Source organism: Echiichthys vipera, assembly GCF_963691815.1.
Source record: "Echiichthys vipera genome assembly, chromosome: 21".
Classification (NCBI taxonomy): Eukaryota; Metazoa; Chordata; class Actinopteri; order Perciformes; family Trachinidae; genus Echiichthys; species Echiichthys vipera.
In genome coordinates, this window is record NC_139846.1 from 7,721,542 (window position 1) to 7,865,720 (window position 144,179).

The 144,179-nt window shown below is 41.2% G+C and overlaps 7 protein-coding genes across 7 annotated transcripts in view; 5 read left to right on the top strand and 2 right to left on the bottom strand.

Annotated features, from left to right (window-relative positions):
- Positions 1–1,374: 1,374 nt before the first annotated feature.
- prtfdc1a (phosphoribosyl transferase domain containing 1a) lies at positions 1,375–17,062 on the bottom strand (the record flags this gene model as incomplete). The annotated part of the gene is made up of 9 exons (XM_083936381.1): positions 1,375–1,422; positions 3,577–3,653; positions 3,933–3,979; positions 4,337–4,419; positions 4,883–4,900; positions 6,678–6,743; positions 15,916–16,099; positions 16,193–16,299; positions 17,030–17,062. 9 exons carry the CDS (start codon positions 17,060–17,062, stop codon positions 1,375–1,377), a joined length of 663 nt encoding a protein of 220 aa, XP_083792507.1.
- Positions 9,614–15,797, top strand: LOC310963518 (uncharacterized protein). The gene is made up of 4 exons (XM_083936380.1): positions 9,614–9,900; positions 10,966–11,523; positions 12,612–13,169; positions 13,519–15,797. Exons 1-4 carry the CDS (start codon positions 9,672–9,674, stop codon positions 14,136–14,138), a joined length of 1,965 nt encoding a protein of 654 aa, XP_083792506.1. The 5' UTR covers positions 9,614–9,671; the 3' UTR covers positions 14,139–15,797.
- An 857-nt stretch (positions 17,063–17,919) lies between the features above and the next one.
- On the bottom strand, positions 17,920–19,528 carry enkur (enkurin, TRPC channel interacting protein; the record flags this gene model as incomplete). Its single annotated transcript, XM_083936523.1, has 5 exons — positions 17,920–18,093; positions 18,424–18,570; positions 18,803–19,026; positions 19,107–19,252; positions 19,449–19,528. The coding sequence occupies 5 exons, from the start codon at positions 19,526–19,528 to the stop codon at positions 17,920–17,922; spliced, it is 771 nt and encodes a 256-aa protein (XP_083792649.1).
- Positions 19,529–20,187: 659 nt separating this feature from the next.
- On the top strand, positions 20,188–24,935 carry thnsl1 (threonine synthase like 1). Its single transcript, XM_083936197.1, has 3 exons — positions 20,188–20,296; positions 20,447–21,829; positions 23,993–24,935. The coding sequence occupies exons 2-3, from the start codon at positions 20,477–20,479 to the stop codon at positions 24,794–24,796; spliced, it is 2,157 nt and encodes a 718-aa protein (XP_083792323.1). The 5' UTR covers positions 20,188–20,296; positions 20,447–20,476; the 3' UTR covers positions 24,797–24,935.
- Positions 24,936–32,967: 8,032 nt separating this feature from the next.
- Positions 32,968–37,781, top strand: LOC310963303 (patched domain-containing protein 3-like; the record flags this gene model as incomplete). The annotated part of the gene is made up of 4 exons (XM_083936045.1): positions 32,968–33,678; positions 34,109–34,230; positions 35,772–35,917; positions 36,214–37,781. The coding sequence occupies 4 exons, from the start codon at positions 32,968–32,970 to the stop codon at positions 37,779–37,781; spliced, it is 2,547 nt and encodes an 848-aa protein (XP_083792171.1).
- A 4,003-nt stretch (positions 37,782–41,784) lies between these two features.
- Positions 41,785–113,291, top strand: gpr158a (G protein-coupled receptor 158a; the record flags this gene model as incomplete). Its single annotated transcript, XM_083935691.1, has 12 exons — positions 41,785–42,668; positions 55,355–55,460; positions 73,902–74,004; positions 81,475–81,701; positions 86,023–86,091; positions 101,240–101,349; positions 102,903–103,141; positions 105,077–105,215; positions 109,824–109,929; positions 110,646–110,792; positions 110,894–110,977; positions 111,420–113,291. The coding sequence occupies 12 exons, from the start codon at positions 41,785–41,787 to the stop codon at positions 113,289–113,291; spliced, it is 4,086 nt and encodes a 1,361-aa protein (XP_083791817.1).
- A 24,658-nt stretch (positions 113,292–137,949) lies between these two features.
- The window catches only part of anxa13 (annexin A13), a 7,936-nt gene continuing 1,706 nt past the window's right edge, over positions 137,950–144,179 (top strand). The window contains exons 1-10 of the mRNA XM_083936538.1: positions 137,950–138,109; positions 139,758–139,833; positions 139,932–140,026; positions 140,124–140,294; positions 140,462–140,495; positions 142,454–142,533; positions 142,803–142,871; positions 142,958–143,059; positions 143,363–143,438; positions 143,586–143,698. Coding sequence (XP_083792664.1) covers positions 138,095–138,109; positions 139,758–139,833; positions 139,932–140,026; positions 140,124–140,294; positions 140,462–140,495; positions 142,454–142,533; positions 142,803–142,871; positions 142,958–143,059; positions 143,363–143,438; positions 143,586–143,698 — 831 coding nt within the window. The 5' untranslated portion in view covers positions 137,950–138,094. The remainder of the gene's footprint in view (positions 138,110–139,757; positions 139,834–139,931; positions 140,027–140,123; positions 140,295–140,461; positions 140,496–142,453; positions 142,534–142,802; positions 142,872–142,957; positions 143,060–143,362; positions 143,439–143,585; positions 143,699–144,179) is intronic.

The following is a 144,179-nucleotide window of genomic DNA, read 5'->3' on the forward strand; positions in this document are numbered from 1 at the left end:
GAAACCTGAGAGAGTTTCGAAAGCACAACATGCACTGAACCTCCCAGAAGTCTCTTTTGTTTGCAGTCACTCGTATTATCCAAACAGCAACTCATTTATCAGGTCATTTAACTTGCCGAGGCCTTGAAGCTGGAGCTGTACCAGCACCTTTGGCTTAGAAACGTGCTTTGAAAAAGTGAAGAAAACACACAGTATAATTTGATATTTGAATGACACAAAAGTTACTGGAACAATAAAGAATGATCTCTATTTTCTTTGGTGGTCTACACATGGAGCAGTGAAGGATCTTGGGGTTAAGAGACAAACATTAATTAGGCTATTGCCCCATCTTTCAGTTAGGATCGTAATGACAGATCATCTGAAATCGTTACACTGTTAGAATAATAAGGCATGTGTGCGCAAGCGTTCCTGTTACATGATTTGATGACTGTTTGGACTTTCAGGTGATTAAGAATCAAGAGTGCTTAGCCACATGATAACACTCCCCAAAGTGCACGCTGCGTGAGGCGAAGCGCGCTCTGGTCTGTCTGTCGACACGCACAATTGACTCACTCAGTCACCCCAACGATGGCAGCAGAACATACAAAATACCTCCATGTGTGTGTGTGCTCAGAGTTTAATTGCACCACTACAAGCCTGTAAAAACAGCAGTTTCAATTTGATTCAGGAAAATGAAGTGCGTTTTCTTTTTTGGAATTGTAATTTAGGAATATTTAATGAAAGAACTAATGGCTTTTACATGCATTTTTGCGACTTGCGTTGGGTCAGTAAGTGTCATTTTCAACATAAAATATATAATTTACCTGTCTGAGAGATTGTATTTCAATGTAAAAACAATAAACCGTTTAATTTTCTTGTCGGTTTTGACAAATTCTCGCGTTTTTGGTTCTTGTTTCCAGTTCGGGCTGATTAAAGTTGAAAACAAATTGACACAGTGTGTTGAGAAGATGCTGTTCGGTCTGCTGGCTGTACCCACTGGGTGTTTTCCATGGTTCAGAGTGGGCGTCGCTTGGGCACAGGGATGCCAACGTCCATAAGCTCACCCCATCTGTCACCAACAGTCACCTCCTGGTGGCTAGCGTTACTTTCTTTTATTTGTCCATCTCTTTGTTCCTGCGTGCATCACAACAAAATACAAAAAAATGGAGGACGATGCAACAATAACATCACATTTTTAATTTAAAGATGTTTTACGAAGATCTTTCGGAGAGTCACGATTGCCTTTCAATTTACAGGACTTATACATTTTAAGTTACATATAAATATGAATACTATTTTACTAAAATGACAGGAAACAACAAATAAACTTTACTTCTTGCTGAAGAATGAAGGCAAACAGCTCTGCAGCGCTAATGTCTAACTGTGCATTACTTCTCAAACCTTGTACTTCATCTTCCCGGTCTTACTGATGACACAGAGATGCTGAAAGAGGAAGAGAAAACAGCATGTGTAACTTTTTTAGAACCATTTTTAAATGACTTCCATGAACAAAGAGAAAATGTGAACCACAATAATAAATCATCGTAAGTTGCACATCAACAAGGAGAAAAGAAGACATTTAAAAAATCAAATAAATTGAATAGATAAATAAATCATCTGTTCTTCCATGTTGTTATAATATCCATGTCATGCTTTCATTATTTGTACATCGTGTCAAGCTCAAAGGCATAATTCACATGGAGCGGAATAATTATTAAAAGGAGTCCAAAAGCACGTGTTACTGGAATGTTAGATTACCCTTCAGTGTGTTGCAGTCTTCGTCCCAAACGTTGCATTTGATGATGGCAAAATATTTGTGTAAGATCACCCTGCCCTATGGGGGATTCCAGTATGCTCCGAGAGCCTCAATATGCCGTATACAGTATGAAAAGATGAAGCTTGCACTCATTTAAAAGCAGGGAAGGTAATCTGCAGAGATATGACACATTCATTAATCTAACTTTGGGCGTCTCAGGGGTTCAACTCATATTTCTCCTGAAGGATAAGGACAGATAAGAGGGGAAGCTTTAACTCTGCCTGATAATGAGATCCTAACCTCCACATTCCACAGGTCCCCCCCTTTCGTAATGAATACCAACCCCCTTAAACATGCATGAGAGACACGCGTGCACACACACATACACACACACACACACACACACACACACACACACACACACACACACACACACACACACACACACACACACACACACACACACACACACACACACACACACACACACACACACACACACACACACACACACACACACACATACACACAGAGACACTTGTACAGTACATACAAGCAGCACACACACCCATGTGAATACACACAGGCAAACAAAGGTATGGGAGTCGGTCTTGTGGCTTAGTGTTTCACATGAGTCAGAGGTAAATTGAAGGCCACGTCTTTACAGATATAAAAATGACAAAGTTCACATGACTTTGCACTTACTAATTTCAGACTGAGAAATCTGCCTTGAAATTAGATGTCAGGGGTTGCAACAAAAGAAAACAAAGGATAGGTTGACTCAGTGCTTGTAGAGTTTAAGGCACCAGTGAGATGGTCACAAAGAGAAAGTACCACATTTTTTTCACATGCAAAAGGTGTTTGGTGGAAAAATGTTAAAAAAAAAAAGAAAAGAAAGGAAAGTTTATGGCACTGGCAGTTGTTGTACTCGCAACTTGTTTTCGGATTCAGACTAAATTAGATGGTCACTAGATTAGTCATGAGGCCTGAAATTCAAGCAAAATACTAATGTTGGCACGGCAACATATTCGCATTGACAATACTAAAATGCTTAGCAGGTAATGTTCAGCATCTTGGTTTAGTGTGATAGCATTCTAACATTGGCTGATTAGTGCTAATCACACAAAGTACAGCTGAGGCTGATGGGAGCGTCATTTGTTTTGCAGGTATTTGGTCATAAACCAAAGTATGGGACAAATTAAAGGTCCCATATTAAGCTCATTGCGAGGTTCAGGTTTCTGTGTCTGAACGCTCCGTTTTAACGCCTTATAGAACCCCTCCTCAAAAAGTCCAGTCTGCTCTGACTGGTCAACGTTTCCAGTTCTTCTGCACCTGTGCTATCTGCATCTCAGCACGTCATTGCTGCTGGGGACGGACTGTAACGGCACCTTAGTGGCACTCTCTACCTACACTTGTGACATCACAACCGTACAGAAATCCTGACGGCTCGTTTAAAGACACAATTTCTGAATACGGGCTTTGTGCCTTTTCTTTGTGGATTTAGCGTTTGGTACTTTCACAGTATTTATACACAACCTCCACCTACTTTATATATATTTCTTTAAAATACAAGTAAATGTCACTTTTTACAATATGAGACCTTTAAACCTGATAATGGTGCTACACAGAAACCATCCGTCACAGATAGAAGGGATGTGAGCTGCATTGCTTAAATGTAAAATCACTCAGACAGGGAGGATACCTGTCGGGTGAGTTTGGGTTTCAGGTAGATGAGTGCATCTCTTTGATTTACTGTGTTTGTCCCCCCACTGCCCTGTCTCTTTCATGTCTTTCTCTTAGCACTTCAAAAGGTCATGTGCTGTGTGCAGCGGCAGACTTACATTCAGGTCACGGAAGTATTCATTGTAGTCCAAGGCATAACCAACAACGAAGTGGTCGGGGATTTCAAATCCCACATCTTTCAGAGCAAACACAGACATGAATGTTAGAAAGTTAGAGAGTAACAGGATGTGGGCAGATTTTTTAAAGTCAGTGAGTAATCGTGTAAAATAATGTGATCTCAGTATTGCCTAAAATAATTAGGATTTTTGTCATAATTGAGTAGCCCTTCTGTAACAAAACATGCCCCCCAACAGACTGGCAAACATATCAGCTACAGTACAGTCAAGGATGATTAAGCCCATATAACTGTAACTATAAGAGCAGAATGGATGACATTCAAACCAGAGGTACTTACAGTCTGTCAGACTTTCTGCCATGTTAGGGACCCTCTTCACCAACAGACTGAAACACAGCAAATACAGTCTTCATTTCCAGAGTGCAGTACGACAGTAACTAACTGACTAATATATACATCATCTTGCTTAGTTATTTTCATGTGTAAAACAATCCAGTAACAAATACCCAATGGAGGACTCACTTTCATGCAATATGTTAACATTTAGTAAAAGAGGGAGATAAAGTTTCAACATAAACCATGTGCCAGGAAATGTGTTGATCTTGTTTCTGTGCAAAGGAGCATCCAACCCGGGCATGAGACAGTGACTGTGGATGAGTGATATATCTTCTTGCGTTCGTCACGCACTTGGCATTTCCCCTGGTGTGGAACATGACTGGAAAACAACTGGAAAATTGTCTCACCCTGCGACCTTGACCATCTTGGGTTCAAAGGTCGCCACATGCTTCAGAAGGGCCTTCATGGTCTTTCCTGTGTCAACTATGGCCTGAGGGAAGGGAAGAGTAAAGGGAGAGATGTGGGACATTTGAGTGGAGGAGGCTTTAAAGAGGAGAGAAATATGCAGATTGTAGAATATAAAACACATTATAACATAAGTTAAAAGTAGGTAATTTTCCACATGCAACATTTTGCAGACGTGTTCCATTCACAACAGTTGCATGGAGTGAACAACCAATGTGACATTGAGCTTAAATGTTTCTGCCTCGAGTCCGGAAACTTTTACAACTGAAACATGATCTCAAAGAGATTTTCTTTTTGTTCTTTTGTAAACCAAAGACAAAAGAGACCACGGCTTCTCAATCAACAAGACACCAAACGATGTACAAGAACACATGTCAAAGCCATCAAACAAGGTGAGCATGGGAAGGACATGCTTGATAGAATGAATCCAGTATAAAAGAAAAAGAAACTACACTGTAGGACAGCGCAGAGGAGAGGAAGACACTCACCTCAACAATGAGCACACTCTTGGTGACATGTAAATAAAGAAAAACATGAGTAAATCATCACCTTTGAATTTGAACACAGTTGACACAAAGTGAAAATAAAGGCTAGATTGTTCCTGTGAAATTTCTTACAGATGGTATCTATGGCAACAATGTTGGCAGCATCTTCAGCACTTTTAACCAAAACACAGAACTTATTATCTTCTCTGCGATGAACATCTGTGTCTACAGTTGAGAAAGAGTCACTTTCTAAGTGTCTGGGTGTTGCACACTTTTCCCTGCTGCAGATTCAAGTGACTCCTTGTTCCCTCGGCCGGGTGTATGGGGCTCTTTGTGAGACCGCTGCAGAGTATCTATGGTTTTGGGGAGAGTGATCGGAGAGAATGCAGGCGCCCGGCCAGTGTTCTCTCGCTCTACACCTGAACACTGTTACGCAACACTCAGAGAAAGTCAGCTTGAGACGTGTAAAGAAGAAAACTCAAACATAATGAGTCTGTCTTGCTTCATTCTGCAGAGTGTAAACACACTATACAGCCTGTACAACACTACACAGTGGCAGTTCATTGAGTGTGTATAGCACCGCCGTTGGGGAGTTTGTAACTGGATCATGTGTGTGATCAATCATCGATACTAAAGAGCTAAAGAGGACAAAGTCAAAAATTGGTGATGGTGTTTATTTTTTAATTCATTCATTCAGGGGTCAGGTTAAGAATTTAAGATGGTATCTACTTCATTAGTCTTCTGTACGGAAGAGGATTAGGGCCACACAAGAAAAATACATTAGAGTTCTGAGTTTAAAGTCTGAATTCTGAGTTTAAAAGTCTGAATTCTGAGTTTAAAGTTAGAATTCTGAGAATAAAGTCAGAACTCTAATATATTTTTCCTTTGTGGCCCTAATCCTCTTCCGTACAGAAGACTAAGAGTCTATAGCCATGCTAATGATAATGTTAAAGGTCCCATATTGTAAAAAGAGAGAAACCATGTTCTTTTAAATTCTAAAGGAGGTCGAGGTGTTATATAAACACTGTGAAAGTTTCAAAACTCTCATTCCACAGAGAAATGCACACAGCCCGTATTCAGAAAGTGTGTCTTTAAATGAGCTGATGACTCATGATGATTAGCCTTTTCATAATATATGAGACTGTGTAGGCGGTTTAATATTTCTCAAGGTGATTGTAACAAAAGCAGTAAATTTAGTTACACAGAGAAAGTGGAGTGATTCATGTTTTCTGTGCGTGGTGGTGGTCAGCCTTTCTGTTTTCACTCCCGTTGACCTTTTTACCCACAGCAGACGCTGACATCCCTTTTAAGGGGTTTCAGCATCAGTCGGGTTTTTTTGTTTGGGAACATTTGCACACATTCAGCTGAGTAAGTGAAGTTTCTGTCTTTTGCCTATCTCAGGGAGAATAATGTGGTGAGGAGGGATCGTTCCAGACCTGGGTCCTCCATGCCGGAGCTCAACAGGGATGAACAGTCAGTAAATCTGCCTTGTGGGAACTTTCATTTACCTGAAATGTCTGATTGATGGCCAGGCTGGGGCAGAACCGCTTTAACAAAGTGATACTCATGAGGTCTGCACAAAGAAAGCTTCAAAAGTTGAAGCACAGGGGTTTGTTCTAGTCCAAGGGCATTTTTTGTATTCATTATTTTAGCTAAAAGTTCAATGAATTATCAGAAAAAACAACTCCCTCTTGAGGTCATGGTAGATTATCTTAAAAGAAATGGAAACACTGTCAGAGGACACTGCCCCAGTGACCAAATACATCCAAAGGTAAGTGTGAAACTTTGTTCAACTCACCTTTCCACGCAGGAAAGACAGATCTTGGCTTCCTATGATGTGCAGCTCCTCTGTTGATTGGTCGTTCTGCGGAGGGGAAGATGGAAATGGAAAAATGTATACTAAATCAGAATCAGAAATATATCTGATTCACAAATACAGCAACAGATACAAGACACAAAAAGTGTGAAAATATGCATGCAACAACACATAACAACAATGTTAGCAAAAATAGTGATAGTGGGGTATATTGTACAGTGTAAATATGCAGTATTAATGTAATTGTAAACATGAGTATTGCATAGTTGAATTATTATTAGAGCACAGAATATTGCACACACATAAGTCATACAAGCATACAATAAGTATGCTGTCTATTCTGTGCTTTTTAAAATCACATCGTCTGTGATTCCTTGCACTTTTACTTCTTCAACAGTTTGTATAAATGAAATGGAGATTTATTCTTTTCAGCCGGCAGAAATAACAATAACTGCTCTGTCAGATTGAGAAACAGCATATATGTTTTCTCAAGGACATGTAACTCTAGTTTTTCTCTCCTGTACAGTACTCAAGAAAGAACGGCATGCAGCATTAACGCAAGACAAACGCACAAAGGGACATTTATTGTACTGTGAGTGTAAAATATTATCCTTAACATAAACAAAAGGCCGGCTCTCTTTCTCTGTCCCTGTGGAAAGCACAGCCGAGCAAAGCTTTGAAGGAGGACGGCTTTGAAGTTAGATTTGGTCGGCTACAGATGCATGACTATGATAAGAGGAGCAGTGACATGGACTCAATCCTGGCCCTGGGGGCAGGTCACATGACTCCATCATGACCTGTGAGATTGACTAACAGCATCATCACTCAGACACCATCCTCTAGCGTAGCAATAACAACCGCTGCATGCCGCCATGTTGATTGTTGACATTGAAATGTATTTATTAACCAATTCCAAGTGTAGTTTTTAAGCTTACACGTTTGTATGCGTTGATCTAGTATTCAGATCCTTGACTTAAGTAAAAGTAAGTATGTTTTATCAGTAAAAGGGACTGAAAGTATGAAAAGTACAGCAGTGTTTTTCTATATGACGCATCTGCATTAATATTCCTGCTGTTTTAAAGTGTATGTTGCATTTTACTGCTGTAGATGTTTAAGGTTGTGCTCATTTTACTCCTATACTGTTGGGTAGTTTAATCTACTGCGATGCCTCATTTTTTAGTAGATCGCCATATGTTTGTAGCATTGCTGTCCTGTGAGAACAACATATCTCTAAAAAAGGTCAACTTTTCATGTTTCCAGCTCTGTCACGATGCATTTTCCAGCTGATCCAAGAAACTCTTAAAACAGTTTGTTTATCTTAAGAAGCAGGAGAATGTTCTCGACACAGAAAGGGACACTTCCTCCTTCAGTTTATCACAAACATTCAAAATCAACACATCAAGGGGATGATACATTGTTATTTGAAAAGCAACTAAAGCTGTCAGACAAATGTAGTGCAGAATAAAAGTACTACAATATATATATATATATATATATATATATATATATATATATATATATATATATATATATATATACTTGAGTAAATTCCACCTCTGGATCTGGTGACAAACTGATGCAAACAACTGTTATTTTAGGGTGAAAGTTGCATTGTTATTTGAATAACGTTCACTCCCTGCAGGTATACTTTCTCCTATTGGGTGGTATTTTCTTTCTTTTCTTTACCTTTTAAGAAAACTTGTGACATTATATTATGACATCATAATATAATGGATATACAATTAAATTCAGGCTGTCCTAACAGCTACTTGGACCTCTGTAAAATCCTCCCCTGTGCTGTGAAGGGAAAGAAGGAATGGGACCGCATGCAGAGGAATGTAAATCACATAATTTTTTGGATGTGCTTCGTGCCAGAGTACACTACAGGATAATATGTGACTGCGGTGACATCATTGTAAACATTACTATATTATTCAAAGAGTTTATACATTCCAGGTGTCAGACGGTGTCATTAACTGTTTGTCTTGGCAGCGGTGACTGCACCAATTAGCAGCAGGGTCGTGATTTGAGCAGCTCCACACTCAATCGTCCTTGAGGTGTCCCGTCTGAAGGTGCTCTTTGCTGGCTAAACACGAACAACAGTGACATCTAGTGGCTGAGGATGGATAAATTCAAATGCACACACTGGCTCCATTGATTTATTTGTGCATAGAAACCTATTTAAGGACTGTTATATTGGCTGGTAGAAGGGGGGTGCCTTATCTTAAGTATTTTAGCTTAATTATGTATGTGCTATGTACTTTATTTTATTTTGATTTATTTGTGTATGTACCTTTAATGTTATTGTCAATAGAGCCTTAGAATAGTATAGAAATACTGATATTATTTCAGTTACAGTAATTGATATATTATATTATTATATTAATCCCAAACTGGGAAATTGCAGTTTTTTTGGCCTTGCTGCTTTGAAAATGTTAATTATGTTTTTGAGAAATGCAAATTCAATATTTCTACTCAAAGTTGTAATGTACTGAATTAGAATTAGAATTTATTTATTGCCATTGTTATTAAGGACAACAAAACACGGATTAGCAGCTTTCAAGAACCGGCATTGGCATTATAAATAGCAAATATATATATATATTAAAAATATAAAATATAAGAATCAAGATACATATATACACAATGAGGTGTTCTTATACAATGGTGCAAAGCAAGTGGACTGGTGAGGGGGCAATTGTACATGCGCACATTGATTTGTTCTTAATAAAGTTTTGGAGGGGGAAAAAATCCCACAGTGATACGTTTTCGTTTCAAAACGCCGTTTCTCCTTCCGCAGAAACGTCGTGTATTGCATCGAACTAGAAATAATCTCCGGTCGTATTTGTACACCAAACATATCACGTGACCGTTCACTTACACTGGGGACTGCGCGCGCCAGTGTAAACAGGAAGAAGACGGGTTCGTTTCACCAGAAAACACTACAGAGGGTGAAACCAAAAAAAACAAACAGCAATGGCGAAAGGAAAGACGAGAGATTTCTGGACCGACGACGAGGTGGAGCTGTTACTGAACGTCACATACGAGTACAAGGTGGACAAGGCGGCGGTGAACATCGACTGGGAGACGCTGCTGAGCAAATACGTCGACATTTTTGAGCGTTTCTGGGAGCACTATCCAGCCCCGGACGAAGCTTTGACTGTTGGAAAAGAGTATCCACACAAGAGGGATGAAATCACAAAAGGTTTGCGTGGGCCGTTCTCTAGCGTTTCGGTTGCGTTTTGATCCGATGGTTTAAATGGCGTCGTGTTTTTAACCGTTTCTGTGTTCCTCAAAGTTGCACGCACCTTTTGTGCTCGTGAGGGGTGCTGGAGGATTGTGGGTACAAGTTAATTTTCATTTTTAGTTTATTTAGGTGAAAGGTCTTTGGTATCATCCCAGTTTTCTTCACAGGCGACCTTAGAAACACACACTAATAGGTAAGAAACGTAAAAACGGGATACGTGTGAAGGACAACATGTCTGTCTTGTTGTTTTTGAGATGTATTGACGTTTGAGAAACACCATTTTGGGGCATCACCGCCACCAACTGGTCTGGAGTGTGGATCAGTATATTAAGCATTTAGTATATTCAAAAAGAAGTTGGTTTCATTGGGTTTTCTTTTAGAATTGATCTCCTAGTGACGGATATGGGGGTTTTCAATGGCCGATGCCTTTAGTTAAAGCAGGTTGGCCAATAAATAATGTCTATATTGTGTTGTTGTTCTGCATCAGATAATACAACAATTTATTAATAATAATAATAATTATTATTATAATAACAAATGAGACACACAATGCTGGACCTAGATTAATATTCACACTGTCACTGTGTACATCCTCTCTGTTTAGTTGTAGCCTATAACTTGCAGTGTAGTTTTCTAACACATGGGGCTGGGCAGTATGACAATATATATGGTCAAAACAATATTAAATTGTCTATCGTGTACAATTTTTTTTATATCGCAATGTTAAAAAAACAGCATCTGAACCATAGACTGTAAAAAATACTGGACTGGATTACTGTGGCACAGTAATCCCAAATGACAAATGTTTTACTTGTCACGAGTGGAGACCTTGAACGCCCATACAGTAGCTTTTTGAGCCCTGTAAGTGAGTTTTAGCCAGATAAACCATGATGCTGAAATACATCAGAAAGAAGAAATTGGCACGAGGAGGAGCGCCGACATGGATGCCTGCAGATGTGTTCATTTATCCATCTTTCACTAGCACTAACACCACAGCTGTCCTTTTTTGTCATGTGTTCACAGGTCAATTGACTGCCAAAGTCAAAGCCATACGGAACAGATACAGGCAAGCAGTCGACTCTGGTAGGAGAAATGGCCATGGACGAGTAATCTTGCTCTATTTTGAGCTTTGTGAGTCCATTTGGGGAGGATCTCCTGTTACTCATGAGTTACCCGAGGGTACCGAGGCCGACAATGGGCCGGTGGAGACCATGGAATCGATTGCCAGCTCGCCTGACACATGGTCGTCGTCCATGCCAGGTGGGGACGGAGTAACAGAGGATGCCGGGTATGCACCAGTGAATCACTCTACCCTGAGTGGCTACAGGAGAAAGAAATACTATAAAGGAAGAACGACAAATACCAGAGATTTCCTTGTTTGGACCGATGACGAGGTAGAACTGTTACTGAAAGTAATATATGAGTATAAGGTGGTCAAGGCTGTGGAAAACATAGATTGGGAGACGTTGCAACGCAAATACATGGACATCCATGAGCTTTACCGGGAGCATTATCCATCGCCAGAGGAAGCCACGGCAATGAGAAAGGAGTATCCACATGGGAAGGATGAAATCACAAGAAGTACGTAGGCCTAGCTATTATATTTTGGTTTGTTTTTTATTTCAACAAACCAATTTCTTTGACGCTGGCTAATAGCCCAATTGTTTAGAATGGGAAAGTATTAAGCCTTCGTAAATTAAAGAGAGCTGCATGCTCCTGTGCTGTCCTCGGTATATGTACTGTATATAACTTGACAGCAAGATAAACTTCTACCTGACATCAAGACTCTGAAGACAGTCGTTCCTTAGTCCACAGGTTTATTGACCTTGCAAGGAGAGGTGACACTAAAACATACAAAAACCACAATCAGTACTATGCTTAGTTTTAACATGTACAGGTATACACAGTGTTAACATAACACAAACTTTACTATGAATCAAATCTCTATATTTTTACTGTTTTTATGGTTTTACATATTTAATGTATATTTGGCTTCAAATGTTATGCATGGCCTCGTATTTTAACATGTTAGACATTGTCTGCTCAATTATTTATTATACTTAGGAACTTCCAAAGGCTTTAGAACAATGTATTCATCCGCAATGGCGACCCGATAGATTTCTAGCCTTAAACTTCACTGAATGTAACATTGTCCAAAAGATAATGCTCTGCGGTTGTAGGTTACACATAAAATGCTAGATACATACCCACGATGTAACCAAAAGGAATAAAATGTATGCAGATGGCACTGGATTAGCTTAGGTACAATAACAACAGCTCTCTGAGTCATGCTCACTTACTTCCTAATTACTGATCACATGCGTGACATACTGTAACTTCCTGTTACTGACATACTGTGACTCTTAAAGTGACCACAATAAAATACACAACATAAAGAAATTACTTAACCAAGCAAATGAAATACTTTCAACATTTAGTTGTAACAAAACTGCTCCTTTTCTAGTTGTGGGTGAGGGGTCCCTAAGAATTGTGAGTACAAGTCCATTTTCATTTGAGCTTAATATCTCAATGAAAACCCGTTGCATTCATCTAACCCCTAGCCCTTCCCAGAAGCTCTAAGAAGAGCACTTCTCTGTAAGAAACATGTAGCGTGAACACCAGAGCCATAACTTTTGTTTGTTGTTTTTTTGTTTGTCATGTGTTCACAGGTCAATTGACTGCCAAAGTCAAAGCCATACGGAACAGATACAGGCAAGCAGTCGACTCTGGTAGAAGAAATAGCCGCGGGCGAGTAATCTTGCTCTTTTTCGAGCTTTGTGAGTCCATTTGGGGAGAATCTCCTGTTACTCATGAGTTACCCGAGGGTATCGAGGCCGACAATGGGCCGGTGGAGACTATGGAATCGATTGCCAGCTCGCCTGACACATGGTCGTCGTCCATGCCAGGTGGGGACGGAGTTACAGAGGATGCCGGGTCTGCACCAGTGAATCACTCTACCCCGAGTGGCTACAGGAGAAAGAAATACTATAAAGGAAGAATGGCAAATACCAGAGATTTCCTTGTTTGGACCGACGACGAGGTAGAACTGTTACTGAAAGTAATATATGAGTATAAGGAGGTCAAGGCTGTGGAAAACATAGATTGGGAGACATTGCAAAGCAAATACACGAACATCCATGAGCTTTACCGGGAGTATTATCCATCGCCAGAGGAAGCCACGGCAATGAGAAAGGAGTATCCACATGGGAAGGATGAAATCACAAGAAGTACGTAGGCCTAGCTATTATATTTTGGTTTGTTTTTTATTTCAATAAAACAATTTCTTTGACGCTGGCTAATAGCCCAATTGTTTAGAATGGGAAAGTGTTTAGCCTTTGTAAATTAAAGAAAGTTGCATGCTCCTTTTCTAGTTGTGGGGGACGGGTCCCTAAGAATTGTGAGTACAAGTCCATTTTCATTTGGGCTTAATATCTCAATGAAAAACCGTTGCATTCATCTAACCCCTAGCCCTTCCCAGAAGCTCTAAGAAGAGCACTTCTCTGTAAGAAACATGTAGCGTGAACACCAGAGCCATAACTTTTGTTTGTTGTTTTTTTGTTTGTCATGTGTTCACAGGTCAATTGACTGCCAAAGTCAAAGCCATACGGAACAGATACAGGCAAGCAGTCGACTCTGGTAGGAGAAATGGCCATGGACGAGTAATCTTGCTCTATTTTGAGCTTTGTGAGTCCATTTGGGGAGGATCTCCTGTTACTCATGTCATATCCCAGGGTATTAAGGCCGCCAGCATGGCGGTGGAGACCATGGAATCCATTGCCAGTTCGCCTGACACAGAGTCATCATTTGTGTCAGGTGAGGAAGGAGTCGCAGAAGATTCCATGTCTACACTGGTGAATCGAGGCCCGAGACTTGACGCTGCCCCGAGTGGCTACAGGAGAGAGAGACTCAAGAGAAAACATTCCATGGATTCCGTTTCTGTTGCGCAGGAGGATCTGGACATTAAGAGGCAGCTCCTTCAACGACTAGAGGAGACCCACGGCGAATTCATGCAGACAATGGGCCGGTGGTCATCTATGATGGACCGTCTGAACTCCAATATGGAGATGCTGGTGCAGCATATTGTGGGTTCGGGTACCACTCCCAATTCTCCACGTTACATATGGGATGTTAAAAATGGGCAAGTGTCTTTGGTGCATGAATGTCGTTGCCAGAATTCGCCCAATCCACCGAGTTGACTGATTAGTCTGGTGTCACAGGGGGCTATTAGCTAATCAGCACCAGGGGCAGGACTAACACCATTGTCAAGCTGTCAATATTGCCCCAACACACCAGCACCGCCTCACGGAAGGGAAACTTTGCTGATTCTCAACCAGCTCTGTATCATTAAAACGCAGTGCAGTATATGCAGGTGGAAAAGTCTGCGTCCAGCAGGTGACGTGTCACAGACTTGCAATACACACTGTAGTGACACAAAGTTGGCTGAGTGGAGGCAATGTCAGACTGAAGATAGACACATAATTAATTTTCATATCGAAAATACGTCACATTTGCGACCTGGCATAGGCGGCAATTTGACATCCCGACAACGTGAAACCGGGGCATTATATTCCTCTTACGTGACGTGAATCACAAAATTGGGCGTACACAGTGACGTACAGCATATGTGTCTTTGGCTGTCACTGTGCTCTTAGAATATACGACTATCTCTGCCAGAATCTCTCGGATTTCACAGGCTTTCAATTGCTCATCCCGACGGTCGATATTTTACTGTCACGGTTGACGTGACTACCAGGTGATGACTTGCTCTCTCATGTTCCTGTGATCCGCTAAACTCACAGCTATGGGTCGCACGAGACACAACTCATTTTTCATGGAAATCGAGCCGCAAATATGTGTAGGTTCCGAGCCCTCACATTAGGATCTAAATCAGGCTGGCAGATTACCTCGGTCTGTCGAGATCATAGACTGTATAAAAATGGACATAGCATACCCATCGGGGTCTGTTCTCTCAACTTGATCCAATCGTCCTCGCCTATGGGAGTCGCCATCTTGTCAGACTTTGACTCTGCCTCATTTCCTCTGACCAAAAAAGGGCATGTATGTGACGTTGGGGGGAGGGAGGTACATCCATCTGACTGACGTTTACCTCTGAGGAGAAGTGAGGGCCAGCAGCTAGCTGTCACTCAAGAGGCCACGCCCCTAATTATTCATAAACTTTAACCTCCAATAAAATAAAAACTAGCCTGGTACAAAAAATTTGCCCCCCCTCAGTGTTGTCATGGAGATATGACCTAAACATACAGACTAGAATGTTTTTTTGTTCCAGATCTTAAACAGGTTTAATTATGCTGTGAAAACAGCCTGTTTAACATGGGGGTCAATGAGAAACTGCTCTGTTATGAAACATGCTCCTAATGGACACTCGGAGAACTGCGGTTTTTGGCACTTCTGTATTGGATCAACCAGGAAGTCGCTGTGGTGGGTGCTTGGTCTGAATTTGCAGACCAGGCCACAAATAAGGGAAACAAGTTAACGTGTTACTGTACAGTGTAAAAACACCTATAGTGTAACAAGACGACAGTCAGGTCTGATATCAGGCAGTAAATGTGGCGTTGTAAGTAAGGGATATTGTAGTTGCCATAATGGGTTTTATCTGAAAAAATGCTCATCACAAGTTCCATTTCTTGTTTTTCCGACCCTACAGTTCAAATCCCAAAGATATTCCCTTCCCTAGAGAAAAGCACTTGAGAAGCTGAAAAAAAGTGAATCTTTGCCATTTTTTTCACTCAATAAATGGCTTACATAAACTCTAAAATGATTGATTTTGTCCATAAATGTTCTGTTGATTGACTAACCAGATAATCAACTTATCATTTCAGTACCACGTAACTGTAACATAGACTAGCTAAATAAAACATTTGAAAGTATTCTTTTCACTCAGAAAAGAAGCATGCGTCATAGCCTCCTGTACTGTATGTAGCCGTGTCTTAGTACTCTGTGTAGTTAACCTACTAGGTAGCTCTTCAGACGGATGAACTCCACCCGGGTCTCCAGGTACTTGTTGGAGTTGCGGCCAAGAACCTTGATGAACTCCACTAGGTCTGCACAGAACTTGTAGCCTCCCTTCAAGACGCACAGCACCATTATATTGTTGTCCGCAAAGTCATCCATAACGTAGCGGGCCAGGCGCTCCACCCTGCAGGAGAAATCACATCAAGACCAAAATTAATGAACAAGAAGTGATTTTTTTTTTGTTTTTGAAATGGCTCTGCAGTACGTGTATTTTTACCTGTTCATAATTACGCCATGTGGGATGTAAACACTCTCTATGTCCTCATGGTAGTGTTCAGGGTAAGTAAACAGGTCCAGACTGTATCCAGGCCAATCGTCTTTTATCTGGGACACACAGCAAGCTGTTAGGCGTTGAAGTCATGAACTTTAGGTGTTTATTACTCATTGTCGTTGAAAAGGAATAGTCAAATGTGAAAAAGACCTGTTCAAACACTAAAAAAAACACACTCCTTAGAGAAATGTAATCATGACTGCTACTAGTATTTCTTCAAAGCACATGGCAAAAGAACTTTGCATAGTTGTCCAGTTGAACTAATTTTCACTCCAGTTATACAAGTACGATTGTGTGAAATACTCGCTGGGAGGCTCCACTAAAGACAAAAGTAAATGGTAGATATAATGAGACAAAATATTCATTCAATATAAAAGACACATGATATATAATGAAATAAAAAAGTAAGGTAATCACACCAACAGTATACACATATCCTATGTTTTATTGATTTTGGAAGCAGCCACAGCAGCAGCTAATGGAACAGAGCCCCCAAAATTCTACAAAATAGGATTTTTTATAGTTAAAAAAAAAAAAAAAATAAAGATTTATTTGAAGTTTATGGAATAAACCCAAGGATTGCAGCTTTTAATCAAATAACAATGACTTTTAGGAATGCAGTTTGGGAACTGCAAACATGTTATCTTACAGCCGCTCTTGATAGCTGAGAAAATAGTATCACAGAGATTTATTTAATATAGTTTTCTGTTAATAGAAATGTGACCTAAATTCATGAATTCAGCACCAGATAAGTCGACTGAATGATATTCGCGTTGGACGTACCACAATTCCTCTTTTCATCCCTGCGTTGTCCATTTGTGGTGGTGTTCACTGGGGTAAATATTCCGATTAGGACACAGGTTGCAGAGACCTTCATTGGACATACACAGTTATATTTTACTTTACATACACTGAAGCAAATCATGAACAACTTCCTATGAAGTGTGACAGGAAAGAGCTACTGTAGGACAAGATGCACATAAACCACACCAAGTTGTGAACTACAGATAACTGCTGAGCACCGTTTCTAATCCGTTAGAACCAAAGACTTACTTACAGTTTTGTTGCCTTCTTTTCAGCGACCATTCAAGAATCAAAGAGCGGAGAGAAGAAGAGAAAGTCAAAAGATACGTGGAGACGTCCTGACCAGCCACATGTGCTGTGGGATCACGCTTGAGTCATTTGCGTGAAAAGACAGCGTTGTTTTAGTTGGGGAGAATTACTGGGGTAATCAGCTGCATGTGATGCTGTGCTGGCTTGAGAGCCGCATCACGGGCCACTGCAGGGGGGTTAAAAAAAACTGACAACTGATGTTCGGCTCAGTTTCTATGCAGTACATTTTTATTCTGTCAGAAATGTATCTTAAAGGACACACTTAGAGCCGACACCGATGACTATTTCTTCTTTTGTTCTCCAAGAAATTCCTTCTGGAGGACAGGAAGGTGAGAAAAAAATAAAGAAACAATTGGTTTTCATTATCTGACGCTCAACATTTAACATGTCTAAAATATAAAGAGGCATTCAATTACAAATTCTCCTTTATGTAATACAAGAAGTGTGAAATGTGCAGTTCGCTTTGATTCATTCATATAACATCATGAGAATATACAAATACAGGATTTAAAGGTCAGGGTCTCAAGACAGTACATCTGATTAAATACATTTTTCACGTCCTAGTGATTGGGGATGTAGATGGTCTTGAACCTCTCAATGAGGTTGATGTCGTTCTCCAGCTGCTTCAACGCCACTTCGAGGCGCTTCTTGTGGGACTTCTTGGACAGGTTGTCGGTGACGAGCGAGAGGCCCTGGTACTCATGGTGAAGTTTATCCCAGTTCTTCTTCAGGCCCTGTATTTGTCGGACCCAAACAGGGAAACCCGTCACTGTCACAATAAAAATCAGCTTGATAATATGACTGTCAAGAGGCATCGAATCAGAAGTACTGTCTGTGTGTGTTGGGGTGGCTACAAGGCTGATTCTCCAATGTTTTTATTAAAAATTATAAATATAAAGTACTGGTGACAAGCGTTGATGGAGCTCCTATAGTGCTTAAGCAGTATGGTACTAGACGTAGACCATTTTATCAAGTTTAAAAAACATGAAATTACAAAATGAATTCCCCCACTCCTGCAGTTTTTTAGGTAGACAGTTGCTATTGTGCAGCCCTGTGTTGGATACCTCCAGGACGGCTCGGCGCTCCTCGTCTGACAGGTGTTTCATGGCTCCCTGCTCCCTCTGCTCTTTCACAAAGTTGTCGTACTCCACCTGAGCTCTCCACTCTTCTTCATTGCGCTGCTGCAGGTACACGGGTACTTCTCCGTAATGCTGCAAATAGGAAGTGGAAACTTTAGACAACATGTTCACAGTGCACCTAATGAAATATTAGTAATAATAATAAAAATAATATATCATCAATAAATACAGGGAATTTACTCTATGATTTTCTATGTGCTACCTTTCATGTAGTAATTCTGTTTTTAGGAATGTATCTGACATAAGCAGACATGTGAGACGTGTTTCTCAGTTTTTTCTTGTGTGTTTTGTGGGGAAACGTTACCTTTTTCTTGATGTATTTGGGGACAAGTCCTGAATTTTCTAGGAGCTGCCTGTGCCCCTTACTAGTGTCCACACAGGTGGGCTGGGGCTTCCCTGGCACTGCTGTAGCAGTCTTTATGAAATCTCTCTTGGTGTGGAGGCCCATGGGTGGGTTGTCTGTCCTCGCAGGAACCGCTGGTTTCTTCACAGTGCAGGATTTATGAAGCTCCTTCGAACACTGTGTTTCTGATAGAACATGTGAAGTTATGAGAACCACTGCTCAGAGATACACCCACACTGTTCAAATGTAACGGAGGAGAACTCACTTTCGGCCAGCGTGTGCTCTTTTGAATGCTTCTTGAGGTATTTCTCTGGGGACGGCACCTCCACTTTGGCTGGTCCCATCGTCCTAAACGCATCCTGGGTTGACTTTTTCTCAAGAACAACCGTCGGCCTGTACTTGGACATATACCTTCAGAGGCAGCATATGGGAGACAATTGATCATTTTCGTTTAAACATGTTTCCTTAAACTATTCTGCTCAATTTCTCAAAACTCTAACGTTAAACTAAAGTAGGCCAATCATACCCTCGTCGTACAACACATAACATTAACGTTAGGAACGAAATTGTGTTAGCTAGAAACGTTAGTACCGTTAAAGTAACGTACCTTTGGGTTTTTTGAGTACAAACCTCTTCCTTTGGAATGAGATTGTAGACGCTTTCTGGCGGATACACAACTTCAGACATTTTGACGGTTAAAGGAAGGGTTAAAAAGTCACGGTACTTTTCGCCGTAGTTCTTACTTAAGTTAGTTAATTTGACCGAGCTAACATTGGGTCCGTAATGATTTGTTTGACAACACGCTGCCAGCTAGTTGCTAGGCAACTGAGGGAGCAAGTGTTGCATTCCCGGACATGTTTTAAAATGGTAAATTGGAGATGCCCGGGCCGAACGCATGTAAAGTTCACGGACTGTGTCTTAATTGGTAACTGGCATTATATATTATTTATTAAACTTAAAACCATTACACACACCTTGTTTAATCGGATCTGGGATAACATTTTTATTTTCCATTCACTTTGTGGATCTTTTCTTGGGAATCTGAGTCGTAATTTATACTTTAGAATTTAGATAACTAAAATACAATGTTCTGAGGAGCATTTGAATGCATCACTAAGGTCACTGGTAGTAACACTCGTCCTAGCGTATACTGTGATGCAAAAAGTCCTTATTGTTGTTGACGTATTTTGTATCATTAAATATGTAAGCCCGTATTTACATTGCGTTTAAAATAAAGCGTATATCGTTTTACAACGTAATACTGGTGGGCCTTCGACATTTATTCCTTTTGTCCCTCCAGGCTGGCCGTAGTTGTTTGTGACTATGGAGAATACAGTAGAGTGATCCTCCGGTCAAGTTTGTGGTACAGAATCGCGTTTTCTCCGTTAAAACAAACCATTTACTGCAGTTGCCATTAGCGAGTTTGAAGTACGGAAAAAAAACACCAAACTCCACGTGAGTGTCTCATTAAACTATCACTCATGAGGACATTTCCTTTGTTTAAATACTGTCCTGGCACCAAAACATGTGCAAAGTTATAGCAGCCACTGTCAAAACAAGAGGTGGTAAGTCTAAATAAAAGATGTGTGTCCTTATTTTTCACAGGAGAGCAGGCTGCTGTTATCTGACTCTTAAATGGGTTTACTGAATGCACTAAAAGCTGTCAGATGCTACTTTCCAACATCCAAATCATGGCTTTCCACCAAAGCCTCCCTGCTGGGGGACAAGAACATCCTGCTCATGGGTGCTCCTGGAGCAGGGAAGACCACAGTGGGGAGGATAGTGGCCCACAGGCTGGGACTGCCTGTCATCGATGTCGATGACGACGTCTTGGAGACGACGTGGAAGATGCCTGTGTCTGCCAAGTTGGCGGCAGTCGGCGGAGAGCGTTTCCTGGAGGAAGAAGGCCAGGCTTTGTGTAACTTCTCTTCCTCTGGATGTGTTGTCTCTTTGACAGGCTCTAACCCTCTTCATGCTGCAGCGATGCAGCATGTCAAAGACTCCGGACTGGTCATCTACCTGGACGTGGACAGTGAAGACATCATACGGAGACTGGCCAGGATGAAGGTGAACAGGATAGTGGGTCAGGAGGCAGGGGTTTCCATGAGGGACATCCTGTGTTACAGGAAACGGTTTTATGAGAAGTGGCTTGACGTGCGGGTGCTGTGTGGAACAGGGGACACGGTGGAGGAAGTGGCAGAGAAGGTGCTGAAGGCTGTGGAGAGATATCAGAACCACGTGGCAGAAACCTACGTGTCAACCAGGAGTGACGGCGTGGCATCGTCCAATCAGAAAACGTACTTCAGTGATGTGGTAGTTGAGGGTCTGGCCACAGATGGAGGCCTCTATGTTCCCAGAAATGGCTTCCCAAACATCGATGCTCGTGAATGGCTGAGACTAGCGGACATGTCATACCCAGAGCGAGCGTTGGTTTTACTTGAAAAGTGCATACACCCATCGGATGTCTCTGCGTTGGACCTTAGAACAATGATATTCAAGGCGTATGGATCCAACTTTTCTAGTGAGGCAGTAGCACCTGTAAAACATCTCATCCATAATCAGTATGTCCTGGAGCTTTTTCATGGCCCCACCGCCTCATTTAAAGACCTTGCCTTGCAGCTGATGCCCCAGCTCTTCGCCTACTGCCTCCCACAGATGTGCAACTACCTCATTCTTGTGGCCACCTCTGGGGACACAGGGAGCGCGGTGCTCAGTGGCTTTAGCAGCCTCAGTGGCACTGACGTACACAGGACCGGCGTGCTGGTGTTTTTCCCAGAGGAAGGCGTGAGCGAGATTCAGAAGCTTCAGATGACGAGCTACAGGGAGGGCAACGCCAGGGCGGTCAGTGTCCTGTCAGACTTTGACTTCTGTCAGAGAACCATAAAGAAGATGTTTGGAGAGCGCGGGCTGACCGGGCACCTGGCTGTAGAGTACGGCACAGTCCTCAGCACCGCAAACTCCATCAACTGGGCGCGGCTGTTGCCACAGGTGGGTGGCTCACTGAAGATAATCACTTTTTCACAGCAGACATTTTTATTTAACGTCCAGATAAAGCAAATATTTTTGAAAAGAAAAGGTACATGGATATGGAGGTCAATACACTGAATTGTTGAGCTGGAATGAAAATAGACCTGTTTCTGTGTTGATTGTGCACCGATTATGACTCTGCTAAGGCACTAAGGCTGCTTCCCAAAACAAATATATTTTATTGAATTTTGCAGATGATCAGAGAAGGATAAGTACAACAGTTGTGCAGTGTGTCACTGCCTCCGCCTTAAAGTGAAGAAACCGGAACAAAAACAAAAAAAAAACATAAATCCCACTGTCCCTCCCAACATGTCAGACATGGTCACAGGAACCAACTAAATAATTGAACAACATATAACATAAGTAGATAAAAAAGGAACAATGAAACCATATAGAGTGAAAACTATAGTTAAAGAATATTTAACTACATTATACATACAATGTCGGTCAACCAGTTCTCGAAATTAACACCGAAAAAATAAAGAATACTGTAAGTAATAAAAGAAATAGCTAAGTAAACATCATGTTCAGTATCGCTCAAGTGCTGACATTTTAAATAAGTAACAAAAATAAAATAATCCAAAATAAGCAATAGAAAGCGATAAACATACTGTATATGCCAATACTGATTTGTCTGTGAAAGGCCAATATTGGCCGAGGATATCACTCTGGCTCTACCAATAATATTAATAATTATATTAATAATAATAATGTGAATGATAGCTGCATTCTGTTCTATAATATCAGTACCCTGAAACAATTCTGCCATCATTCATTTGGTTATTTACATGCTGATTGAACACTTGATGAAGTTAAGTCTATAAAATCTCCATATGCACATAATGCATAGTGCACATAATTGTCTTTATTGATTTTTCACAATACAAATGTCAGCATTACTATGGACTGTATCACACACACACACACACACACACACACACACACACACACACACACACACACACACACACACACACACACACACACACACACACACACACACACACACACACACACACACTGTCTGGTCTCTACACATCTCCCCTGCTCACGTTTTGAGCCAAAATCAATAAAACGTATATAAAAATCAAACTTTCATAGTTCAGGGAAATTGGTCTGCAGCCGGAGACACTGATGGACAACAACAAACAACAGGACGTGTATGACACAGTAGTTCAGTAGGAGGTTCTTCAGCGTCCAGGTCAAAGAAACAGAAAACAATGTAGGTAAAGTATGCAAAAGAGTAATAGCATTCATAAAATACAAAACAAAGTAAAGATATGAACACAAAGTTATGCCATTACAACACATCAAAACATACCCACATCCCACTCTTACTTTGGTTCCTTAAGTATCCTGTCCTGAAGCTTTCCTGTCTCCACAATTTATTAAATCATTCATGTTGTTTTCATAAACACCTGTTTGTTTTTCATAAATGTTATCCTCTCTAGTGGCCTACATTACGCCATATTCTGGACCCAAGCACCAAGCGTAGGCGCTGTCATCTTCTACCAGTTAAAAGCTATTATTCTTTTTGCCTGCAACACAGCAAAATCAATCATTTTATGTTATTTGGTTATAAAGTTGAGATCTGTTGGATACAAGTGGAGCAATATCATCTACAAATCTAGTGGAATATTCCCCTTCACAGACAAAGCTATCATTATTTTACTGATCACTCTCTCCAGAATTTCTCCCAAATACAGTGTTCACTGGGCCTGCGTTTAAAACAAGTGTCAGGTACATTACTGTTATATTTATTCAGTTTGACAGGGGTTACATGAATCCACATCAACCCATTGTATTGAAGTAGCTTTAAATTAGTCTTGGCATTTTGTGTCCGAGCCTCCTCACAGGAGTAATTATTAGAAATGTCCTCTTTTAAATCTGACCTCCATGCATCAAGTTTGGTGTCTGAAGTCTCCAGAATGTTGGTTTATTCCGACCAACAGACCCTAACCCACAAGTGCTCCATTTACAATGAGGGCTGCAACAAGGGAATAAACTTGCATGTTGAGCTCATGTTGTGTTTTTTTCTGGATTTATTCTTGCAGTTTGCACAGCTACACAAAAGTTTTGTCACAATTTGATGACACATTTTATTAACTTTTCCTCCTCTTGCAGGTGGTGTACCATTCCTCCGCCTATCTGGATCTGTGCAGAGACGGCGTTATCAAGTTCGGGGAGCCCATTGATGTTTGCATCCCTTCTGGGAACTTTGGCAACGCCATGTCAGCTGTGTACGCCAAGCGAATGGGAATCCCGATAAGGAAAGTCATCTGTGCGTCCAACCACAACCGCATCATCGCGGACTTTATCAACACAGGCGAGTACGATCTCCGGGGACGGCCTCTGATGCTTTCCCACTCCCCTGCTATAGATATCCTAAAGTCCTCCAACCTTGAGAGGTTTATCTTCCACGTCTCAGACGGAGACGGCCATCTCGTCAAGGAGCTGTTCACGCGCTTAGACCGACAGCAGCACTTTCGTGTTCCTGAGCCTCTCCTTGGCAGGATACAGCAGGAAGTTCTGGCTGGCTGGTGCTCTGAAGACGACTGCTTGGCTGCCATCCGGAGCGTCCACACACAGACGGGCTACCTCATGGACACACACACCGCCGTGGCTAAAGTCGTGGCTGATAGAATGCAGGACCGTTCGTGCCCCGTGGTGCTTTGTTCCACTGCTCACTACGGGAAATTTGCTCCCGCTGTGTTCAAAGCCTTACAAATCCAAAATAGTCCAGAGGATCCCGTTGAGCAGCTGAAGGAGCTCGCGTCGACTGCATCCGGACCAGAAATCCACAGAGACATGATGAAATGCCTCGAACAAAGAGGCAGGAGGGGACACACTGTGTGTCAGGCGGAGTACGGTGTGTTGGTGGAAGAGGTGGAGAGCATGATACACGACTCCTTCTTAAAAGTTATGTAGGAAAATTTAAACCTTTGCTAACAATATCCACCTTCATTTAAAGGGATAGTTTGGATGTTTTGAAGTGGGGTTACATGAGGGACTTATCTAAATTTGTTTATGATATCTATAGTCAGTAGTAGTCAGGAGTTAAAGTGTAATTCCGGCGCAAAATCCTCCTCAATCAAATAAGCCATCGAGAACATTTTTTTTGTATTACTATTAACGGCGATATTCTGGAGTGTCGCTAACAGCCGGGCGTGGCTAACAGTGATTAGCTCGGGGCAGAACAGTGAAGGCATTAAAGCGTCTTTTTTAACCACTAATACTGCTGAAAATAACAGCAAACCCCTGCAGCAGCATGAGAAGAGTCCCTACACATAAAACAAAGCACCAACAACGTAGTTAGTGAACCCAGAGTTTATTAAAAGAGTGTTTTAAAGACTTACCAACTGGACCCTGTACCAGCTCCTCTCATAGTTAAGTACATTCAAGTGGATTACCAAAGTCTATCCAAAAGAGAGGAGCCCATTGGTGCTTTGTTTTATGTGTAGAGACTCTTCTCATGCTGCTGCAGAGGTTTGCTGTTATTTTCAGCAGGATTAGTGGTTAAAAAAAGACCTTTGAATGCCTTCACCGTACTGCCCTGAGCTAATCAGTGTTAGCCACGTCCGGCTGTTGGCGACTCTCCTGGATTTCGACCGTTTATACTTGTTACATGAAAAAAAATTGTCTTTATGTGGTTAGCACTGTCGCCTCACAGCAAAAGGGTTCCTGGTTAGAATCCAGGCTGGGGCCTTTCTGTGTGAAGTATGCATGTTCTCCCGTGTCTGCGTGGGTTTTCTCCGGGTTCTTCCTCCCACAGTCCAAAGACATGCAGGTGTTAGGTTCATTAATGACTCTAAATTAACCGTAGGTGTGAGTGTGAATGGTTGTCTGTCTAAGTTTCTCTCTATGTGCCCTGTGATAGACTGGCGTCCTGTCCAGGACGGACCCCTCCTCACGCCCAATGTCAGCTGGGATCGGCTCCAGCCCCCCGCAACCCCGACAGGGACAAACGGTTGAAGATAGAGGGATAAAAAAAAAAAATCAGTTTAGGTGTAGCGTGAAAATGCTGCCTTTCCCTGTTTTTACTCGGTCCTATTCCCATAATGAACAGTGTTTTGGTATCTGCTCAATCCTTGAGTTCAGTACAATGTTTCAGTTTATATTATATAAATGATTAATTAATGATTATACAGTACTGGGTACTTTTAATGTGAAGGAGAGGAGGTAACATAGTTCTGCCGTAAATTACATTTTTGTTATATCTGGGTTGCTTCTTGTTAGGTGTGCCTATAAAATATATAGATATATAGTAATGTCAGCAGTAACTGATCTATGTGGATAACCTGTGTTTTTGCAAATCAAGTGTTAAATTGTGCTTTGTCAGCTGAGCTCACCCTACACCTACCTGGGACTGTGGTAGGTTCCATTTAAGTGAGGCTGAGATGCTGAAGTGTCTTCACGAGAGTTGAGGGCTGAGGCTCGGAGGCTGCAGTTTGGTTTTCCTTTGATGTTCATTTTCCTCAGTTTAACTTCTCCTGTTCCCTATCTGGCTTTACAGTTTTTGGTGCTTCACACGTCATCATTTGAGTAAGGTGGAGATGTGACATACAGGCTAAGCTTTATTTAGAATATTTTCACAACTTTACCTTGACGTCAGACAGCCCTGCGGTTATCTATGCTCTCTTCAAAGCCACCAGGCTCCTTTTTGATCAAAACAACTCATTTAATCGCCAAAGTCACACAGCAACAAAAAAAATAACCAGTCGAGGCAACCGTAGATCACAAACTCCTGCGTCCTGAGAGGTAAAAATTACACTACAATGTCAGTGTAGTCTGGTGGTTTTGTACAGAGCATAGATAACCGCAGGGCTGTCTGATTGAGATTCCTCCAGATAGAAAACATTCTAAATATAGCTTACACTTAAACTGATCATTTACTGTGGGTAATACACTGACTATGGATACACACTCTCAACTATCTCTTTAATGTCACTTTATATCCAAATTAATTATTTACACAAAGTAAATTGTTTGTGTCCTGTTTCGTGTATTCTTCATTTTTGGACAATGAGACAAAAAAGTAAAAATCTGAAAAAATGAATAGCAAAGTAACAGTTATTAGAAGGCGTGGTTATGAAACTGATTTCAAAGACCTCATTTAAAAGCCCAAATCCTGCCTGAGCCTGCAGGATTGAGAAAAAAAAGAACCACGTGTTCACTCTAATTAAACTATAATAGAGCTCTGAACTCAATTTAAAGCCTATTGATTAGCAGTATTTCTTTACATCATTATCCAGAGCCCTGGCCCACTAGATGGGGATGTCTACCTCTTGGCCACTGCTGTGTGGGAACACTGGTGCAAGCATCACAGCAGCAGTATATATGGGTACCGCTGCAGGGGGAATTAATTACGGGCTAAGTCAGAAGGTCAAATAATCTAGTAAATAGGGATGTAAAATCAATATCTGCAGTCAGGTAGATAATCATCTTTCTCAAACTTAATTGTATGCATCTGCATTGTGACAATACATTTACTGTGTATTTCTTTAATACCTCAAGGTCTGTTGTGTCTTTGATGAACACATTACACGTCTTATTTCCCTCATTCGCACTAATTCAACTTTTCTCTGCTGATGTGAGGATGGCTGCTGAAGGGCTATCAAAGCAGCAGGGTGCCTCTCACAGTGGCATTCAAATACAGCTAATGAATTGATCTCCACAGTACGCTGTTACTGTGTGAAGCTAGGGCAGCTCCTTCACTCAGTGCCCACAGACTCATAAACCAGCTTACTGAAGGTAGAAAAAAACCTTCAAAATCATGTACGACAATACTACAGCTTTGTGTATTAGGTGATGGATATGTGGAAATCTATGATATAAACCTTCTGTAAGTGTCAGCAGCTCTTGGTCTCCGTGTAAACCACATTGCTCTTTTTTTTGCCAGACATCTGTCAGAAGAAAGGTCCTATAATACAGAGCAGAGGCGGACTGGGCCCGGGGCTAAATTTCCGCCCTCCCACGTCACACCATCCATGACAACAAGAGCCCAGAAATGACTCCCGTCTCTGTGGCTATCAGTCGAGTCATTTAAATCCAGGTGCTGCCTCAGCAGCAGCGGGAAGAGGAGAGGGAGGAAGATAAGTTTCATAGATCTCCAGGATTGCTTATGACTGCAGTTGTTATAATAGATGGAAAGTCAGGCCAGATTTGACAAAGCACTTTGCCAGCATGCCCTCTGATCTGGATCACTGTCTCTCTGAGTCTTTGCCAGAACTGAGAGGAAATGTGTTTTCTTTATATCTTCACTTTATTTGGAACTGGAAAAAGAGGAGCCAAATTGCTTTTATGCTTTTTGCAGAAAAACAGGAATAACTCATCGCAGAAGGGGGCCCCTAGTCTCTTTTCAATGGCTCCTGTAGGCGGCGCCTCTTAACCTGACTCGTCAGGTGGTGATTTTCGTGTGACATGTGAATGCGATTCTCACATGATCTTGTGTTAGATACTTCAAGATACAGTCACAAAACTTTACAGGTGTGTAGTTGAGATCCAAATAAAGGCCACATTCAAATCAAGCCCCACCACAGCAACTTTCTGGTTGATCCAATACAGAAGTGCCAAAAATTGCAGTTCTCTGAGTGGCCACTAGGAGTTTAGTTTGCTAGTTTGCGTAATAGAGCAGTTTCTCGTTGACCCCCATGTTAGACAGGCCGTTTTTACAGAATAGTTAAACCTGTTTAAGATCTGGTACGAAAAAACATTCTAGTCTGTATGTTTAGGTCATGTCTCCATGACAACACTGAGGGGGGCGAATTTTTGTACCAGGCTAGTTTTTATTTTATTAGAGATTCAAGTTTATGAATAATTGGGGGCGTGGCCTCTTGATTGACAGCTACCCGCTGGCCCTCACTTCTCCTCAGAGGTATACGTCAGTCAGATGGACATATGTCCCTCCCCCCAACGTCACATACATGCCCTTTTTTGGTAAGGGGAAATCAGGCGGATGATGATGGCAACTCCCGTAGGTGAGTACGATTGGATCAAGTTGAGAGAACGGACCCCAATGGGTATCCTACGTCCATTTTTTATACAGATTCAAATATGAATGTGGTCCGAACAAGGGTGCTGGTAGTAGGGGGTTAGAGAGCAGGGAAGTGTCCGTTGCCCCCCTTTAAGCTCTGGCCTTGCTGTTGCAGCTGGTGTCATCCCATCATAAGATGGCCTCTGGTATTTCTTGTTACACACAAAAAAGAAATTAACTTTCTACATTTACATCAATGAAAGTATCAAAAGAAGTTAAGGAAAGTATATAAGTGAGAAATGAGCCCCACATACAGCAGCACAGGGAGAATGTAGTCTCTGTGGTTTGAAGTGATCCATTGGTGTTAGAGAAGGAGAGAGGAGCGGAGGGACATCAGGATAAAGTACGACTTGTTTTTTGAATCAGTGCAATATTTTATACCAAAGTGTTAGCATGCTTACAGGGTGACAGATCACTTTTGTGTGCTATGCATGAATATATTACACAGCACATGCTCGCATACTGGAGGCTCCTTTCTACCAACTCTTTCTGCCTTCCTCCCCTCTGTGTCAGTGGTTTGCTTCGCTGTAAGCATTGGCCTTATTAATCAAGCTGCTTGGCAGGTCAGTGTGAGGAATGGGTGGTAAAGTGTCTGAAGGGGAGGAGGGTAGTGTGCAGGTGCATGTGTGTGTGAGTGCTGAAGGGAAAGAGAGAGCCAGCTGTTGCTCAGCACCCAGTGGCCCACGGCTGGGTGAGCAAGGATAATTGCAGGTACCAGCCTGTTCCCATCTCCTTAATGTGAACCTGTGGCATAATGGAAACTGCTCTTTCACAGTGGAAGGAAATAGAAAAGGAGAGAGGAGGAAATTAACGCATCAGAGGAGTTTGGAAAGAAGATCCGGTGAAGCAGGGTTTTGAGCCTCTGCTCCCAAGATCCCTCACCGTGTACTTTCTTTTCTTTGTGTTTCACAATGTAGTGTGGAGAGTTTGGCATTGACCGTATTTGGCACAGTTGGTCTACAAGTGGTCTTTTCATGGTTACATAGTTAAAAGGAAAATGTTGAATTAGATTTGGCTGTTTTAATTTATTTAAAATACTATCAAAATTGAGGTGAATCAGCTTTGACAACTACATTCGTCTTTGTCATCTTGTTTCTCATCTGAACTCTGGACATTGTCCAAAGCTGCCACTGGCGTGCACGGGGGGACCTTCGCCCTGGGTAAAGCGCAGGAGACAGTACATGACACAGATTATACCACAGTTACATAGCCAGTGCAACAATTTTTAGTTCCTGAATCTCATGGTTTCTCCAGTTGGACATTTTCTTTGGTGTCTTCATGTTAATCACTCTTCTTCTTCACGCTCAAATGATTGATAGAAACGTCATCAACACACACAACAGCCCTCCCGTGTCAAACTCTGCACAGCAAGGGTCAAACATCCAACAGGGGAAACAAGAAGAAAAGCCTTTTTTAAGGGGGGATTTCATTGCACAGTAATTAGTTTTGTAAGTGACTTTTCCAAACGTCCACATTAACAAAGTGAATTGAATCAAAGTGTCCTTAAAGAGAGCCATTAGCATTGGTTTAGGTTGAATTGATCTGTCCCCTGATGGTTTGGATAAATTCTATTTTGGAGGCTTTTTTCCCTCCTGCCAAGAATAAAACCCACGGGGGGAATGGAGAATCTTTGTCCGTCTTGGCAACAAAAAAACGTCACATTTATAAATGTTGGCATGAAACACTGGCACAAGACATTTGTTCTGACGTGGAGGTAAAACACTCGCCCACCACTGCAAAGACATGAGTTAATTTCTTTTGGCAGCAGCGCCTTTGCTTTTATCTAATGCGCTTTGACAAACACAATTGTGAGAATTCAAGTGAGAAGCCAGTGAGGGATCATGCCCTGGTCCAGCTCACATGCGATCTTATACCTAACCTGGTTAAACACTTACTGCTGTGCATGTAAACGCACTATAAAAACACTGCATAGACTTTTATACTGAAGTGAAATGTTGTTCTCTGCAATCAATGTTTTTTTTCCCCTGGAAGCCAGAGCTAAACAATCAGCCAACGCATCCCAACATCATGCTCACCCGAGGCGTCCCTGTTAATTACCTAAGAAGACATTGATTTGCACCCCGCCATACCTCCGCGAGGAAGTGAGAGGATGAGGAGAGAGAAGAGAGCTAATGAAGGTGTCAACAGGAGCTCGCCACAAGAAGATGATTGTTATTGGATTGAACTCATTTGCATTTTGATGCAAACTCCGGGTTGAACAATACGCATCAGTGCCTATCTGCTGTTAACAGTCTCTGATAAGCACGCAGACAAAAAAGCAGTGATTCAATTCAGGGTGAGCAAAATAAGTGAAGGTCCTGAAACAGATTTAATTTAAGTGATGCCTCCATCAGGCTCCTGGCGACGGTCGACCAGGATCTTCTCCTCTCTGTGATCAAGGAAAGAGAATCCATTTCTCACTTGGCAGAATGAGAAATCAATGACCCCGAGATGGATCTGTGTGAAATGAGATATGAGCCTCACCTCGGAGGACTCGGAAGATTGACAGCTGACTGACAGAGGTTAACTGGCAGGAAAGGCCGACTGGCTCCGAGGTGTCAAACCCACCCTCCTGGTCCAGGTTGAGGCCAGGGTTGGTACATGTAGGTCGGCTGTTTCACATTTCCTGAGGGTATTCCCTTAATTGACAGTGCATTAGCCTGGGACCCCTTATTGGCATACCTGTAAAGCTTTCCATTCTTGTACGGCAGCTATATAATTCACAATGATAACTGCAGATGTACCGTTTAATAGCTTCATATCTGGGGGCGGCTGTGGCTCAGAGTTAGAGTGGGTCGTCCTCCATTCGAGAGATCGGTGGTTTGATCCCCGGCTCCTCCGGTCCGAATATGGAAAGCGCTATATAAGTACTGGTTTATTTACCATCTGTACATTATAGAGAGGGGATACATTTTGTGAGAGGCTGAAATTGTAGTCTGACAGAATTTGTACCCCCCATAACGTTTGCTAGGAAAGAATGAAATTCTCCGTATTCATCAAGGTCGTTAGTTATGATCTGAAATATATACAAAATAAAACACTGGGTGGTAGGGCGGAGACTGTGCTTTATGGAAGGGATTTATATGTTTTGGCAGACTGCATGTCTAGTCTGGTAGAACAAGTGCTTCAATCGCTTATAGTTAAAGCACTATATAAATGCAATGCTTTATTATTATCATGCTGATTATTATGATTTTATCATTTAAGGAAGGGGATTCAGAACAATTAATAAAACAATATTCAAAGATCGACTATAATTTGCATGGAAACGCTGATTACGGCACAAAATATTGTTTGAAATGTTTACATTTCGAGTCAATAGATGTAATGGGGCGAGCAATGTGCTTAACTGATAACAGTGATCTTCATTTTACAATATTTGCCATTGATTTGAATGAACAAATAGCTTACAAAAGGTTGAATTACAGCGTTTGGATCGAGCTTCCAAACACTAGCCTAGGATGACCAGGTAATGAACTCTGTTGTAAATCTATTTTTATATGGTTCCTAATTCCAGGAAGCTCTGCCTCTTATCATAGAGATTTACAGTTATAAGTGTCGGGCTAAACATTTGCTGCCCTTTACAATTCACACGAGTTTAACTTTTATCCCCAACCAACAAAAATGCAATAAGATTTTCATTACCTTGTTTCAATGTCAGTATTCAGGCAAGTTGTCTTCTGTTTTTATAAAAGCAACACCAATCAAAAGAGGAAATTCACACTGATTTAGTTACATAGTTACTCAGTTATGGCACACACGTTAACACTTGGTTCGTAAAGTAATAAAGTAATGTCAGATCTTTGCCAGTAACCTTGTGTGAGTCACATTTGTTCTGGGAAGAAGAGTTGGACTTTTACGTCCAAGAAGAAGCACAAGATTACCGGTAACATCATATACTTTTCCTTGTGCCTTTTCTTTCCTTGTGTAAAAGTAATACAGGTATCAAGCTTTTATTGGCCAAAGACACACAAAGACACTCCCTCCGGTCTTCCTTACACAGGTGCCAGGAGTGCTATAATAGGATGCAATTCCTCCACACTTTGTGCTGATTGCAAGTCTGAAGATGGGCTGCAGACAGACCGACTGCCTGGCAAAGCCTCTGTCCGGCCTTTTTGAAAAACTTGGATCACTTGTAGGCTCCTGTCCTTTTTACTTTTTTGTAATTCCTCTGATACTCTCAGCGGCGCTCGGGGGAGGCTTCACTTTTCTCAAAGACAGGGAGGACAATGACTTTGAACGGCAGTTTACACCCAGGAAAGGACCCTCGAAGGTGACGAGAGCTTTTGTCCGAGAAAACTTCCCCTACAATGACTCTCTGTTTTCAGAAGATGGCTTGTATGACAAGGGCAACTTTGCATCTCTCATTGCTGTATCGGCGGACAACTCAAATATACTAACAAATCCAGCCTTTGAGGACGTCATCAGACTCAACAATAAGGTCCTTAATATCACCGTGCACAATGGGAGTCTGGGATACAATCAGTTGTGTGCAAAAGCCAACGGACAATGTGTCTCAAACATCCTCCTGGAAATTATTCACAGTAATGCAACCAGCATCATCTTCCCTGTACATAAGCACGGATCCAGTTCAGTGTTCCTGGGCTCTGCGCTCGGCGGGGTTATCAAAGACGCCAACAGCTCAGTCATTAGTGCTCAGGCAGTAAAGTTTGTGTACTACTTAGATAACAAGGAAAGTACAGCTGATGCCTCCAAATTTTGGCTGAGAGGATTTAAAAAGCTCTTATCAGACGAGATGGACAGCAAACACATAAACGTACGTATCACACTGCTACTGGTATTGTATTTTCTCTTCAATACTTATATGTTGTGTGGTAAGTATTTGGAAGTCCCTCTGGGAATCATATGTCACCAACAGAAGTGGATGAAGCATTTTATGGGCACGGATTGCAGCACATCGCTACAATATAACTCACATTTAACACGATAAAATGGACAAAATAAAAGTGGATGTTAATGTTAATCTAAAATAAGTACAAAATTTTGCAAAAAAATAAGCACATACTGTATAAGATGCATTTTAAACATATTGCTTACAGCCTGCATGCTCCTTCTCTCGTTTGATTGCAGACTCACTTGCTTTGTTCTGAACTCCAAGCTGTGCTGTCACACTGTTTTTTATTGCAGTCTTGACACACACGTGTGAACACTGTTTTCTGACTTCATGTTCCTGTACTCTGTTGAAGGTGTCTTACTACACCTCCAAATCCAGGCAGGAGGAGATTGACAGTCACACCACAGATGGCTTCCCTTTATTCCTCATCACTTATGCCTGTGCTGTCACCTTCTCAGTGATATCCTGCCTGAGGTAAGAAGTGATCAGTGGCTGTCACACAGTGAGCGATTTCCTGAGTGCGAGCCAATTCTGGGACACAGAGAGCTGTTGTTTATCAAAGTGACTGATAACAGGTTACATGTAGTTATCATAACAATTTCAGCACTGATGAGTCCAAAGCAGGGTTATTGAAGTTGGAAAATCTTTGACTTTGAATTCGGTTTACATTTTTGTCTTTCTTTTTGTTAAATTCAGCGTAGATTTAAAGGGTTTTAGTCTCTAGTTATAGCTTCTGTAAGGGGACGTAGTGGTTTCTTCACTTTTAGAATTACTTTCATCTGTTTTTACAGATTGTTTCTCAATAATCTCAATGACATGCATTTGACCAATAACAACATGAAGCTTGACATACTGTAATTTTTCTTTATCACACTATTTAACGTGAATCAAGGTCTTACTGGCATTTTATTGTATGCAACTTTGTTTATTTTGTCCCAGGGGTTTTATTGCTGTGGCAGGTTTTAAAGTGAGGCTCTGTGACTTTAAAAAGAGGAAATAGCACATTTATTCTCTGACAAATGGTAGGTTGAATTCATAAACAAACAGACCCGCCCTTTGTCAATTCACCACGCTCAGGTGTTTTGAGGCCAAAGCTTAGGTGGCTAGTCTTGATTCAGTTTGTTGACTTTATGACTCTTCACTTTTTGTTCTGCTGCAGGTTTAAGCATTAACCATTAGAAGAACTGTAGTTCCATAGATGAGTGGAATATTGTGAAACTAGTGGCAGTAACACAGAGTGTATAAAAAATGGACGTAGCATACCTGTGGAGGTCCGTTCTCTCAACTTGATCCAATCGTCCTCCCTTATGGGAGTCGCCATCTTGTCAGACTTTGACTCCTCCTCATTTCCTCTTACCAAAAAAGGGCATGTATGTGACGTTAGGGGGAGGGAGATACGTCCATCTGGCTGACGTTTACCTTTGAGGAGAAGTGAGGACCAGAGGCTAGCTGTCACTCAAGAGGCCACGCCCCTAATTGTTCATAAACTTTAACCTCCAATAAAATAAAAACTAGCCCGGTACAAAAAAATTCACCACCCTCAGTGTTGTGGAGTGGAGATATGACTGCCCAGTAGACCAGAATGTTTTTTTTTGTACCAGGCCTTAAACAGGTTTAATGATGCTGTGAAAACGGCCTATTTAACATGGGGGTCAAACTGCTTTATTGTGCAAACTGCCTAGTGGACACTCATAGAACTGCAACTTTTGGCCCTTCCGTATTGGATCAACCAGGAAGTCACTGTGGTGGGGCCTTGGGCAGGACAGGGTTTTGTGTCAACTGTGAGAACAAACACATAAAACATTGCCACATAGTTCTTATAGTGGTCAAAAACTCCACAGAGTACCTTTTTAGTTTGACTTTTTCTACAAAATGTGCACATTTAAGTATGTGTTGCAAATCCCCAACAATAAGCAGGATTGTTATGGTGTGCAAAAATGGACCTTGCAATATATTCTTAGCTGCATGATTTTGATTGCTACACCAAAACCACCCTATCTTTACCTCCTTGGCAGACTGGACAATGTGAGGAACAAAGTGTGGGTGTCCGTCTTTGGCGTCCTCTCCTCAGGCCTTGCTGTCCTCTCCTCTTTTGGCTTGCTGCTTTACATCGGAGTGCCATTTGTTATCACAGTCGCAAACTCTCCTTTTCTGATACTCGGTGAGGAAAAAGCACCCTTGTCTTTTTTTTGTTCCAGACTGTAATTTTAAGGTTTAGTTTGAAGTACAACATCCATCAAATATACGGCATTTACATAAAAGAGACAATGTAAAAAATACCTCTATGGTGTTGGCCGTATTATAACCACTTCATATATTCTTGGATCAGACTGTAGCAGTTCATCATGTTTTTATGAGCATTTAATGTTTTACTTTAAAAATCTCTTGAAATGTTTAAAGTCTAACAAATGGAAGGACTCAAATAAAGTGTACTAATGGATTTATTTTTTGAACCAGGAATCGGCCTCAACAACATGTTCATAATGGTGTCCGACTGGCAGCACAGCAACGTGAAAGACCCTGTACCCAAGAGGATGGCTCACTCCTACAAAGAAGCAATCATGTCCATCACCATCACCGCCCTGACCGACCTCCTCAAGTTCTCCATAGGCATCACGTCCGACTTCCCGTCAGTGCAGTCGTTTTGCCTGTACACCGTCGCCTCCATCGTATTCTGTTACATCTACACAATCACCTTCTTCGGAGCCTTCCTGGCTTTAAACGGGAGGCGGGAAGCCAGCAACAGGCACTGGCTGACCTGTATGAAAATACCATCAGACAACTCCGATCATCATTCTGAGATATATAACATCTGCTGTGTGGGAGGCGGCTATGACCAGAACACCGGAGCAGAGAAAAAACACCCAGCGAGTAATTTCTTTAAGGATTACTACGGGCCGTTTTTGATCAAACCCTGTGTCAAGAGGGCTGTAATCTTCCTTTATGTGGGATATTTAGCTGTAAGTATTTATGGATGTTTTCAAGTGCAAGACGGGATTGAGCTCCATGATCTGGCAGCTGATTACTCTCACGTTACGACGTTCAATATGAAGGAAAGGCAGTATTTTTCTGAATACGGTCCATCTGTGATGGTTATTGTTAGTGAGGAATATCCTTACTGGAATATAAACAGGAGGTATGATCTTCTGGCATGCATAAAGTCTTTCAAAAGGCTCCGATTCGTAGATGAGAATATCTATACATCCTGGCTGGATGCTTATATATCATATGGACGAGAAGCACATTTAAACCTGGATCGTAAAGATGTGTTTCTCAAAAATCTAGCTCCGTTTTTTGATTTATACCCTTTTTTCAAGCAAGATGTGAACTTCACTGACGAGGCTGTCCATGCATCCAGGTTCTTCATTCAGACTGTCAATATCACCAGCGCCAGCATGGAAATTCAAATGCTTGCAGATCTCAAAGCCACTGCAGCCGTATGCCGTGGAGGATCTATATTAGTCTATAACCACAAATTCATCTTCTACGACCAGTACGGCGTAGTCGTCAGTAGCATGATCAAAAACGTGGCCGTGATCACAGCTGTGATGCTGGTGGTCTCTCTCCTGCTGATTCCAGACCCCCTCTGCTCATTATGGGTGACTTGTTCCATTAGTTCAGTGACTGCCGGCGTCACCGGCTTCATGGCGCTTTGGGACGTCAGTCTGGACTCCATAGCTATGATCATTTTTACCGTCTGCATCGGCTTCACCGTGGATTTCTCAGCTCATATGACCTACGCCTTCGTCTCCAGCACGAGGACGAGTCCTGACGACAAGGCCGTGGACGCCCTCTGCAGTTTAGGCTACCCCATACTTCAAGGAGCCCTGTCCACCATTTTAGGCGTGGCTGTGTTGGCCGCGTCTGAATTTCACATATTCAGAACGTTTTTTAAGATCTTCTTCCTGGTCATGTTTATCGGGATGCTTCATGGCCTCATTTTCATCCCAGTATTTCTGACTTCCACATGCGCATCAGATAAAGACAAAAGTAAAGACAACATTCTGCAGAGCAGTAAATTATGACCGCTGTTATAGTGCTGGTCGTGTGTCAGGCAGATAAGGCTGGGTTTAAGATTTACTTGAAAATCCCCTAATAAAAGAAAAAATGCTTTTTATTTGGTTTTAAAAAATCCCTATAAATAACAAAGAAAAGCTCTAATTCAATAAAGCCTTTTGTCAAAAGTATTTATAGAAAAACAAGTGGATGTGTATTGTATTTAAATCATTCATTTTTTAAAATTAATTTTGTTTGATGAGCTTAACAGTGATTTTCTACCTTTTTTTCATTCAGTACTATATAATTTAATCATACTTAATTCAACTTCAGCTTTTTAATAAACATAAATTCCACTTGAGGTCTAATATTTCACCATTCCATACATGACAATAAAGTCTTCTGTTTCTTGTTGAATTGTTTGTGTACTTTATGTGTCCTTTCTTGGAAGTTTACAATCAAAACCGGCTGTTCTATTACAATCATTAGAGCAATAAATGAATTTATATGCCATGCTGCAAGCCCAATAACATCTTATTAGCAGCACTGTGTTTATCAAAATGCAATGTCTCTTAGTAGGAAATTTATACCACAATTTAAAATTAGTGGAGCGCATTTAATGTGCTGCTTAACTCTCAGCTGCTCTCTAACAGACTATATAATTAAAGTATATTCTATGACAATTGTTGGCATTTCTTTTATTGGCAGCAGTTTGATTCCTGAAGAGATTCATTGTCCAGTCGTTCGGTTTTTGCTCTCTTCACACTTCCATGTCACAATGACGACTGATTTTGTAATATAGAGGTAAAGAAATACAGAACTTGTGAAGGATTGCAGTTTGGTCACAACTTGTAGGTCATCCTTATCATCGTTATGTCAGTGTGAATTAATCTCTGAGCAATGTAATGTCTCTCTGTTGCCTCTGAGGCTACATACAGAGAGGCCATTACACCATCCATGAATCTAAACGTGTCATTTATGTGATCCATATTACAGTGATGTAGCTCAATAACATGCAGCTGCATTTGCACTGAAGCAGCAGCACTTTTCAAACGAGGCAGAGGAGAAATCCCTTTAGGCTATCGTACTCTTCAAGTGTCACATTATTCTGAACTGTACTTAATTGAGCGGCATCACGATTTCTCGTGGTGTTGAAAATGGCAGCACATTGACGTTAAGAACACATGCAGATGGTAGACACCTCCGAAGAAGGTGCCATGTACACCTCCGTCACTGTCATCATCACCACGACTGAAGTTTTAGGATTTTGTTTTAGGATAATTCCCCTCTCTGCAGCGTTTTGGCAGCGCCGACATCAACATTTGAATGAAATACAGTTGTGCGGGATCAACTTTTCCCAATTATTTTCTGTACAGTGGTGCATTGATGTCAGCTGCAGGAATTCTCGTTTCAGGCTGCTGTGGGTAGGCCAAGAAATCCACGGAGGTCGTCAGGTTCCCACTTCCATCATCCCTGGTGGCCGGTGCATCGCGCAGGTCGTCTCTCAGCTCTGTCACCCTCCGTCACGCCTGTCTTCCTCACCCTCCTTCCAGGACGAGGTGCCTCCAGCCCACACAGCGTGACTTGACATGCCCCTACACCCACGAGGGGGGGAGAGACGAAGAGAGAGAGAGAGACAGAGATACTTTGGAGCTTGAACTAATAAGAAAGAGGGAGACTTAGCTCAGACGTCCCTTTTGCTGCTTAATAAAAACCAGTGTAGTTGGCTAATGTGAAGGAGCAACAGCTTGCCCCAACTTTAAATTAGTTTATTAGTAAAATTAGTACCATGGTGTCTTTTTGGTATGTTACAGTTGGCTTGGTGCAATTGTAGGCAGATAACCCCAAAGGACTGTTTTCGCTGTACAGTTTTTGATAAAACTGAAAATGAACTTTAAATCTTGCACATACACAAGCAAGAGTACGTGGACATGTCAAACCCATAGGCATTAAAACAAACAAAGTGATATATTAACTACAAAAGTATCAGATAGATTGGAGGAATCTATAATGTGGGGAGTGAATGAGTGAACGTGTGCTGTAAAAGCAAAAGAAGGGAACCAAAAAGCACAACACAGAGAAGTACAGTGAGAAGATGTGCTAACAAAGACTGGCTGCTGCTCTGGATTATAAATGCATGGAGCGCACCGGGTGCCCAGGTGTGTACCACGCCGCTGATGAGACTCCAAACAGGTCTGCAGCCCTGGAGACAGAAAACAGTGAAACAGCAGAGGCACCAGGCAGCTGTGGCAGCCTCCGCTCTTTCACGGGGAGGGCTTTTCACATGAACGTTGAGCTCTGCAGGCCGGTCAAGTTCTTGTGAAAACTAGTCCTAGGAAGAAAAAGTTTGGAAGCACCCTATTGTCTAAAATATCCATGCTGTAACCTTATGATGTCCTTATAGGAACTGAAAACTTACATTGTCTGTTTAGGCCTTCCCTAATGAGATACAGTACTGCCATACAAGGAGCACTCTTCAAAGTTTGTTTGCTTTCTTGGTAAAAAGGAATAGTTGCCACATCTATGACAGATTATGGTTTACTGGTTTGCCATGGGATATATATTTTTTTATCCAAATCTATCCTAGCCTTCACACTTTCAGGCTCCAAACTGCACATAACTCGTGTTATTATTGTGTTTTGTAGCATTTCACTTTTTTTCTGCTAAACATCTTGGTCATTTCACATCAGATATTTTCGGTATTTCCTGAATTTCGGGCTCTTCTTGCGGCGTGGGTGTTGGAAAAATGTAATGTAATGTACTTCCATACACCGATCAGAATTTAAATCAGCCTCTGATAACGGTCTGTGGTTTGTTTGGTCACTGTCGCTCTAAAGTGACCACACTCACTGAAACAGTCCTGATGAAGCACGTTTACTTAGTTTTTAGAGCTGTTGAATATTTAATGTCACAGAGAAAAATAGAGAATGAAAGTTATCAGGGGATTTAATTCAATTCAAGGGGCCTGACCCAACCACTGAAAGTAGATGGGCGTACCCAGATCCTTGATGTCCATCACATAGCTCCTAACTTATCAGCATATAAGCAGCAAAATATGACAAAATATTAAGTTTATGATCAGTGCAATTATCCTTTTTGGAAAAAAAAAAAGAATGCTGAATTGGTGTGCCTGCTATTGACAGACTAAAGTATCTCCATCTTTTTGCTCAAAAGTATTTTTTCTTGCACAATATTTCCCCAGAGAAACCAAAGAAAAACGCGATTCCTTGAGTGCCGAAGGGACAACGAATATCTCCGGATCTAAATAAAGCGCTCGGTTTGGACGCAGTCTTCGCTGTTTCGGCAACGCACAGCTCCCGCCCCGCTCCACCGAACGCGGCGCTGATTGACAGAAGAAGCGGCCATACGCGCGGATCGACGGCGCTCCTGGAGCCCTATGAGATGATGGAGAAGACGGGGCTTTAAGCTCCGCGCAGCTCCTGATGCGTCTCTTCTTCGGGGCTTTAGTATCGGCCTGCTTAATGCTTGTTGTGGTCGGAAGAGGGCGGAGTGCGTTTGTCATCCAAGTGAGAAGCTCCCTCTGACTCGGTGCCTCCTGAAAGAAATATATAAATATAATAACAAGCTGGCCCCTTTACCCCTCCCTTCCTCCTCGCTTTTGATTCAGTCTATGTATCCTGCGCGCAGGGGGAGAACGTCCGCCGCACAGCAAAGCCAAGACAGTCTTATCTACAGAGAGAGAGGTGGGGGGAAACAGCTGCGAGCGGATACTCAACATCAACAAGCTGCATGAGGCATCTGTAAAAAAAGAAAGAGAAGGAGAAGAAGGAGAAGGGATTTGGCGAGGGGGTTCCTTACCTTTCCACCCTCCTCTGCTTTTTGATATCAAGATCAGAGGCGTGGAGCTTTGCAAGAATATCCTACAAGTGGCGAAGCGATGGTTTAGCGAAGGAATTGGGCTCATTCTTTTTTTTATTATTATTATTATTACAGCACGCCCACCGACACTGTAATTCCGAGCAGCAATCCCCCCCCACACACAAACATCTGTGGACGCTTTTCTGGAGGGACATGGCTGTGTTCCGGCTCTCGTTGCTGCTGCAAGTGGGATTTGTGATCGGATCAAACCATCAATACGCGGAATGGTCAGCGCTTGGGGAAGATATCAGAGCACGGGAGGCGATCTACGGCGCTCCGACGCACCGTCGGCAGCAGCTGGCGCATCTCCGTGCGCCTCATCATCCTCCCGGAGAGACCGCGGAGTTGCCGCAGAAAATCCAGGAGCCTCTCCCCAGGGTGGTCACGGCTTTCCTCCACACGGGAGACTCGACCACGTTGAAGCACGCCAACTGCTCGCGGAGGTACGAGCTCACCTCTCAGCGGGGAAGGTCACGAGCCAGCCCGCATCACTCCATGAGCAGCGTGCTGGATACGGTGCTGCACGCCACAAACTTCCTCAACATGATCCTGCAAGCCAACAGGTCCAGGGAGCAGAGTCTCCGGCGAGACATTGAGTGGTACCATGCCTTAGTGAGGAGTATACTGGAGGGAGACGCCAAGATTCACCGGGCGCTCGTCACTTTTAGCGCCGATTCGTCCGTGGCAGCGGGGCCCTCGGTGCTTCTCCAAGCCACCAGGGCCGGTGGAGAGATAGTCCTCCAAGACCTCTCCAGCGTGGCCCATCACCATCTGCACAACCGCACGATAGACACAGAGTGGTACCACGGCGTGAAAGACAGGAAGAAGCCCACTTTCCATAAGAAGGTGCTGAGCCAAGATGTTAGATCAGTTGACAATACTTTAAAGAAAGGGGAGAGTTTCATCCCGGACAAGACGCATGTCAAATGGTCTGCGCCCTACCTGGAGTGTGAAAACGGGAATTTTGTCCCCCGTTGGCTTTTGACCTTATCTGCTGCTTTCTATGGCCTGAAGCCCAACCTCGCTCCCGAATTCAGGTAGGCACACACATGGGTGGTGTAAACAAAAAAACCTGGTAAACTTCATGCAAAACATCACTTTGCTGCTATTAAAAGCCTGTGTTACATTCTTACATTATAAAGCCACAGATTTATGTGAGAAAGATTGAGTGTAAAGGTGAGTAACCCCCCCCCCCCCCCCCCCACACACACACACACAAACACACACATTAACCTGGGCTCATACCTGCCTCTCTCTCCTCCACAAACATACTGCAGCAGCAGCTTCATTGGCCTCCCCCCTGTTATACCAAGGGGTTTTTTCTTCTCTCCTCCAGTCTGACAAGGCGGCAGGATGCTAAAAATAACCCTGGATGTTACTGGATGTAGCAGTGGTGGAAACCTCTGGCTACAGGAACCTAATTCATTTTTCAAAAACTCGCTCGGTTGCATGATTTACTACTCAGAAAAATGTTGTGTGACCTTTTGTTTTGGGGGCAGGATGTTAAACCTGCAAGAGACGAGAGACAGCCAATTTAGAAAAATACGCCTGATGTTTGGGTTTCTTTTGTGCAGTCCTTGTCCTGAACCCAGCCTGCTTGTGTAATGTGCCATGTTTATGCCACCGGTCCTGATATGCACCACTGGAACAGTCAAGTGTTAAGGCTCCATATGATCCCCGACCAACATCTTCCCAATGAATATTTAATCCAGATCAGTAGATGTGTGTGTACTGCCTTCGATGAATCTTTAATTGATACACTTGAGTCGCTCACAGGCAGGCACGGATTGCAAATGAGTCAAAACCTGCAGTGATTATACTGTAATAGGCTATCAGCTACCTGGTGTTATCCCAGACTAAAGCCTCTCAGAGCGGCTCAGTCTCCTCCTAAAGCAATCTGATATGAAATTAGCCTGTACACTCAACTGATGAACAGTCACAACTTATGTGTGAAGCCAAAACCTTTCATATTTGGCAAGAGAAGCTTTCTTTCCGTGGCCAAAGGAGCCCTTTCGTGGCCTCCTCCATTAGATCCAAGGTGTGACATGCGTGGGCGTTTGGTATTGTTTAGTCCCCCCAAGAGAGTGGCCTGCTCAGGGGCACTAAAAGAAGCATCCCGCTGTGCTCCGAGGAGGAGCAGAGCAACATCCATTCATGAATTTGTTCTCCATAAACAGGGGTGAAATTCACACTGTAACTAATGCAGACGGAGGTGCTTATAGATAGCATGCTTTGCTTGTAGAACTATTATTCTGCACACTTAAGACCAAGGCAAGACCAATGCAAACAAAATACATTTAACATTCTTCCGGTCTTTATGCTAAGCTGCGCTGACAAAGACGGGGTATCTATATTCTCGTCTAACTCTCAGCGAGAATGTGAATCATCCAAATGAGAAGCTCCCAGATTCTGTGTCTCCTAAAAATCTACAAATATAATAACAACCGGCCCCCTTCACCCCTCCCCTTCTCCTCTTTTGATGCAGTCTGTTTATCCTGCACATGGGAGGAGAAAGTCCACCGCACAGGGAAGCCAGGACAGTTTTGGTCATCCTCAACACCAACACGCTGTTTGTGGCGTCTGTAAAAAAAAAAGAAGTACATGAGAAATGAAGTTCACAAATACATACAAATAATAAAAGGCAATCAGGAAAACGAAATAAAGGAAATAAATATCAGAGGCAGCACAAGAAAGTTCACATAAAGTGCAATATCCACAATCATCGGACACACCAGTGAACTCTATATGCATGTATCAAAAGAGCTGCTTCTTATAACCCTCTTATGTGCTAAATATGAAGCTACCACCAGCACAGCAGCCTGTGAGCTTGTTTTAGCATAAAGACTAGAAGCAGGGGGAAACTGTTTGATCAGCACAGGACTCTAGAGAGTCATTGATCAAGAAATAGTCTATTGCCTAATTTAAAACCAAAAAGTGTTGTTTTTGCACATTCATATTGAGCTAGGCTAGCTGTTTCCAGTCTTTATGCTAAGTGTAGAGTACAGACATGAGAGCGAGCCCCCCAGATCTGATATGGTGGCCAAATGGTGGAATTACAACTTCTGTGTCTGTGCGTCTTCTCTTTGGGCCCAAGAGGTAGTGCTGATCCTATTTTTAGACGTGGAAGTTGAACTTGTTTGGCGTCATGCATGCTTCAGCTTTCATAGGAATGAATGTCTATGTCTTGAACGCTGTACATCCGTATACATCTGAATACATCCCTGCATGAGAGCGGCATTGATTTCTTCGCAGGACAGTGAAAAAGCTGCCTTTACAAAATGTTGGTATGTCCTTAAAATACCGCCTTCTTTTGCATTGATGGCATTTATTTCTGTCGTATTGATCCTCTGTGCAAACATATCACGAGGGATGGGAATAGATATCAAGTCAAATCAAATTAAATCAAATCAATCTTTATTTTTATGGCACTTTTCATACTTTGACTGTAGCAGAAAGTGCCTTAGAGAAAATAAAAGCAAAACAAAAAATTTAAAACAAAACAAAACATGTTCAACAAAGAAACACCATGAAAACCCAAATCTCCGACCCCCACAAATATACACACACAGATACACAAAGACATACACACTCACACACACACATAGCCATACATACGCCCACTCACATACACTAACTGTCACTGAGGAGGCATGGCTGGGCACCAAGATCTGAGGTGAGGAAGAATCTGCCTTTGGGGGCCGCGCGCACTGAGAGGAATCATGGTCCATAACTGCAGGGGACCAGCCACGCGGACCCCTCCAGCCCAGGCAGCCAGGAGGCTCCACACCACAGTGTAGAGCTCTCCGACGGAGTCATGGTGGAGAGAAAGTCCAAAAAAAGTCCAAAGATTGACTCTGACACTCGGGCCAGGGCCATCCACGGGACAGCACCTACATCGGTGGACCAGAGACAACTCCTGGTGTGGTCGGCCCCCTGGAGGAAACACCGGAAAACCGAGGGGCTAAAATGGTAAAACAAGATAAAAAGGTATATTAGCTAAAACCTGAGGGGGTAAAAACAGTCAAAACAGTGAAATAAGATAAAAGGAATAGAAGCTTAAAAATAGCCAATGCAGCGATTTAAAAACTGGTGTATTGTCTTGACATGAAGACATACAGTATGATTTTATTGATACCAATGCCAGTATCTATGCTGTGTATCGTTCAGATCCTTTTTCGATTGTCTTATTGATTCCTGATCAAATTTGTCAGGGAAAAAAGGGTCGACCACAGATTTTCACCGTCAGTGCAAGTGTTTTATTACCTATAAGCACTTATTTATATAGTTGTACATCTTTAATTTTTGGACTGTTTCTTTCTCTCCACCATGACTCCATCTTTTTGCAAGATTCCAGGAGCGTAGACATCATTGTTTTGCACTGCTCAACTGTTCAGCATCCATAAAAGGAATTGATAAGTCCGAAGGCGTACGATTCCTGTTCCAATTCAAATTTGTTACCGGTTCTCAACTGGAACTGGTTTTCGTTTCCCATCACTACACATCTATCCCTCACAAAATGCTTTAAGAACTTCCTTAGCTTTTATGGCTTTGCAATTCAAATGATGCCTACTCAACTATGCTTAGTCAGTCAGTCAGTCAGTTTTCCTCATAATATTGTCTTAAAGAGTCACCTTCTCGTGTCCTTTTTGCCACTCATCATCCTTCCCGGTTTGTCTCTGAACAGCCATCTATCAGACGTATCAAAGTAGCATCCTCCCTGTGCCTAAGTCAGCACCCTGGCAGATAAGAAACAGGAGAGGAGGGGATAATATAGCCGCCTCAGACATCAGCTCTCCTCCGCTTCCCCTCCAGATGAATACACAATCAATACAACAATGAATTAATAATGAAAGATGTAGAACAACAACCCTGCATGGGCCATCTTGATTCCAGCCTTTCAATGCTTCAGTCACTTCCTGTTTGGCGCAGCGATGTTGCACGAAGCAAGGTGACTTGTTCTTATGCATTCGTCATATGGAAACAGAAATTTGCAGTTGTTCTCTCTCCCGTTTGTTTGTTGAACACGCGGGTGCTAAACAACTAATGCGACATGGAGGGTGTAGACATGTGTTAGCGATAGATCGACCTGTTGTTTCTGTGAAGGTGCAAGATATCGCACCCCTCACACTTCATCTCTGCTCTTCCCGTCTGTCTCTTCAGCTGCACTCGAGGTGCAGGGGAAGCAGCTTAGACCACACAGAGAGGACAGGCTGTTTTTAAGCGTGCAGTATGTGTGTGTGTGTATGTGTGTGTCATTGTTCGAGGTTGAGACATTCTTCAGGATGATACGAACCGTCCTAATTGGCAGATCGCTCTAACTTCAGACACAAACTTCAAACTAACTACACAGACGAACAGATGCAAAAAAGTAGTTTGAACAAACACTCACAGTGGGAATAGATGGAAGAGGGAGAGACGGAGGTGTGTGTGTGTGTGCGTGTGTGTGTGTGTGTGTGTGTGTGTGTGTGTGTGTGTGTGTGTGTGTGTGTGTGTGTGTGTGTGTGTGAGTGTGTGTTAGGTGAACACACTGCACTTCAAACTCACCTTTCACAACACAGACCTTAATTGCTTTGAGGCTGAAGCTTAGGCAGCAGCAGCAGCAGAATAGTCAGGCAAACTAGTTGAAACTATCTAAAATGTAAAGCCAAACTGTAAAGAAATATATTTTTTCTAGCACATTTCTCCAAAGGCCAAATAGGTTCTAATTAGATGGCAGCATCGTCTTCATTTACTCTTGGCTGAGCGCCCTATTTTGCTGTACAAGCAGTTAGAGTGTGGACAGCCTTACTGCTGTGGGACGCCCATCCATCTAACAGAGTGGGAGGCCTCAAGCTCCAGGAGGAGCCGGCAGCATCTGCTTAGATGGACACCATCCAGAAACTAAATAGGAAGGAAACCCCACATTTCCCGGGGCTAAACATAATAATATATAATGTTAGGGTGAGATGAAAGAGAGCACAGAAGCAGAAAAGGAAGAAAAAAAATGCATCCAAGAGGAAAATTAGTGGCGCAAAGGAAGATTTCTCTGATGAAGATGTAAGAAATCATAAGTGCAACTGGAATGAGTCTGACCTTGTAGATTTCCCTGTAACCTGGAGCAAACGGGGGGTTAAAGATCCCTGAGGTGCTCCATCGTTCACCGCTGACGTCACTGGGACTCCGCTGCTCAGTAAGGCGGCCTGGCAATACAGTGCCATCAGCCAGTAATCGTCAACATAATGGAAAATGCAACTACCGGGCTTTCTGGCTCACTTTAAAGAGATATGTACTCCTCAGTAATACTGCTAATGATGGGAGTAATCGCAGTGGTTTTGATACTTTTTATGGTGATGTAATTCTGTTGCCTCTCAAAGGATTCAAAATCTTGTTACAGTAGGTCTATCCTTTACTAATCTGGAGAACAGATTATAGCGGAGGCCTCAGAATGGACAACACAGTGCAGTGTTGGGTCGGAAAAATGCGAAAAGATTTGGAAAAGGAATTTAGCTACTTTCAGGCTTTTGCATTTTAGGAAGGGGACAAAAAAGTCAGGAAATTCGCTTTCAAACATCATCCTTTACAGTGGATGTCTCATGATAACTATACGACTGTTAAAAAGGAGGACAAGCACATGAGGAAATAGATAAGTTAAATGGCATTTTGCAGCTTAAAGACATTTGATATTGAATATACAAAAAGTGCTGCCAACACATCCTCATACCTAAGTCAATTTAGACTTCCACCCAGACATATATTTCACGTAGTGAAACCATAGACTGTATGCCCCAGTGGAGGCTGCTGGTCTTTCAAGGAGGGGAATCTCATTTTTCCAGCCTACATCACTAATGTGTGTGGAATGTGTGACCGCCTGTGGGTGTGAGTGATCGTGACGGTGGGAGAAGTTGCAGATACGGGCGCCGCCATGTTGTAAATTCTCAGCCAGAGTCTGCGCAGTAGAGATCGGACGGTAGAGTCATGTCGTCGAAGTGATGTCCATACATCTGGCCATCCAATCACGAGTCGATCACAGCTGTCAATCATGATGTTTCACGCCATTTTTATAGCATCAAATAACTTATTAAAACCAAACAGATCAGAACAATGAACATTTTGAAAAACATGAGTGTGGAAATGACAGAAACAATCTTGTATAAAATGTATCTGAGGTTTACTTTGATATTTAATTTGGCCCATCTGTTAACATGGACTCATGACCCATACTGCAGCCAACCACCAGGGGGCGATCCAGATGTTTTCAACTCACTTTTGAGGAGCTATCATGCTGACCATCGCTATACACAGTTTATGTGTGAAACGGATGCACGTAGGCAGTTTTAAACACAGGGCCAATGTTGTGAAACAAAATGATTTAAGTTTAGGCAACAAAACTACTTGTTTAGGTGAAGGAACAGATCACAGATTGGCTTAAAATGAGTCATGGATGCAACTACATCACGCACTTACATACGTAACAAAGTTGATTTACTTAAAATAAATTGGTATTTATTTGACCCATCGAGCCCGTGTCCCTCTGCGGACTTTGGGGCTCTTATACTATGTCACCTTACTTCCTTGTTTGTTCCAGCATTAATTACTACGGCCACTAGAGGTCACCTCCTATCAACAAACAATTATGGGTCGTTAAAAGCTTCTTTTACAATTTACTTCTACAGCCGTTTTTTTTATTTTCTATCTTTCTATTTCCAACTAATATTGTATAATTTTCAGTTTACGTCAAAATATAGAACTTGATTACAATTTTGTGGCCTGCATAAGAGGAAATGACCAATTTTTAAGGGGAAATACCAAGGATAAACACCCTTTATTAAAAGCCATGCATTAGTTTTCAGTCAGAGTTGAACCGTTGAATTCTGATGTAGCTTGTCACCAACTACAGTCAGATCAATCAATCAACTAACACTATTCACGCAACTGTCAGGTTTCCTTGGTCAGCAGCTCAAAATATTGAAAGAAAAGTCTTTATTTGCTTTCTGTGCAAAAGCGCCATGGGCACATGTCTTTTTTTTTTGATTACCAGTGACAGAACTCAATAAAAAGACTGAGGTCGCACTGAAACACTGGTAGAGAAGCAGCATCCTGCCCAGCGGCTACACTCACATGAGCTTCTGCCCGTCCTGTCATCTAAATGCATTTCCATCACATAAAAGACATTTTTCTTTGGAAGGCTGCGCGGTTCTTGCGTTGTGATTGTTCCATGACATAATGCACAAACTGTGCCCTTCTAAAAGGACAGTAGTGTGTTCTTGTCGAGACACTGGGGCAGGGGAAATGTGCATGCAGGTTCACCTAAGCGTGCAAGGCTTCTGGCTACATGGATAAGTTAAAGGATCATGGCTAAGCTCCAGTCTTCCATGTTCGGCTCTCCTTTATATTATACTTGGTTTATCGGCAAACAGTAACTGGAGACGTCACAGCTTACTTCTCCCGCTTCAGAGGAAACATCTCTTCGTTCTTGTGCACATACAGTCAATATGAAAAAAACACTCTAACAAAGTACACGTTAAAAAATGCCCCTATGTTGTCATTAATTCACACAATGACATTAACTAATATTCTGTTGTAGTTGCGTCACATAAACAAATGGAAAAACTCAAAAAAAAACAGTAATTTATACAGAGGTAACAATACAAATGAGACATTTTAGCTGTTTCCCAATTCCATACCAAATCAGTGGAGTGTGTTCATACTGCAAAAGTGACATCAAAAAGTTTGAGTTTTTTTTTAGGGACAAAGGGTATTGTATGTTGACATAATGATGGCAAAAACAGTATACTAAAGAAGTAACCTTGCACATATAAAGTGTTTTTTTCATGTGCGGCAATAAATGAATAGCTTTAGTCAAGAGAAATGCAATAAAATAGAAAAAATGACAATAGAACATATGAAAAAGAAATAGTTAATACGCCATGATATATCTGTTTTTAATGTGGAAGAGCTGTACTTTTTGTGCAGGTATGTGCACTGCAGTTAACCATGCTAACCTGGACCCTGTTATGTATTCTTAAAAAGCTAATGCACATGATATTGGAAATACTAAAAGATTATTTGCTACATTGCTCGCCGGCCTCATGTTATCACACTGCAGTCTCCGCTGAGAGATGGCTAATAATAGCTGTTAATAGAAAAGATTATTATGCAGCGCTTGATCTGGTATTAGTCTTAATCCATTCACTTGTTTTACCACATCTCTCTGTGCCAGTGCAGTGGGTCTACTATAAAATTAACTATGACAAGAATCATATGAACATGTCCTGTGTGTCTCTTCTTCTTCTGTGCTAAGATTACTTGAAATACAGACACAGCCTCCTGTTCCGCACAGAGTGGCTAAATGGACAAATCAATTTGAGAGAGCATTTTTCTGGGCCTGAATAGAGACATACAGCTCAGAGTGTATAGGCCTGACATTCAGTGTTCCTTCATGAATGCATCAAAGACTGACTTGTCACAAAGAGGACACACTGAGGTCTTCATTGCAAGAATGTTTTTGGTGAATATCCTTTTGTAGCTCCATAAGCAATTACCCAGATATATCTACAGTGGACTTCATAATGCTGGGGCTAACATTAGCAAAGTCTGACAGGTCAGTCAGAAAGACCAGAGCCCCTGCTGGTGGGATGCTCCTCTCTTTACTGACTTGGCCTTTAGACCCCACGGAGAATGGGGGATGAAAGGAGAGAGCACTCTGTTTCCCGGGGCACCAATACCTCCTGTTCTCTGTGATAATCTTTATGCCCGAGGGCCTCGATGGCCACCTTGATGCTTCTGCTTCACGTAAAGCTACTCTCAGTTTACGACCCAGTCTTTGTGCTGCCTGAACGCATTTTCAGTTGCCTGTTTTCACAAGCTATTTTTTGCCCCAAGGAAGGACCGGAACAGCAGTTATTAATAACAGAAATACTGTACGGACAATGAGAGCGTTGTACTTGCCCGGGAGATGGTTATAGTAAACCAACTCAGTGAGAGCTAGATGGACGGACAGAATATTGACGTACAGTGATGTCAGTGCTTCTATCTTATGTCATGGTTTAAATATTAATAACTATTGAAATATTTTTTATCACTACGTTGTCAGTATATAGAAATAATTCAAGATATCTTTTGACATAAAAAGTCAGAGCTGTAGTGCCAGTATTTGCTGTACATAATAAATCGGCTGTGAGCTGTAGAAAGAAGAAGAAAGGTCCCTTTATGGCCCAGATTGTGTGTCCTTTTGATTTAATTGCTCATTTATTTGGGAATATGCAATCACTAAAGCACAATATCGTTGATATTAGGGCCTTAATCTCAGTCCCACCATGTCTACGTATATAAAGATGAACCTATCGATTGATTAAAATGTAAAAATCTATGACATATATACTGTAAATAAGAAATACATGCACAGCCTCACCAGGAGGTATCATATTTGTACATTTGTTTGGCTGCGTTCACACTGCAGTTGCAATGATTCAATGTAACTTGTGCTGTTCACACTGTCAAATGCAAATAGGTCACTTGGAACTGCAGTGTGAACGTAGCCTTTTAAATGTGCTACTGAATGGGATATGTATCAGATTTTTGAATGCGACCGCAATCTGAACAGCCAGGTTGCACTGAATGTGGCTTTGACTTCATTCTGACCCGTGCTGCATTGTTTTGTAAATGAATGACAAATAAAGTTAAGTGAAACAAAAGTGTGCCACAGGCGGGAGCCAGGAACAGAATCAAAACAAACACAGCAGTGAAGCAGGCGGCCAGTGGAGGGAGAGTGAAGATTTAGAATTCATTAGTATTTGGGGGGATACTTTGGTGCACGCTGCCATGTTCGCTTCCGTAAACACGTTATGTGACGTGATGTCATCAATAAGCAACTTCGCATGCAGGTCACTTCAGGAGCGTGAGCTTTTCACACAGCAATCTGTGGACAGGCCACATTTAAAGACATAATGACGTAAAGACGTGAACAGCCAAACCAAAAATTGGATTTGAGCAATAAATCAGAATTGTGCATTAGGACCTGCAGTGTGAATGCAGCCAAAAGGTCCTTTGGGTAAAGGTGTGTGTGAGTCAAAATGAACATTTTCATGACTACGTTTGTGTTTAAGTAAATGACCAACATGGGAGTCTTTTGTCCATAATAAGACACTCAGACGTGTGCTGATATACGATTATAACGAAGATTTGAAGAATGCTGGGAACTTCAGAAATCTTTGTTCTCCTCAGAGTTTATTACTGCACTTATACCATGCCAATCCACTGCAATAAAATGATGTTAACACTGTCTGGCAATCCAGCCTGATAGATTTCCATTTTTAATAATACAAAATAAGACTGGGAGACATCCATTTTATTGACCTTCTTTCACTGCAGACATTTTGACTTGTCATAGAAGAAGAAACAGCACAGGTGTAACCAGTAACACTCATCATACCTCCAGTTAATTTGTGAGTCATGCAAATTAGGGCCATGCGATTACTCCTATTGATCACACCTGTGTGTGTGTGTGTGTGTGTGTGTTTGTGTTTCTGTGTGAAAATGTGCGCTGTTGAAAAAGGCCTAATATAGATCAGCAGTGAGACTTAACAGTTTGTCACAGGGGCAGTTATCAGTGCTTTCTGCCATCTCTTCTTCAATTACAGGAAACTGGAACTCTTTCTTCCCAAACCGTGATAAATCAACACTGACAACATACTCTGCCACTTTCTGTTTTCTGTGATGTTTGGCTTCGTTACCACAGGAGATGGTTTGACTATTTGGTGTTACTATGGAAACCAAAACTGAGCAGTAGATGGGACAAGGTGTTAACAAGCCTTAGTGTCTCAGCTAATATCAGCAGCATTGTGTTTTTATTTTTTATTTTTTGTTCTGGCATTTACGAGTCAACTTTTTCTTGCCCCATACAAATGATTTAATTTATCAGCTGTTATCACACTTCCTATAAAGGGGAAATCAAGCCTGAAACAGGCATTTCAATCTTTCTATAGCTCAGTCTACAGATCAAAAGAGGTTAGTAGTGACTGTACTCGGCTTTCCTCTTTCGCTATCTGTTAATCCTCTAACAAAATAATGTGAATGTCAATGCTCAGACAACAGCGTGGCAGTTAAAGGTTATTGCAAAGTCAGTCACGCTGGTTTATCCAGGTTTTGCCAGATAAAACAGATTACAGCAGATGATTCAGGTGTTCACTTTGGTGGACAGATGTGTATTTTATTCACCCTGATTAAACTGTCTAAGGGTTTATTTGGTGATTACTGTTAAACATAAGAACATCCAGTTTTCCTTTATGCAAATGCTGTGTGTGTATATGAACATTATCTGGGTGTCCTGACACTTCAGTCAGTATATATACAGTATGTTTAACAACACAGCCGTGGGCCCTGATCCATTTTTAAGTCTGAAGGGAACGCCTGCATGTTGGCTGGGGTCGCCAAGAGACCGCTGTGTAGTTTTGTATTAAATAAACAGAATAAAACAGCATACTTGCTTGTTTGTATACTGTATTCGGCTGTTGGTTTGTCCCGTGTGCTGCAGCTGTCAGACAGAAAAGACATATGCCACACCAGTGAAAAGACGGTCGGAATCAGAGAGACTGACCTTCAGAATCAGAGACGCTGACCTTCTCTTCATAGAGCTTTAGGCAGCTAAGTAAGTGTAAATCCTCAGCAGCTCTGTTTGAAGTTCCGGCCCGGCTCAGCTGGCCGAAATGGAGCAAAGACTCAAGGCTTTCCCAGCAGCCCTCGCAGATCTATCGGCAGTTTATCATCTCCCTGTCAGGCTGAGTTTAAGATGTGGACGAATTTCTTTCTGTTTCCCAAAAAGCACATTTCTTTTACAGTTTTTACAGTCACTTAGTAACACATATTCGTCTCTGAATTTGCATTATAGCCTGTTATGTTATGTGTGTGTTTTGATACTGTGCATTTGTGAATATTAACAGTTCAGACGGCAGGTTATCCAAGTTGGACACTGGCCCCCAAAATCCCTGTCCTCTTGGAGCCAAAACAGGAAGTGTAATGTTGCCATGGAGTGAGTCAGGGAGCTGTGAGCTTCACCGTAAGCCCTGTATTTTCAGTGTCTTTTAGTTCACATTTAGCAGTTCTGCACTGTATCCATGAATGTACATGCATATGTAACTGGATGACTTTGATACTGAAGAAAACTTTGATGATTCTCAGGAGAGTTCTGAGTTTGAAGCATCATCTTTGATTTCTAAGCGGATTTATGGGCATTTATAGGCATTGGATATTCAATGCAATGATGTCCTCAGAAAGCGTCAGTCACACTGAATCTGAAAATGTGAAATGTGTTCACTCCTCCCCCAGGTTCTTCACTTTAACACTCACACTTTGAAAACCTGTGGTTTAGAAGATAACTGACACGTTGGCATAAATATGGTTTAGAAAATAATAATCCCTGCACTTTTTAAATACATGGAAATAAACATGGCTTAAACATGGTCTATATGGCTTATTGACCCTTGATACTGCATGTGAATATCCTTTTCCCCTAGTATCTGGCCTCATTTCTGTGTTTAAACTACTTCCAATAGCAGTTTGTGTTAAAGGGATGTTGTTATTGATTCTATCCAGTTTTTTATTTGATTACTGAAGATGAATTATGATTACGAAGATAAAAACTCCTATTTTCCTAAACTTTCAGAGGAGACAAACAACCCTCACTTTGCACTCACTGACAATCTTAATTCTTCAACGGCCGGGTTAATGGTGTCCTTCTGTCTTGCAGGGGCGTGGTGCGAGTGGACATTAATCTGCAGGATGTTGATATCGACCAGTGCTCCACCGACGGCTGGTTTGCTGGAACCCATCGATGCAACCTGACCAGTATGGAGGTGAGTGTGACGAGCATGGGGATTAGACAGAAGATTGATTTGCTGTGGAAAACTGAACTGTGTACACGCATTCAGTCTCTAAACGGAAAAGCACTAAATCTGTACATCTCATGATAAATGAATCCGATTCTTCTCTAATGATGCCGTTACAGCCTACTCCCACTTAACTGAACACTAGAGGGTATCTTTTAAAATCGGTACATAAACATGTCTTCTTTAAACATCTCCTTTAAACAAGAAATACGTACATGGGGAATTAGTTTGATTTGATTCCAAAGCAGATCAATGTTCTGCAAAAAGGGACAGTTCCAGTTAGCACTTTGCTTGCTTTTTGTGTTTCCATTAAACATTTATGCATTATGCTATACGATAGTTAAAAATATAACTGCAAAGAGAGATATTTATCCTTTAAACTGATCCTCCAGTGTGTCATGCTTGCAGTGAAACAATATGTTTAGGTCAATCCTGAAGCGTTGTTAAATGCACCTGCGCCTCTATCAAGATTATGTTTTTATGAAGTATGATGTGTCGGTCTTTTGAAACTGAACATGGTTGCAGTAAAACAATATAAACTGATCATCCAGTGTGTCATAGTTGTAGTGAAACAATATGTTTAGGGCACTCCTGAAGCGTTGTTAAATGCACCTGCGTCTCTATCAAGATTATGTTTTTATGAAGTATGATGTGTCTGTCTTTTGAAACTGAATGCACGGCTTTGCCTGAAACTAGGTGGACAGATGGGCCCGTCGCTCAATCTGTACCTTTACCGGTCATCCAGATGAACAGACGACTAACAGAGATATAGAAGAAAGACTCCAAAACTTAAGGGTCTTGTTTACAGGGTCAAGAAATACATTTAACTTAAAAATGTAAGACATAATGGAAATGGAGAGCTGGAAAACGAGTTCAGCCTTGGCAGAGGAGAAAATAGTCCCAGTCATTTTCATACTGATGAAAAATAGCCTGTCTCGAGGTCTCGGAACATGTGGGCAGAGCTTTTAGACAAGATGATAAAAACTCTCAGCACTCTGCTATTTTTAAGAGGATGTCAAATATCCTCGTCCTCCATTTTGTATTGGAGAACTGTCATTATTTTTCTTTTCTTTTAGAAAGAAAAAGCAACTTATCCAGCTTTCATGACAAAAATAGCTTTGCTTTTAAATGGCTGTAAGACTGAAACCTGCCCAATTTTTGTCCTCTTACATATCCCTTTTTTATCTTAATGTGTTTGTGTCCACCTTCAACCCCTGAGCGAAATATCTGTCTCTTAGCTGCTAAAGGTTACACTATGTTCACCACCTCTTTGTCTATTTGCTGTTTGGTGCTTGGCAGGGATAGTCCACTGTGTGTATCAAAACAGTAAAGGTGCAGACTGTAAAGCACAACATTAGTGAAAAGATGCTAAAATCTTTTGAAGACAAGTGAACCTGCACAGTGGTTGACCCCTTTCATACACGAGTAGTCATGTGTCCTATTGTTAATATAGAACATATTGATTATAGGTGCTTTAACAGATGTGGATTCCCTGGAAAAAGCCTGTATATATCTAATCAGTATAAACCAGCAGGTAACCTAGCAACCGTGTTGTATGCTAATTGACAACATGCTTGGCTAAAACTTATTTTGAATACAGCTCCTGAATACTCTCTGCCTGCTTTGGTGGTAACCTTTGGTGCTGACGTCTCACTCCTGGTCGATGCCTCTTCTTACCTGCAGGTTCAGTCTCATCGTTAAGACTGATAGATTTTGAAGAGGTGCTGGAGATCAGACTCCTTCATAATGCATGTGATGTAATGGATTGTAGTGAGCCTCTTTGAATAATTAATCACTCTCTTTGTCTGAGTACTTCCACCTTTTCCATGGACAGTCAATGCCGGAGACATCTGACATAGTGTATGTGTGTGTGTGTGTGTGTGTGTGTGTGTGTGTGTGTGTGTGTGTGTGTGTGTGTACGGTGGCAACAAGGAGAGAAATACATTGTTACTGGTATAGATTTTAGCTGGGCTGGCAAAAATAATGATCTCTGTGTGCTTACAGTGCAGGAGCGTGTGAGGGCTACGCTTGCTTACAGCTGAATGATGAAAGCTGTTGTGGTCATGGCATGTTGGGGGATGTGACTTGTGTTGCATGACAGCTTTGTCTTACAGAAGTGCTCATTATTGTCCCACGTGCTCCATAAACCAACATTGTTTGATACTAACACAGATTCTACTGTTAAACGCGGTCAACAGAGAGTCCATTTAATGAGGAAGTTAAAATACTTCAATGTTCGTTACAATGTTTGTTTGAACCGTGTTTTATCAGTCATTTCTTGGGAGTCTTTTAACCTTCTCATTTATTTGTTGGTTTGATGGCCTCTGTGTGAAGGACAGGAATAGTCTTAACAGAATTGTGAAGGTGTGCTCCAAAATGATCGGAGTTCAGCAGAAGGACTTATTTTCCCTTTGGGGAAGCGCGTGGTCCAAAAGGCTAAAAACATACAGTAGTTGACCAAAACGACCACAACATCTCTCCGTAATTCAGATTAATGCCTTCATGTTGAAGCTTTGTAGCATCACACAGCAAAACCAACCGCTACTCAAGGTCTTTCCTTCCGTCCGCTATCAGGCTTTTAAACTTCAACAGTATTGCTTAGGTATCATTGCATCAACCATTCTTATTTATTTAGACTTTTTTTGTTTGTTAATTGATTTATATAAATATACTTTACCTCATTTTTAACTGTAAACCCAGTCTCCTGTGTCCAGTCTGTTGTCTCTATGTACACGTTGTCTAGGCTGTGGACTGCTGAACTGAATTTCCCTTTGGGATTAATAAAGTAGTGTGAACTTGAATAGAAAGGTAGAGGTATCCACCTTGTTATCTCTAGTAAATGTGTATTCCAGAGTTTGTATCGTAAATTCATAAATCAAATGAATTATACTAGCAGTCTTGTGCTATAGGAAGCTTCAACAAGCCGTCTTCACATCTGATACAGCTAAGTATCTACCGTCACGGTCCTAAAATGCACGACCAGGTAAATTATGAGGTAACGTGGGAGGCTGATGTCTTTCAAGCTATGAATAGAAATTTGTGCGTGTGTGTTTGTCTGGAAATGTGATAAAAACAGCTTTGGGAGGGATGCCCCGTATTTGCAGAGACTCATGTTGTGTTATTGCCGTTTTTTTCATGGAGGTACTCCCTCTGCATATGCAGCGATTTGTTGCGTAATGAGTTTCTTTGGGGCCATTTGAATGAGAAAAGACTGACAGTCACTTCAGGCTGCTATAGATCCACATTTCTCTCTGTTCATTGGAAACAAAGCAGTTGGTTTAGTTGGTGTTTATTTACTTAAGTGTTTCATTGACGCAGTCACAGTTCCATTCCACCCTCGGATGCTCTTTATAACAGCATTTGTAGCAACACTGCACTTCCACTCACATGTGGACTCTCACCTTCTGTTTTTGCACGCACGCTCATGTCAGGACCCTCTATGAATTCCTTTCATCACACATCCACTGTTGTTTTTCTACTTCTTAGCAGCGTTTTAAGTGCCACAATTCCAGCATTTGAATTTGACAAAATGCAGTGGTTCCTTCCTCCCAAGCTGCTGTTCGCCCAGCCAAGCATGCAGGCAGCCCAAACTCAGATGGAGGCAGATGCTATGGATGACTGATTCACCAGGCTAGCAGAGGAAGGCAAAATAAAATGAGGCTTGGACTGTTGACAAGAGAAATACAATAACCCAACAGTGTCAGAAGCCTTTGGTTATTTTAAAGGCAACAGTGTTTTAAAATGGACTCGATTCTTTCTTTAATGATGAATTCCACTAAACCCGCCCAAACACAGAGGATGTTGTAGCACGATGTGTATGTGTTAATGCGACAAATTCGAACAAAACTGTACGTCATTATATAATTACGTTCCTTCCGGGGTGGTTTTCGTCACCACTGTTTTGAGTTGCTGTTTGCTCACGGGGGAATTGTTGGGCCTCTGTAAATTAGAGTGGGATAAACCAAGTATCACGACACAGCTTCTGTTATGATTTGACACTATAAACACAATTGAATTGAAACAGAACTAAAACATTGATATGAATGTGTTTTAGACGAGTAAAAAATGATGCATTGATTTAAAACCATATTATATGCATTTTCAGTGTGGACATCGTTGATTATGCGGATTAATCGCAGTGGCCCTAAAGTTGATTTGTATTGAAATAATCTTACAGTAGATGCAGATTTTTTTTTATTTGATTTTAAGAAAATAAAGCTATTTGGAGTGTAGATAACTGAACTTAATTGTAGAAATGAAACACTATCCCATTTCAATATTGTTGTAAATCAGTTGTTTTTGCACATAGGCTCTGCATATATAACAATCAAATTACAGGGACTTGCATTCAACGGAGAAAATCAACCAGAATACTCCAACGCTTCTGTCAAGGACAACATAATATACAGCAATCAATTTTATAATAAACTGCAGACCAGTGGCTGCATGCATTAAGCTAAGAGCCAACATTGTATATTCTTTTATTAAGTATACAGAACAACTCATGACTCATGCCAATCATGGAGAAGCTCGATGAATCATCGCATAGCCGAGTATGGAGCCCAAAGATTATCAACCACAATCTTGACTTAATTTCCTGTTGAAAAGGTGTATACAAGCAGTTTGACGCTGATGTCTTATTGTCTTTTTTTCCCTTTCTTCCCACCTCTCATGACTCACTAATGGCACTTCCATTAGTGCGTTTCACCGTTCTTCAGAAGGACTAGAACTTTGCCGCCCTGGGGGCACCTTTCATACAAGAACGAGGCTGTGGATGATGATGAATGTTTCAATCAATTAGCTTATTGCTCAGAACAAGTGGTGGGGCCCTGGGGGACCGTAGGCTGTGAAAGGCAGTGACACAAAACCTGAATGATTATTTCAGCCGGCACGACGAGGACTCCTGACTCTGCTCTGTTTCTTGTTGAGGGCTGCCGAGTGAGAAGAGCGGGGGCCACCGGTTAGAAATGGACAATTACAAACTGAGAATGAGATGAAAGTATCAAGAGTTGCACCGAACATACATAGAAGAATTGTGCACGTTAGAGACAATCAATTTTAATAGTGATATTGATTTTTAGACTACCCCTGCTGTTCTGAAGCCTGAAGTCGGTACAGCATCATGGTCGTACCTACTTTCAGTCATGTTTGGGGTCAGGCTCGAGGGATGGTAATGTCAGTCCACTCAACAACTATTTGATGGATTGCCATGAAATATTCTGCAGACATTCCCGCCCCCGGAGGATGAATCATACCGATTTTCATCTCGGGCCACAATGAAGTTTTGAGTGAAATATGTTGACAACCACTGGGTACAGACACGTCCTCTTCCAGATTCATTATTCTAACTTTGGTGACAACCTGACTTTTATCTAGAGACGTAATTAGTTCAACACTTCAGTTTGTCCAGTCCTTTAATGAATGACCAAATACATGCTAATTTAATAATATTCTCATGAGCCCAAGCTGTACTTTGAGTTTAATGCTGAATAGCAAATGTTAGTATGCAAACAAGGTCGACTACAAAGATGAACATGGTACACATTACATACAGTGTTGTTTTAATTGTACTCTCATGAACCTGATGCTAACTTTCTGTCCTTTTGTTTATTTTTCCGTCTTTATTTTTGTCTTTGTTTTCGCCTTTTCAAGTCCACATATTCACAACTTTTGGAGGTGACACTGAGGTACATATTCACTTAACGGAACAATTTGCTGAAGTTTTCTAATAAAATGCCATATTGGAGTTTTATTATTGAAATTTGACTCATTTTAGCTCTAAACCTAATGTCCCATATGGTTGCCGAGAACTGGCTGTCCCCCAAACACACACAAAAAATAGATGCTAAACCACTGCATAAGTTGCTGTGCACTCAACAGCATGTGCGGTTTACTTCGATGGTGCTCTTTCTGTTGTTGAAAAGCCGAAGTGGATATTCCAGCTCTGTCTGGAGCATCAATGTTACATCTTGACCTTGGTTCACAAGGTTGTCCTGGCCCAGCCGGCTATCATCTCAATCACACGCTGATTTCTCCGCCGTGTACCTTGTGCTGCTGAATTAATAACGCCATCAGTGTTAAACAACTGCTGCTACCCTCCGGCTCGATCTGCTCTCACCTTGTGTCTTTCTCTCTCATTTTTTGCAAACAGATAAGTGCACACAGAACACACCTGTTGTCGCACTAGTAAGGACATTATGTTGATCTACATTAATTCCCTGGAGGCTTACCCTAGCCCAAAACATGACTACTATATCCCTAATAAACACTAACCGTAACCTAAGCGTGATTTTAACCTTCACCAAAAAGCTTCTTTGATTCACGTTGAAGTCTAAAGTTCTTGTCGTTGGATTTAAAAATAAATTGGCATTGAGCACAATGGTGACCTTCAACCCAAGCCGTTCCTGTCATGTAGTGCTTCTGATTTACATCTCATTGTCTCTTGTCCTGCAATCTTTACTTGCAGCTGCTGACAAAGTACAAAGATTAGACAAAGGCCATGGCAGCTATTATAACAAGTCCTTTATCTGCAAAGCAAGGGGACGGCTACAGATGAACATACATTCCCAGGATCATGGCACAAGAGTGTAATGTACCCTTTTGAATCACTTGAGTGCACAAGAGCCAACGGTCCGTTCCCTCGGCCTGAGAAGGACGATATGGCAGGTTGAATTGATGGGATTCATTTTAAATCACTTTGAAAGCTGATTGCCCACTGAAATACATTAATCAGTGTGACACAAAAAAAGATTGATTTGGGCATCAGAAATGTTGCTTAATTTGCATGCAAAGGTTTAAGGCCTCATTCAGTCCCATAATGAGTTTTCTTTTGTGTCAACAATCATTTTCTACTAGAAAATCCAAATAGGGGGATATACTGTAATTTAATTGTGGGACTTAGCCAGATGTTTATGACCAAATTACGAGCCCCTCACCTAAACCATTTCCATTAGGTTAGAACATTCTCTCCTGTTTTGTGCACATATGTGAAAGGGAAACACCAGACTATGTCGGGAGTTCATAAGAGAAAACAGCTTACGATACAATGATTTCCCTTTTAAAGTAGTTAAGATACCTCCTATAAGGGGCCTTTTATTTACCAAAAGAAGAATCAACTTTTATCTCTGATCAGTACCACGAAAAGTCAATGTCAAATTCCCCATTCTTACGTCTTATATCACATCCAAATATCTCATTCATCACAGGGACTTCATTTGTCATGCTGCAGACTCCCCAAGCCCCCTTTTATGAACGTGATACACACAAGTTGAGTAACGGTGAGTCACGTTTATCTGCTCATTCTCTGATGGCTACCCCGTCCAAGTGTTCCCTCTGTGCCCATTCAACAAATGCGCTTACCCCTTCATCTGCAGGCTCAGCCTCGTATCGTGAGATAAAAACAGCCATTAAGCATCTTGGGAATTCCCCTGCTGTTAGAAACACGGCATTGTAGTGGGGCAGGGATTCCCACAAGGGACCCGTATCGAGAGTAGTTTGACACCGGGCCACAGCCCTTTCAACCTCCGTCTTTCGTTTCAGCAAATTGGGCAGAGAAAAAGGGCACAAAGGATCCTAATTGACTATATTCCTTACTATGTTGCCTATTAGAGTATGTTCGGGAGCCTATAAATAGGGTAATTGCTAATTATCTACAGTGATCTCTCCAAAGCTGTGATTATGCTTCAGAGTTGATAAGGGGTCTTGATAGGAAGGAAATGGGATACTGCTGCGCACCAGCAGATTTAAATTCACCCTTCAATTTTAGAAAATCCTTTTGTGATGGGTGGATTATGCAGCATTGTAGGAAAGTAGTAGAGAGGTCAGACATTAAGTACAAGGAGTAAAAAGAATGCAATAAATGTGTTTGAATAAATAAATAATTTCTACGGTGGAAAGAAAGATTTAAGGATGAACAGAGTTTGTAGAACGATGAAGTGCTGCAGCTTGGAAACATTCTTCAAAAGTTTTCTTTGCTGGAGATAGAAAAACAAACTTAAAAAAAAAAAAAAAATGTTTTTGATAACGACATGAAAATGAAACATCCAATGTCCTGCCAGCACATTCTGTGTCAGAATACTTGAATATACTTTGAATATTTTCTGTAACATTGCCTAGATTTCATCATTCAATATCCAAAAAATAAAGATAGAGGATTCAGTTTGTAAATGTGGCATCTTGTCATCCAAGGACACTTTTGTGTTACCAGGAAATTAAACTACTGGTATACAAAATTAAAATCCCACGTTGGACAGTAGTAAAATTCTATGTCCCACGGTTCTGTCTCCTGAGGGGTGTTGGACATAAAAACATCACGGTTGAGGGGCTGTTGGCCGTAACTCAGTGGGACGAGAGATCACAGGACATTTCTGGTTTTAACTCTGGCCCCCGGCCTTTGGCGTTGCAGCCCTTCCTTAACCACTGTCCCACTAATTGGCTCTGTGGATACTGCTGGAACTCTGAATTTACATGGAAACACTTTGAAGACTTGAGTACACTCGCCCCCAGCCGCAGTCTTACATTCGCTGTGCCCAGCCTCAGCAGCACACCGTAAACTGAGGCAGAAAGCAAACACTCAGTCCGTGGAGGATTGAAAAAGTAACATGGAGACGTAACATTTGTCTAGGGACCCATGAGATTGGATATGAAATGAGCACAGTCCTATGCTCACAAAGGATAGAAATAGATTGAGAAAGAGTGAGGGACAAAAGATATACGTAGAGTGATGGTAGTTTGATTTACATACACAAAAGTAACCTAGCCTGCACTTCAGTTTAGGTCTGATAAGATGTTTACATACCCTAATCCTGCACTGAGCCTCAGTGACTCTCCACAGGTTGGACCAGCCAGCTCTTTTCCATCACTTATCCACATCCATGCAGGGCTAAGTAAGAAAGCCCAGATGTCCTTCTCCTCCGCTGCATCCTCTGCTCATCCTGGGAGATCCTGAGGCATTCCCATAATCCCTCCAGTCTGTTCTGGGTCTGCCGCGGGGTCTCCTCCCTAGTTGGATCTTCCAAGGAATACCTCCCCAGGGAGGCATGCAGGAGAATCACATGCCCAAGACATCTCAACATGAAAGAGCCGGGATTCTAGTTCAAGCTTGTCCCTAGATAATGATGTCCCTAAAGGAGGATTCAGACACCCTGCAAGAAAAACTCTGTTTGGCTGCAATCTAAATCTTTAGATCACTACCCAGATATCATGAACATGAGCCGATGACCATATAGTAACCTGTCAAAGAGCAGTTTTTGTAATGTAAATACAATCACGCTTGGGAAATCAATGGGAAATGAATGGGACATGTCTCCTGAGTGAAAGTTCGGTGTTTGCACACAGTATTAAAATAGATGCGTTTGTAACATAATGCTTGTAACGTACCTACAAAAATGCAAGAGACACACCGGACATGAACAGCGGTATCCTGGTTTGTTCTATCTATCTATCCATCAACCCTACCTCCTCCCTACATGGACTTTGTTGCGCTTAATCCTGGAGCACTTGCTCTGAGCATCTAATATTGCCACAGTGTGTTTCATTCAGACACCCAGAGCCCGACTTTGAAGCCAGTTTGACATAATGGCCCCAACGATGGAATTGCAACTTTCATGTGGGCGACACGGTGGTGTGGTGGTTAGCACTGTCGCCTCACAGCGAGAGGGTTCCTTCTGTGTGGAGTTTGCATGTTCTCCCCGTGTCTGCGTGGGTTCTCTCCGGGTTCTCCAGCTTCCTCCCACAGTCCAAAGACAAGCACGTGTTAGGTTCATTGATGACTCTAAATTGCCCGTAGGTGTGAATGTGAGTGTGAATGGTTGTCTGTCTCTGTTTGTCTCTATGTGTCCTGTGATAGACTGGCGTCCTGTCCAGGGTGTACCCTGCCTCACGCCCGATGTCAGCTGGGATTGGCTCCAGCCCCCCGCGACCCCGACAGGGACAAGCGGATGAAGATGGATGGATGAATGAATGTCACGTGATGCAATTCGGCCCAAAAATACTTTTTCCCATTGACTTACATGGGGAAAGACACGTCTGTAAATCCATGGATGATTTTTTTTTTGAGTGTTACAAACCTCGAGAAATGACCCATGTTAATATCATTCAAGTCTCGAGGAGCTGCACTTCTAAATGATTTAATCCCCATTCAAGTTTGCAAAGCACTAAACAGGAAGTAGCCGGCTCAGGTGGGAGAAGTCTCTGGCTTCATGCACCACTGAGCAGCTTTCACAGGAATGAACGGGGCTCTGCCTCGAACGCTGTATCAACTTCTCTTAATATATCCATGTATTTCAGAAATGAGAACGAGCTGGACAGAGGGTGAATTTTATCACCTGTTTTGCAGATTCTCATGCCAAGAAAATTTAGTTTTGCTTTATTCAAATTCTTATTCTCTTGTATGAGTTCAACTTAAATAAATGAGGCTTACTTGAATCATTTTCAGATTGCACATTATTAAGGATAGTTCAAGTGTCAGTTGAGTGGACAACAGTGGCGGACTTCCCTCTTCTGCCTTAGCCCTTTGTCCCTGGAGGCTGCTTCGAGGTTGTCAGAAAACTGTTTGCACGCCTGATCCTTCAGTATTCACGCTCTCGTGTTTTGTGTACTCATATACCGTGTGTGTACTTGTGGTATGTCTATTTGTAAGACTGCATGTTGCACGAGTCAACATCACTGTGCATTTCACCGTGCAAACATGGAATAAATATGTACCCGGCCCGGTTCCCTTTGACACTTACATAAGCTGTGAATGTGATTATGACAGCAACATCCCGGTGGTGTCTGTTGTGTGTTTACTAGTCCCAGCCTGATGGCAGTGTTAAGCTCCCTGTAGGCCACAGTGTTTATCTCACTGGTGTGTAGGCTTTGGTCTTTGGACTGCACCCGAAGCAAGGCCCGGCTGTCCAGGCAGCTCTGCTCCGGCTGACTTCTGCTAGTTGACCTCGTTTAAGGGCCCGCCTCACTGTCTAGCTGTCCCTGTGAGCACAGAGCCACAGCCATCCAGCTCTCTGCTGTGTCTCGTTTTTGTCTGAGTTAGAGTAATGCACAAGGCTAAAATTGTGGTCCGAGCCAGAACCAGCTCCAATTTATTCAGGCCCGTCCATGTCCAAAGCATTTTGTCAGCATGAAACCCACCTGAAGGATAGATATTGACGTCAAAAGTCATTCCTCTTTACTTTCTTTATCGTTTGCTCTCTCATACAAAGAGCTACAGAGGACCACAAGTTCACTTTTCAGGTTTACTGCTCTAACTTGCGATTCATCATGAAGCTTGTAACTAATAACTAGTGGGGCAAATGTACATTTGTCCCTTTATATTTTCAGAGACAGCCAATTAGTCAGAGGTTGGCCACTCTCTGGGGTTATGGAGTGTAATATTAGACTTGATGTACTTTATATTTTACATTACTTTTTATTGATTTTCTCTATATTATAATAACTGTTACTACTGCGACGGATCTCACCTTTTGTCGCTGAGATTTCTCAAATTAGTTTCCTTTTAAAAGCCAGATTTTTGTTTATCATTTAGTGTTTAGTTGTAATATTTATATTTTAAGCTCAATCCTGTCCTGAATCAAGCCCATTGGTTCCCATTCCATTGCGTTACAAAACATTTATTTGGCAGAAGCTTTTGTCAAAATGGAAGTCCAATAATTGTCTCCATAAAACAAGCTAGATATCATCAAAACCCACCTAAATCGAGTCAAAGGCAGTTTCTATCCCATTAGGCTGTGGAAATCCGAAGAGTCAAGTAAAAAGAGAATGATTTACATAGGCAGAGATAGCCCAACTTTTAACCCTCAAAATCAGAATCAAAGTCGGAAAAACTCTAATAATCCCAGGGGGAAATTATTTTTGTTACAAAACTCCAGATATACAAACAACACATATTATACAGACCACATATATTAGAAAAACAGAATATAAATATATATATATATGACCATACATGTGAAATTTACAGAAATTAATATTTACAGTAGTGAAAGATATACCAGATCAAAAATGGGACAAACTCCAAAAGCCCTGGAGCCTGCGTATCACAAAACTTGGTAGTGTCTCTTTGTTAGGCCATCCGTGAGCGGTTAATATCTCTCCAAGCCTTCGGGGGTTATTTTCTCTGACGTGACAAATCTCCTCCAGCCACCAAAGACATTAGACTTCATTGTTTAACAAAGCAGGAAAAACTCTTCATCCCCTTAACAAATACCGTCTAATTTCCCCGGTGCCTTCATACACATCCCAAGCTGGCAGTTTACAGCACACTGCACATACATGCAAACACACAAACAGATACGACTGCACTGCATGAAAGTAAATGGCCCTCTGGCCAAGTCTTCTTCTAACCTCCTTTCTGTGCGTTCTACAGTTCAGTCTGTAATTATTGGACGGTGAGCTTTCCTCAGGGTTTATGGTGCACTCTGTAGGATCATTACAAATATCTACAGAGGCCTATTAGCGGTTGATTAGGCACTGTGCTGGACCGGAAGAGCGTGGGCTTATTTCAAAGAGAGGGAGAGTCCTTGGCAGGCATTAATTAGCTGGCAGAATTGAGCGAGTTCCTGGCTTCCTGGTCAGGTGGAAGACAACTGGCCTCCGCATCAATTAGTGCTATACTCTTAGAGTTGTTTTTTATTCCCCTGCTTCATGTTACAGAAAGGTGATGGAGGAGAACTGCTGTGTTTGATGTCAGGAGGATGCAGACTGTGTTTATTCTTATGCAGGGATTGAACAGATTAATGCAATTATGTTCAGTATGCAGTTATAGTTCATTTATAGTCTGAATATATCAGAATATAATAAAAGGTGTTGAGGTCATCATTATCTTATTAGCAAAAGTTTTATTCAATGTTTAAACAAGACATACTTTGCATGTTTTTTTTAAATTATGAGCCTCTATGAAACAGTGGAGTTGCATTTACAGGAAAAGTACATATTCAACAACACACTTTTCTCCATTACAGTGAAATAAAATACTTTTTATGGAGAACATCTTTCCCTGTCAATATGCACTTAGTAGGTCATACATTGATAAAGTGCTGCAGGGATGACATGTTTTTGTTGGCCAACCCAGAAGTTAGCATCACCGTGGTTCCCTCGATAAAAAGCCAACAGGACTTTTCCAGTGACTTTTGGATTATTGCACATATGGTAATTCAATGTTTTGTTCAACAAGATAATCTTCACAAATGTACACCACTTGAACCTTCGCCTAAAAACAACCCGGGCGCATGACAACAATGTCATCACCGACAGCTTCCGACTCATTTTGCATGTTCGAAGTGATGGCATATGACAACCTCTGCAGTCTCGTTTAGCCACTTGTTAGCAACCTCCTTTCTTAAGACACTGTATTTCAGGCATCAGACCAAAACACATTTAAAATACATGATGTAAAAAACAGTAACATGAGAATTGACCTTGAGACAAGGAAACTGGCAATGCAGAAATGATGACTAATTTTACGACTCAACCCTGCAGCACTCAGAGTCACCAGTGAAGCTCCTCAAACAAACAACGCCATAACCAAAAGAGAATCCAATAATTGGCATCCAGCATGTCATCCCTCCCTTTATTTCCTGTCATCTCTCCACCATTTTCCCCCTAAATTATTTTAAAATCTGCCCTCATTCAGCTAACAAGAGTATTATTGATGTAGGGTGATATAGCCTGGGGCCCATTTCACCAAATCTGCAACATGCAAGCTGGGACTTGCAACGTGATAATTTCCTCTCACACTAGTTTTGACACTTTTAACTAATCAAAAGAAACATAGTACTTGTGACCCATGCATGAGCACGTGAGAGGACTGCAGGACTCTCAAATTTATCTGCAATTTGCAAGTGATAGTAATTAGTGACGGGTAATGGCACCATTTGCAATCTTCCTGTATGTAGTGCTCACAAATGGCGTTTTTGAAATGGGCCCCTGGCTCACGCTGTTAGTTTCATTTCATCCCAAAGGTCTTGAGCGGGGTCAGGGGGCTGCGCAGGCCGGGCGAGTTCTTCCAAGTGAAACCGGGAAAACCATTTCTTCTTTATAGACCTAGATTTGTGCACAGAGGCATTGTGATGTTGAAAACACGAGACATGAGAAGAGAGCTTATTCACAGGAAAGACGTGATAACATGCTGTATTTCTGCATCATTTTTATTATTTTTCTGATTTTGAAATTATGGATAATCAGCCCCATAAACAAAATATTATATATTAACCTTATATGCAAATTTGTGAATTTAATCTCAGAGAATTTCTGAGTTTTTTCTCTCGCAGATTTGTGACTTTAAGGAGTTTTTTTCTCAAAATAGTACCCCCCTTCCCCAGCTCTCTTTTTTTCATACAATGACCCTATTATGCTGTCATCAAAGTACTATTTTATGCTGTAGCGTTAAGAATTCCATCAATAGGAAACAAGGGTCCAGCCCAAATAATTCTGAAAGGATCCGGATTAAAAGTAAATAATGGGATTTGGGTGTCCACATACATTTGGCCATATAGCATTCAAGCCTACTCCTCTTGGGTCAATGCTGAGATGGAATTCTAGTTTCTGTTTATTGCTTCAATATGAGTTTAATTGATATTAGATCACTATTGAATTATGAATTCATTACAACCACGGTATAAACACCACCGATGTAAGAAACTGCACACAAACCGCAGAGCACGAGGGAGAAGGAAAGAGTGAGCGAGTGTGTGTGTGGTGTGTGTGTGTGTGTGAGAGCGAGTGTGTGTGTATGTGTGAGTTTGTGTGTGTGTGTGCGTGTGTGTGTGTTGTGTCTATTTTTGAGTCCTGCAGCCCTTTTATAAGTGCTGTGTTGCAGGCAGACCATGCTGGCCTGACAGCGTGACGCACTCCGATAAAAAGGCTCTTGCTTGCGGTCACACACATGTCACCATGGCAATTAGTATGTCAGAGTGCGCGTGATTGACAGCTGCCACAGCTGGTATGTAAACAACAACGAGCAGTGGTGGTGGTGGGGGGAGGGGACCTGGGGCGTTGGAGATACACAATACAAGCTCTTGGTGTCTCTTACATGTGACTGTCAAAGAACAAATGAGGCCAATCATATTTACTCATCCGCATGTAGGTGACAAGAATGGAACCATTTGGATTTTTCATTTCTTTTCCTATTACAGTTAAATTCTAGCACTCACATTTTAAGGGCAAACATTTCTGCAGACTCTCACAGTTAGAGATTCTGCAGTCAAAACATAATTCTCAATCCTATAGACTTCATTAATTATCAGCTCATCTGATGTGATTTGTGGCAGCACAGTCGATGCCTCTAGCTCATTATGGAAATAACAATATGGCTGCTTGAGTTGCTCGCTATCAACAGAACATCATCAAACATAATTAATAGCATATGTCGTGCATAAAGAAGTAGGCCAACGCCCATGTGTGATCTGTTTGAAATACTACAACACTGTGTTGTCTTATAATTAGAGAAGATTTAGCTGTGTGTATATATTGTATATTTGACAGTAATGTAATCACATATTGACCATGACATGATGTCAAAAAATGGTGAAGAATGTCCATAAACATTTCCCAAAGCCATATTTGATCTGACCAACTGTCCCAAAACCTCAAAGATATTTCATTTACCATCATATACGTGACTGAAAAAAACAGAAAATCCCCAAATTTGAGAAGCTGGGACCAGCAAATGGTGTTTCTCATTAAAAAACATTGTTTGTATCATTAAGGCTTTAAAAAATGTTTTGAATGCATGCTCACCATAAAACATTGTCTTAGGCATTTAATAAGGGGAAAAGAACCTGCATTGTTTACATTCATGTTTGCTAGATTGCAATCTATTTCTTGCACGCGTTGTGGTGGTGCATTGCCACTTTTCCTGCATCACTACCACATGTCCATCAGTGGAATAATGCAACACCATCGGCAGGAACATATCACCAGTGCATTTCTATGGAGAGAGTGGGCACCAGCTCATCAGAACAGTGATACATAGTGCTATTAATGATGGAAAAATATACATTGGTACCTTTGAAGTTGCTTACTTATATGATAAAAAATATTTGTTAATTTAATTCAATTTTTTATTTTTGTGGAAATCACCCTACACCTTGATCCCAGGTGTCTCCTCAGCTCCCCTGAGTGGAGACTTTTATAGGTCTAGTCCAAAAGGTTCATTTTATTGCCCGTTCATATCAGTCTGACTCCTGACTGGACTGCGAAAATCATCTATGACTGATGGCAGGTAGCAGGGAGGCAGGCTACAATGTCTGGGCCACTTCCTCCGTTCAACATACTCCACATCCGTGCCCCCGCATCAATCACCGCAGCAGGCAGGAGTGGGATGCACTGCCAGGGCTATTCCTGGCTCTCCCTGTCACAAACACACACACGAAAAAATAGTACTCACACACATACACACACACACACACACACACACACACACACACACACACACACACACACACACACACACACACACACACACACACACACACACACACACACACACACACACACACACACACACACCTGCCTCTGGCTGTTTCTTCTAGTGTCTCAGTGAGGTGGGCATATTAACAGTGGCAGGCAGTAGCTGCACCACGCTCCACCTGTCCTGAGGAGATGACTGTTGGGGAATCACAGACAAAATCACGTTGCACCACAGTGCTCATTTAAAGCTGCACCAGGAAACACAACTCAGCAGCCCAAATCAAAACGAGAGGCACCGATACGGTGGACCGTCTATCCTGCAGATTCATCCAATTTGCCCAAATAAAATGTCCACTTTCCACAGGATGTATTGCATGAAACTGTTCCCTGAGCAGTGAGTGAGCATGTTATTCACGGAGAGGTTGATTTACCAACGTCAGCGTTGCCACTCTAAAATCTCTCAGACTGTCATGTGCAGTGTGCAGTGTGCAGTGTGCTGTAATTTAGAAACATTTGCATGCAAATTGCTAATCTATTGCTTGCACTTGCTCGGCTACATGATGCTTACTAGTTTTCAGTAGATTATTGGTGGTTGCAATCTTGGCTCCCTTTTCCCCTCTGATCTATAGAGGAGCTGGATACAGAATAACCCGGAACAAACACAGCATTGACATGTACAGCAGAAATACCTTCACAAGCAGCTTTATAATCAGTTGAAAGCTCCAACCAAAAAATATTGCCTCAATGCAGGTCAATTATTTTCAAAAACGTCTGACTTCAATGTGAAAAATTATTAATTGAATTAAGAACAATTAAAATTCACGGTGTGTGGGACTTTGTATCTACCTTGTAGAGCTGCAGTGAATGATAGTGATACATCCAGAACACCCAGGTAAGCACATTGTGGAAATTTTAAGATCGAACGGACCCTTTTTCAAGATTGTCACCTGTGAAATGAGGAGCCGTGCTCAACACATTAGTGTAGTGCCACTTTAAATGCTTTTGAGTCTTCAGTGGAATTTTTTTTCGAGGAACTTGTTCGCTGAATTGTAACCTGGTAATTACCTTGTGCTCTGGAGCCCTGCCCCGGCCTCTCCACGGCTTTGACTGAGGACCTACCCTCTCAGTGTTCAAACCTCACCAAGGACCTTGAGAGACAGAGTCAGGAATAGCAGCCTCTTCAGACGTGCAGAGTCCAGTCCGCTTTGAAGAGCATCGCAGTGACTGATGCTTCATTTAGACGCTGCCACTGGCCTTGCCTCTAGATCTCACAGTCAGGTCACAAACACTTCACAGCGCGTCAAGTGTCAGCCGAAGTACCGTTGCTATTCTGGGCCCCTCAACGTTTCTTGGGACTCATAAGTCATTATCATCCCTGCTTAGAAAAACATGTGTGACAATAAGACTGTTATGTCGTTTTTAGGGAGAGAGGGAGAAAAGAAAAAGGAACGAGAGCTTTACGGCAATGACCCAAATGTGTTCATACAGAAGAGAAGATGAATCTCGTTCCCACAAGAAATAGAATTAATGGTTCTCCTTTAATCATGCAAATAAGTCAGTTCTTAATTTAGATATTAATTATATCTTGTAAATTGGCAAACATCACACCAAGTCTGCCAAGGATGCCCCCCTGATGCCCCTTGTGTTTTTCTCAGCAGCCCTAAGTCTGTTTCCTATCAGACTTTTAATCAAATGGAAGAGGCTTTACTAATTTAATATTGACTAGCGAGAAGGCACAGAATCTAACAGCTTAAATAATTAGACCCTTGTCCCTCCCAAAAGACGTTTGATCCCACGTTCTCATCACTTGTATCCAGCTACAGGCTTTATTTTGGATTTAGTATTGACATATTTTAATTGCTTCGATATTGGTGTCTGTATTACAAAACGACGTGTTTAAAATTCTTTCAACAAGATGTATAATTTATTGATAATAAATCATTTATTATTCAAGTTCAAATTGGATCCACTCTCCATGCTGTGTATGTTTTTGTCTCTACGCAGTGTTTGCCGATCCACGGTCATGGATTTGTCCTCGACAAGTACTCGTGCCGCTGCAAGAAAGGATTCTACCACCCCAACAGAGTGGCTGTCAACGGCTTTACAAGTGAGTCAGTGACAAATCAATTAACTGTTCAGATATATTATTAATAAGGATGATTGGTCCCTGCAAGGTGACTGTCAGAAGAATATGTTTTCTTCTGGTAAATAACAGCATGCTGACCTTTAAGAATTTGTGTCTCAATACATTTTGGTTATGGTACAAATGTACAGTCTCTGAACACAGCAGCTATCAATATATCAGGTTTTCTGGTGTAGCCAGCAGACATCTGGGCCAAGACTTCCTTTTCTGAGCAGCAGTCATGGTTCACTGTCTGATTAGCAACTTGAGATGAGAGAACAGAGTTGGAGTTGAGAGGCAATGTCTCTATAAACAAATATTTGCATATGGGTGCTGTGATTGTATTTCAGCCTTTTGTGACACATACAATCTGGGGTTGGGATACCACAGTAGGTAATAAAAGAAAAAGTCATAGAAGCTGATTTGACCTCCCTGGAAACATTTGAAAACATACTGTAAGACTATGGCAAGACCACATAACAGCTTAAAGTCGCAATCTGCAATATATGTTTTAGCATAATCACTGAAACAGACACTATACTCCAGTAGAACAACATCACTCATCCAGTATTAGAAAAAAACGTGCACATAGAGCCTGTTCTCTGTTGCGCCCATGTCATCCTGTCCACTCAGTGCAGAGTTGACTCTCAGACACGGTTCGAGTACACGCCACAGATCCCCCCTGCACATGTTACAATATCACAGGCACACGCCTCAAGCTAGGCATATACTAAATGATGTTAGTTGTTATCGATGAGTAAGTAAGCCAGCCTACCTTCATGTAGCATGTACTCCATGCCGTTTACTGATGAGAGAAGACACAGGCGCGTTCACAGGAATCGGGTACACGAGCAGTCAATGGGAGGGAGCGGAGGAGCTCGTTGGTAGAGGGGGAGGGGCGTGAGAGTTTTAAACATTCAAAATTTGACTCGATCTGCAAGACTTCCGACTGCAGCTTCAATAATTTGAGGTCATGTGAAGAGAAATGGTGACAGGAAAGGTGAAGAACCCCTTTTTAATGATATTTTACACTTATGGTACATTAAGTTTTATTATCAAATGTGTGGGTTTTTCCACTTTATCAAACGTACAAGAGATGGTTTTTAAGAGAATACTGTTCAAAAAGTGTGTCAAGTCACATATTTTCATAAACATACTGCTGTGATCAGTGTGACTTACCGTTTGCAGTAATTCAGGAGGTTAATCGAGGTTAAACAAATCCATTAATGACCTCATGTCACAATAGGAGCTCCTTGATAAACAGTTTGACATGCGATCATGACTCTACACTGATGTTACTACCTTCACTCTTAATTATCAGCTATTGAACAGGGTTGGACACTCTGTTGTGCGTCCTCTATCCAGCACAACCTTGAGATGCATTTGAGACTTTGAGCTCATTGCAGAATTTTTACGAGATCACATTTATTTTAAGTAATTTGCCAGCAAAGGTTAAAACAACAAAGCGGCCTGTTTTGCGAGATACAGCTCTTTTCATGTCAATCCCCTTTCTTCTCATTAAGTACAAATATAGCAGATGAGCTCATTTGATTTGGAAGGTTCATGCAAGTCGATTATAATGGCCAGCATCTGTTGAACCATACGTTCATCTTTTATATGTTTAAATTATATATAACATCTTCATTTTATAACTATGGTAATGAAAGAGGCGTGAGCTACTGCCCTGTCTGGAAATTGAAGTAGCCCCAGCACCTGGGGAGGCTAATCAGGTTCAAGATGGGAAATATCTTTTTAATGGTAGTTACTTTCCCCAGTTTATTCTGTCTGCTGTGAGTTAATTAAAAAAGGCTTTTGCAGACACAGAACCCTAGTGGTTTTCACCTGCCCTTCATCGCTCTCACACTTTCATTTCGATCCACTTTCCCTCCCGTCTCATCCCACACAAACCTCATACAGCACGTTCCTCTGCGTCCATCTCCATTTTACCCCTTTCCTCACTCGTCTCCCTCCCTTCATCCCTCCTTCACCGTCTTATTGCGCCCATTCTTTCCCCTAAAACATTTCCCCTTCATGCACAGGGAAGCACCACAATTTCTTCCTCAGAGAGCAGAGTATCTGTGCTGTCTGATTCTGCCTGTTTGTGCTGTTGGCTGAGCACACAAACTTGTTCATGTGTGCAATTCTGCATGAAGGATGTGTGTGTGTGTGTGTGTGTGTGTGTGTGTGTGTGTGTGTGTGTGTGTGTGTGTGTGTGTGTGTGTGTTGTGTGTGTGTGTGTGTGTGTGTGTGTGTGTGTGTGTGTGTGTGTGTGTGTGTGTGTGTGCGTGTGTGTGTGTTTGAGAACACAATAATAGAGAGGAGAGGCAAGCCTGTTAGTGAGGCGTAGTGCTGCAGTCTGGCCCACCATGGGGCCAATAACAAGCCTGTTAATCCACAAGGGGACATCCTTGACACCACTTTGCAGAGAAAGCCAGTGCAACTCACTTTCCCTTTGTCTCTCACTGATCTTTCATTGTGATTTTGTGCATATAAATATACAGAAGAAGCTGCAGAGGCTAAGTTTCTTCTTACTTTCAGTCAACTGTAGGAGCGACAAACCAATGAGAACAAGCTGAAGGATGTGACGCATTGCTACGGAGATAAGTAGTCCTTTCTGAAGGGATCAATGATGTGCAGAGTCATAGCTTTGAAAAATAGGCCAGTTTCTTTTTAAAGGCAAAATCCCTGCAAATCTCTGAGACAATGGCTGTTTCCAATAAAGCCTCCATAAAAGCTCTATATAAGTCGACCATTCGTTATCTATCCAACCACACGGGCGTTTCATAGAGGGATTTCTATACAAACCAATAACGAGTCCACTGGATTCTTGTTGTCCCTGTTTACCTTTGTTTACTCTGGAAGGAGGTGTTTTTATTCAGTTCGATTTTATTTATAGTGCCAAATCATAACAAAAGTTATCTCAGGACACTTTACAGAGTAGGTATAGACCACACTCTATGACTTATTTATGATTTACGTAGACCCAACAATTCCTCCGTAGAGTACGGTGGCAATGGAAACCTTCCCTATAACAGACAGGAACGTCAGACAGACCCAGCTCTGTGGAGGATGGACATCTGTCTGCACCGGTTGGGGAGGAAGAAAGAAGATAGAAAGAGAGAAAAGATGGACAGATGGACAGGAGAGACAAAGACAGACACAAAGACAGAGACGGACACACTTCCAGTAACTATAATAATATCTATAGTAATGTGAATAGGACTTATATGTTATGGCAGTTAATACAGCAGAATAGTAGAAACAAGCACAGCTAAGGTTATAGATTATAATAGTAGCAGGAAGCATCATGCAGGACCACTGCAGCAGGTACCACCACGATCAGCAGAGACCTGCGAGACGACAAAGCACAAACAACTCCGGGGAAGAAGTTGAATTAGTAACATGCATTGATGAGACATGAATGATACAGACAGAGAGGAGAGAAGCTCAGAGTATCTGGAAAAGTATTATCACCCGGCAGACTAGGCCTATAGCAGCATCATTAAGCAGAACAAAATAATTTAAAAATTAACAACATAGCTTAACTAGGTCTAGGTCTATTGAGTTTTGGGGGCCTTTGGGGCCAATTACAATAACTTCAGTTTTGTCTGAGTTTAACATCAGAAAATTGCTTTTTATTTCCTTAATGCACATTTGAAGTTTATCTAACTGATCGGTTTCTTCTGGTTTGATCGACAAATATAATTGTGTATCATCAGCATAACAATGAAAGTTTATGGAGTGCTTCCTTATAATATTTCCTAAGGGAAGCATATATGAGGTGAATAGAATCGGTCAAAGGACACAGCCCTGTGGGACTCCGTAATTAACTTTAGTGTGTATGGAGAATTTGTCATTAACATGTACAAATTGAGATCTATCTGATAAAAAAGACCAGCTCAGTGCGGTTCCTTTAATGCCAATTAGATGCTCCAGTCTCTGTAGTGTAGTGTCGAAGGAAGCACAAAGATCTAGTAAAACAAGTACAGAGACAAGTCCTTTGTCTGAAGCTATTAGAAGGTCGTTAGTCATTTTCACCAGTGCTGTCTCAGTGCTATGATTTGCTCTAAATCCTGACTGGAAGTCCTCAAATAACTCATTATTATGTAAAAACTCACACAACTGATTGGCAACTAATTTCTCGAGGATCTTAGAGAGAAAAGGAAGGTTAGATATGGGTCGATAGTTGGCTAGTACCTCAGGATCAAGACTGGGCTTTTTAAGAAGAGGTTTAATTACAGCTACTTTAAAAGACTGTGGTACATAACCTGCTGATAAAGACATGTTAATCATATCTAATACAGGAGTGCTAACTATAGGTAACACTTCTTTAAGTAACCTAGTTGGAATAGAGTCTAGGAGACAAGTAGAGGGCTATGATGCTGAAATAGTAGATGTTAATTTGTTAAGGTCGACTGTAGAAAAGCAAACCAAGAACATATCAGGTCGTACAGTTGGTTCCTGGGTTCCTGGGTTTGAAGAAAACTAGGTGCCAAGCGAGTTGATTTTGTCTCTAATAGTTATAATTTTGTCATTAAAGAAGGTCATGTAGTCGTTACTACTGAGGGTTATAGGAATACATGACTCAATAGAGCTGTGGCTCTCTGTCAGCCTGGCTACAGTGCTGAAAAGAAATCTAGGATTGTTCTTATTCTCCTCTATTAAAGATGAGTAATATGCTGCGCTGGCATTACGGAGGGCCTTCCTATATGTTTTTAGACTTTCATGCCAAACTAAGCAAGATTCCTCCAATTTAGTAGAGCGCCATTTACTTTCTAATTTTTGTTTAATTCACGGGTTTGTGAGTTATACCACGGAGCTAACTTCCTCTGTTTCATTATTTTCTTTTTTAACGGAGCAACAGAGTCGAGTGTTGTTGGTAGTGAGCCTGCAACACTGTCAACAAGGTGATCAATTTCAGAGAGACAAATGTTAGTGCAGGAATCTTGAATATTAGGATAGGGCTTTAAATTAAATGCAGATGGAAGTTTAGGTTTAGGGTTTATTGATAGGCCTGAGTCATAAATAGCTGCAACGCCTCCTCCTCGACCACTGCCTCGAGGAATATGAGTATTAATATGACTGGGAGGAGTGTATTCATTTAGGCTAACATATTCTTCATGACACAGCCAGGTTTCAGTCAGACAGAGTAAATCAATATGGTTATCTGATATCAGATAATTTACTAATACAGCTTTAGATGACAGATATCTGATGTTTAAAAGTCCACATTTTATTTTCTGATTTTGTTGCATTATCGCAGATTTGGTGTTGATTTGTATCAAGTTTTTCTTTATAGCGCCTCTTCTGTTCATTTTTGATCTGGTTAATTTAGATGATCGTGGGGCAGACAACGTTTGTATACTGGAAAATGCTCCACAGGGAGCGCAGAGAGGTGTGTTAGACTGCCACTCTGCTTCCTGGGCACCTGCGATAAGGGCAGCGCAAAGTGGTGTATTAAACTGTGACTCTGCTTCCTGATCCCAACACTGGATTGGCATGGTTTTATAACGCTAACAACTGCGTCCAGGTTCTTAGATATGAGAGCGGCACCCTCCAAAGTAGGATGAATACCATCTCTCCTAATAAGACCAGGTTTTTCCCAGAAAGACTGCCAATTATCTACAAAGCCCACATTATTTACAATGCAAGCAACCACAAGGTAACAGTGACTATAGAGATGGCTAAAGCAATGTGAATATGACTTACAAGTGTGGCAGGTAATACAGCAGGACAGCAAGAAACAGGCACAGCTAGAGTGACAGAACATGGCAATGATAATAATTATGGTGGTAAACATGAAGTTGAATTAGTAACATGCACTGATGAGACATGAATGATACAGACAGAGAGGAGAGAAGCTCAGAGTATCAGAAACAGGATTATCCCCCGGCAGACTTGGCCTATAGAAGCATAATTAAGCAACAAAATCAGCTTAAAAATAACAACATAGCTGAGGGCTCGTAAGCCCTAGCTTTAAGCTTTATCAAAAAGGAAAGTTTTAAGTTTACTCTTAAATATGGGGAAAGTGTCTGCATTCACTGTTGTCCAGTGAACAGCAGCAGAGCAACTCTTTTTGAAGCAGTTAGTGGTTTTTGCGGCTGGTTTATACCTCAGCCTCAGCGGTAATTCTTGAATACATTTACTTTCCTCACCCAGATCCTGCGCTTATACCATCCAAAGCCATCGTTATGGTTTCAGCCAATCCGCCCTGTCTTCAGACCGCCCATCGCCCCAGGATAATAAAAAAAAAGACTAAGTTCTGGCATGTCTCTGTGCTTTTCCCAGGAAGCCGCAGTTATCAGCCTTGTGTGATATGCCCGTGACTGAACAAGGTGCTGCAGTGTTGACTTTTCATGTTCACACATATAGATCCATCTCTCTCGTGTTGACACAATGTCGATGAATTCTTGTAAGGTCAGAGAGGGATAAGCACATATATACACTCAGGACGCTTCAGTCTGTCATAGCAGCACTTCATCTCCTTTATCTTTCAATAGTACCGTGACTTAGTACAATAGTACCGAGGAAACTTGAGAAAGCGATAGAGCTACAATAAACCGCGTCTGTTCTAAGAAAGATGGAAACACGATGGAGAGACAACTGCACGACAAATTGTGAGACTTTGTCAATAAACTTCCACAGGGATTCAGTCAAACGGTTCCTCTCGCACACTTTCATAATCTCACACGTGTCCTCCCTCACGCACACAAATCTAATTCTGCTCTTGAAGGTTGACTTACAATTTCAACCATTTATTTATGACTTTTTGCTAACAGTTTGAACCTTTTTAGGCATTCTTTTTAGCTCACATTTTAACTCAGGCAGCAGAAGAATGCAAACGGATAGTCAAGGTAGTTCAGTATCAACCTTTTGTCCATTACTTTCTCAATTGAATTTGTTTATCCATTACTTTAACGACCTATTTCAGCTTTTTGTCCATTACTTTTACAATTAATCTTTTTATGCATTACTTTAACAACCTACCTTCAACCTTTTGTACATTGCTTTTAACTAAAAACTTGGACTTTTTTGGTCGAGAGCTGCTTTTAGGTATCTTTTTATGTATTTTAACAGTTTTAATGCACTAAGTGGCAACACATGACTTTCAGGTTCAATGTGAATACATTTTTATAATAAAACCACAATTTTGTTTCGTTTTTTTAAATAGCTGAGCTACATCTTAGTGTACATTGTCCTTTACTTTCCTTTTTTCATGTCTCTTTATATTCCTATGTTTTTGCTAAAATTCAATAAAGTGTTAATCAAAAAAAGATTAGCAGAGCTACTCCACCATTTTTCACTTAGGAATCACTGTCTTAGAGCCCAAGAGTAATAATATCTGCAGAAGGTTGATGAGCTTGATCAATGCCAATGACAGGAAGAATACTGGGTCAGCTTTCTTGCCCTTACATGTCTGGAATTAAACTCTTAAATTCCTCTCGTTTCCCACAGGGATGGGGAAAAAGGGAAAAGCTGCAGACAGCGGCCCCAATGCAGATGAGGGGTTCTCCAGCGACTGCATGCCCTGCCAGCAGGGCTGCGCCTACTGCAAGGACGACACCCCCTGCGTGGCGCGGGAGGACGGCGCACTTCGCTTGGTTGTGCTCTCCTTCCAGTGCCTCTGCTTGCTGATCGTCTTCGTTAGCATGATCGTCATCTACCACTTTCGCAGGAATAAGGTAACAGACATTCCCTTACAGAGTTTGGTCTATTTATTATAATTAAACTGACTTAGATTGCTACAGAGACGCTTTCTTTTTTATTGTTCCAATATTAAAATCTTGTAGGTCACCACAGGAAAATATTCTTCTGCCAACAGAGAATCTGTACTGTCACCGTTATAAGTGAAAAGTTTGAGAGAGAACGCGAGGATTCAGTAGCAAATGACATCACATCAGTTACGTGTTAGATGTTTTCCTGGGCCGTATGGTCATCAAAGCCCTTCGGATCAATACACCGGTGTGTGTGTGTGTGTGTGTGTGTGTGTGTGTGTGTGTGTGTGTGTGGGGGGGGGGTCCACAATAAAGCTTTGAAATCATTTCAAACAGCTCATCCACTACAGATCAACTTCACATCAGCAACATGGATAGAGACCAGTGTGTGCAAATGAGACCACTTTTCCTTTTCCTTTTCATTTTAATTTTTTACATTTTTATCATTATTATTATTATTAATTTTTTTTTTCTTTATCTTACTTTATCTACTCTTGTTACATGTTATTCGGTTACTTGTTTCTTGTTGTTGTGACCGTGTCTAACGGGGGTAGTTGGGAGGGAGAGCGGGATTCATGTTGGGCTTTTTCTGTTTTTGTCTGTGGTTTTCTTTTTTATTTCACCTTAAAGCAGGTGTACTGTACTAGTTTTTTACCTGTTTTTCTGTTAAGGTCTGCAAAAATCAATAAAAAAATTTGGAAAAATAAAATAAAAAATGAGACCACTAAAGCAACTTTACTCTTAATTATTAATACATCAGGACCTGACCGGCAGTGTTATCTTCGTCGAGTTCAATCACCTCACTAAATAATATATTCTCTACTATAGCTTGAAAGGTGTTGACGTTTACCCTGTATCAACAAAAGGTGAAACTACTTCACAAACACACAACTTTGTGTATGGAAAGCGGAGATTCAGATCCGTCCCATGCACTGGATATTTATAAAAGCAAAGTATGAAAAACTCTAGACTCGATGGTGTTGAATGGTGCTAAACATGAAAGGGTTTTCTGTATCCAGAGATGTCAGATTATTGGAATATTATTGAGTAAAGTGATAATTGACGAGACTCTTGTATGTGGCCAAAGTTGTCTTTCTGCCCATGCATTTCCATGAAATCATTCAAAGAGAGCGGATAGTTAAATGGTCAGTTCAGCTCTCAATTCCTATGATATCTTACAAAATATGACGTTCTATTCAACGCTGTAAAATGACATTACATTACATTTTATTTAGCTGGTGCTTTTGTCCAAAGCGACCTCCCATAAGTGCATTCAACAATTAGGGAACAAACCAGAAGAGCTAGTATTAACTAAGTGTGTTAGCTTCAAATGAGCCAAACTATAGAGTGCCACATATAAGTGCATTTTTAATGAACTTTTTGTTTTCAAATGAATCATTTTCTTCTGCCTTTTTAGCCTACGGGGGAAGATGTGTAGTTTTTCTAGTGTCCGAATTTTGATGGGGGGCTCGTTCCACCATGTTGAAGTCAGGACATCAAACAGTCGTGACTTGGTGACAGGTGAACAGGTGAATACGGCAGTCAAATGTAGGTAGCAAAAGCTGATGGTTAAGATTAGATAACAGGCTGGTTTGGCTTAGAGTCTCTGGGACACAAAGAGATACTTTGCATGAAAGCAACTCGAGTAAACTTTTGACCAAACTTGGGAAATCCTCTGAGCCTCCAGTTGCTGCTGTCAATTAATTGGCTTAATTATAAAGGCTTTGTCTTGAGCATTAGACATGTGAGGATTAGCCTGAAGATTCACCACGTTTCCTGACGGGGGAACATCTAGCGGCCCTATCTCCGCACACCTGAAGACTCAGACCAGAGTTCAACAAAGCATCGCTCCCGTTAATAAAGCAGATAAAAGTTTGAGATGCTCCAGGGCTTTGTCATCATTTAAACACCACTTATGGAATCCCCGTTAATCTTATCAAACTAAATTTAAGAGCTTAGTTTCAAAGCTCCTCACAGACTTTGCCACCAATTAAAAAAACATTCATTTTTATCAACAAAAAATTACATTGGGGTGGTCGATTTTTAATGTATCTCGAACAAGATAAACACGTATGTGGTCTACGTAGCTGTGTCTTGTGTTGTTCTTTTTGCATGTATCGTGAAACAGAAACAGTTGTCCTCCGTGGTTTATTTCGACAAAGTCTTTTCCTCTGCAGACAAATATACGTTCACCCCTGCTTCCTCACAAGGCTCAGAGTTTAGCAGGAATGACCCAGAGTCCACTGGTGCTAAGCCTTTTAGAGGAGGAGACCCCCCATCCAGACAGACAGGGTCACACGGTCACAGACAGAACGAGCTAAGCCCTGGTTGGGTGACGTCTTTCGACCAAACAAAACATGCCTTAGACATTACAATCCCCCTCTGAACTTCTCTCATCGCAAGGTCTCTCAGACAGGGTCCACATAGGCCATAAAAACAGTCATGAGTAATCTGCAAGAAACAGGATGTACAGAAGCACAGATATGCCATTATACTATGTCATGAGGCAGTTATTTATGTTATCCATTTAGCACAAGCAAGCTATGCACTAATCACATGAGGAGACACTGTACTGCGTCTGACCTGACAAAACTATCATTATGAATTACAAATATCCAAAGCCCTCTCAAGCGTTCTGTCAGTTACAGGATGATATTTTGTTAAATATCTTACACAAGAGTGGCTCAGCAAGTGCCTCAAATGGTGAACTCTTCTATCGAAAAGTCCTCGACGCAGGAGCTTTTACTGTTCTTTGTTCTCTTTTTTAACGAACAAAGAAGAAAGCTCCATTCCCATTTAAAATCCTGATGATGTCCTGCTGGTTTAGACTTGTTTAGACCTGCTGCAGTATGAGGAACATCTTAGTGTTTTAATTAACAGTGAGTTTTAATCCAAACTGCGCTGTATCCAAGGGGGAAAAAAATTGTTTTCCTTTTAAGATGATGACTATCTTTAAAACAAAAGCTGCTGTAATTAATGACTCAAATGACTTTGTGTAATGCTAAAAGAGTTGTGTGAAGTGACAAAGAGGAGCCGCATCTTTACGAAGCATTTGGGTTTTTTTTGTGCTTGTTGTTTTGGTTTGACAGTTGGGTCTGAAACTTTCATGTTTTGATTCACTCTCACAGCTTGATTTAATAAACAGAAATAAAGGGCAAACACGCCTTTGAGGGGAAAAAAATGCCCCTAAGATTACAGTTTTTTTCATGACCAGTTCATATAATTTCTATTTCTGTTTCAAACAGTGCTGTTAAATATGCACTGATAATAGTGCTGCATAAATTATTTTTTATTTACTCCTGTGGGCACAAGGTGATAATTACTGTATGCATTTTAATCCGGGCTCATTTCACATTAATTAACAACTTTATGCACTAAATACGCAAAAGTTACCTTTAGATGTGTTTAGATCTCTTACACTGCTGAACACAACCTTTCCACAATCAGACAGTGAAGTTAGCAAATCGCTGGTGCGTGTGCAGTAATCAAGCATTTAGCTGCTGAAGAGTCAAATATCTCCCTCAGGAGGTGGTGGAGACCCAAACAGAGCTAAAAGATGAGTGAATATTATAGTTACATTTGCAAGGTGTCCAAAGAACAACTCCAAATAAATGTTGCTCCATGTCTGCTGTACGTTAACTGTAACAACTTTATGAGGAAACGACAATTACAACATTGTGTTCACAGATTGTTGCCCCAGCCTCAGGTTTCCAAAAGTCCGTTATTGCAGGTTTAAGTATAGTATGCACAAATTATAAGTTTAAAGGTTGTATATGTAGAATTTTTATTAAAAGCTATATTTTTTAATAATGCACCCATGGGGCATTTTGAAGGGTACAGAACAAAAGTATTTATTTTCCATAAAAAAATATATCTAGTCTAAATGAATATTGTAATATTTTTTATTAAAATATTATTATTATTATTCATTCTGTTTACATTGTAGCAGCCAATAGCGTTGGGCATTGCTGGTTGCCAGGTTTGTCTGTTGTTGCTACAGAAACAAGAATCATTTTGAGTTGAGAGCTAGCTAATGGATTCCACAGCACTCGAAGAAAGACTTCCAGTGGAAGACTGGCTAACGTTAAATACTGTTGAAATCAACTGATTAGACGAGATGAGTCGTTGCCCTGTTTGATTCATCACTGACATGGAGCAGGCCGGTCACTGACACACTGCAACGGACCTGGCAATTATTTTTTGTTGTTGAGACTACGATCTTGAGACACGCTGTTCTGCTCATTCTCCATATTCAACCTTTAATAATTGGTGTATTTTTTTTTTGTAGAGTATCAGAGCATCAGGTCTGGTCCTGCTGGAGGCCATCCTGTGTGGAGCTCTACTTCTCTACTTTCCGGTAAGCCTGAGACATTCACTAGTGTGTGTGTGTGTGTGTGTGTGTGTGTGTGTGTGTGTGTGTGTGTGTGCGTGCGCGTGCGTGTGTGTGTGCACGTGCATTTCTTGACGTGTTTGCGGATAATCCTCTGCCATGCTCCTTTGAGCTGAAAACAAGAATCTTCTCCATGACTGAAGGCTGGCATTCAGTCTGACCTTCACTTCACTCTGTCGCTCATTCATCTAAAACAGAACAAAGTTGCATACCTGCAGCGGCGGCGCAGAGCACGATTGTTTGCCTTGTCAGACAGTACGAACCCCAGTCCATAAATCATACCCCGTGTGTTTTTTTGACGGCCACATGGAGCCGCGATAAGCAGAGTTTTCACAGCAGAGGTGTGCGTGTGATAAAACGGGACTGGCAGAGACAAACATCCCAGGGCTTGTTGGTGACCCCCTGCTAACTGTACACAGAGCTGGCCAATGAAGGCAGCAGCCCGTCAACACGACCATCTGTTGACCAGCCACACACGCTGCTTCATGTAGACCGCACTTGTTCAGACCTGCACACAGAATAAACTCCACTACATTTGATTGGACCTTAACCTTTTAAGACTTAGTATTCATGATTCATATTCATGCCATTTTTGTTCTGGGACTAATTTTCCCAGTTTTTCCATCAAACCCGTCACTTCAAAAGTATTTATTTTTAAGTACATGATCTCCGAACTGTCCAGCAATCAGCAAGTAGACCTTAAACGATACATCATGTGTGTTCAAGTATTTAAGGTTGTTTTTTATTGATATATACTGTATAGATATAGACAACACAATGGCAAACTAAATATCTGTTCATCAGATAAAAATGTGACTTCCTAATTGTGAACGTTAGACCCTTATGATGAGATTGGACATAAAGCTTCTGATGATTTATTACACTGCTTTAAAGGTAGAGAGACATCAACCTTTTATGGTTTCAGTTGTTTACTCTACTGTACATTGCACCTGGATTCATTTTACAACATGCTCTTTGAAATTTAACACCATGAGCCATGAGACAAAAATCTAATCATCAATAGATATATTACATGTTTATACAACTTTGCATACTGGTGGTCTTTTAAAGTTTTATATTGTGATAGAGTCCTGCAGGCAGAACAGCAGTGGGTGGTAAAAGTTCAAAGTGTAAGCAAAGTAAGCATCAAGTATTGGCTAAAAGCCAGATGAAGTCCTATTAGACAGTCAATGAAAACTGCATTCTTGGATTTAAACTTTCTTTTGACCCCATATGACTTCTTGGTATCGCTGCCAGGGAATCAAAAAACTCTGTGAGAGGGAGGCTCTTCGGTGTACCAAGAAATTGGGTGCATGCAGTGTAATATAATTTAAACATGCAGAAACAATAGTTTAGTATACTTTAGTTTATTGCATATTAATACAATGTCTGAAAATATGTATGAGTTAGCCAGAAAGTGGGGTTTTCATCTGTAATAGGAAATAATTAAAAGCACAGAAATTAAGAATAAAAACATTGAAAATGCTCTGTGATAAAAGCTGCACTACACAGAATCAACAATAGCATGACAACAATCAACAAATGCCTTGACAGTACAAAGTAAGGTCTGCTGAAGTGAGAATATTATGTAGGAAGTTAGTTGCATAGTTATAACTTAGTCCCACTATTATTATAATCCGTAGCAAAAATCAGACCATGTCATTTTGTAAAAAACTGTGACATTGTTTGCTTCTTCTGATGCACCTCATTATTCTTGCAGCTGACCAGACTCTGTCCAACACCCACATACCATTGATTTACACAAATCTACCATTATGTTTTCCTCCTGGGTGCTTGGAGCATTGGCTAATTGCAATTTAGTTGCAATCATGTGGAGCTATATGCTTAGCGAAGCAATGCAGGGGTAAATGTAATTAACACCAACTGATTTAGAGCCAGCTAATCAATGCAATTTGCTCCAACAAGGTCCTTGAAAGTAATAATGTTTGAAATTTGCAGAGTGAAAGCAAGCTGGGGAGTCAGGTTCTTGGTTAGTGAATGGATGAATAGTAGATGTTAATCCTGCATCCAGTTGGAGTACTGATGGCACCGGATGTTAAAAATAGATTGCTTGCAAAAAGGTAGTACAAAGAGAACTTTACGTTGTAGCTACAAATCCTACTTTTTCTTTCTTCACAGTTAAGATTATTTTGTGCTGTGGTGCTGAAATGGCCACTGTGAACACGGCCGATGTAATTTTGATACAATATCTCATGTGAAAACAGCATCTTTCTGCATGGCCCTGTGCAGCACGCTAGATTGATCTCCACCCTGATGCATTTCCATGTCTCCCTTGCGAATACCACATGAGCTGTGAGGGTGAGACGCATCAGTCCCAATCTAAATATAGATTCAGAAATAGTCCGCGGCTGCTGCTGCTTCTATTTTAAATAATTCCACTATTATTAAGTGGCAGGAGATACATCTCATCCCGCTCCTGTGGCATTCTGCTTTGTGGAGTAATGCAACCGCCCCCCCCCCCCCCCCCCCCCCCCTTCTCTCCTGAGTGTGTCACATGCAATAACTTCAGCCACCCCCCCTGCTTTGAAATGAGGAACAGGGAGTGCAGAAGGAGAAAGGCAAAATTATGGCAGTGCCAGAGCCGGCTATTTCCGTCTGGCTGTGGAGATGCGAGAGGGGGAGAGCGGACACACATTTGTGATTCACACTGTGATCCCTGGATTAGCTTGCCAGCCCTGCGTTTGTCTCTTTGCAGCTTCTTATTGACACTGCTGGGGGAGGCTTAGATGGGTTAAGTGTTATGAGTTAAGAGTAACGAATCAGAGGCCTTGTGGTCCCACCACCTGGCCCCAACTTGTCAAAAAACAGGGTGCTTTACAATAACGATGGAAATTAAATGCAAAGATTCATTAAAGATGACTTTACTTGTCATAACAATGTTTGCAGCAGCTTGCAAAAATGATAATGTCTTTTAGGGAACAATGACGTTTCCATGTTTGCTTTGCCTTTCCTGTTTTCTCTTCGCAGTTACTTTAACTCTTTTCACACATGCACTGAAACTTTGAAACTATCTCAACATTACACAGAGGAGCTGAACGCAAATGTCCCATTCAGTTGGACCGGACATTAAACAGACTTGATGTCAGCTCCCTAGACCAAAGTCTGTGTCATCTCTGATTGAGCCCACGTGTGAGTAGAGCAGCTCATTGTGCAGAGAATTCAGTGAGCGAGCGGCATATTAAACAGGAAGAAAACTACCATCCGAGGGTGAGGAAGAAGGGTGATTTACACAAAGACACCAACAAAGATGTCTTACTGGAAAGACTCAATTCAGGAACTCTCGCTGGTAAAGGGCCAACAACAAATTCAAGGAACAGCACGCTGATGCCACTATTCACCTAAATGAGAGTTTTTCCAGTAGGTGAGAATGCGTCTGACATGGATAATCTCCTGTTGTGTGCTTCATGTATGAAAGACAAACTGATTCTCTCTGGAAATTGTCTGGAGTTCATTTGAGAAAACAGTTACTCTTGTTTACCTTTTGTCATTTTACTCCCCAGTGATGTTTCTCCTCTCGTCCTGACTTTTTCTACCCCTTTTCTTTGAGTATGGATGAGGATTAAGACAGGAAATACTGTAGTAGAGCAACTTCCCATGCTCTCCAATATCTACTATAAATCCTGTTTACATGTGGAAAAAAAAGGACAGACACAGTTGTTTCAGCAAATGTAAAAAAAACACATACGTTTGCACTCAAGTGACAAAGCCCTCTAGCAAAGGAGGATGTCCGGTGACGTTATTATCCAAGTCTACAGAGGGAAACAGAGGTTGACATGGTTGGATTGGTCACCAAAACATCAGATTAGGTTAGTGCAGAAAGCTGCAGAATGTCGACAACAACCACTGCATGTAAACACAGCATATGAGACTTATTTTCCCTTGGCTACTTCCTACCCATCTGTGTGTGCACCAGAGCAGGATTCACCAGAGACAGCACTAGTTGTCGTTTTCTCCAAGCATGTTCTCCCCTGTGAGACATGTCACGCCTCCCGCTCTGCAGCTAATGCATTCACAAATGTTCACTCATATGTAAAAGTGGTAATCTACAAAGTTTCTATTTTTAATTTTGACGGCCACCTTTTGTGTTAAGCATTCACTGCTGTGGTGTGTTTGCGGTGCACTTCCCAGAGATGACTTCATCAGACTCAGTTGGTGAGTTGCTGATGATCTCTCTCAGCTGTGTGTGCTTTCACAGCCCATGTTAACTATCCAGACCTTCTGCTGCTTATTACATACAAGCGGAATTCTTGTTTTAATTGGAGATTTTTCAAAACAAAAATAAGAATTTGAGAAAAACCAAAAAAAACATAACGTCTGTGTTAATGAAAATGCAGAAAGTCCAACAGCTGGATGAACTGAGGCTGGTAGCGAGTCACTGTAGCGTCCAGTCTGAAAACATAGGGAAAAGAAACCGTAGCTTCCGCTGCTCACAACTGTTAGGCTTTACACCTAAAACTAAAACTAAACCACATCTGAACTGAGATTCTGTGTTTAAGAGAGTGTTTCAATGGACTAGGGGACCCTGCTAGCTCCTCAGCTAAGTCTGGGATGCTTCTGTGCAGCCATGTCTCCATTAACACACAGACTATCTCAATGACGGTTGGTAATCTGCAGCCTTGTGTCATCCACCTTATTGATAAGAGAGCAGGCGTTAAAAAACGAAGACGTGTGCAGCAGGTTTAAGCGGGCTTAAGAGGCTGCTCTTAGCCTGGATCCTCCGGGCTCCTGGCTCGCACCCCCCTGCCTCTCCTTCCTCTCTCCCTTTTCATTTCTTTAAACATTGGAATAAATGACTAACACTGTTGTTTTGCTGATGAAGACATTCTCTTTGGAATAGTACTGACCTAGCCATTTTGGAATGCTGGAAATACTAGAAGAAACATCACTCCACTTCCCCCTGTTAACTCAATCCCTTTGATGGAGGTAGAGTGGAGAACGTCATGGATGTTCTGCTCAAGTCAACCTTTCTGGTATTGAAACCAGTGACCTTTGAGTATGCTTCCCCTGCCCTTCATCCCTTGTTTTTCCACCTGCCCAATCACAGCATTGTCCTGCTGCCAAGCCAATGTGCCACCTCGACCATACTCAGGGCTCTGCCGTGCACGGCAGGCAGGACTTCACAGCACATCAGGGGGCTAATGAGAAACAGTATGGCCAGGGGATAATGTATCCTGACCTGACAGGCCATGAAACACATTCTGCCAGCACTATCTCTCCCATGCTCTGCTCTGCCTTCCATCCAAGCTGTTCTGACTCTTCCACTGTGACTTAAGTGGATCTGGAGGGTTGCTGTGTGCATTTCCAGCCCTCTCCTCATACCCTACTTCCCTCCTCCCTTCAGCAAAGTGCCGTGGAGTCCCCGAAAATCATACAAAGTTGAAGTTGAGGAGGAACTGCTCCCTCCACCTACAGACAGATAGAAATGATGAGAGATTATAAAAAGAAAGATAGCATCACCACATGTACGCAGGCTATTCCCTCACTGATATGTCCCCTTGTGTCTGAGCAACATGGGAATATGTCTCAGGTTCTGACTGGTGATGAGGAGGGAAGGGAATTGTGGGAGGCGAGTGCCAGCCAGCTCTGGTCTTGACTGTGCAGAGTGTGAGCTGGATGTAATTTACACTCAGCCCACCTCAGGGAGCAGCGGGAGCAGCGGGAGCAGAAGAAAGCATTACCTCTCTCCAGAAAGCTGCCCTTCCCGTGTGGCAGTGAGTGTCGGCTTTCATATAAAAATGGATCCATTGCTATTACAACACACCACCTCTTCCTCTGCTCCCACCTCCCACTCTCTCACACTGAAGGTGTTTTGTAGATTGGGGGGGGGGGGGGGGGGGGGGGGGGGGCGTTTAGGCGAATGAGCAGGAGATGATGACCAGGAAAAAATGGACCGGATGACTGTCACTATTTCATGTCAAAACATTAAAAGTAGCATGAGAGCTTTGTTGTGACAGAATGATTCCCGAAGCGGCGCCATCCCATTCTCTACTCAGATGGAGACGGACACACTAAATGGCTGAAAGTCATTTTTCTCCCCTTTAGCTGGTGGCAGTTTCCAAAGAAAGTGTGATAACAAAAGGCTGAAATTCAGCACCGTCTGTTCTTTTTGACTGGAACTGGCTAACGTTTTCAGCTTTCGTCGCTTTGACATCTACAAAACTGATACATGCTGCATCACTGACAGATGAGTAATATATGATGTTTTATTTTGGCATTTTCATTTCAGTAAGTGCTCCATTAGTATGAGGTTGCTCTTCTAGCTGTCATAGCTGCCAACCATAATAATAATTCAGCATTCAAACCATAATTTGAAATTTCTACCAAGTCTAACAGAAGCATAATTTAGGGGCGTTAAAACCATTTGGGTCACACTATCAGTGTCTTAACTTTATAAAGTTCTGACTACATTTATTTAGAGATATTGACAACATGAATATGAACATTTCTGAGAGGATCGGCAAATACAAACGACCGATCTACACTGCAATTTTGTGTCATCCATCAGGTGGGATTTGGTGGCACAAGAGGAAAATGAAACTTTAGTGTCAGAGTGGTGAATCGTCTTTGAAGCAGAAATGTTGCAAGTTTCATGGCAAATGGGGTCTAGCAATGTCTTCTCATAAACAGGTTCCTAGGATGAACCTTTATTTTGATGTCGGTTAGGTTTAGGCAGCAAAACTACTGTTATGTAAGCGGATTTGGCCTATAAAAGGTGACGGTTAGGGTTAGGCATGAAAACCACTTGGTTAGGATTAGAAAGAAGGCTGTGGTCTGGTTTTGTATGCCCAGGACATGAACGGCAACGGGAAACGAACCTAGGTGAAAGTCCTGTGTTTTTACCGACAGTGTATCTTCACTTCACCTGTTCAACTGACAATTTGAATAGCAATTTAGGTAACATGCACTCGACTGCCCTGCAGTTATAACAGACATGTGAACTAAACAAAGGCACTTCATTCAAAGAGTTACGGTGATGTGCTGCTGCAGAATGAATATAGGGGAAACACTGAAGAGAGATCCTGAATAGCGCTAAATCAATTAATGGTGTAGCAAAAAAGAATATCCTTCCGTTATCGTGGACACGTGAGGACCATTATCGTGGACAACCAATTTGGGGTCAGTGTCAATTGTCAATGTCTGCAGAACATCTATAGACTCAACTTTAAGCAGGTCAACACTGTTTGGAGTCTTTAGAAAAACAGACCACAGGTATCTTTACTCTTTACTGAGTGCATCGAGGGAGAGGTCTGACATCCTATGGGATCGATACCCTGTGGGACCCTGACCTTCACGGTAAAGGGGATCAATCCCTGAAGCTTTCACCTTCTGCATCGACCCACCCGTGCACACACACATTTGCATTTTTATTGTCTACACATTACAAGTTAATCACACAGTGCTTCTTTTTTTGTGCTCTTTGGCTAACTGCAGTAGTCTAATAAAAGAATCCACCCACTTTCTTTTTTGTGTGTTATTTTTTGAATATCTTTTGTTTGCCCTAGAGCGAGAGCTAATTATCTAAGGCGGTCTAGCACAAAATTATTTTTGTATGCTCTGCGGTGCATCCAGTTGGGTGTCATATTTTGGTCGAGGGTGTGCTACCATTCTCACGTGGAGCCTTTGGGGACTGCAGAGTGCCAGAGTTTATGTTTTCATGACATTTAAGTTAGGTGCTAACACTAGCCGTGTTTATCGCTGTGTTTAATATTAAGGTCTCAATGTGCTTCAAATGAACCAGGTTTTACAATGTCTCATACATTTTCTTCCTTAAAGCAAAACTTCAAAAAAGAGGAAAGAGGAAATAGCTTACGGGTTTAACTGCTTCAGCCTAACTTGGTCCGGTGTGCGGAAATCTCCACCATTAGACTAAAGAAATGGTGACTCCTCTTATGCTGCTATTCATCTTTTTTTCAACAACAACCATCTCCTCTGTCTCCTCAATAACAACAATAACAATAACAATAACAATAAGAAGCAAAGACTATCTGCAGTTCTTTCAAAATGGACAGAACATACATAACTCAAAACAAAAGTATAAAATCAACGTTGATGATACGGCAGGAGAGTTGAACGCAGAGGTAGCCGACATCACAACAGTTCACTGGAAAGCTGCTGCTCGCACCACAGCTGGCTGTCTTGCGTCACCGTGGTATCAACAGGGACACTCTCTAGCGGGTAACCAACCCACTGAATCTGTGTGTTGGTGCGCGTGCGTGTGTGTGTGTGTGTGTGTGTGTGTGTGTGTGTGTGTGTGTGTGTGTGTGTGTGTGTGTGTGTGTGTGTGTGTGTGTGTGTGTGGAGCCAGCTGGTGGGTGCTGAAATGAGAGGTGATTAGGAATGAAATATAACTGCAAATTAAGTGACTGAGTGTTGATTGAATGAGTGAGTGAGTGAGTGAGTGAGTGAGTGAGTGAGTGAGTGAGTGAGTGAGTGAGTGAGTGAGTGAGTGAGTGAGTGAGTGAGTGAGTGAGTGACGGTGTGAGTCTTTTCTCTTGTTGTGTTTCTCTGTTCTTGAGTCCCATCACTCCTCAATAATTGGAATAATAATAGATGGATCATGCAATTTAACAATGCAAATCTACTGGGATGTCTGTTTTTGTCTTAAATATCCGTGCAAAGAAACAACATCCCTGCGGAAAAAGTAGTTTATTCCAGGGACCGTCTTCTCTTTCTTTCTTGCCTGTGATATGGTCGAATTGTTTGCACATTGATGTGGTGGTGACAGTGGCTGCCTTTCACCTCCCCATCCCAGGCTCAAACCCCCAACAACAACACCTCCCATCAACAGCCATCATGTCATCATCCAAAAGCAAAACACTGACAATGACACAAGTCACTGTTGATAAGAGCATTAGCAACATCTGCTGTCAGGTTAATCACTCTTTCAACAACAGGCCATGTGCATCTTTATAAAAGACAACGTCACCTAATGCATTACTTATTTATAAGAAATCGAACGGGACGGAAAGAACTTCCATAGTTGTTGAGTCAACTGTAAGGTAATTTTAGAGGATGTAGTTGAATTGTATTGTGTTTAACTGACAGGTGTTTCTATTATTATATTAGTCAACCCCAATCCTATCAATGAGGGGAGGTTAAATAACAGCACCACAAATGATCCTCCTCAATGATGATACAGTTGGATCAACAGTTCTCTTAAACATCAGACTTTTATAACCTTTATACAGGGAGGGTTTATTGCAGGACTGTTATAGTACACAGCATTAGTTTTTGGTAACCCTGTTTACAGTAATGTGTAATCTCAACTTTTAGATGTTCTACTTACTATAATGTTTTTGCTTTATTGGTGCATGCATGGTAACATCTAGTAATGCGCTCACAATAATATCCCATTGGTTAAAGATCAAATAACCAATTGCACTTAGCGTTATTGCCTTAAATCAAAGGGAAATTATTTAAAATTGCTTAAGGGGAGGAAATGGATACCAATCTCATATCTCGACAGCGACAGTTAGCAGCCAAGTAGCTTAGCTTAGCATGAATACTGTCCCAAGGTAACATCCCTACACCAGCTCACTAATTAACATGTTATATATATAACATTTATTTAATCTTTACTTTTTGATCAGCACCAGTAACTAACACTTCTTGTGCAGATGACACAGATAAGTTATACAGTATTAATTAATGAGCTTTAGTGGTGCTGCTAGGTTAATTTTCTTCCATTTGGCCAGAGCCAGTTTTTCCAGTCTTTAAGCTATACTATGCTATGCCATGCTATGCTAAGCTAAGCGGCTTCTTGCTCTAGCTACATATTAATTGTACAGATATAGTATTAAAGTGGCGCTGATCTAACCATTTCTCCCAAAAAGTATAACTATTCATTTAAAGGTTTGGATGATTTCATTACTTAGCAGTAGAGTAACTCATTCTGTGCAAACATCTGCTCTAAATGAGCTTTCCTTAATGAAAAGTAAGGGAGAGGTTTGGTGAAAAAAAAATGTCCTAGGTAGAAGGTCAGTTATGAATAATTTCACTGAGACCCTTGAAAGAAAGATAAGCTATGCTGCTGTCAGCCACTTAGCGCTCCTCCAAATGTGCCATTGTGCACTTCTACAACTTAGGAAAGTTTAATGTGCCTATGGAAGCTAAATGTTGCTCTTCTCAGGTGTGTATCTGTAGAACACGCTGTTCTGTTTCGTAGTTTCCACATGACAAGGCTTTTGTTTTGGAGGGCCAAAGCAGAATAGTGTTGTGTTAAGTCAGGCACCTGGGCAGTGCATAACGGACGTGCTCACCAGCCTCAAAAACCCTTAGATATTTCCTATATGTGCTCAGTACCAGTTATGAAATCTGTGTTTTTTAAGCAGAGGGACATTTTAAAAAGCTTTGCTCAAATTGTAGCACTTTTCGAAAAGAGATAAACATCTCTAACACCTAACATCTGATATTGTTGAAACGTAGACTAGTCAGCAAATCTAAAATGTTGGTGCTATGCAGTGGCCTCTGCTGGTCTTTCAACGAGGGGAAGCTAATTTTTCTGGCCTACATCATGAATGTGTTTGTTTATTTATATGTAAATTCTACCCTTCGTTCCCTTTCAAGAAAATGATCTGTGACCTTGTCGTACCAACTAGGCATCTTTTCCAGGGACTTGACCAGTGTCCTCTCAATGGCAGCAGAGCTACGCTGCTAAAACGGCATTGGCCCAGCTGGAGCTGCTGCGCCAGGCTACTGTGAAGTGTGACCGCCTGTGAGTGTGAGTGTGAGTGTGACTGTGAGTGACGGGGGGAGAAGCTCCGCAGCTGCCGCTGCTCGTTGGGGAAAGAAACCGCAGAGTGACAGAACAGCTTCGCCAAACACAACGCTAGTCGTTTTTAACAAAGACAAAGGCATCGGTAAAGTCTCCAGATCAGTTCAGAACAACGGAATGAAAAACTTGGAAAATGCTCCGCTGGATGTTTATTCTTTAAGATCGCTGATTTGCTCATTTAGCTGTCAATCAAAAAAGGATTCCCCCTCAGACAGCTCATCCAATCATCATGCAGAAGCCGAGCATCCGGGCCAGCCCACTGTCCCATAGACCCCCAGAGAAGCTGAGCGTCCGATGGGCGGGACAAAGCCCAGCATTTATCCAATGAGCGTCTAGTTTGGCTGCAGTGGAACTACCCGCTCTACACTTCCCCATTGAAGTCAGTAGAAGCTGAGTGTCCGACTGTGTAAAGCGCTGTGGGGCTGTGGGGATGAATGAGAAGGAAGTTGCTCCTGTAACCTGTGATAAGGAGCTGATTCTGAACAAAAGATGAAGGCTTTCTAGCGCCTATTTAGTCAATGCATTGTACACACAGCAGTACATATTTCACCACTTTTTTTTTTTTTTTTGGTGACATATTAGGGGAGGCTGAGCTTCCCTTGCAGTCCTAGAGCAATCGCCACTGGCTAACGCTCACTCAGCATTTCCAAAAGCCTTTCCTCATGCTGTAACTGAGAGGAGACAAAAAGAGAGAGGCAGGCTGAAGAGTAGTAAGTGTGTTGATAATTGTCTCCTCGATATTGATGTCCATTAGATATGTATACAGCACCCTGATCCTCTCAATCCCCCTCCACATGCACACTTGCACGTACGTACACATAACACCCGATCCCTTCCCCTTCCCACAGCACTGACTCTAAGATTCTCAGCACTTAGCATTGATTATTAATGGAAGGTTTAAAAAGAAAAGGGAGCAGAAACTGATCTTGCTCTTTAACGCACACTGGCGTTAAGAGAAACCTGTCAGGGAGTTAACGGCCAGTCTCTTTCCCAGAAACCCTACTGATAGATGGTGTGTGGGTTACGTAATGGGTTTCTGGTGTGGTCTTAGGGTCATGGCAACGTTTGAGGACAATGACTATGCTTACTTTTAGCCGAAAATGTGTATTGACATTGGTCTGAGCAGCAACAAGGACACTGGAGGATGGGATATACCTGATTGTCAGATGAAATGGGGAGAAGAAGAGTCCAGAGGGAGTGGGTTGTTGGGTTTGTGTTACAGTGAGCACAGGAACTAGAATTTGAGCCTCATCATATTCTGTAATTGTTTCTGAATATCCTCTTTATGGACATACATCAGAGCTTGAGTTTAAGGTGCTTGGAAAACAAACATTTTTGTCACCTGTACCAGAAAGCATAGGCTAATTAATAAAGTCAAACCCAGTTAGACAAATCCCAATGTAAAGGCTGTCTTGTGTGTATTTTGTGTTATAGATATGAGTGTTAACAGGGTTTCTCAAACATTTCTGATCCAATAATTCTCATTTCAGCACTGGTTGAGTTGTTGTCATGCCTTCAGTTGTCATGTGAATGTGAGTAGAATATTATTTTGTAAGCTTTATCAAAAAGAAATCCTTCATGGGAGGATATGACTATACAAGTTTTAGAAGACAACATGTAGGTTCCCAACCCCAATTTGAAATGTAACTTTCTTTGAAATAAAGAAACATATGCCAGCAGTAACTAATAGTCTACTGAAATGCTAGAGGCTCTGTGAGGGTGATTTAGCCCCAGCTGTACTTTGAGCTAAATGCTAACATCAGTGTAGCTACTGTGCACTGCTAAAATGCTGATGTTTAGCAGGTATAATGTTTGTCATGGTCACCATCTTAATTTATCGTGTTAGCATGCTGGCATTTGCTAATTGACATTAAACACAAAGTACAAGTGATGTTCAGAGGAATGTCTTTTGTTTTGAAGGTATTTGGTCAGAAACTGAAGATTTGGGACAAATTCAAATTTTGACCTTACACTGGTTAAGTCAGGGGATCACCAAAGTCTGAAGACCATAAATATCTGTACAAAATTTGTGCAGGTATTTCAGTCTGTGGTGGACATGCCGACATTACCACCCCTAGCCGCGGTTCTGACCTGGCTAAAATATTTCCCAAAAAAAATGTTTTTAACAGTTATTTTGTCATTTAGTAAGTCTCCTGAGATCTGCTCAACTTTTTATGTGACACAGACACAGATCTCATTGCTGGCAGTTACTTGTGCTTATAAGGCTTAGCATGACAAAATGAATATCATAAAGTTAGAGAATGCCTGCTCACAATAAACAGGGCAAGAAGCACATCTGACAAATGACTCAGAAACTGAAGCAAAGCTCAGCAATGACTTCCAGTAGTTTATTTTGATGATAACATAGAAAACTCTGGTGTAATACAGTAACTGACTTTGCCTGGAACAGTCTGGCTCATTCTTAGTTGTCCTTTGTGGATTTTGCCCAGTGCAAACAAACAGTAGGTGAAATTGCACCATTAAAAGAGAAGCATGATGTGTTAAAAACTTTTTAAAAAGTTGAAAAAATAAAGATTGTGTGGAGTCGGGTTGGGGGGCTTGAGGGAGCAGTGCAGAGCTGATAACATCAGCCTAAAAATGGCACGTGATAGAGTACCAGATGTCATTTTATAGTTTATCTAAAAGGAAGTCATGAGCTGTGGTGCGTTTTTACTCATCTTCCTGTGCCCTCTTCTCTCCCCGTGGATCTAAATGTGCGTCAGCAAGTTGCTCAGTGCCGGCCCGTCCTGCTATCTCTTTATCGCCTCCTGTCCGTCTCCCTCTATTAAAAGACAAAACAAAGAACGCACTGAGGAGCAGTCACGTATTGTTATTAAGATATTTTTCTTTAACCTCTGTGAATTCTGATGTCCTTGGATAGTTAAAAATGTAGTTTCCATCCTTCCAAGTCCAATTCAGCATGACACTGTATGCATTTAAGATTAAGCACTCATCTATTCATTAGTCGCTCTGTGCCAGGTTCCCTTTTACAAAGCTGAGTCAACTGGAGCAAGCTTTGTTTGAATCAGAAGTTTCTGCGTTCAGTCGGCCAGCGTTTGTGAGCAGATGAAGATGTGGGCCACTCTTCCTCCCGTGGGGGTCCTCTCCGTGTCCCTTGACTGACTCAAACCTAGTGAGCAAAAATATCCACATGCCTGCGTCTTCTCTGCAGCCTGAGGGAATGTAATAATGCTTTGGCTAATCCGATTAACATTAACAATCCCACAGGGGAAATCGCTGCACATCTGCAGCGGACAGATAATTATGTTGCCTCAGATGTTTGTTTCTTTTTTTGTGTGTGTTTGTTTTGCCGCTTTTTATGTCTTTGGAAGACCATCAGTGTTTTTTGTCAGCTTGGATGGGAACCATTTCAGTGTGATTCTACGTCTTTGTAGCAAACATGGGTGGATGGCCTCTTGCCTGTCTCAAGGGCAAGCTTAGTATGTTAGCAGGCCTCAAATGGATTTGTTTTTTTTTAAACCGATGGTTATGAAACGACAGTGCACTTCATTCATGAATTTTGCCATTAATGTATGATTATCAGGTGTGAATGTCTTGAGAATATGGCTCTACCAATATGGTTTTACCAGCATGACTAGTTCTACTACTCACAGTAAGTGTTGTAATATAGTACAAATGTAAAAATATAGGCTATGCTAATGTTGAAATCACCTTCATTTTTCTCTCTCATAGCCTTTATCTGATCTATTAAATCTTACATCTGAGACGTCATACTGTACACTGTACTGTATGCCAACATGTCTAATTATGCTCTATCATGCAATGATTGCATATTAGGGACTTGCTTGTTTACTTGTACGACTTGAAAGGATTGTCTGCCCCATTGCAATGTATTTGAAGCAGTTCAGCAGTTAAGCAGTGAGTTGGAGTGAAGTCCTTGAAAATGTTTAGAAGTGGACCTTGTGTTGTATTTGTTTCATCAAAATTCCCTTTGGTAGTTTGAATGTGGCACAAAAAGTTGGTATAGTCAGTGTTAAACAACTTCACACAAGTTTTGAGGAGGGGAGTAAAAAGACGAGTAAGGGGGCACTCAACTGATGACAATGAGTTAATGAGTGATACTGAAAGATAAACTGTATGAGCCCACTCATGCTTCAAACCAACATTTAATAAATTTACTTCACTGTTCAGAGAGCCGTCCACTGAGAGCACCATCAGGCTGCAACTTCCCACAACTTAGTATTTATTTTTTACAGACATAGAGGGCCTTTTATCATCAGAATGGAAAACACTCTTACTTATTTTTCACTTTGTTTAAACAACCTTACATTATTTAAGGCTTCTTGTGTCCTCTTGCAGGTCGGGATTCTCTATTTCCAGCCCAGTGTTTTCCGCTGCATCCTGCTGCGATGGGTTCGACTTCTGGGCTTCGCTACCGTCTATGGGACACTGACTCTTAAGTTGTACAGGTAACAAGCACACACTACACACACACACGCACACACACACACACACACACACACACACACACACACACACACACACACACACACACACACACATACACACACACACACACACACACACATACACAAACACACATACACACACACACACACACACACACACACAGACACACACAGACACACACACACACACACCCACACACACAGCTACACAAAAAACATTTGTCAAACATCGTTATCCATCCCAGGAAATGCCTATCGGATTACATTGACCTCTTTAAGTGCAATTACACCGCGTCTTACATCTTAACTCCTTGTAAAAGCGTGAGCCTTATGAAGTGTCGAGGCAGCATGTTCCTCTGCTAATTCATCACCGGACTACACTGCTGCACATGTTTAGGGGTGGATTCACAGCCTCATTAAGCGGAAGAGGGAAACGCCAAGTAAAAGTAATTAAGAAAAAACGAATTGCTTTGGCCCAAATGATCCCCATATATAACCTCGTATTGAATGATGGTTGGCCAACAGAGAGACAAATGTGTGTGTGATGAGAGGAAGGGGAAGCACTGCTGGAGGATATAGTGAAGAAGAGACAAGAGGGGGGTGTTATCCAGCTCTGAATAGCTGATAATGAGACAGGGGGGTCTGCTGTATTTAAAGCACTTGAAATTGTACATCTGAGGGGCTTTTTTGTCAGGCGAATCTGTCAAAAAGGCCTTATGATGATGCTGATTAAGAGGATGTGGCTAATGCAACGGGAGCAGAGGAAACCCTTAGAGGTGCAAGTTAACATATTGCACAGATCAATTTTTGATGGGGGGCTCATTAGCCGGGAGCGTGGTGGACACTTCATCAATGTGCGTGAAGGGCACAGCCTAAGAATAGCGATGGCAGGTCATGTGTTTGAGCACAGTTTAATTCCTATTACACAGTCTTTGTGTTGGTCTGTGAAGTTAAAGCTACACACTGTCATGCTAAAAAAATAGAATAGCTGCTCTGAAAAAGGATTCGGCGCTGCACGTTTCTGCTGCGTTGCATTATATTAGAACTGAAGGAAAAAGGATGTATCCTGGACAACTATTAGATATTTATCGTATGCTTTTGGGCTTAATCTTCCATTGTTTAGTTTAGTTTAGTTTATTTAGTTCATTTGGAGCCTATATTAACATGAACAGTACACAAATGAACATCATGAACAAAGCCAGAGGTAGAGTAACCCCAGTAGATCCGAATGCATTAAAAACACAACAAAATAAACTTTTCCTTTGCTTCTAGCTCTTGTTTTTTTGCTGTCATCTCGTATCCTTACGCATAGCGACAGCAGCAGCAGCAGGTTAAGGTACAGGCTAGAAGGGCTGCTGAAGGGAATTCTGGGATATGTAGGAACTCACTAAGACAAGTAAGCCACAGGAAAGTACAGGTAAAGAGGGTAGAGTGGATTAGAGGCTGAAGCTTTTCTGAATTTGATGCTTTCTTTACTGTTTGAAATGATCTTCCCCTCTATATCTTTTTTTTTAGTATTGCACTTAAATTTAGCTTGTCATCTCCCCCCACAGGGTACTGAAGGTGTTCCTCTCCCGTACAGCCCAGAGGATCCCCTATATGACCAGCTGGCGAGTGTTGCGTCTGCTGGGCATCATCCTGCTCATCGTCTGCTGGTTCCTGGTGGCTTGGACATCTGCCGTCTGTCAGAACCCGGACAGGAAGTTGGCTCTCATCGACGTGGGCTACACGCCCGACGGGTTGCAGTTCAGCATGTGTCTGCTGGATCGCTGGGACTACATGATGGCTGTCGGTAAGCCCTGCCACTGGCCTCTGCCTCCGTAGGGTGTTGTGAATTAATTTATACAGACTGAACTCTGTGTGTTAGTGCCACAGTGAGTGGATTATGTGAGGTGTCCATGGCTTAAAATCAAGAAGTTTGGCGTGCCAGCATTCGGAGTTCAGAGAGAGAAACGAGGAAAGAGAAGTTGGATGAGTGAAACAGTTTGCCTCCATCTACTTTTGGCAATGCTGTTACATTCCCAAAAGTAGACAATAATCCTCTCCACTCGGGTGCTGCAGTTTTTGGGATATTTTTCCTGCGTTGTGCACAGAGGATAGGGCAACCAGCAGCAGATGAAGGCAGATGAGAAATCAAAGAAGCTCAGAGGGGAGCAGCATCTCGCGTTGAAACGTCTGCTGACTCAGGTTTAAATGAGAGAGAACCGTGGTCCCTTCTGACTTCTGGGAAAACAGATGGACCCCCAGCCGAGCATTCATGCTGTGATACTGTATACTGAAGGCACAATCTCATCCTATTTATTAGGAGGTAAAAATAGGTTGGTAATATGGAAGTGCAAGTCAGCTCTGAGATCACCTACATACAGCTCATAAATTACACACACACACACACACACACGCACACGCACACGCACACGCACACACACACACACACACACACACACACACACACACACACGCGCGCACACGCACACACGCACGCACGCACACGCATGCACACACACACACACACACACACACACACACACACACACACACACACACAATTATATATAATAAATCTTTCTGAATTAAAAATCTGTACCTGCAAACACACAGTCAGGGGTAAAGCTATTTGTAGTACATTTAACTTAAACATGCAAACTTGTGTACACAACAAAACTGCAGCTTCATCGTTACTATGACATCTTCATTTAATCTTAAACAATATATTAACTAAACAACATTTCTCTCGTATTCCTACCAACATTTTTTCATGGTTTATTCACTGTAGAAGCATCTTTTTGGTAAAGGCATTGATACCATTTATTCTTTTTGATAAGGCACCATTCATAAAGGGTTCCTAAACTGACTTTGTCAATAGTTAATATGTTGTACATTAATGTTTTATACATAAGGAACAACTGTCAGTTGGCCATGTTGTGAAAAATTCCTTTACCTTTTGTTTTACATTCAAATTAATAAAGTTTCAAAGGTTTCGTACGGTCTAATAAGCAATAACAAATGTTACATGTTGTTAATAAAAGGTCCAGATGAACTAGCGTCATGTGATGAAGGATATACACCAGTCAAAGAAAAAAAGGTTATTCTTATTAATTGTAAAAAACTGATATTTTAAGCTGTAGTAAATTATTTATCAGCTATCAATGAAGCCATTAGCTACAACTTCCATTAACAACCATTTATAAAGGCTGCACTATTAGAAAATATTGCTAAAAATGCTTCCTATAAAAACAACCTTTCAGGCACACAACCCTAACAAATAACACCTGTATGAGTGGTCAATTACATCTAATGCTCACTGTTGTTCTCCTGTTGTGAGGAATACATGTGATTCACTCCCCTCAGTTCAAGCAGACGATACTATAAATGTGAAAATAATGGCAACAGCTTTTCATGGAAAAAGCAGCGTGTTTATTGCTGTGGAGCCGGCTACCTAGGAGACATTACATGGGGTTGCCATGGAGGTGCACAGGGATTCATTTGTTGTCCAGAGAATACAACCACAGCTGTTACAAATGGGTTTGATAGCTTGTGTTAAACGGGGCAATTTTGCTGTATACCTGTGTTGTACAACAGTTTGCACCGACTATGAGAGCAGTGAACTGTGAAGTCCCTGGTTTGGTGGGTACACGGCCCTTTTTTGGCCTGTGCACTGCATATGAATGATTACTTGGCCCCTATGTTTTATTGTGTTCACCACCTCTTTCTCAATCTCACTTCGCAGCTGAGTTCCTCTTCCTGCTGTGGGCAGTGTACCTGTGTTACGCAGTGAGGACGGTGCCGTCGGCGTTCCACGAGCCTCGCTACATGGCCATCGCTGTTCACAACGAGCTCGTTCTGACGGCAATATTCTACGTAATCAGGTGAGATCTCCTCCTCACACAGTCATCTAGGTTCCTTAGTGGGTATATGTGAATTCAAATTAAAAATGTTGATGTGGAGGCATAAATATCAGAGATAGAGATATGCTTGCCCAGATACTTTATACTATATGGATCAAATTTTTATTCTATGGGGCTTCTGGTTTAGTTTGGTTTGATATGGCGTAGACATGTGTGAGGGAAGCTCCACCCGGACTTCGCTATTTATCTTGCGCATAACACATTTAATAATTTATTGTGCCTGAAGTGAACTGCAACATCTTGGCCGTGATGTCGAAAGTTAGAAAAAATAAGCAAGATTTGATGACCGCAGTGCCATGCTAATGGACGCGTGTGAAGCTAATGCTAATGTAGCTAGCTCCCCTGCTCCTGCTACCATGGAAGACGTCCTGGCAGCCATAAAAATGCTAGACAGCAGGGTTGACACGAGGTTGACCGAGCTCAATAGAGTTATCACAGACTTTAAAGTAGCCCTAACCAAAATCAGCGAGTGGCTGTCCCGCCACCGAGTCACATGAGAGGCAACTAGAGTGGCTGGAGAAGCGATATGACGCATTAGCCTCCAGACAACCTCGAGGCCAGCTTTCCTCGGCAGAATATTTGTATATTTAAGGAGAAGACAGAAAATGGCCGGCCTACAGAGTTTGTATCTAAGCTGCTTCATCAATTGGGAGAAAAGTGAACTTATGCAAGTCTCTGCAGCAGTTTTCCATTTAAGAAAATCCTACAGATCTTTTATATATTTAGGTGTGACTGTCACCAAAAACCCAAAGGAGCTCTTCCGATTAAACTGGCAAAGCAAAATTGAGCAACTCAAAATCAATATCGAGTTTTGGAAAACCCTCCCAATATCCATGGTTGAAAGATGAATGCAATCAAGATGATTGTATTGCCCTTCTTTCTCTTCTTTTCCAGTCCATTTTATGTTTTATTGCGCTATCATATTTCAAACAGATTTGACTATTATACCTTTCATTTCGAGTTGTAAAACTGTTTAAAAAATCTCTAAAAAACACCTATAAAAGCCAAAGGATATGGGAGGTTTTACTTTACCAAATTTTAAGTTATATTATTTGACTGCGCACTTAGCCATTCTTTCATGGTGGAAAAAGGGCCCTTCTTCTGGAGCAGACTCCTGCCCTGAATGGTTGTGTACAGAAAGAATGCTTTGAAAAAAAACTTTATTATCCGCTCTTCTTAACAGTCCCACTGCTGTTAAGAAGCATTACTTTAATAACAGTTTTGTAATTGCTAACACCATAAGAATATGGAAGTAGATAAAACCTTTAAATTGAGGCTCCAAAAACCTACTTTGACACTCCAATATGTGAAAACCATTATTTTTTGCCAGGTCTGACTGATAGCATTTTCCTTCTCTGGAAACAGAAAGGCATTTGCAACAAAGGTGATTTATACAATAATGGCATTTGTGGATCATACCCACAACTTATAGCTAAATACGACATTCCTAAATCTGGCATTTTCGATTCCTTCAAATCCAAAATTATGCCAGGACGCATTTACCCAACTTTGAAATTCTGGTAGAGCATGGGGTCCTGAAGGCAATAGAGAAATTTGACCCTGGGGCAGTTTTGTTCTTTTACCAGATTCTGCAAAACAATACTCCATTGAACATAGCAAGTATCAGGTAGGCATGGAAAGATGAGCTGAATGTAGAATTGGTAGAAAACGTATGGGATGAATGTCTGAAAAGTGTACGTGACGGTCAGGCATTGCCTTATGCAGTTTAAGACACTACATAGTCTCTATTATTCTAGAGAAAAACTGCACTGAAGAACTGCATTCTTTACTGATTTTTCACCCATTTCCAACAGATGACAGTCTGCGACTGGTAATTTAGTAGATTCTTTTCAGTAAACTGTACGCATACAGGAAAAGTATTTTTTGTATGGCTTATGGGAAGTGTTGGGAGCCTGATGCGTTCGTAGCGATTCTCAGGGCAACTACCCCATTGTCTATCAAATATCAGAAAAAGGTTACTCTATTCGGAACTGTGATTGCAAAGAAGTTAATCTTCCGGACCTGGAAGGCGTCACTGCACCGACATGCGATTTGTTGCTAAGGGAAATGGCGAATTTGCTTCACCTGGAGAGACTGAGACTTTGTAATGAAGACAGAGGAGAAGTGTTTAAAAAATGTGGGACCCTGTTCTGCAATTGTTTCAAAGAAAAGACTAATGTGTCAATGTGAAACACCTTGCTGTGGGTACTTCTTATTTTACTTTTCACTTTGTACAGTTTTTTTTTTAAATATGTTTAGTTTATTGTAATGACTTTGGCCTTTATTATTTTATTATGAGATGAGCTGATTCTGTTCATGTTTTAAAGCATTAAACATATATATATATATATATATATATATATATATATTTTTTTTTTTTAATTTTTTTTTTTATTATTATTATTATTATTATTTTTATTTTACCAGTGTAATTTGTGTGAACTGATCCTTTTAGTGTTAAATTGAGACAATAAGGTCCAAGATTTTCTTTGGTTGACTGAAGTCCTAGTGACATCACAACCATACAGACGTCCTGATGGACCTTTTCTGATTATACTGTCTGTATTCCATTGTGCTTTGAGTGTTTTGATACTTTCTCAGTATTTATGTAGCACCTCGACCTGTTTTCTAATCAAAACACATGGAAATCTTACTTTTCACAATTTGGGACCTTTAATAGATATAAATTCCTGGCACTATCTTAATATTCCTGGGACAGTAACCTCTCCCATCTGTGGCTCCATGGAGGATAAAACAAATAATAACAAAAGCATCTTCTTCAACATACAGATATTGCCACAACACTCACAGCATGTTCCACATTTACAAGCTGCATATTTAATATCGTAGTCTGTGATTGCCCTCCGCTGTTGTCAATTTGACGTTTATGTCTTCCTGTAGATTGTCTCATTTCCATCACAAGCTACCGCATGAGGCGCAACCCCTCTGTTCATCTGGGGGTTGTTTTTTTTATTGTGGAGAAATCTGCCCTCTCCCTCCAGTGTACATGTCAAATAGCTGCACCGTGCAGTTTATAAATGAGGCGTTTCAGCTGACACCGCCACAGCCGTTCCTAGCTGGAGTCCCCTTAATTGAGAGCTCAGCTCCATCACATTATTACTAATGAACCATGTCAGAATGATTTATGCTTTTTTTTTTTTTTTTTAAGACAGCAAAAATAGCTTGAATTATTGGCAGACATATTCTAGTTATAAATGATCATCCATTACCAGAAAAATGTGTGTATCATCCACATATAACATGATTTTTCTTGGAAGAAAGTAAATATTTTTACAGTTATGAGGGTATTTGAACATCTGGCTCTTTGTGGTTATGTGGCCAACCTCTTTAATCTGCATCCTCAGCCTTGTTGTGAGGCTTTTTCTCTGCTGAAAACAGCCAAACGAGACCGCTAATAAATTGGAAAGTTGCCTGGTGTGGCTAGTTATTCTGACTGGCTGCCACCAGAGACCACAGTGTATACTGGGGCTTGTTAGAGGCTTCCGGCAGCCATTACTCACAGAACCTGCTATTTGATCCCACAGTGACCAGTTAAAGCACAGGCTTTCTTGTTTGCTGTGATAGTCGTCAGGTTTTAGCTGAGTCCAGGTGTGAGTGGGATGCTAAGAGAAAAGGAAGGGAAGGTAATAGCTGAAAGTGTGAGTGATGGGGACTGTTTCAGTGAGACGCTGCAGGCTGAGAGGAGACAGCATGCCAGGGTCATTAAATCCTCATCTGCATAGAAACTTCTCTCAAAACATGAATGAGGGAAGACTTCAAAGCTTTGGGACATTCCACATGCTGGACCTTTGCCTTCATTGATGCCTCTAAGTTATTACCACATGACTGTTCGGTAATTAGCCATTTGCCAACTTCAACAACGTAATAAGCCTGCTAGATGACTTTTACTTGGATAGAGGCTCTCTGGTGGTTGCATCTGACAGGACATACCTTCATATCTTTCAGTGCTCACAAGGTCTCACTTGCTGAAAGCTTCTCCTCGCACTACTATTGTTTCTGACAGTAATTACCTCATTTTCCACCAACTGCTGCTGCAAACTCAACCCAGTGTGTTATTGTCTGATGTATAAATAGGTTGGATCTTGTGACCAGATCAAGGTCACTCCCCTTTATTACAAATCCAATTGAAAGAATGAGGGAAAATATTGTGTCCTTGACTGGCGAAAGGATCACCCAAGTGGAACATTGTATGAGGCAGTGGAATTGAAGCCTAGACAGACAGTGTATGAATCTACTTTGGCTGAAAACACATTAAGTCCACTGGTCTCTGTCTCCATCTGTATCTAAGAGGTTTTCTGCAGACAGAGCAATGAATATCACAGCACAATTAAGTCATGCTTCACTGCAGTTACTGTGTGTACATTTGGAATTTGACAATCCGCTATTGTAACAATGTTTAGGATGTGTGTTTGTTAACATATACTCGAAGAAGAAAAAATATCTGCATGCAGTTAAATATTTGCTTAACATTGGCTTAACATCTGGATATTGTATTCCTTGTCTTCCTACCAGATTAAATCTCTCTTTGCTGTTTTTACGGACTGACAGGTTCACTCTTTCTCCGGAGCTCCATCCAGACTGGATGCTGCTGCTGTTCTTCACTCACACCCACTTAACTGTAACAGTAACATTGGGTCTACTACTTATCCCTAAGGTAAACATCAGCAACAAATGCTAAATTAAATTGCTGTATTCTTATTTCCATTTCATCTGTTACTATTTGAATTTGTTTTATTTTAAGTTAAGTTGTATATAATGTGGTTCTTTATATATTATGAATTAATCGTGGTATTCCTGACATGAGCTCCGTTGTCAAAAAACTATTAAAAACACATGTGTAAGCCACACTGTTGCACTGTGCATTGTATGTTACTTCATTATGATAAATGGGAACTGTAGTTTATTTTAAGCCGAGGCCACACACACACCATCATGCTGCCTTAAATACCCACTAGAGTACCAAATGTATATTATTGCTAAGCTAAAAATAGTCCAGAATTAATGAGCTGTTTACTTCCATCTGAGTGATGTTTGTTAAAAAACTGCAATGCCTGACTGTTAGAGGAAATAACTTTTTTTTTTTTTTAAATATAATGAAGCTTTATATTTGTGATATGTTTTTAAAGAGTTATACCTTCAGTATGAACCAGTGGGCTCTGGAGTGAAAGGTACCGAAGGCTGAGCAAAGTTTCAAGAGACAGGCTGACATATCTGATCTTTTTATGAGATTCATTGACTGTTAGAATGTCATAAAATATTATTATCAATGAATTTACTAGATTTTAATAGCTTCGCCATTTTTGTTCAAGAAATAATTTATTTTAAACAGTTCCACCACCAATTTTGTTCTTCTTTTTGCCACCCCACCAGTTCCTGTTTGCAGGCACCCACATGAGAGATGATATAGCCTCTGAGGCCTATGAGGACGAACTGGACATGGGTCGTTCCGGGTCCTATCTAAATAGCAGCATCACGTCAGCATGGAGCGAACACAGTCTGGATCCTGAGGACATTCGGGTAAGCATTGTTTCCTTCAGCCTTTCATTCTCCATTGTATAACCTGGTGAGATCTTTTTCATCCCCCAAAAATACTGAGCCATGGCAGTTTTTTATTGCAGACACCAGACGAAATGGGCCATCTCAGTTCTATTAATGGCTGTGGCGTAAGGTCATGCGACAGTCTTTGGGAAAAACGTACCAACGTGAGCAGAGATTTCTGTTTGTCTGTTAGCGCTGAAGAAGTCTCTCTACCAAAAGATTTGGGCAGGCCTATTTATCAGAAAGCATTCATTGTATCGGATGGGCAAAGAGACAGAAATAAAATAAATTTCCAGAGCTTAGAGGCTATTTCAGACCTAACATTGAAAACACACAGTTTTACTTATTTGATGCTGTCCAAAACTGTCCTGTCTTTGCTTTTTTTTTTAGCCCGCATGTGACATTTCGTAGTGCATCATCTAACAAACATGTGTAGTCACCCGTCATAAATTTGTACTGCATGTTCTCTGTGCAGTAGAACGTCTGCTTTTTATAAGTGTTGATGAGAAATCCTTTTTTAAAGCCGCGTGGATGCGTTTAATTGTTCTAAAAAAGGCAACTGATTAATTTGCCTCTGTTTGTCCCCTTGCTTTCATAAATATCTAGGAGGAGCTGAAGAAACTCTACTCCCAGCTGGAGATTTACAAGAGGAAGAAGATGTTGGCAAACAATCCTCATCTCCAGAAGAAGCGGAGCTCCAAGAAAGGGTTGGGGCGCTCGCTTATGAGGCGCATCACTGAGATTCCAGAATCGGTGCACCGGCAGTGCAGCCGTGAAGACAAGGAGGCTGGAGAACATGGGAGTAACCGTAACAGTATCTGCATGTTGAAGAAGAACCCCTTCGATCCAACTCACCCAGGAAAGCCAGCGAAGGAGGAGACGCTTAAGAACAAGGTTTTCTCCCTGAAGAAGTCCCACAGCAGCTACGACCATGTCCGTGACCAGAGTGAAGACTCCACCAGCTCAGCGACAGACAAGATGGAGATGACCCCAGCTGAAGGCTCCCTCCTGGGTACACTTATGGGTAAGAAGCTGGTCAAGAAGCAGTCCAGTGAGAATGTAAGTGTCCCCAGTGAATCTACAGAATCAGTTCCTTTGGTCTGCAAGTCAGCCAGTGCCCACAACCTCACTGCAGACAAGAAACCAATTCATCCTAGAGCCTCCATGTTGCAGAAGTCCCTCAGTGTAATCGCCAGTGCCAAAGAGAAGACTTTGGGGTTGACAGGAAAGACCCAGACCACAGAGGACAGCAATAAGAAGAGTCAGCCAAAGAGCAAAGATACAAAGGCCAGTGCAGAGATAGAAAATGAATGTCAACCCAAGATGATTATTAGCCAGTCAGTTGAGTACAAACAGACTGCAGCAATAGGCAGGATCATAAAACAGCCAGTGAGCGGCAGCCAGCCTACAATCTGTTCCGATCCAATCAAGGGAAAAGACCTCTATGATCTCTCTGAAGTGTGTCCCTGGGAAGTGGAGGATCTCCCAACTCCGTCTGAAAACAAGGTCCAAAAGCATGTATCCATCGCACCGAAGGAAACCACAACGGTTCACGGAGGTAGCACCAAGGCAGGCAAATCTCAGAAACAGAAAGGATCTGATCAATCTCCATCAAGTGGCAAGCATCCAAAGGAAGTTCAGAGGACAACCGCTGTACGAGCGGAGGTATGTCCGTGGGAAGATGGAGGTGAAAGTCAAGGCAGTCAATTGGAAGGCTCGAAGCAGCAAACACACAGTCAGGCTAACAAACCTGCTAAGACCCAGCAGCATTCTACAACAGAGAGCTCCAAAACACATCGGGTAGAGGTTTGTCCATGGGACTTAGAGGAGGCCCAAAAGACAACAGAGTTAGCTCGTTCACCAGATATGACAATACAAAGAAAAGGCACATCTCCTGTGGATGGGAAAGTGAGAAGTACCCTTTCAGACCCATCCAAAACAGGAGGCTCACTCCAGCCACCACCTACGAAGGTTGATGTATGTCCCTGGGACTACGACAGCACTGCAGTATCTCCAAGTTCTGAGAGGACACCTAGTCCCTCTCGAGCATCCAAAATCAAGGAATCCCCATCAAAAAATAAGGGCACCCCTTCCACAAGAACAGTTGAGAAAGAGAAATCAAAAGACGCTGATGATGAGAAAAGTAGAACAAAAGCTAAGGACAAAAGTAAATCTTCAGAGAAACACATGAGCCAACAAAAAGTGGCTGAAGTATGCCCATGGGATGTAGAGAGTCATCAGGAAGTGTTGGTGGTAGAAAAAAGGAAAAGTGCAAATGTTGGAGCAGCCAAAGCAAAGCCGGCTGAAGTCTGTCCTTGGGATTTTGAGGATACGTCAGATAAAAAAGGTGTAGACAAAAGTGCTTCTGTAGTGAAACAGAGCAAACCAAATCCTAAAGTTGGAGTTGCAGGTGCTGCTAAAAAAGCAGATGTTTGTCCCTGGGACTTTGAGGATGGCACATCGAGCAAGAAAGCATGACACTCAACATTAATGGACCACTGAAATTATAGTTATTGATGTAAACTTTTTTTTTCACTTTGAAATCGTTAAATATTAACCTTTACTGTTAGTACGGTGACTTGGAAGAAAAGTTGATCCACAAGTTGCCTTCCTTTCCGAGGTTTTGTTCCTGTTTTACCTATTTTGAAAATAAGTAAAATGTACAAAAAACAAAAGTCATGACGAGCATTCCAGATTCTTACAGGAAAATCCTGAAGATAAATCTTAGACTAATTATGCAACTTTTGATTCAGCCTTTTCACTTCATGAGCAATGTTGAAAATCTGCATCTGTCATGTTCTGTACTCGGTCAACAATTCTTACATGGTTCTTTTTGTGCATTTACAGCATCACTTACTGGACTAGGATATGATGTGACAATAGAATTTGTAGAGAAAAAGAAGTACGGAATTAAATTTGATGTGCAAAACAGCAAAAGTGAAAGCCAAAGAATGAGGGCACAGGATGTTGGTCTTATAACGGTAAAGTTTAACTTATTAGTTTGTGTCCAATCCTTGGCACAGAGGGAAGGAAGTGAGGAGATCAGATAGCACTTTAGCCAAGTCCATAAATGAAGAACAGCCTCTGTTCATTCATTCTTGTACATTTTGTCTTCTTATTTTCAACTTCATAGCATGAAACCACAGAGGATATCACAAAATGACCAAACTTAGACATGTTTTTTGTTGATCTATTTAATTGTAGTTCTCTGCAGATTCAAATGCTTCCAAGTCTGCAGAGCTGTACTGTATGTGCCTAACTAACTAGCATTGTCTTGTATCAGTCTGAAGGGAAGCAAGTGGCTTGTTCTTCAGCACTTTGTGACGGTGAATTATATACACAGCATGCACAGGCAAGTATCAAGAGTAGTTGGACCCTACTGATTTGTCAAAGCAGTTAATGTGTTGACAAATATATAATGTTTTTTTTATACCAGAAGCACTCCTTTTCCTGCTTTAATATTTCCAAAAGCTCATGCTGAGTAGTGACGACTATATGAGAGCAGCATTAACATGAATGTGTCTCAAAATGGCTCATATATACACTGTAAAAAAGTAGGTATAGAAAAATGATATAGGAATACTGAGGAAATAATTTGCACCAGCTTTGTTTATGAATCCAGCATGGGTCTTTTTGTTGGCTTGCACCAAGTGTGTGCGTGTGTGTTTAGGGGAAGGAACAATATCATAACTTTAAAGTGAAAATGTAAGTCTGTAGTTGAAGTCTCATACATGATCAAATCCTGGCAAAACTTTCTGTCCTTAAAGTCCCATTGCCTCAAACACAAAAACTAAAAAGCTGTGCAGCCGATAGAACGACAATATTGGTCTTATAGCTGTGGCCATATTTCCGATTGGTTATAATAACATTGTACTTGGTGAGACCTGGAACCTCCAACATCACGGCAACAAAGTCTAATGTGGCATTAAACATGATCAGTCAGATGAGTGTACATACAAACAAAGGTAAATAGTAAAATATAACTATTTCCCAACCTGTCCATCCCAAGTGTAAATGGTCGTGTTTGTAGATGGTTACCCTAGATTTGTGAAAACCTTTATAAGACTTGCTCCACGACAACCTATCCTAACATTAACCACGCACGGTCAACGTCAAATCTCCTCTGTCTAACTTAAAGGAATGCTGTGTAGCATTTTAAGTAATTTATTACCTCAAATCAATGTCTTCATTCATAAATAAGTCCTCACTGGTGTACAATTACTGCTGTCAACAATCTGACTTATCCTTCTGAGCGAATCATTTTTTATCTGTATTTACATAGGACGGGTAAGCTCTATGGAGGCTTCCATGTCCTTCTGTTCTTTAAAAAAACATGAACTGCTGCATAAAGAGGGACATAAAGCACTACGTGGTACCAATAAGGCTAAATGCGTATTTTCGCTCAGAGCCAGCGAGACTGTGGAAGACTCGAGGAGTAAATACTAATACATACTCACGTTAGTGATTTAATGCAGTTTGAGGTTTGTTTGAAACAACGTACCTCTTCACCTGAAATAAAACTCAAAGAGGTTGTATTCTTGACATATATTACCTACTGTGCCAGAGAGCACTATTCGTTTGAATGCAATATACCATTTTTCCACAAGATGGGAGAGAAACCTACACAGTGCTACTTTAAACTATTCAAGGTCAACACCTAACCTCAACCATCAAACTTAAACCATATGATGTCAGCGCCAAACTTCAACCATCTCAAAAGAGTTTCACAAATCTTGGTTTACCATGTAGACACAAAAAGTATGAACATCAGTCACAGTTTAAAGACTTCCTGGTTCAGTGGCCATTTTCACTTTCAAAATGTAGCTCGTTTTTCTGGCTCTTGCGTTTGAAGATAACGTGGCTACTCTTATTGGTCGATTGCTTTTCTAATGGAGGGAAACCGCCTTCAGTGACCACAAGACCTGACGTCATGAATTGCTTAATAAATTGGAGATACACATTAGTTGACGATTCAGATTCCTGGAACCAGTCAAGGATTATCACTGACACAGCGCAGTACTCCCTTTAAATTTAAATGTTAAAGAAAGTGGTTCAGATAATCTGGCTAAACTAAACTATTAGCTTGTTTCATGTGATCAGTCATGTCTCCTGTCTTGTTAGGCTTTGTTGTAGCGATGTCGCCTTGTTTCCAGATCTAAGAAAATGATTTCAATGAGTACAGTGGAATATCATAACTGATAGAAACAATGACTATAACTACAGGAATAAACCCAGAGTTCTTATAAAGTGGAACTGTCCTTTAATATTTACTATACGGCCATTAAACAACGTGTAGGAAAGATGAAAAAAATTTGTTTTTTCTTTGTATTTCCCTATTGAAAGTCCACAAGTAGCGTAATGCATGTTCTTCCCAGTTTAATGACGGGAAGCTTAAAGCCCCATCGATTTATTAAAATGATCATTTTAGAATTAGGCTTTGCAATGTGGTTATAAATGAATAATCTGAATAATCCTTTTGAGGATTTTGATTTCTTTCAGTGTTTTGTATCAAAATGTCTAAATATTCATCATGCACTATCCAAGTGGAAAAAGAAGAAATATCCCACTTATATTTAAGATAATAACTGTTACACCTGATATCAACTGCAGTCGTAAGGACAATTGTGTATCAATATAGCATCTATGGTACTTTATGGTATCTTGTGAGAATTACATGCTATCACTGAATGTTGTCACTGATTGTAATTATCTATAATTGCTGTCAAATTCCTTAATATCCGACTTCTGTAGGAGTCCTTACTAACTGTGGTTGGGAAAAAAACATCAGTGCTTTTCAGTGAGAATTTTACAGATTGCAACTTGATTTAACACAGTTCTTCAATTGTTAAATGTCTTTGGGACAAACTGGGAAAAAAGGTTTCCAGTGACAAATATTTGTAGCCTTTTTAAAAAAAAAAATCCTAGAGCTAGCCTCTATAAACATGATTTAGATGCTATGTCTTATATCTCTGAGAAATTACCTTTGCCATTGACCTGTTGGGGGCTTGTGTGAGATATTTCAAATGTGGAGTGTTTGCCTTACAGCGTGAGATTTGTCATCACCTCTGCTTTATGAGCTCCTTTAGGAACGGTGTCTTGAGAAGAACTGTCAACGTGCATGGATTGATTGTAATGATTTGATGGATCTATGTGATATTTATGAACCCCATGTTAGGTGTCATCCATCATATGCATTGTGGTAGCAGATGCAGGATCATACCAGGGACCCCCCCCCACCCCCCAGTACGACAGCAACGACATTTCAAAAGCAATTTCCTCTTCCTCCCCCCCTTTTTTAAAGTGACTTTGGAATCACTGCCGCATTGTATTTTACTGCCCTGGGTGATGAATAATATGCTGTATATTTTTAAGACAAGCCTCCTTTTTTTTGTCCTTGTAGGATAGCAATTTAGTATGGAGGCTTATTTCTGCCAACGTACTAATGTGATGAGAAAAAAACAAACAGATCCTCTAAATTTCTCTAATTATCTTTGAAATAATTAACATTATGGAAGCTCATTTCTGCCATTAAAAGAAATACAAAAAAAACCTGCAAGTCTCTAAATAATGAGTTGGTATCTGAAAATACTAACATTTCTGAGAAACTTTCTCAAAATAAATGTATTTATCGTTATTTTGATAAAATAAAATACTGACTTGGTATTGTAACATAATGAGAAACTTTCTCAAAATAAATGTATTTATCGTTAATTTTGAGAAACATTCTCCCTATGTTCCAATACTAAGTCATGATTTTCAGATACTAACTAATTATGTAGAGACTTGCAGGATTTTTTTTCATTACATTTTTTCATTTCTTTTACCGGCGGAAATGAGCTTCCATAATTTTATTCATTTATTCTTTGTGGTTTATTTCTTGATGGTTATTTTTGAAAATGAACACAACCCTACATTGAGCTCGTACAGTTTCTGATATAACTATGATTTGGTTAAATTCAATCCATTTATTTAAAAAACTAACAAGCAATATGTTATGACGAGTAAAGACGTTTTTTTCTGGTTTCAAAAAATTATTTATTCAGGCATTTATTTGTTAACTTTTACGCACTGGGACCATGATATATCTGGATCAGAGATTGCTGGAGCACAAAGGAAACACGATTTAAAAAATAACAATGCAATATCCCACCATTCACACTATGGATAATGTCAGTCCGTCTACTCTGCTGTTTACTTTGCATAATTTCAGATAGTGTGCTTGCTGTAGCATCCCTCAGTTAAGTCAGTCCAAAGCTGTCTGTGTACTACATGTGTAAACATAACCAGTGTCTGTTTCTCTCGAGATCATCATTGTGTTTTATATCATCAATGAATCAGTGAACCTCAAATGGAGACCGTTGTCCTTGTGCCATCTCGACATAGACGACACTGTGTCCTGTAGCTCTTTGTCCCCCGATCGGATCTTTACCTTCATGGTGAGTTCTGTTGGCTAGCCGCTTTCATTTCTAATCTGACTTCTCTTCTCTTTGTGACCAAACCAAGTCACCCGATGACAAACACAACTACTACTATTGCTACTACTACTACTACTATTCAATGCTGTAACGTCGTAAATCTTGCTCTTGTGGCTTCTGCATGAATTCAAGAAGAAAAAATTAATAATGATAATAGGACCGATGTTTCACTGCCTTTGATAGAACAAAAAAGAAAAAAAAAGATCTTTTATGGACTGTTACAAGTTGTATAGTGAGTGATACTGTCCCTAACCCACTGTATTATGTGCTTGTTATAACTATTGCTCTATGACAAGCTTATAGCATCAATATATGGGAATATTTGGTAGATTTATATTGTGTTATATTGTGATAGCATGTACATAAAAGATACCTCCTCTGCAATAAATATTTATATGAAAATGACATGCGTGCTCAGTGCATTTCTGAATGTTTTACTGCAGTCATAGATCGTTTTTTAATCCACTGTGTTCCTGCTATAGAACAACATCTCTAATCCCGCGGGAAGTTGATACAAGACACTCCCATGATGCATTTGTGCTTAGTTATCATCGCTGTCTCAGGTTTATTTGCTTATTCCTCATGTAGACATGCAGTTGGAGAAACCATGGCCTTTAAAAGCCTCATGCATCATAACCACTTTAGGATATGTGCGTCTTGGCGACTGTCCTGAAATGCTTTTATGGCTCGATGTAGCTTTTTGGACGGAGATCAATAGAGACTCTGCAGGAAGCAAGGCATACAAGACGGTATCAAATGCTGACTCCAGACCCCTGCAGAAAAACTGAGCGCTGCTTCTTTCCAATCCCAAAATAATTATCGTCTGAGATGAAATTATTTATTCTCTGAGCCAAAGGGAAAACCATTTCTTGCTCTATTAATAGTTTTTCAACCCTATATATTCAGCATGATGAGGAATGCTTGAAACGGACAGTGTCTACACTGTCACGAGTACTTATGTCTCTGTGAATACGGCAGCCGAATAACATTGCAAAAGGGTATTGTGTAAAGCAAACATGTTAGCATTGATTCCTGTTTACAAGAGCACTTTAGGAGCCTTTCTAATAAATAGAAGATCAATACTGGCTGCTGCAGGGAACTAAAATAAAGAAACATCAGAGAAGGAAACTTTGAGAGATAACCTGCAGTGATACAGTAACTATTGATGTTCCATTTGATATGCATTACGGTGAGAGAGCCCTCTTAAAGACAGAGTACGTTTGACATTTAAAGCAGCCGTAATAGATCTTTTTAAAATGATACCTCAATCTGCTGCTCTCCTCAACTTTACTGTTTATGCTTCACTCTCACTGATCTCACGGTGTCGTTTTTTTCGGCCCTGCAGCAGGCAGCTGTTTTTAGAGAAAAGGCTTTAAAACTCCACTGTACACTCCCGTGTCTGCACCAGACAGCAGTAGACACATTTAGAGAGCAGTTGGCTCATAAAAATACACATTTCCTTCATTCTGCACTGAAAAAAATAACTTGTAGGATTTACTTAATAAAATCCTTATAACAATTTGCACTTAATTTTTTCAAGTAAGTTTCACTGCTGAATATCAAGTACAAGTCACTCAACAACATCAAGTGTAATGTACTTTGCTTTTAAAAGTAACATTTGTAAAGAAATTAGGTAAATGTTATTTACCTCTGCTCAAGTTAAATATATCTAAATTAACTCTATAACATGTTTCATAGAAAGGACATTTCTTTTAATAAGTCGATTTAAGTACTTGTAAAATTTGGACATGATCAGCTAATTGGTTGTATGATTAATAACTAACACACTCCTGTTTTTTGTTTTGCACTGCAATGATGCTTAAGATGAGTATTTTCACCAGAATTACCACATCGCTGTCAATCAGCACAGGGGCGTCTTTTATTTGTCTCAGTGGGAAATTTTTTGTAATTTTGATATTAAGACCAACACAGTGATATATGATACCTGGTGTTTATGATGCCTTATTGGTGAGAAAAATGTAACTTTATTAATAAAATATATGAAGCAATGCATCATGGGAGTTTCGGATTAGGCTTTTTCTGCCGTGTCTCGGTAACGGAAGGTCGCAGAGAGATGAAATCCCTAGTGTTTGTTTTCATGTACGGGCTTTCCAATAGTGCTACCCCTGAGTGTCTTTGACCTTCCGTTCCTGAGATACGTCACAGTTATCACAAATATGAGAACGACCTTAACTAGAAATTACTCATCCATGATCAAAAGCTTTTCAGAGTAAAATGTATTTAGTATTTTAAAGTTAACGTGCAGTGACTATAAATCATTGAAATTGTATTTTTAATACATAATAAAATGTACTCTTCTATTCAGTGAATTTTTTTTTTTCAGTGCGTATGTTATAAGAGCACCTAAAACGTCCTCAGAAATCATGTTTTGCCACTATCATATACAATCTAAATAAGCAACATCACACATAAAAAAATGAACTGTTGTTTTTTCTGGACAGCGGGATACATCCTCTGGCATGGCAGGACATATTTTTAAAGCCCAGACAATGATCGGTGCATGAATCAGAGCCTTTTGTGGACAGGGCCATGTGGGTGGAGAGATGGAGGACGGACAGGAGATTAGAGGAAGCTGATCACTCTGGCACAAGCCAGCATGCTCCGTCGCTGACTCATTTGTCTTTCAGATGCAGGAGACGGTCAGGAGGGGGGCGGGGTGGGGGTGGGGGTGGGATGTTGAGGACAAGGCATGTGTCGGGCCGGACTCATGACTCACAAATAAAGGTTGTGTGCGTGGGGTGCACTTGGTGGGAGGCGCACTCATGGAAACACACACTGTACAACATAATTACATTTTTTTTTTCTTTCATTGCACCGGACAAGCCTTCTCTACCCACAAATCATGGAGTTTGTTTTACACTAAAGTTTTAATTTAGCTCTCTCTTCTTGGTCTTGTAAATGGACCTTTGAGTTCATGTATATCACAGAGCTATCCCTCTTTCACAACCGGAGCTTAAATTTAAACTGATCTGATGCCGCCCACAAGGTCCTGTACCTCCATCCTCTGAAGCCACACTCTGGTCTGGACTCCTACACAAGCCTCAGTGGTTGCTTCATCATTCCAGGAGCCCCTGGTGCTGCGAGCATACATGACTCACAGAGAGCCTCTGTTACGCTCCTCCACCACCACCACCTCCACCTCCACCTCCACAACTGGCAGATCACCCACAGCTCACACATTAACACACACATGTACATTATTTCAGCATCCAGGTACGCACTCACAGTTCAATTAGTTACGCATAAGTGAGTCGTCCAATGAGTAATTTCTTCCCACCGGCTGCAGAGACGAACAGCTGGAAACACACTCGTAAAAACCTTGAATCTCGCATCACTCTGCTGCAGCGTTATGTAGGTAGATCGTTACCAACGGAGGCAGCTTGGGGGACTGAAGCTGATGTGAAAACATCCATGAACACTTCATGCAAGAGTAAAAACTGAACTGACATCCAAACCTTTTATTCTCATCTTCTGGACCGGACTAAGAGATCGAAACTTGGGATCACTAGACGCAATCTTTCTTTCGACCCTCGATCTGAAAAAAAAAAAATACTCAATGGAAAGAAATTTGAACCTGCGACCTGACCCCGGATAAGCGGTTGAAGATGAGATGAGATGAAGAAATTTGAAGTAAATTGTACTTGATTTGCCGGTGTTACAGCATATTCTATTGACCCGTGAGATTATTTCTCTTGATTCATAACTATGGTCTTGACATAGCTGGTTGGGTTCAGGACCAAAGCTGTGATATTAGAAACACTGAAGTCATGAATCCACATCCATAAACCCCCCTTTGGTGGATTGGAAATGGCGGCTATTCATTCCGATGAGAACTGCTCGACGCATACGCCACAAAAGCTTCTGGATGAAATGCGACCTGCTGAATATGGGCAGTAATGTTTTGCGTCCGTGAGTTCCTGCTCAACTTAAAGACTTTACATTGGGATGACATCACAGGTTCCTATATTCACTTTTCTGTGCTCGAGAAAAGTTGTACAAATGTAAAAAAAAGTCCACGGGTTAAAAAATCAGAATAGAATGTCAGTTAAAGGTGTCCTGTCAACAGTTTTACAGACGCCTCTTTTACAGTAGTGGTCTATGGAGAAAATGCTCCACTGGAAAAATTGTCTTCAAGGCTGAACTTTTACTTAATGTTCATCTTCTTTTCCTTCTTCTTCTACTTGACAAACCAGACGTGCATACGCCACCTACTGGACAGAGGCTGCAGTATAGGGCACACGTTCTGCCCCCTCCATTTTAGCGTATAGGACATGAGCGAAACTATAAACTCAAATTACACCTCAAATAAATGTTCACCAAATATGGTTTCTAGCGATGTAGGTATTTTTTTTTTTTATCATGCTGATGTTCGTTGAAGTGTTTTTTGTTATCTTCTTGTTTTGTTTTAAGTAGTTATTTGGTTGGATTTTCAGGAGTTCTGTGATTTGCCTACAGTAGCCTAGAGCTCAGTTTTATGCAAATGACTCATCGTTTGAAGCTTCCCACCACGCTACCACAATGCATTGCACGGCTGCTTACATTGACAATGAATGGGAAAACAAGGAAATGATGTCCTTGTGGACACAAACCATCAGATGGACCCAAGTGTATGCAGAAAGTATCATTTCGGCTTCGACTAATGGACTTTCCTGACAACCATTATATTGGTTAATTCCACACTAGTGCATGTTTGCTGCTTTTTCGTAGGACAAACAAAAAAAAGAGAGGAAGATATCACCTTGCATAACAATCATAAACGATCAGGGTACAAAAAGCAAAGGTAGTCGGGGCTGACGGGGGATTGACTGTCAGGCGTAGGGGATCTGTGACTTGAGAAGTGGGGAACACTCTGGCTGGTGGGAGAGGAACGACAGGGTCAGACATAACGACAAAGACTGATGCATAAACAGGATAAACAGGATGATTAATCAAACAGATAACTGTGCAGATGAAGTAATAGTTGGGACACATTGTGGCTTAATTGTGAGGAAAATGTGTCTCTATTTTCTAATTATTATTTATAGATAAAACAACCCAAAAAGGAAAAATGGAAGCATGAATGGATTGTGAAAACAGCCCTACAAAGATATTAATAGTAGAACTTCCCAGCTTCCAAAAACTGACTCCTTAATAAGGACATTTTTGTAATTCCAGAATAAGATGAGCCTCCATTTTGCAGCTGTGATTGATTGCACAAAATTATCATAAACTAAAAAGGCTTATAGGCAATTTATCTGCCTGGTTGACAGGATGAGGCCAGTTTTGGCTCCTCTCTAATATTGAATGACTAACCTTGGGTAATGGCTTTGGCCCAGACCAATGCGCAGTATTTTTGGAGATGAACTCTTCAAATATTGGCAATCGATGTCGTTATTAGTGTTACTGAAACATGAGATATCATTAATCACTGGGCTCTACGACAGGGGTTCATTAGATATTTATGAGCAAAATTACATCTAAACTGCTTATCCGCGTCAAATGATACGAGTAACAGAGACCAGCGCTCCTGCACAATACAGTTTTCACGGTCATTATCTCTGCTGCAGACAGGACTGATTAAAATTATTTGAAATAAGTGTCAATTACAGTCCCAACGTGACAGGAGGATGTGAATTTCCTGTGCCCGATGTGCAAACACTCACGTTCCTTTGCAGGAAATAGTCCCTGCATCCTCCTGTGTTGTGATTAACTGCTGGAGCCCATGACACCTCCCTCCAATTAAAGAAGCTCTGCAGCCACGTGTGCTGAGAGGAGCACATTTCTTCTGTCAGACAATACACTATAGATGCCATTTAGAAGACAAAACACACACACACACACACACACCGGCCATACACGCACACACTCCAGCTGTGAACTTGTTTCCCTGTGTTTCTTGTGTCTTTTTCAGTGTCACTCTGTAAATCTGTTTGTTGATTGAGCATGTGTTAAATGTGTTTATTATTTAGTATTTTATTTCCTGAATATTATACGGATGCAACTGAAGAGACTGTCTTTTTCTTATGAGCAAAGAAATGGAAAAGAAAAGACGATAAAAGAAGAAAGTGAGAAAAGAAAAAGAATAAAAGAACCATAAAATTTTTTGGAACTGCATAAAACATAGAAAATATTGTAAAATATATAATAAACACATGCTAAAACTATAAGCTCAAACTTTGACTAAACCTTCAGTGCATTGTCATTTTCACTGTCCTTATTTTTCTTCTTTTCTTTAAAAGAATATAACTATTTTCTCCCACTAACACATCTGTCCTCCGCATAAACACATAAACACCAACTTTTCTATCTTTATACCAACTTTATTGAAGGCAGAATAACTTTTACGAAGAGGCATACAACTGAATATCTAAATAATTGAATTAAAGCCTAAATAAATACATTATAAAACATAACATTTCCAACTTTAAATCAGGCCACACACCCATTACGACATCTCATTATGGGTGTGTTTGTTTGTTTTTGTTTACTTTTTATTAACAACTTTATTGAGACACTATACAACAGGTTTAAAACATCTTGTGTATATACAAAAACAGTCTGCAAACATGCCAGGGGGACAAAGGGTTGTAACAAAAATGTTTTATTTTAAGAAAAAAAAACGTTATAAAAGCTTTCAGTGATTATTTTTTCTTCGTACATTCAGATAGGAAATGCATTGTTTAATATAAATAGTCAGCTTTAGCTTAATGTCATGAACTCTATTGGACAGGAAGGACACACGCGGCACGCGGTAGACTAATCCATAGATATAAAGAGTAGATGCCGCATCGAACGTTGGGCCGCGAGAAATGCGGCCGCCATCTTGGATCGGTCCTTCTCCCAGATAAGTTCTATGAGTGACTCGTTGAGCCTCTGAGTTGAGCAGCAGAAGGAACAAGATGCCAGAGCACTGTGCAGCGTATTCCTGCTCTAATCTAATATTACAATATTACAATTCATAATCAGTACGGTACAGTACAATTTTAAACAATTATACATAAATCCATGCATTTTTGAATGTTATAGTGACTCCCTCAGGCTGTGGCAGGTAGATAAATATTTAGCTGCCAGAGGAGCTGCTGTCCCTTATTTTATTATTATTATCTTGTCACAGTAGAGGCGTGGAGATTAGCCTCTGTGGGAATCTTAGTTAATTTACCCCCGGCCAGATGTGTGTGTGCAAGCCTGTGTGTGTGTGTGTGTGTGTGTGTGTGTGTGTGTGCCTGTGTAGATATGAAAGGAGAAGCAGGGAGGAGAGGGGTTGTCGTACATGTGGTCTAGTGTAAATGGTTGCACATTTCCAGCAGTAGGTCAGCGGAGGATGTGCTGTGGTTTCATGAGAGGAAGACACTTCAGAGACAGTTAATCTCAGGTCACCTCAGATATTCTCAGTTTTGTTTTTTTTAAATATTGAACATGACATTGACATGAATTATGAGATCATTTTTCATGTCATGTCACTTTTTTTTTTTAAAGTTTAGACTATCAAAGGAGAAGTGACAGAATCTGACCAATATCCTTTGCTGTTAAACTGTTTCATCAAACAGGAGCAACATGATGTGGGGTTTATTATAAAGAATGAATTAGAGATTTACGAGGCAAGCGTAAACATGTATTTCCACTCTGTGCCCGATATTCGCACAGCTGAACAAAATGTTCCATACATTTTTACTTGGTTCTCCACATCTCCACTTAAAGCAGGACGAACGTCACATGTTTGTAAACCAGAGCTGATGAGTCCAGGCTTTTTTAGTTCAGTTGTACCACAGAAGTTGAAACAGTATGAAAAGAAAAAATCATACATTTATTTAACTAAGGAAAAATCTTAAATGGTTTGTATAATTTAAAATGGATATTACTGAACTATGCCCCGTGTTTTTGTTTGCACATTAAATACAATTACTACATAATTAAAATATGTAATAAAGAAGACATTCACATAATTAGACCTTGCCTAAAAACAAAGGACACAGTCATTTTAGATACTATACAAAGTACTCCTACAACATCACTTTCTTTACCAATTAGAGCTACACTCAAATTGGTAACTGTGCAAGAACAAAACAGTGTGAAAATGATCGATTTAACAAAATTTTATATATATTTTTATACCACACACACTCGCTCAAATGTGGACCCTCCCTCTCCTCTCCACTACCACGACTATGCGACTGGCAGAGCATGGATCATTTCTAAATATTTATAAACATATAGGGTTCGGCTCTTGGTTTTTTTAGTGCTTTAAATGAAAGTGTGTCTGTTTGACTTGTATTTAGATGTGTCCAAAATGTCATCTCTCTCTCTGACCTAATTGTATTGATACTCTTGATTTATATGTATTTTAATTTTCTCTGAGTGTGTGTGTGTGTGTGTGTGTGTGCTTGCGTGTGTTTGTGTGTGTGTGTGTGTGTGTGTGTGTGTGTGTGTGAGAGAGAGAAAGAGAGAGAGAGAGAGAGTGAGTGAGAGAGAGATTTATGTATTCATGTATGAAATACAGCCTATTAATACTCTATAAATGATTTCTCTTGTTGTGTTTATATTTATAGTGTTTGCAAAACACCTATCATACATCACATATATCATATATCAGAATATTCTATTACTGCTAATCCCACTGTGAATATTAAAATACGCTGAACCGTGTCCTGTCCTTACACTGAGTGGAGCGGGCGACCGGGCCAAGATGGCGGCTCCACCGCTCGTCAGCGCCAATAGGCCCAACGTTCGATGAGGCGTCTACTCTTTATATGTCTATGGACTAATCCCCCTAGCGACGGGAGAACCCTACGTGACGTCATGACGTCCTGGGATGATGACGCGGGTCACGTCATCATTCTGCTGATTTTCAATATTTGAAACTAAACTCTGCTCGGAGCTTCACAACAACGGTAACGTTAAGTATGTGACACCAGTGAAATTCACCGTGTCACCGTGCTGTCCGTGTTTTTGAGGGTTCATTAAGACCAAAGTTTTAATCTATATGTAAATGTAATTTTTATTTCAAATAAAAGTTGGACCTTAGTTGCATTGTTGACTCAGGTTCACTGTGTGGGTCCGTGGCTGCCTGTTGCCATGTCGCAGTTGCACATTAATTAAATGAATGTTTCTCTTTCCAAGGAAAAGCATGGAATGTGAAGAGAAGTCTCCATCACAGGTCCCTCAGTGCCCAGCTGGACCAAGTGTGGTTTGTATATTACTAGGCTACAATATAAAAAAAACAATATTGTTTTATATATTTTTTCAATATGTATTAATACATTCAGAATTGTTTCTTTTAATGTACTTTTCCCACTTTCTATTCTATTCAATTCAATTTTATTTGTAGTGCCAAATCATAACAAAAGTTATCTCAGGACACTTTACAGAGTAGGTATAGACTACACTCTATGACTTATTTATGATTTACATAGACCAAGGCAGGAACGTGGGACAGACCCAGCTCTGTGGAGGGCGGACATCTGTCTGCACCGGTTGGGGAGCAAGAAAAGAAGAGAGAAAAGACAGACAGATGGACAGAGAGAGACAAAGACAGACAGATGGACAGGGAGAGACAAAGACAGACAGATGGACAGAGAGAGACAAAGACAGACAGATGGACAGAGAGACACAAAGACAGACAGATGGACAGAGAGTGACAAAGACAGAGTGAGAAAAAGATGGACAGAGAGTGACAAAGACAGACAGATGGACAGAGAGAGACAAAGACAGACAGATGGACAGAGAGACACAAAGACAGACAGATGGACAGAGAGTGACAAAGATGGACAGAGAGACACAAATACAGACGGATGGACAGAGAGACATAAAGACAGACAGATGGACAGAGAGAGACAAAGACAGACAGATGGACAGAGAGTGACAAAGACAGACAGATGGACAGAGAGAGACAAAGATGGACAGAGAGAGACAAAGACAGACAGATGGACAGAGAGAGAGACAAAGACAGACAGATGGACAGAGAGACACAAAGACTGACAGAGAGACACAAAGACAGACAGATGGACGGAGAGAGACAAAGACAGACAGATGGACAGAGAGGGACAGAGAGAGACAAAGACAGACAGATGGACAGAGAGAGAGAAAGACAGACAGATGGACAGAGAGAGAGACAAAGACAGACAGATGGACAGACAGATGGACAGAGAGACACAAAGACTGACAGAGAGACACAAAGACAGACAGATGGACAGAGAGAGACAAAGATGGACAGAGAGAGACAAAGACAGACAGATGGACAGAGAGACACAAAGACAGACAGAGAGACATAAAGACAGACTGATGGACAGAGAGTGACAAAGACAAAGATGGACAGAGAGACATAAAGACAGACTGATGGACAGAGAGTGACAAAGACAGAGAGAGACAAAGATGGACAGAGAGTGACAAAGACAGAGAGACACAAAGACAGACAGAGAGACATAAAGACAGACTGATGGACAGAGAGTGACAAAGACAGAGAGAGACAAAGATGGACAGAGAGTGACAAAGACAGAGAGAGACAAAGACAGACAGATGGACAGAGAGAGACAAAGATGGACAGAGAGAGACAAAGACAGACAGATGGACAGAGAGCGACAAAGACAGACAGAGAGACACAAAGACAGACAGATGGACAGAGAGAGACAAAGACAGACAGATGGACAGAGAGACACAAAGACAGACAGACACATCATCTTGTCTCTAAGGATCATCCTCCTGGGCTGCAGCTAACACACTTTTATTATCAACTAATCTGCTGATCCTTTTCCAGATCCATCAGTTCATCATTTGGTTTATAAAAAGTCAGACAATTGGGGGAAATGGCATGAAAATAGCAATATGCAATGTTGAATATTGCGATACTTGCCTTTTTGCTACTTACATACATCAAATTGATTGTTGAATAGAAAGAATGGAAAGGAAATTATTTACATATTTTGGAAATGATTTACATATTTTATTCATTGAATATTGAACTTAACAACAAACAAGAAGTCACGTTTTAATGTGCAGTTTTGTCCTAGAACTAGTCGATATGGCCATAATCTTCTGTCCCGATACAGATCATTTCATAATCTCAATATTAATCAGGATATAGCATGTTCTCTAGGAATGGAATAAGTTAATAGTCTATATGAAAAACACACATGGTGCAGTCTTTTTTTGTGCACTCCTGTGTGAATGAATGCTTGACAAATCAAAAGAACTGAGTATGTTTCTTTTCAATTATTATTAAGAACTTGCAAAATTTCAAAGTTTCATATGACATTGTAGAGATTGTTTCCCAGCTATACACTGATTACGTTTACTTGCATGCACACATAGTGTAGTAAACAAACACCTCGATCTTCAAATGATGTTTCATCGAAATAGTTTGCTTTGTTAGTTTGTGTATCCAGATATCTGATTTCATCACAATTGTACATTGACAGACTATGAATCATCATGTTGAATGAACACTATTTCGTACTGATACTCTCGTTCAACTAAGTCCAAACATCCCTGTTTTATGCAAAAATTGCAATTATGACATTTTTATTGTACAGCCCCACTCTAATCCCCTCCAAGATGTTCAATTTTTCAACAAAAAGTGGGAAAAAATGAAGCTCTTTGTTGACCTTGAATTGTCACTAAAAACTCTCAGTAGTCTTTTTTTCTCCATGAATATTTGCTACATTGTTGCGTGGCTTTGATTCAGTTTGTATGTGTGTTAGTATTCCATGTGTTGGTATGTGATGTCCACAGGGCAGGAGAAACGTGGAGACGAAAAGCGAGCAGTCGGTCGAGTTTACGCTGGGGGTGAAAACATCCAAACCCAAAATGTCGATCGAGCTTTCTTCGTGCTGCTGTGAAGACGGCGAAGCCTGCATGTGAGCGACACACGGTTAAATACGAGTCGTTTAACACTAAAGATGAACCAGCTCAGTGAATGAATGTGATTACTTTGGGGCTCATCGTCACACCGCTGTTTTTACAAAAGCAGATGCATCACAAAAGGACAAAGGCAGCTCCGCTCATCTAATAATCCAATTTGTTTTGATTTTAGGTGCAAAAACGGCCTCTCTGACTCACCGTCACCACTCTGTCTTTCACCAGCGACGGCTGCAGCACAAACACAGATGCCAAGCACAAAGCCCAAGGCTAGGACGCTGGTGAGTCACACTCATACCGACATGTGCGCGTGCGTGTGTGCGTGCGTGCGTGCGTGCGTGCGTGCGTGTGCGTGCGTGTGTGTGTGTGTGTGTGTGAATGAAGGCTAAGTGAATGTTCATTCAGGGGGAAGAAGACAAAAAAACGGCTTTTACTTGACGTCATCGTTCTTAATCACTCAATTATAGCAATTTGCAGAAGGTAACTTTGCTTTATCTTCACCGTTTCTGCCTCCAGGTAGCATGCAGGCAGCTCGCTGATGGGAACGAGGCGGCCTCTTTCAAGGACCAATGTGAGATCATTCGCGCACTGTTAGTCATTCACTCTCAATCGTTTGTGCTGGGAAATGTATGAATCATACTCTGCGTGTGTGCGATGGTGCATTCATGATGTTTTACAAAAGATAACACCAGGACAAACAAGATAAAATGAAACTTTATTGCAAGTAATAGGCCTCAGAGGGTGATAGAATAAATATGACACGCAGGGAAATGTAGAGTTTGTCCAAACGTATGTGGACATGAAGCGATCGATGGGAAATAGTTCTGACTGGTCCCGCTGCCCCTGAGCCCTGACCTCAACCTCTGGTAGTCCTGGATGATTTGGCGACTGAACCTGAACCCAGGGGACGATGTTATTGCAGAAAAATCAGGCCGAACAGTGGGAGGAAATGCACAACAATCCCATTTGGGTGTCCAAATAATATAGAGCATTTTGGCCAATGACGGGCATTTTGATCAATACTTTAAACACGTGAAATGGTCGAGAAAAAGACGTCACCACAAGGTTAATTTAGAAGCTTCTTTTGGTGCTATGGCGCCTTAATACGCGGGCTTAAGTCCCGGGCCTCCAGGGGGGCCGCATGATATCTAGATATATGATACACACAAACTTAGAGGCCTCATTCAGTTATCAGTGCTTAAACAGAACTACACATCGAACAACAAGGCAACACTATGCATCTATTACTTGATATTTGGCGAACATACACTGAAAAAGACCCACTATTTTAACCACCTTAAAACATTGTGAAGGGAGGGAAGGACCTCCAAAACGTCATTACCCCGGGTCCGAAAGTAATATGACGGTGCCTCTGCTCTTCATCAGCAAATGGAGTTGGCACTGTTGTCATGGAATTGTTTGTTGGTGTGGCTTACCGGATGTATAGTCCTGGGATAAAGCCTAACATCCAGCGCGTCTCTCATACGCATCATGTTAAGCCAAGAGGAAAACGAAAAACTGAAATTCTCTTTAAATGTTGAAAGGACTTGCCTTTATGACAGTACAGCCCTACCATATTTTGTGTGTGTGTGTGTGTGTGTGTGTGTGTCTCTCTCTCTCAGAGTGAACATGAGTCAGCCTGATAGTACGACTTATTATGAGTGGGCTTCACTACAGTGGCAGATAAATGGATAAGTCATAGAAAGGCTTTTTGGAGGAGACTGTCTGGGTTACAAAATAGATTTTTTGATTTATTTTATGCGAGTCCCTGCTTTAATCTGGGCCGTGCTGTTAAGGTTTTGGAATTTGAAACGTATTTTACCAAAGAGGAATTTAGGTTCAAACCAGGTCTTTCAGAAAGGGCTTGAATTTCACAATATACCAAAAAGAAAGAGCGCATAACAGAAGAACTATGAAATAAAATCTTATATTGGATCAAATGTAAAGCTGTAGTTTACAAGGGAATCATTATTTTGTCTTTAAAATGTTCAACCAACAGTCCAAAACCTAAAGAATCTTCAATTTACAATGAAAAATCCTCATGTTTGAGAGGCCTTAACCAGAGGGTGTTGGACAGTTTTGCTTAATAAATGAATAAAATGACGGATCTGTTGATTGTCAAAGAAAGAAGAAACAAAGGAAGCATATTACTAGTCGGGAGGGGAATTTTCTGTTGACAGACTAATCCATTAATCCATGAATTGTCTCAGCTCTAGATGCTCTCAAAAGTAGACACAAGGTCGACATATAAATAGCATCTAATATCCTGTCGTTTCAGTTGAATTGATCCGTTTCCTGTTCATTCTTCCCCTCAGCTCCTCTGCCATCACTAACACTCAAAGGAACCGTGAGTTTGGTGAGCACCGACCCCAGAAGGACCCCGTCACTTCAGGCATCCGTCGCTGTATGTTTCATAGCAAATGGACCAAATTGCTGCCATTCTTCTTCTTTTTTTCTTTCCTTAAAGTGGAGCTATGCCCCATTTTAAAAATGCATACAGATATTGCTACGGTTCTAAGACAGTCCAAAATGATCAGCAAACACGAATAACTCTCTCCCAAATCCAAAAACAAATGAATTGGAAAGTTGTTATAGACGAGACTACGTACCGAGATGCAGCATGGCTCTGTCAGGGTTCACATTTGTATTAATGAGCGGCTCGCTCGACATCATCCCGCTTATTACACGGCTACTTACTAAAGACATCAATATTGACTTTAAAAATGTATTTATACTTAAACCCCATCAGCAGTCCATCAGGAGTAATGGCATCAGGTGTTATGACTCAGTACAGTAGTTTATGGTTAATGTTGATTGATTGTGAAGGATTTTATTGATTTTAAATTCGGCCCTCCAGAGTCTGTGAGCTCTACACTTTACACTTGATGACAAATTTGAGACTTACTTCTCTGGTTTCAGGCTTTTAGAGAGAGTAGCTCATGTTCACAAATATTGATTTGACTTTCATAGACCATGGGAATAACAATGTATAGATGTACAGATATTTAAAAAAAAAAAAAAAGGCTAAATCATTTCCTTAAACAGCTGGTGCGACTGTAGTTCTTCACCAGGGGTCCATTGTTCATTCGTTAAGAACTATTTTCAGATGAGGATGAGGAAATACTTTATTGATTCCTGGGGGGAAATTGGTTTTGTCACATTTGCTCCCATTCTAGGATATAAATGTGTAGAGGAATAATAAGAACAAATAGAAGAAATAAGAAATATTGAAATGTATTTACATTCTGCTCTAATATATAGCAAAATATATATAAAGAGGTCAGAAGTTAAATGTAGAGGAAATGTATCAGATCAAATATGTATGACAGAAATGAGCAGTCAGATTAAATTATTGCACTGCAGTGGTGGATACAGTTATTACACAAAAAAAAGAAGATACGTGTCCAGGTATGTAAGAGTATAGATTATTAACTGCACAGTAAGTGGCTCCCACTCCTTCTGTCCTCTTTATTCCCTCCTCCCCTGAGTGAGGAGTTGTAGAGTGGGATGGCCTGAGGGACAAAGGAGCTCTTGCTGCACTATTAGCACAGAATATTAGTCAATATTGCACAGTTGAAAGATATAAATGATTAATGATCAGGCTATGCAGGCAGGACTCATTAGTAGGATGAATTCATCATTGTTTTTTTAATTTATCATGGGATTTATTGACAATAATAGAAATACAGGATCTTGCAGACCAATCCTGGAGCCAAATCCACTCTGCAGTTAGGGACCATTGGCACTAGATGGAAGTGTTGCTCCACGTTTAGCAGTGTTCACGACAAACCGGTTGTTCTGAGAGTCTGTTTCTTCCAGGGAAACGCTTCAGTCTCAGCTTCTCAACACCAGGAAGCTCCAACATTGAGCAGGGGGTCGTCTAACATCCCCAGAGAGGTCATTTCATATCTTCTGTCCTCTGCATGAAGAAACCAGACATTACTATACTCTGTTTCTCACCTGTGGCACTTGTTTTATATGTTTATTCTTCAGGGAAACAAAAGTCAGTATTACAGAGACCTTTGCCTGCAGGTAGAGGAGAGGAAACAACACATGGAAAGGGAGAGAAGTAAAAATGCTGCCGACGAGCAAAAGGTTTGTGACTTTATAACAAGAAAATGCAAATAATATGTATATGAAAAGTGTCATAATTCTCCTGCCATCTGCAGCACATTGACACCATGCAGCGCTCCATCTGGGGGATGCCAGGAAGTGGCGCCCCAAACTACCACCTGGGCACAGTGAAACGGACCAACAGCCTCCACTCCGCCGGGATTTTACCCCAGGAGCAGGTAAACAATGCAGCGTTTAGTTTAGCAGAGCATTGTTCCGTGCAAACAAAAGCCCAGTGTACTCTGAAGGTCTCCTGATCACGCCGGCTTTTGACAGAAAAGAAAGTGTGCAGCCTCGCAAATCTTTCTGCAACAAATGAGGATTGTACTGTTAACATTGTGTGCACAGTGCTGCCTCTGTGAGATATAAGCGGCTGCACAGTGACTACACAAAATAGAGGTAAAGAGCCTCCTGCAGAACTTTGCTGCCCCTAAGTGTTTGTTTTTTTTAAAGTGAAACTCTGATTCTGACCTGGTTTCAACACATCGCCTTGGTCTACGTAGCAGCAGAAACGCAAACCTGTCTGTGTTTCTTAACAGCGGGAGCTGGTCAGAGTCTAAACAAGTTGTGTTTGAGGTCTAAACATGAGACTGGGTCCTGGGCCAGCATCGCATTACAGTCTCGGTACTTCGGCTGGCCTCCTCTGAATGCTGTCTTTGTTTCCAGATCCGTGATCGAGGCTTCAGCGGGACCCCCTTCCACCGTCTGTGAAATGAAGACCATAACACCACCAGTCTGAGAGCCACGGAGCAGCCAGGCAAACACTACTATCTGATTTCCTTCTTCTAAGTGCTGTTAGTTTTGCAGCCATCCAGATATCTGGGCTGTTTTCAGCAGCAAATTCTGATGGCCGCAAAGAAATCACGTCAATAAAGTGAGACAGAGAGAACCAAACATGAAGAGTATGATACCAGTGAGCCTCGTGTTTACAACTGCATGTGCTGCTGCACAAACAGGTGCGTGCAGCGTCAGCCTGCTCCACTCTGCATACCCAGAACAGACTCATGGTCTTCATTTATGCTTTTTGAGGAGTGTGTTTAAGGCCTTTTAGGGCAAACACACACATTTTCATAAAGAGGCACTCACTGTGTGTTAGTATTATGCTTCCATAAAGCTGGGGCACTGATTTAAATAACTCTGTGTCTGACAACACACACGTCACACTGAAGTTCCATCTGGTCTTTGAAAGTATTTTAAAGCGTTGAGCAGCAAAGGAGCAGCCAAACTTTCTGTGCAGTTTCCCTTTCAAACTTTCTATGCATTCCACTTTTCATAACGCATTACACATAAAGAAAAGGATAACGCAAAACAGAATCAAAGGTCATAGGTCAGAATATGGAGTTAAAAGGATCAAAGTTTAATTTAAAAGTTTAATAATTAAAGTTATAAAATAATAAAACCCTAAAATATGTAGTAAACTAATAGTGTTTCATTGGGCATCACAGCACATAGTGAAGGCTGCTGGTCAGATCATTGGTGTCCCGCTCCCCTCACTCCTGGACATTTATGGAACTCGCCTCACCCGCAAAGCAACCAGCATTGTGGGTGAGCCCAGCCACCCCTCACACCACCTCTTCAGCCTCCTGCCATGTGGGAGGAGGTACAGGAGCCTCCAAGCTAGTTCAGCCAGACTGGCAAACAGCTTCATCCACCAGGCTGTAAGGAGGCTCAACACCCTCCCCTCTCTCCCTCCCCCATCAGGAACAGCTTCGGTCACTTTCCCCTTCATCAGCGCCTTTAATTGTTGTTCAAATTTTATTAATATTTACATAGTTGATATACAGTATGTATGTACTGTATGTTGTACAGTATGTCCATTGCATTGCACATTTCCATCTCCTGTTTTCTTTGCACTACTCAGTTTTTTGGGTTTTTCTATTTCTCTTGCACTATTCAGAATTGATTTACTGTATATATTTTGTACTATAGCACCGTGGGATGGAGAGAAACGTCTGTATGTCTGGCACATATTGCAGCATTGACAATAAAGCTGACTTTGACTTTGAGCAACTGAAATATCATGACCTTTCACCTTGGTCAAGCTCCAAACACACTGAATCCTACAATTCCCACAATGGAACTCAACAGCAATGTTGTCAAGTACAGTGGGTCTTGCAGGAGTAGAGTCTTAAAGGAGTAGTTTGAATTTTTTTTGTGAAATGAGAAGATTAATAACACTCTTACGTCTGTACATTAAATACATAACTGTAGCTAGCAGCTGCTTAGCTTAGCTTAGCATAGCATAAAGACTCCAAACAGGGGAATCAGCCAGCTGGCTCTGTCTCAAAGTAATCTGCCTATGTTAAACTGAGTCCCAGCTCATCAGTATGTATAGGGCTCGAAACAGCTAGTGCATTGCTTGAATGACAAACTCAGGTACTTAGTTCAAAAAGTGTCCCTGATCGATCCTCCAGGTAATTTCCCAGATAATTACACAGTGAAGAGAGGTGACTCATCCTGTCTAATTGCGCGGCTTTGTTCGTGTGACGTTAGCAAGCTCTTAATTGGACGTGTTTACTCAGATGCTGCGTGCGTTTAGTGTTCAGGTGAAAGGGCTTCATTGTGGAGGGCAGCAGCAGCTCTCCTCCACAGTGGGTGAGTAATTATGATGTAGGGACAGTGAAATACCAATGGTTACAGTGTGGGCTGGCAAGGTTGGTAATTATACTGTGGAGCAGTAAATTTGCACCTTTTGGGTCACTGCTGTGTCATGTGAACACTGTACATTAAAAGTGGGGAAACTATTCAACAAATCAGAACTTTCTCTCTGCTTTTACCACTTTGTCAATCACTTTTGACAGTTTTCATTCATTAATTTCCTTCTCCCCTTTATACTGAGTCATCTATCATTGCAGAGCATTGACATATTATGAGGCATTGGCCCCGGGGCACAGACGTGTCCGAAGCCCCCCAACACAGGAACAAGACACTTTTAGTCATTTTGTATCCTTTTGCACTCACTTTGAATCTATTTTCAGTCGTTTTGCATACTTATGTTGTTTTAAATCTATTTGTAGTTGTTTTGCATCCTTATGTAGTTGTTTTGAATCTATTTGTAGTCGTTTTGCATCCTTACGTAGTTGTTTTGAATCTATTTTAGTCATTTTGCAACCTTTTGTAGTTGTTTTGAATCTATTTGTAGTCGTTTTGCATCCTTACATTGTTGCTTTGAATCTATTTGTAGTCGTTTTGCATCCTTACATTGTTGATTTTAAACAATTTTAGTCATTTTGCATCCTTACGTAGTTGTTTTGAATCTATTCGTAGTCATTTTGCATCATTTGTAGTCGTTTTGCATCCTTTTGTACTCGTTTTGAATCGATTCGTAGTCATTTTGCATCATTTTCATTGTTTTTCACCTGCTTTTAGACCTTTTACGTTTCTATGTGGTCGTTTCATGTCTATATCGAGTCATTGTGCACCTCCTTTTGGTCATTTTCTGGTTGTTTTGCATCTACTTGAGTAATTGTGCATCTTTTTTGTGTGTGTCTCTTTGTGATTGTTGTGTGTGTGTGTGTGTGTGTGTGTGTGGGGGGGGGGGGTTCAGCAACCTTTTAGTGAGACAGTGCCCCTAACCCTGTGGGCCCCTGGATCTGTGCCCGGGTAGGCCCATTCAGTACTCTATCCACGACTCAGAGCGCTCACTCAATACAGTGTGTTCACTACAGTGATCGTGGACGTAAATGGTTAACGGTGCAGCGATCCGCGGTGACGTCACTCGCCGGTTTGTGCCACTGTGGGCCGCAGCTTCAGACTGAATCAGGAGGACAAGTATCTCAAACTACTCTACGACTGTTCTCCACCAACAGACCACCAGACACAGCCGGGAAACACATCCTTAAAATGGGCAACTGTCAAGTAGGTACCGCTGCCTGGAGCCGTGTGTGCCATAACGCGCTGGTTAGAGAAAACAGAAAATCTTTTGTCGACTTGCGCTTCTGCTCCAAGTGAGAGCGGTAATATAGTTTCGGGTTGACGAATAGGATCCAAATGTTAATCCACCTAAACGCCTTAAACGCTAGATTCCGGGGTTAATCACGTGTATTTATTGCTGGTTCTGCGTCACGGATCGGACACCGCAAAGCCCGTGTCTGCCGTCAGTCCGTGCGCACATTAAATAAATGGAGATTAATCTTACTATATGAACCAAAAATTAGAGGAATGGAGTCAGATTCACAATTTTTGGTGTTTCTTTAAATGTAAACGTCGCGACTGACACCGTGTGACGGACAACCGTGTCTGGGTTTACGCAGAGGATAGGGCCACTCCCCTGCGGAATTCATCACAGCTCCGTTAGATGTGTGTGTGTGTGTGTGTGTGTGTGTGTGTGTGTGTGTGTGTGTGTGTGTGTGTGTGTGTGTGTGTGTGTGTGTGTGGATGAATGAATGAGTGAGTGAGTAGGCTCTGTCTGTTGTATTTGAGGCAAGAGTAGAGTCCACAAGTGCAAAGATGGGGGAGGGAGGGTGTCCTTTATTGTCAGATTTCTGTCTTTTTGCTGCCTCTGTGCTCATTTGTTTATCATTTTTTACCTCATTAGAAACTTGGGTTACACTAATTGACCGTGAAAGTAGCTTTTAATAACCCACGGGCCACAGCAGCTTTAATTTAATGTAGATTGTAAATTTAGTGCTATAAAGTTCTAGACAATTCAAGTAACATCCAACTAAAACTGTTTTTCCAGTACATATAAGATCATTACTTAACAAAATAAAAGTAATGTAATGTACAGTCAATCTTTGAGGTGCTTTACTTGAGCATATTCCTTTTATGCTACTTTATAGTTATACTTGACTGAATTTTGGATTCAAATATTGTACTTTTTACATACATATAAACTAATAAATGATGTTACTCAACTTTTACTGGTTGCAATGCAGTAAATGCATCACTAAACCTAATGATTTAATGTAAATGTTTCTTAAATGGCTCCTTCTGCATAATGAGGACGTTTACTTTTGTTGTTCTCAGTATTATTTATTTTAAGCTAATACTATAATACTTTGAATAGAATAAATAAATGTAGAATGCAGGACTTTTACTTAGAGTATTTCTACTACTTTTACTTTTTTTTAGTAAAATATCTGCGTGTTATTCCACTACTGCAAAAACGACATGGCAGAGTAGTAGATTCTGTGAGGATTTCAGTAATCTACAAACCTGCATAACAGTCGTCTGTATACCATACATTCTCCTTGTTATGTGATAGAAAAGAGGCATTCAAGTCTTCTTTATTGCTGGGATGATATAGTTCCCTCTCTTTGCCCCTGCACGGCACTTTTGGTGACTGCCGGTTATGCATGCGGCCCCCACCAAGTTTGTTTAAAGACTTCTGGCCCTGAATTCCTCAACCCAAAGCATCCCCTCCCCCATCCACCAGCTGCTCCTGCATCCCTATCATGAACCCGTCTGAACTTCATTTACTTAAACAGGCATCCGTTTGATACCCAGATTATTATGGAAAGCTGTTTTTAGCTTCATCTACGCAACTTTCCTTTTCTTCTCTCAGCCCACAATCGTGCCCTATGAGGATTTTGATGTCGTCGCTGACATCAAGGCCATCCGCAAAGCCTGCAAAGGGTTCGGTATGTTTGGAAAAGTCGAACTCTAATAATAAAATAACACCTACAAGGCCATTATTAATCAATGCACTGCATCTGCTTTTGTGTTGTCTTCTCCACAGGAACGGATGAGCAGGCCATCATTGACATCCTGGCAAACCGCAGTTCATTTCAGCGCCAGGAAATTAAAAACGCATATTTTGAAAAGTATGATGATGTGAGTGACATTAATTACTTACCATAACAACTCAAAATATATTCTCTTTCCATACCTTTCGACCGATTGTAATGAAATACTGTCTTTCCTTGTAAAGGAGTTGGTGGATGTGTTGAAGAAAGAGTTGTCAGGGAACTTCGAGAACGCCATCCTCGCCATGCTGGACCCGCCCGTCATCTTCGCTGTGAAGGAGCTGAGGAAGGCCATGAAGGGAGCGGGCACCGATGAAGATGTCCTGGTGGAGATCCTCTGCACCGCCACCAACGACGTTAGTCACAAGTCAAAAGCATCAAATGAAATTCAGATTTAAATACCTCAACATTCTGCGTGATATTGCGTTCAGATGCTTTCATCTTTGACATCAGAATAATCCAATATGTTTTTTCGATGTAGAATATTTTAACTTTTTATTCACTGTATAATGCTTTCCCACAGGACATTGCCATGTTCAAGGAATGCTACTTTCAAGGTAAGCCATTTTCAAAAAAAACTTTATTACCTGATGTTAGAGCTGCAATGATTGACAACTTATCGATTAATCATTCTTGGAACAGTCCACGTGGAGAGCAGAAGAGGCGTCTTTTAAATCCCTGAACCCATCGTTTGTTGTCTGATGACGATTTCGCTTTTTATTAGCTTTTTGTTATTATTTATTTGCAGTCATAGAGATATCTGTTTATAGAGACAGCATCTCTCAACTGTTTACTCAATTGTAAACAGTAAACGTCGCTCGGAAAAGGAAGTCTTGACCCGGGTATATGCTGGCTACAATGGAAAACCCAAAATATTAGCTTTTGCCCCCAGATGGGATCTGCAACTAAACGTTTTGAGTCAGTTTTTAAGAAGAAAAAAAGTCAAATTCCAGCTTCTTAAATGGGAATAGTTTCTGGTTTCTTACTCTTCTATGACAGGAAACTGAATATCTTTGAGTTGTGGACAAAACAAGACATTTCAGTGTGTCATTTTGGACCTTTTCTGATATTTTATTGACCAAACAACTAATCCATTAATTGAGAACATGATCAGAAGATTAATCAATGTCCATTATGCATGTATATGTGGCTTAAAGTCACATTGTGCAGTGGTTAAACCTCTCACCCACTGTGTCTCGATTTCCCTTCCTTGTTCTATGGGCCCTGGAGGAAATTGCTAATAGGGTGACTCACTTGAACCTACAAACACCACACTACTATTCCTGTCCCTTAAGCAATGTAATGTACGTGTTACACGTGTTGTTTAGTCAAGCCCATCCTGCTGCAACTTCCTGTTCATTATGGTACCAACTGATAGCTAATTATATTTACCAGCATCATCTTTTAATATTCGAGGGTTTAGCTGTTAGCCATGTGCGGGGGGATTGCTATGATTATTCCAAATATAATCCAAATATAACAGCAGTCACTTTCTAGTAAGGCACTCTAAAAAAGATAATAATTAAATTAGTGTATGTGTGACTGGAGCAAAAATACTGTGCTAATGCAACATGCTTGTTAGCTTACAATGTTGTTAGCTGGTTGTCATTAGCGTGAATGTTTGTAGCTTTTCTGATTGGGCAAAATAGCCCAAGAGGCTTTTTGGTCAGCATGTTGTTAGTTGATAACTTCCTGTTCATTATAACAGTGCTGATTATATATATTATATTTCTTCTTTCATTACTTAGCTTCTTTCTTAGCATGTGACATTTCTCATTCTATTTAAATTATCATGGAATAATGTGACCAGATCACCCTATCATTTAAGGAATTCAAATATTCCAGATTTAATAGTTTCTCACTGTCACTTCATTCTAAAAAGTTAATAATTACACTAGTGTATGAGTGACTGGGGCAATGCCCGTGCTTGTAACATAATTAGCTTATCAGGTTGTTAGCTTGTTGTTAGCTAGAATGTTGTTAGCCTTCCTGCTTGCTCTGGAGAGATAGCCCAAGATAGCTTATTTGGCGAGCTAGCACCTTGTTAGCCCCAGGGTCTTTTTCAATTGGGCCCTGCAGATACGTAGTCAAAGAATTATGATAAAAAGTATAAAACTAACGAAACGAAGACATTAAAAACACAAGCACCAGCATCCAAATATATCCAAACAATGATATAGATATAAGTTTATTCTTTTTGACAGCCAGTTAGCTCTATGAAGCATCAAGACATAATTTAGCTTTAGCACCGGGAACCTTTGCCTCAATTTTGATAACTAACACATGTATTTGTGGCATGAAAACATTTATTAGTGCTTTATAGGCCAGCAATAATAATAAAGAAAATCATTCCCAATATAGCCATCTTTGGTTGTCCTGCTGTGAAGAATCATTTACTTGGGTGGTTGTGTATCCTCCATGTTACTTTAACTTATATCAATCACTGACCGTGGATACATTTATCCGTGACTTGTCATTTGACATTTGACTTGACCCAGTTTTCTTTAACTTTTAGTGCACGAGCGTGATCTTGAAGCAGATATCGAGGGAGACACAAGCGGGGATGTAAGAAACCTGCTCATGGCTCTACTGCAGGTAAGTTGCCTTGGGTTTCTACACTCTCTCGCGTAACTCAATTCCATTCGTCTGCTGTGGGACTGTAATCGAGCTCACTCTCCCTCTGAACACGCACACACACACACACACACACACACACACACACACACACACACACACACACACACACACTCACATAACACACACTGGCCACAATCCAGACACCCTCTCATTAGTAAAACAGTTGCTTCAGCCACACAGAAAGGCCTCACTGCACAGCAAAAGTCATCTTACTCTCCGTCCTCCAGGGCAACAGAGATGAGAGTTACGAGGTGGATGAGGAGCTGGCTGATCAAGATGCTACCAGCCTGTTCGAGGTACTTGTTCAATATCATTCATAATAGCTCTCAAAAGCAGATCAATTCATCCTGGACAATATTAATATTTGCTGTATGTGATGCAGGCCGGAGAGGGCCGTTTTGGGACAGACGAGTCCACTTTCAGCTACGTCCTTGCCTCCAGGAATTACCTGCAGCTCCAGGCCACATTCAAGATATATGAGCAGGTAGGTTTTTGGTGTCAGTCTGTCCACAGATAGCTGCAGTGATATTAAATATCAGTGTATATGACCTGACATTTCATCTTCAGCTGCGTGTGAATGGCTTAGGGTTTGTTTCTTACGTCACTGTACCCCTGAGAAGTGTTGGTTCTTTTGCACTTGCAGATGGACTTTCATTTTCAGAACTGCGCCCCGCACATATTCAATTATAGGATTAAAGGGGAAATTGTTGAGCTGGAAAATGAAACGTTAACCACTTCAGGGCATTACTAGTGCTTAGATTCAACCAGTCATTTTCTCTCTCTGTAGCTCTCTGGAACTGAAATCCTGGATGCCATTGAGAATGAGACTTCTGGGACACTGAAGAAATGCTACATTGCTCTTGGTTAGTATGAAATAGAAAAATGTTGAATATTAAAATACAGTGAAGCTCAGTGTATGACATGAATTCAGGCATCTAAGTAGTTTTATTTTCCAAGAAACAAGACACAGCAGTGGACTTTAATGAACGCCTTTCTCCTCCTCCCCTCAGTGAGAGTTGCTAAGAACCCTCAGCTCTACTTTGCCAGACGTTTGAACAAGGCGATGAAAGGAGCAGGCACCGATGAGGACACAATCATTCGCATCATTGTGACTCGCTCCGAGGTCAGTAGGGGGGTCGATAAGTCCGGCATTTAAGTCTGACGTGACACACTTTAAACACACTATTTTCAAGTCCAAGCGATTCGTGAACCTTTTTACTATCACTTCTGTCTTCAGCGAGACAGCTTTTCATCAATAGGAAAGAGAAAAGAAAATTCTGTTAGTTTTTTGACTCAGATTTGTTCAGACAACAGAGAACACAGCAGTGTGGCAATTTTAGAAATACGAGGCATGGACCCGGAATTAGTATTTTGAAAGACGTTATGTCAGGATTAAATAGACCGGGTACCATTGAGGAAACCCAAATGCAACTCATGTTAGTGTAGTTTAACTTCACATATATAGGGTATCGTTTTAAAACAATTACGATACCAATATTGTACTTCATTTTTAATTCAGTCATTAAAAAATGAAATATAGACCGGGGGTTTTGGACACCCAAAAGAGATTTTGTGTCTCCCCAGGACCCAAATTTACAAAAAAA

Excerpts from the sequence above, each read along its gene's own strand:
- LOC310963518 (XM_083936380.1), top strand. The coding sequence starts at position 9,672 with ATGGCGAAAGGAAAGACGAGAGATTTCTGGACCGACGACGAGGTGGAG. Across the intron at positions 11,524-12,611 it reads GAAGGATGAAATCACAAGAA|GTCAATTGACTGCCAAAGTC; the intron begins GTACGTAGGCCT and ends ATGTGTTCACAG. Across the intron at positions 13,170-13,518 it reads GAAGGATGAAATCACAAGAA|GTCAATTGACTGCCAAAGTC; the intron begins GTACGTAGGCCT and ends ATGTGTTCACAG.
- thnsl1 (XM_083936197.1), top strand. The coding sequence starts at position 20,477 with ATGGGTTTACTGAATGCACTAAAAGCTGTCAGATGCTACTTTCCAACA. Across the intron at positions 21,830-23,992 it reads GGGCGCGGCTGTTGCCACAG|GTGGTGTACCATTCCTCCGC; the intron begins GTGGGTGGCTCA and ends CTCCTCTTGCAG.